Genomic DNA, 144,179 nt, shown 5'->3' with positions numbered 1-144,179 from the left:
TACTAACAACATGTTTCAGTTGACATGTGAATAACAAGACTTAAATTCTTGTAAGTCCTTGATAAATCCGGGACGTTCATTATGTGTGTACTAACATACTAACATACTAACATACTAATGTATTAATCTTAATATCACTTCGGGATAGGTCAGTACAACACAGTACACTGCGACCCTGGGAACTCCCCCCCCCCCCGGAGTTATGTTGGATATTTCCAACATCGAATACAGCATTGTTGTATTCTCATTACTTATTACTTACCATATTAATATTGTAGTAAGTAAAATTAACAACTCGTAGAATTCTCCTGTACTAATAATTCATCTGTGCATTAGGCTAGAATTCTCACGTCATCTGACGCCAGTATTGCGTCAGATTTCTTTACAGTAAAACACATTATATACAATTTGTGTGAGAATTAAATACGATTCTCCATAATTAAAGCATTCTGTATGGCAACTGATTGCAGACGAATGGTTCTCTAACTAAAAGCCGAATAGAGCTTTAGAATCAAAACGTTTACCTCGCGATAGAGGTAGCGTCATCAATGAATGCTATGGGGAGACATTAATTCTTCTCCCTTATATCTTTACTATTCTTAAATAGTTAAATAATAATATTTCGTTCCTCTAAATAATAAACCCGTCCAGTCTTTAGAGTTTCAAGCGCGAATGCGAGAAATATTAATGTTCATGCCAATAATTTGTGTTGTGAACGTCGACTGGGCGTGGGTAGGAGGGACGCCATGCCATCCTCAGTACACGTTGGGAAGCGTACACGTGGGGAACCGAAGAGAGGCAGACCTGCGCTTACCATACTCACAAAAGACGCCATTGTCCAGCAAATAGGACACGTGTGTCTATCCACAGATGAAAGCCGCCACTGTGAGGCGTGAACGACCTTGCAGATAATATCTTCAACTAGTGCTGGTGTTAAATAAGGGCCCCTAGACTTGGTTCCTGACGACACGTGATCAGCCAACTTGAAACGTACAAATCCAGGATAAGCTCACCTGAATTTGGGATACGTAATTACGGCAATCTTAATACTTACACAGTGCCCACAGTTAAGTACTTTTATTTGATGCATCATTTATAAGTGTATTAATGGCAGGGTGATTGCACGTCACGCGGCAAGACAACACCTAATAACAGGTGATTAGAATTCTATCTGTAGATATCAATAATCTTGAATATGTATTGAGTAGTTAAATCAATTGCTACTGGTAGTCATTTATCTTGCAGCTCGAGAGACGAATTCCTCATGCTGTCTTCTCCATGCTAACCGTGTCATTCGTCGGTGTACCAGACTTGGAGATTAAGAGGACTGCCAGGGTTATCTAAAGGAATCTATTACCAGCTAAGGCTTATTTCTTTTATTCATAACTTTGCAATTTGATACATTCAGAATGTACAACATAATGTGTGATTTACTGTAACTCATTATTATGCTCATATTCATGTTCTTCTTTGTATGAATAATATTATATTCAACATTAATTATAGGATTAGATTATTATTAATAGAATTAGTGAACGAACCACACTGATTCCTGGACGTACTGACCTCCAGTAATAACCCCCCCAATGTAGGTGTTTGACGTTTGGTTTTAATAATACAGCCCATTAATTATTCTTATGATCATACCTTCTAGTCATATCCATAGTCACTGGTTTTCTCTAGAATTTTATCTAATGATCTGAAATTCTCAGTTTCCCTCTTTACTTTAAAAGCGGGTGGTCCTTCGTAATTTAATTGACTACTTTAATTATTAATTAATCAGAATCAAACCCAAATATCCCACAGAGAGCACGGTCGACATATGCGTTAACAACACTCCTCTTGTACCTGTCTGGGCAGTCGCTGTTGGCATTTATGCACATTCCTATGTTTGTTTCCTTAGTGTAGGCTGCAGTGTGGAAACCTCCGCCCTTTTCCATGACTGTTACATCTAGAAAGGGCAGCTTCCCATCCTTTTCCATCTCGTAAGTGAAACGCAGCACGGAACTCTGCTCAAATGCCTCCTTCAGCTCCTGCAGATGTCTGACATCAGGTACCTGTGTAAAAATGTCGTCAACATACCTGCAGTATATGGCCGGTTTCAAGTTCATGTCGACTAAGACTTTTTGCTCGATGGTACCCATGTAGAAGTTTGCAAACAGGACACCTAGGGAAGAACCCATGGCGACCCCATCTACTTGCTTATACATGTGCCCATCCGGGCTCAAGAAGGGTGCCTCTTTAGTACAAGCTTGGAGTAGTTTCCTCAGAATATTTTCTGGTATGTCAAGAGGAGTACAGGCTGGATCACGATACACTCTGTCGGCTATCATTCCGATTGTCTCGTCCACAGGTACGTTGGTAAACAGCGATTCTACGTCCAACGAGGCTCTTATCCCTGTGGCCCGTGTGCCCCGCAGTAAGTCAACAAATTCCTTTGGAGATTTCAGGCTGAAGGCGCAAGGAACATAAGGAGTCAGCAGGCCGTTGAGTCGCTTCGCCAGTCTGTACGTGGGTGTGGGTATCTGGCTAATGATTGGCCGAAGTGGGTTTCCAGGCTTGTGTGTCTTGACATTTCCATATGCATATCCAGGTTTATATTCCCCAATGATCTTTGGCAGGTGGAGTCCGGATTTCTTGGCGTTCACAGTTTCGATCAGTTTGTTGACCTTTGCTTTTAATTCGGCTGTAGTGTCCTTCGTTACCCTTGGCTACCCTGAAGGAGGCATTTGAGCAGAGTTCCGTGCTGCGTTTCACTTACGAGATGGAAAAGGATGGGAAGCTGCCCTTTCTAGATGTAACAGTCATGGAAAAGGGCGGAGGTTTCCACACTGCAGTCTACACTAAGGAAACAAACATAGGAATATGCCTAAATGCCAACAGCGACTGCCCAGACAGGTACAAGAGGAGTGTTGTTAACGCATATGTCGACCGTGCTCTCAGCCACAGCTCAGAATGGAAGCAAGTCGACGATGAACTCTGTAGGGTAAGGCAGGTCCTAGTCAATAACGGCTTCTCCAATGGTTTCGTCGAAGACATCATAAGAAGGAAAGTGAAAAGCCATGCAACCTCTGAAGAGACAACTAACACAACACCTATACCCCCTATTAGACTATTTTACAGGAACTTCTTTTCCACAGCTCATAAAACGGAGGAAAGGGTCCTGAAAGATATTGTTAATAGAAACGTTATCCCTACAGACAAAAATCAGAGGATACAACTGACGATTTACTATAAAACCAGAAAAACGGCCAGCCTACTCATGAGAAACTCTCCAGACACAAAACAGAACGCTTTAAAACAGACTAACGTCATCTATGCCTTCAAATGCCCTCTTGGGGACTGTAAGCTCCAAAAAACCCAGTATATAGGCAAGACAACAATATCTCTTTCTAGGCGTTTAACGATGCATAAGCAACAGGGCTCCATTAAGGAACATATAATCTCTTCCCACAACCAAACCATCGCCAGAGAAATCCTAGTAAACAACACAGAAATCATCGATAGATACAGCGATAGCAGGCGGCTTGACATTTGTGAGGCACTACACATCAAGAAGTCAACACCAGCAACCAACAGCCAATTATTGCACAACTATATTCTACCCACCTCAAGACTCCGCTCCAATATAGAAGCATCAAGAAATATGGACCAATAGGCTTTCTACAAACACTTCTATTCAATATCCATTATTTCGTGTTCTGTCTTGTGTTGATGAAATTAATACCCTATTAATACTCTTGTTCTGTCTTGTGTTGATGAAATTAATACCCTATTAATACCACATCTTGTTCTGTCTTGTGTTAATGCCAAATCACCCCTTCCACCTCACTCAAATATAGATATAAAATCGGAGATGCGTAAGTTCTATTCAGTTGTGTATTTGTGAACTAAAGTCTTTGAAAATGTAATAAGTTTTACGAAACGCGCTCGTGTCGCATCAGACTAGAAATAAAAATGAATTTTGGAGAATTGATTTTTGATTTACCTCCAACAGTGAAAAGAAATGTACGAAAGATTGAGAAAATTCGTGTTAGAATTATTAATCTTACTTTTTCGGTCATATTTAATAATATATGTCTACAGGAAAGACTGCTACCAAAATATACTAATATGTATATATATATATATATATATATATATATATATATATATATATATATATATATATATATATATATATATATATATATATATATATATATATATGAGTTTTAAGTAAAAAATATTGTCGGGGTTCACCTCATTAAGAGAGGGGCGAGTAACAGTATACTCAAGGTCACTCACCGTAGCCCTGCGGGTCTTCACTCTATCCTCGCGGCGCCACTGTACGCCAGGAGAGTATCCCAGTCAATCCCAACCGGCCTCTGATCGAGAAAGAGTGGGAACACTACTTGTTCTCTTAACTATTGTGTGCCCGCCCCGGCATGGGCTCTACTACTAACCACATGGTCGCCAACTGGTGTTTCTGGTGTCCAGTAACACGTCAGTGGTTTTGTTGAATTGTGGTAACAGTGGCAAGAGCACCCTCAATATGTCTGATATCAGGCAGGTATTTACTTCTATCACTATTTGCTTTCATTATATAGCCACAAGAAATATGGAGGGGATGATATAAACACCAATGTACTTTTTATTTTACTTAAAACTCATTCAAAGACATCACAAGATTATATCAATAAGCAAACAGCTGTTTCACACGGAAGTCGCTCGTTCCCACATATAATCATGAACTCACCAAGCTGGCAATGCTCCCCCTCACGTCAATGTCAAAATCAGCTGGGCGACTCCCACCGCACGAATGTTCGTGTATTTGTTTGCCAGTGGCGTGATACGCCTGTTTCTTTAAATTCTCAAAGATCACTAGAAGTTCGAACACACAACATTTGCGACAATAGCACATAAATACTTCGCTGCACTGATCTTGAGCTCAATCAAACATTTCTATATTAATGGACACAATAATTCACTATCATGGTATTACACACTGCCCTTCATTTAATGATAATGTATGCAAGAATATATCACTGGAGTTCTCAGTAATTCCTTTCGTGGGCGAATATTCAATTAATCACTGCACACATGAATGATTATTCAATACACAAGCATAGACATACATATATATATATAGATGAATCATAGACATCAATAATATTAGTAATATAGTTACTGGGCACTTAGCCTATCACCAAATACTGGTATTTTATATATATATACTCTCTCAATAACTGATCATATTAAAGTCTCATGAAAGACATTATCAACACAGTAAATTCATCAATTACTCCGGGTGCCTGCACACACCAATAATAGTAATAAAATTTTGTGAGTACTCTATATAGTCCCACTCTGCACACTGGTGCCTTACTGTGACATAGGTGAGCCTTGCTCGCGACATACAAAATACTCATCGGTACATCAAAATACTCATATATATATATATATATATATATATATATATATATATATATATATATATATATATATATATATATATATATATATATATATATATATATATATATATATATATATATATGTCGTACCTAGTAGCCAGAACGCACTTCTCAGCCTACTATGCAAGGCCCAATTTGCCTAATAAGCCAAGTTTTACTGAATTAATGTGTTTTCTCTAATTTTTGTCTTATGAAATGATAAAGCTACCCATTTCATTATGTATGAGGTAAATTTGTTTTTATTGGAGTTAAAATTAACGTAGATATATGACCGAACCTAACCAACCCTACCTAACCTATCTTTATAGGTTAGGTTAGGTTAGGTAGCCGAAAAAGTTAGGTTAGGTTAGGTTAGGCAGGTTAGGTAGTCGAAAAATAAATAATTCATGGAAACTTGGCTTATTAGGCAAATCGGGCCTTGCATAGTAGGCTGAGAATTGCGTTCTGGCTACTAGGTACGACATATATATATATATATATATATATATATATATATATATATATATATATATATATATATATATATATATATATATATATATATATATATGCGGAAAATACACAGAGAAATATGAAATGAGGTGAACGTTTCAGCTTTGTTAAAGCCTTTGTCAAAACCAGACTGACTAAGGAGAAGAGAGAAGGTGGAGGATATATAGGCCGACACCTGACCAACCCATCCCTAGGGTTGGTCAGGTGTAATTAACCAAAAACAGGTATAGCTTAGAATGGTCAAAGAGGATTAAGCGGTCAGAGAATAAGGATGAAAGATTAAAGAAAAGCCTCATGAACACACAATATATGAATATACAATTATAATGAGACATTGTAAGCCTCTCTATCAGAGTTGTTTCTTAAACTGTTGTGCAATATTATAACTTAAGTTATAATATTGTTTAGTTTTAAGTTATAATATTGCACAACAGTTTAAGAAACAACTCTGATAGAGAGGCTTACAATGTCTCATTATAATTGTATATTCATATATTGTGTGTTCATGAGGCTTTTCTTTAATCTTTCATCCTTATTCTCTGACCGCTTAATCCTCTTTGACCATTCTAAGCTAAGCTATACCTGTTTTTGGTTAATTACACCTGACCAACCCTAGGGATGGGTTGGTCAGGTGTCGGCCTATATATCCTCCACCTTCTCCCTTCTCCTTAGTCAGTCTGGTGTTGACAAAGGCTTTAACAAAGCCGAAACGTTCACCTCATTTCATATTTCTCTGTGGATTTTCCGCATAAAATGATCAGTGTTTTGTGATTGTCAATTGCATATATATATATATATATATATATATATATATATATATATATATATATATATATATATATATATATATATATATATATATATATATATATATATATATATGTATATATATATATATATATATATATTTATATATATATTAGTATATTTTGGTAGCAGTCTTTCCTGTAGACATATATTATTAAATATGACCGAAAAAGTAAGATTAATAATTCTAACACGAATTTTCTCTATGTTTCTTATATTCTTTTTCACAGTTGATGGTAACTGAAAAATCAATTCTCCAAAATTCATTTTTATTTCTAGTCTGACACGACACTTGAACGCGTTTTGTAAAACTTATTACATTTTCAAAGTCTTTAGTTTACACACACACAACTATAACTGAACAGATTTTAAAACAGCTTCGATTTTATACCTGCATTTGGGTGAGGTGACCCAAATGTAGGTATAAAACACCACCCAAATGCAGGTATAAAATCGAAGCTGTTTTAAATTCTGTTCAGTTATAGTTGTGTGTGTGTAAACTTAAGTCTTTGAAAATGTAATAAGTTTTACGAAACGAGTTCAAGTGTCGCGTCAGACTAGAAATAAAAACGAATTTTGGAGAATTGATTTTTCAGTTACCATCAACAGTGAAAAAGAATATAAGAAACATTGAGAAAATTCGTGTTAGAATTATTAATCTTACTTTTTCGGTCATATTTAATAATATATGTCTACAGGAAAGACTGCTACCAAAATATACTAATATATATATAAATATATATATATATATATATATATATATATATATATATATATATATATATATATATATATATATATATATATATATATATATATATATATATATATATATATATATATATATATGTCTCATTGAATATGACCGCATATTCTGTATTTACTATCTTCTGATTTAGGGGTTTTATCCCTCTAACTATTTTCTTAGCATTAGGGCTTAGCTGAAAGAGGAGTTCTCCATAACTCATTTTCGTAATTGCAAGGTGAAGAAAAGAAGTGAATTACTATAGAATGTTTAACACTTATTTATACAATTTGCACAACGTTTCGAACCTCCATGGTTCATTGCCAAGTGAAAAGAATTTTCAGTACTGGTTGTTTTTATACCTGCACTGGGTCAGGTGATAATACAATAAAGGTGAAAACATGGGGGGATACATAAGGGATAAATAGGGGGGTGAAACACAAGAACATAAGAATGGAGGTAACTGCGGAAGGCCTATTGGCCCTTACGAGGCAGCTCCTATCTACATACAAAGATTAATCAGGTGTAATTGACCTGTTATGTTGAACAGTGTCTTCTGTGTTGGCATCGTTATGTTCTGGTCTTGTCCTTACTCTCATGGTGGGTAGAGTAAATATTTCCGTGATTTGGGTGTTCATGGTAGGTTGTTCTATTCTTATGTGAATTGCCTCAAGAATTTGTAATCTTCTTGCATCTTGGGTTTTGTCTATTATACAGGTATTTTTGCTCAACATTTCTCTTGTTAGGGTGATGTCATGGGCTTGTCTCATCTGATTCCTGGGGACACCGGATTGAAGATGGCATGTCAAATGCCTCATCAGTTTTGTCGACGTCATACCTATGTACTTAGATTGAAGGTTACATCCTTCGTTGGGGCAAGTTGACATGTATACAACGCTTAACTGCTGTAGAGGGTTCTCCGTCGGCTTCGGGCTGTTTTTGATAAGGAGTTCGGAAGTCTTCTTGGTTTTGTAGAATATTATCAGGTTTATGTTTTGGTTAGGAGTAATGCTTTTTACTCCTTTACGGATTATTTCTTTCATTATCCTTTCCTCTTTTATATGTTCACTGTGCATATATGTACGACATATATGTATTGGATGTATTGTGGTTTCTGTTCTAGGTTCAGGATTATACCAACGGTCCAAGTGTCTTCTTATAGCAGCGTTTATTTATAATGTATTACACTTATTTATACAATTTGCACAACGTTTCGAACCTCCATGGTTCATTCTCAAGTGAAAAGAATTTTCAGGACTGGTTGATTTTATACCCGCACTGGGTCAGGTGATAAGACAAAAAAAACCCAGTGCGGGTATAAAATCAACCAGTCCTGAAAATTCTTTTCACTTGAGAATGAACCATGGAGGTTCGAAACGTTGTGCAAATTGTATAAATAAGTGTATTACATTTTATAGTAATTCACTTCTTTTCTTCACCTTGAAATTACGAAAATGAGTTTTGGAGAACTCCTCTTTCAGCTAAGCCCTGATGCTAAGAAAATAGTTAGAGGGATAGAAGCCCTAATTCAGAAGTAGTAAATACAGAATATGCGGTCATATTCAATGAGACATGTTTAAAAGAAAACTTGCTGCCAGTATACACCAATATAAACCCACATGACCCAGCAGTCTGCAATACAGAGTTTACCTATAGGTATAGGCAAGAGCTCATACGTCATCAACTGAACAAGTAGAAGGAAGCCCTCCAAACCCTTACAGAGCAAGCTGAGCATCTGTTAAACAAATGGACCCAGTACGACATCCCCATCGAACTCAAGCAAACCATCAACAATTAACTATTCAACCTGAAACAACAACATAAAACTCGTGTAGAAACAAAGACACTCCATAAGTTAAGAGCTTTGAACGGTTGACAATTACAATAGGTATTATAAACAATGGGTATAATATTTTTTGTTTCGTGTTCTGTCTTGTGTTGAAGGTTTGTTTTCACCTCATCCAAAACTGTTGTAACATATCACCTCACCCAAATGCAGGTATAAAATCGAAGCTGTTTAAACTCTGTTTAGTTATACTTGTGTGTGTAAACTAAAGTCTTTGACAATGTAATAAGTTATTATGAAACGCGTTCAAGTGTCGCGTCAGACTAGATATAAAAATGAATTTTGAAGAATTGATTTTTCAGTTACCATCAACAGTGAAAAGAAATATAAGAAATATTGAGAAAATTCGTGTTAGAATTATTAATCTTACTTTTTCGGTCATATATAATAACATATGTCTACAGGAGAGACTGCTACCAAAATATACTATTATATATATATATATATATATATATATATATATATATATATATATATATATATATATATATATATATATCATAGGTCATTAGGATGACCTGAGAGTTCATCAGATGACCTCCTGGGGGCCATCAAAGCATCCACCACCAGAACTCTTCCCCACATTCCTAAAGCAGCGCGCCCATTTGCAGCAGGGAAATATACAGACCTTCTAAGGAAAGTAAATGAACGGTCTACAAATCTTAATGCTGCAGCCACCATCAAAGCATGGCATAATTTGCTCCTGTTTGGCAATATTTGCTTAGGCGTACCTGCAAGAGGAGGCAAGTCACTAGCCTCATCAGTCACTAGGGCAATAAATTATTTCCCCAGAGCTGACAACTTGATCCCCATCCCTCCTCAACGCAAAAACAGTCGTGGCAGACCCAAGAGTTCCAATGATAATTTTAAACTTGGAACACAAGTGACCAAAAAAATTGAAGAGGGCAACACAGTAGGGGCAATTAGGTTACTTGCCAGCTAAGACACAATCGCCCCTAGAAATACTGCTACCGCCAACTCGCTGAGAGAGAAGCACCCTCCTAGAGTACCATGGGAACCCACTGCTCAGGACACAAATGTCCCAGACATGGGACCTCTATTCCTCCAAGCGTCAGAGGTATACAAAGCCATCATGTCATTTCCGCCAGGCTCGGCAGGGGGATACACTGGAGTAAGACCTCAGCACCTCAAGGAGATGGTAAACCCAGTTCTCGGAGAAGTTGCCGAGACACTATTGTCAGAGGTCACGAAGTTTGTCAACGACTGCCTCTCTGGGTTGATCCCAGATACAATTAAACCCTTTTTCTTTGGAGCATCCCTTTGTGCCCTCAAGAAGAAAGATGGTGGAGTCAGACCCATTGCCGTGGGTAACACACTTCGGCGCCTTGTTGCTAGGGCAGCTGTCAGAAAAATTAGCATAGACGCTGCGACGATGCTTCGACCCCATCAACTAGCTTTTGGTGTTCCCCATGGCTGTGAAGCAGCAGCTCATGCAGCACGAGCCTATATAAAGCACCTCCCAGAAAATAAGGCATTAATTAAATTAGACTTTAAAAATGCCTTCAACCAGGTAAAAAGGGATGTGGTACTGGAAGGAGTTCGAACAAGCTTTCCTTCTCTACTCCCCTTCGTCTCAGCAGGGTACAGTAGGGAATCGACGCTGCTGTTTGGGGAACATGAAGTTGTTTCTGCAGAAGGTGTCCAGCAGGGAGACCCACTTGCCCCTTTTCTTTTTTGCATAGCTGTTAAAGAGGTCACAAGCAGGTTGACCAGCGAACTCAACATCTGGTTCCTGGACGATGGCACCCTGGCAGGGACACAGGAGTCCCTGCTAGAAGATCTACAGCTGGTGAAATCTAAGGGAGAGGAGTTAGGACTCACCCTAAACCCATTAAAGTGTGAAATCATCTCATCTAGCCAACCAACCATAGATGCAGTGCGAATCATATTGCCAGGAGCCCAAGTGATCGCTCCCACCGACAGTGTGCTGCTAGGGGCACCTCTGGGCTCGAGCGCCATTGAGGTAGTCCTCGAAGAAAAGCTGAACGACCTTAGGAGGATGGAGGGAAGAATAGGGGCTTTGGACGCCCACGATGCTTTGTACCTTCTCACAAGGTGCCTGGCTTTGCCCAGACTGATCTATTTCCTAAGGTGTGCTCCCTCCTTCGACAGCCCAAAATTAACAGAATATGACACACTCCTAAGGTCAATAACCGTGAAAGTATTAAACCTCTCCCTGCAAGATCACCAATGGGACCAAGCAACGCTCCCAGTTAGACTCGGGGGGATAGGTATTCGCAAGGCGATACAGTTAGCATTGCCGGCATTCTTATCCTCGACCAGTGCAACAGGTGAATTAGTTAAGGAAATACTACCAGAACACCTAAGAGACTTCATTGGGATTCATGATCCCAAATTCGCGGAAGGAGCCGGTCAGTGGGACACTCTCGTCAACTCTCATCCTCGACCGACTTTTCCAAATGACTGCAAACAGTCCAAATGGGATAGCATCGCCACATCATTGCTGGAGGCAGCTTCCAGGAAGGACAAAGCGCGTCTTCTAGCTGTGCAAGCTCCCCATGCCGGGGACTTCCTGTTGGCAGTCCCTAATTCTGCCTTGGGCACCCGCCTGGACCATCGGACCCTAAGTATTGGTGTTGCTCTGCGCCTTGCCGCCCCTATCTCCACCGAGCACCGGTGTATATGCGGCCATGCACGGGCAGACCAATACGGCAGCCATGGTCTCATCTGTCGTAAGACACAGGGAAAGATTGCCAGACATGAAGCAGTCAATGACATCATCAAGAGAAGTTTGGCTTCAGCTGGGTGCCCAGCACAAAGGGAACCTCAGTTGTGCAGGCCTGACAACAGCCAAAAACGCCCAGATGGAGTCACCCTGCAGCCGTGGAGGGAAGGTAAACAGGTCGTGTGGGACTACACGTGTGCATCCACATTGGCTGATACCTATCTACCTTACAGCGCAGCTGAGGGAGGCGGGGCGGCCACCTTCAGGGAGACCCAGAAAACTAACAAGTACAAGGACCTAGAACGTTGTTACAGGTTCATGCCAATAGGCTCTGAGACTCTGGGCGCCTGGGGTAAATGTGCACTTAAGTTCCCGAAGGAGCTGGGCGAGGAACTCATTGGGAAGACTAGAGACCAAAGAGCGGCCAGTTTTATGTTCCAGCGCCTCAGTGTCGCTGTTCAGAGGGGAAATGCGTGCTGTATCTTGGGTACGCACCAGACCCCCGAGGAACTGGACGAGATCTTCGAACACTGATTGGTATATTGTTATATTGTTATATAAGTGTGTGTTTTCTGTAAACTGTAGCATTGCAATAAAATCAAATAAAAAAAAAATAATAGGGGTGGTAGGAGAGGAAAAGATTAAAGTATTCAGTGAGAATCCACAAAGTCTTCTCTGAACACTAACACTAGTTATTTTCTTCTTCGAGGATGTGGGTCCCTTTAATTAAACCAGTGGTGGTACCCCTATATATATATATATATATATATATATATATATATATATATATATATATATATATATATATATATATATATATATATATATATATATATATATATATATATATATATATATATATATATATATATATATATATATATATATATATATATATATATATATATATATATCAACTTTAGCCAAAACCTATGTTGACTTCAGTGCTACACAAGCAGGAGGAACTGCCAATCACCGGGAAGGGCCCAAGTCATGTAAATAAAGAGACCTTGAGCACCACTGCAATTTTGTCCCCATATCCTCAGAGACACTTGGTGCCTGGGGTAAAAGTGCCGCTAGATTTTTGAAGAAGTTGGGGGTCTAAGCTAATCGAAACAACTGCTACCTTGATGGCCAGTGTTCGAGTCCCCAGGTGGGTTCAGTGTCTAAAAAGTTATAAACTTCATCTTGTGGTTATGAACAAGTCTGTGCATTAAGAATTTGGCACTGAGTTAACAGTGCCAAATGCAGTGCTGAGTTAACACTTAACAGGGTGTTACGGCCCTCTTGGGTCGCAACTGGGTTCTTTCTCTGATGTTAGTAGAGCTTGGGTATCCGGCCCCAAGCTAGTAGTGGCTTTCAAGGGGTGTGCTCCGTAACGCAAGTAAATTAAAGGGGAAGGGATAAAACTGCTCTCTATTAAGTATATATTAGCACCACCACCATAAATAAATATATAAACAGTCTCACACTTATTATTACTACACTTATTTACAATCGCTGGTCTTCCTCCGAAGACTCAAGACGTTCACAGCGCTCAAGACGAGTGGTCCTGGTTCTATTGTGGCCTCACGATGAATCCTTTGATTCCCTCGGCAAGTCTACCCCGGCCACAGGCCAGCCAAATCACAGTCCCACTGGGTGCGCAGTCGTGGAGGCCGTCAACCACAAATCCAGCCTGTAGCTGGCAGGTTCCAATCAGTTCCGCAGGTTAGGCCACCGTCGTGGAGGCCTTCAACCACAAATCCAGCCTGTAGCTGGCAGGTTCCAATCAGTTCCGCAGGTTAGGCCACTCCACGACCGATACTAGGGTTGTGAGCCCTAGGCAGGAGCCTCGTGTGGTTTCACAGATCACTCTCCTCACCACAACACCCCAGTGGTTAGTCTTCTCCACCAGTCAGTCCCGGGTACGACAAATCCTCAACTGCCACGTCACAGGCAGGCTAACACAACAGTGTTCATCCGGGGGGTGACTCACAACTTCTGCAGCTAACACTTGGAGATTCTACGGCTGCCTTGGGTAGACTGATCCAACGTTCATTACAGCAGTCCCAGGTCGACTCTGTAATCGGACACGTCATCAGTAATAGGGACACTCTAGGGCACCTCACTTACAGGCTTAGACACAAACGCCCACCTATCCACTCCATAGATGGCGTTGCTGTCTAAGCTCCACCTCACCAGAGGTCAGCAGCGGCTGTGTTATGACCTGATCAGGACGGGAAACTAGCCCTTGTGGCCAGTATATCTCGTCCTCACTAGATGGCGTCGTCCATTTGGAGGGGGTTTCGGAAGCTGACCCACATATGGCGTGGTCGTCACTGCTCTGGGCTCGGACGCTAGACTCGGGTCTGTAACACAGGGCTTGATGAAAGAATGCGAGAGGTCCCTCAGTATCTCATTACCTGGAGAGGAATGGAGTTCTGCTTGGTTAAGTACTCCAGAATTCCTACCTCTTTAAGGGCTCTGAAGTAGGGTGTAGAGGATACAGTGAGTAACAGCCACCTTTATGGCCAGTGTTCGAGTCCCTTGGTGGATTGAGTGTCTAAAAAGTAATAGATATCAACTTGTGGTTATAAGCAAGTCTGTGCATTTAGCATTTGTCACTGATTTCTCCCACATAACAGGGCTTGATGAAAGAACGCGAGAGGTCCCTCACTGTCTCATTATCTGGAGAGGAATGGAGTTCTTGTTGGTTAAATACCCCAGAATTTCTACCTCTTCAAAGGCTCTGAAGTATGGTGTCGTGGATACAGTGAGTAACTGCCACCTTGATGCCCAGTGTTCGAGTCCCCTGGTGGATTGAGTGTCTAAAAAGTTATAAATATCAACTTGTGGTTATAAGCAAGTCTGTGGATTTAGCATTTGTCACTGAGTTCTCCCACATAACAGGGCTTGATTAAAGAATGTGAGAGGTCCCTTACTTTCTCATTGCTTGGAGAGAAAAGGAGTTCTGGTTGGTTAAATACCCCAGAATTCCTACCTCATTAAGGGCTCTGAAGTATGGTGTAGTGGATACAGTGCGAAACTGCCACCTTGATGGCCAGTGTTCGAGTCCCCTGGTTGATTGAGTGTCTAAAATGTTATAAACTTCCACTTGTGGTTATAAGGAAGTCTGTGCATTAAGCATTTGGCACTGATTTCTCCTACATAACAGGGCTTGATGAAAGAACGCGAGAGGTCTCTCACTATGATCGAGCAACAGAGATATTACAGGAAAGAGATTGTTGGGTTGACTGCATCTATCTGGACCTTAAAAAGGCTTTCGACAGAGTTCCATATAAGAGCTTGTTCTGGAAACTGGAAAATATTGGAGGGGTTACAGGTAAGCTTCTAACATGGATGAAAAATTTTCTAACTGATAGAAAAATGAGGGCAGTGATCAGAGGCAATGTATCAGACAGGATAAATGTCACAAGTGGAGTACCACAGGGTTCAGTTCTTGCACCAGTGATGTTTATTGTCTACATAAATGATCTACCAGTTGGTATACAGAATTATATGAACATGTTTGCTGATGATGCTAAGATAATAGGAAGGATAAGAAACTTAGATGATTGTCATGCCCTTCAAGATGACCTGGACAAAATAAGTATATGGAGCACACTTGTCAAATGGCATTTAATGTTAATAAATGCCATGTTATGGAAAGTGGAATAGGAGAACATAGACCCCACACAACCTATATATCATGTGAGAAATCTTTAAAGAATTCTGAAAAAAACAGATCTAGGGGTGGGTTCTAGATAGAAAACTATCACCTGAGGACCACATAAAGAATATTGTGCGAGGAGCCTATGCCATGCTTTCTAACTTCAGAATTGCTTTTAAATACATGGATGGCGATATACTAAAGAAATTGTTCACGACTTTTGTAAGGCCAAAGCTAGAATATGCAGCGTTGATGGTTGTGTGGTGCCCATATCTTAAGAAAAACATCAACAAACTGGAAAAAGTGCAAGGACATGCTACTAAGTGGCTCCCAGAACTGAAGGGCAAGAGCTACGAGGAGAGGTTAGAGGCATTAAATATGCCAAAACTAGAAGACAGAAGAAAAAGAGGTGATATAATCACTACATACATAATAGTAACAGGAATTGATAAAATCGAAAGGGAAGATTTCCTGAGACCTGGAGCTTTAAGAACAAGAGGTCATAGATTTAAACTAGCTAAACACAGATGCCGAAGAAATATAAAAGAAATTCACTTTCACAAACAGAGTGGTAGACGGTTGGAAAAGTTAGGTGAGATGGTGGTAGAGGCCAGGACCGTCAGTAGTTTCAAAGCGTTATATGACAGAGAGTGCTGGGAAGACGGAACACCACAAACGTAGCACTCATCCTGTAACTACACTTAGGTAATTATTATCTCATTGCCTGGAGAGGAATGGAGTTCTTTTTGGTTAAATACCCCAGAATTCCTACTTCTTTAAGGGTTCTGAAGTATGGTGTAGTGGATACAGTGCATAACTGCCACCTTGATGGCCAGTGTTCGAATCCCCTGGTGGGTTGAGTGTCTAAAAAGTTATAAACTTTAACATGTGGTTATAAGCAAGTCTGTGCATTAAGAACATGGCACTGAGTTCTCCCACAAAACAGGGCTTGATGAAAAAAATGCGAGAGGTCCCTCACTATCGCATTGCTTGGAGAGGAATGGAGTTCTCTTTGGTTAAATACCCTAGAATTCCTAACTCTTTAAGGGGTCTGTAGTATGGTTTAGTTGATACAGTGCGTAACCGCCACCTTGATGGCCAGTGTTCAAATCCCCTGGTGGGTTGAGTGTCTAAAAAGTTACAAACTTCAACTTGTGGTTATAAGCAAGTCTGTGCATTAAGAATTTGGCACTGAGTTATCTCACATAACAGGGCTTGATGAAAGAATGCAAGAGGTCCTTCAATATCTCATTGCCTGGAAAGGAATGTAGTTCTTGTTGGAATTGAATGGAGTTGGAATTGAATGGAATTGGAATGGAGTTGGAATGTTGGAATACCCCAGAATTCCTTCCTCTTTAAGGGCTCTGAAGTATGGAGGAATGGATACAGTGCGTAACTGCCACCTTGATGGCCAGTGTTCGAGTCCCCTGGTGGATTGAGTGTCTAAAAATTTATAAACTTCATCTTGGAGTTATAAGAAAATCAGTGCATTAAGCATTTGGCACTGAGTTCTCCCACATAACAGGGCTTGATGAAAGAATGCGAGAGGTCCCTTACTATCTCATTGCTTAGAGAGGAATTGAGTTCTGGTTGGTAAAATTCCCACGAATTCCTACCTCTTTAAGGACTCTGAAGTATGGTGTAGTGGATACAGTGCATAACTCCCTCCTTGATGGCCAGTGTTCGAATCCCCTGGTGGGCTGAGTGTCTAAAAAGTTATAAATTTCAACTTGTGGTTATAAGCAAGTCTGTGCATTAAGCATTTGGCGCTGAGTTCTACCACATTACAGGGCTTGATGAAAGAACGCGAGAGGTCCCTCACTATCCCATTGCCTGGAGAGGAATTGAGTTCTGGTTGGTTTAATACCCCAGAATTCCTACCTTTTTAAGGGCTCTGAAGTATGGTGTAGTGGATATGTTGCATACCTGCCACCTTGATGGCCAGTGTTCGAGTCCCCTGGTGGGTTGAGTGTCTAAAATGTTGTAAACATACTCTTGTGGTTATAAGGAAGATTGTGCACTAAGCATTTGGCACCGAGTTCTCCCACATAACAGGGCTTGATGAAAGAATGCGAGTTGTCCCTCTCTATCTCATTGCCAAGAGAGGAATGGAGTTCTGGTTGGTTAAATTGCCCAGAACTCCTACCTCTTCAAAGGCTCTGAAGAATGGTATAGTGGATATAGTGAGTAACTGCCATAATGATGTCAAGTGTTCGAGTCCCCTGGTGGGTTGAGTGTCTAAAAAGTTTATATTTATAAATATATATATATATATATATATATATATATATATATATATATATATATATATATATATATATATATATATATATATATATATATATATATGCAACAATGATCACAAAAACACTGATCCAAGTATGCAGAATAACCACATATGAAAAATAGAAAATGCTTAACGCGTTTTCGGCTAATTCGCCTTCATCAGAGCAAAGTAGAATGAGGATAAGATTGCTGATCAGACCTTTATATCCGCCTGGGCAGATCACCTGACCACCAAAAATAAGTGGAGGAAAGGAATTATAAGAAAGAAGGTAATTGCAGAAGGCCTATTGGCCCATACAAGGCAGCTCCTATTAATATCTCCAAGTGCCATACGTGTTTAAATGCACAATATAGCACGTCAAAACAATATAGCAATCATTTAAACACGTATGGCACTTGGAGATATTAATAGGAGCTGCCTTGTATGGGCCAATAGGCCTTCTGCAATTACCTTCTTTCTTATAATTCCTTTCCTCCACTTATTTTTGGTGGTCAGGTGATCTGCCCAGGCGGATATAAAGGTCTGATCAGCAATCTTATCCTCATTCTACTTTGCTCTGATGAAGGCGAATTAGCCGAAAACGCGTTAAGCATTTTCTATTTTTCATATGTGGTTATTCTGCATATATATATATATATATATATATATATATATATATATATATATATATATATATATATATATATATATATATATATATATATATATATATATATATATATATATATATATATATATATATATATATATATATATATATATATATATATATATATATATATATACATATATGTGTGTGTATATCACGAAAATAAACACGTGATTAAGAATGTGACAATGTCAGACCACGGAGGAAAAATGAAACAGGAAATTTCCTTAAGTACTTTCGTATATTAACTTCTGAAGATGTATTTAATATACGAAAGTACTTAAGGAAATTTCCTGTTTCATTTTTCCTCCGTAGTCTGACATTGTCATATATATATATATATATATATATATATATATATATATATATATATATATATATATATATATATATATATATATATATATATATATATATATATATATATATAAATATATATATATATATATATTTATTATTAAATATGACCGAAAAAGTAAGATTAATAATTCTAACACGAATTTTCTCAATCTTTCGTACATTTCTTTTCACTGTTGGAGGTAAATCAAAAATCAATTCTCCAAAATTCATTTTTATTTCTAGTCTGATGCGACACGAGCGCGTTTCGTAAAACTTATTACATTTTCAAAGACTTTAGTTTACAAATACACAACTGAATAGAACTTACGCATCTCCGATTTTATATCTACATTTTAGTGAGGTGGATGGGGTGAGGTGGCATTAATAGGGTATTAATTTCATCAACACAAGACAGAACAAGAGGTGGCATTAATAGGGTATTAATTTCATCAACACAAGACAGAACACGAAACAATGGGTATTGAATAGAAGTGTTTGTAGAAAGCCTATTGGTCCATATTTCTTGATGCTTCTATATTGGAGCGGAGTCTTGAGGTGGGTAGAATATAGTTGTGCATTAATTGGCTGTTGATTGCTGGTGTTGACTTCTTGATGTGTAGTGCCTCGCAAACGTCAAGCCGCCTGCTATCGCTGTATCTATCGATGATTTCTGTGTTGTTTACTAGGATTTCTCTGGCGATGGTTTGGTTGTGGGAAGAGATTATATGTTCCTTAATGGAGCCCTGTTGCTTATGCATCGTTAAACGCCTAGAAAGAGATGTTGTTGTCTTGCCTATCTACTGGGTTTTTTGGAGCTTACAGTCCCCAAGAGGGCATTTGAAGGCATAGACGACGTTAGTCTCTTTTAAAGCGTTCTGTTTTGTGTCTGGAGAGTTTCTCATGAGTCGGCTGGCCGTTTTTCTGGTTTTATAGTAAATCGTCAGTTGTATCCTCTGATTTTTTTCTGTAGGGATAACGTTTCTATTAACAATATCTTTCAGGACCCTTTCCTCCGTTTTATGAGCTGTGGAAAAGAAGTTCCTGTAAAATAGTCTAATAGGGGGTATAGGTGTTGTGTTAGTTGTCTCTTCAGAGGTTGCATGGCGTTTCACTTTCCTTCTTATGATGTCTTCGACGAAACCATTGGAGAAGCCGTTGTTGACTAGGACCTGCCTTACCCTACAGAGTTCTTCGTCGACTTGCTTCCATTCTGAGGTGTGGCTGAGAGCACGGCCGACATATGCGTTAACAACACTCCTTTTGCACCTGTCTGGGCAGTCGCTGTTGGCATTTAGGCACATTCCTATGTTCGTTTCGTTAGTGTAGACTGCAGTGTGGAAACCTCCGCTCTTTTCCATGACTGTTACATCTAGAAAGGGCAGCTTCCCATCCTTTTCCATCTCGTAAGTGAAATGCAGCACGGAACTCTGCTCAAATGCCTCCTTCAGCTCCTGCAGATGTCTGACATCAGGTACCTGTGTGAAAATGTCGTCAACATACCTGCAGTATATGGCCGGTTTCAAGTCCATGTCGACTAGGACATTTTGCTCGATGGTACCCATGTAGAAGTTTGCAAACAGGACACCTAGGGGAGAACCCATGGCGACCCCATCTACTTGCTTATACATGTGCCCATCGGGGCTCAAGAAGGGTGCCTCTTTAGTGCAAGCTTGGAGTAGTTTCCTCAGAATATTTTCTGGTATGTCAAGAGGAGTACAGGCTGGATCACGATACACTCTGTCGGCTATCATCCCGATTGTCTCGTCCACAGGTACGTTGGTAAACAGCGATTCTATGTCCAACGAGGCTCTTATCCCTGTGGCCCGTGTGCCCCGCAGTAAGTCAACAAATTCCTTTTGAGACTTCAGGCTGAAGGCGCAGGGAAGATAAGGAGTCAGCAGGCCGTTGAGTCGCTTCGCCAGTCTGTACGTGGGTGTGGGTATCTGGCTAATGATTGGCCGAAGTGGGTTTCCAGGCTTGTGTGTCTTGACATTTCCATACGCATATCCAGGTTTATATTCCCCAATGATCTTTGGCAGGTGGAGTCCGGATTTCTTGGCGTTCACAGTTTCGATCAGTTTGTTGACCTTTGCTTTTAATTCGGCTGTAGTGTCCTTCGTTACCCTTTGGAACTTAGTTTGGTCAGAGAGTATGATGTTCATTTTCGCCAGATATTCGTCTTTTTTAAGAATGACATATATTGGCGACTTGTCACCTCTCCTGACAACTATCTCCTTGTTCTCACGAAGGCTTTTAGCTGCCGCTTTGAGCTCGGGGGACAGTATGGTGCTTCTGTAATTGCCTCGATTCTTTCCTCCTTCTGCAATAAGTTCTGCTTGTAAGGTATCTTTGGTAGTGACCTTCTTTTGTGTCTCGAGGTCGAATATGTCGTCCAACAGAATTTCCAACTCTACTTTCCGGGCCATCTCACTCGGTCTGGACATAACATGACAGTTTATGCCCAGATTTAGGAGAGAGACTTGGTCCTCAGTGAGGTTAATTCCTGCAAGGTTCAGGAAGCCATCTCTTGGTCGTGGAATTGCCATAGGTCCTCCATATAATGTTGTTAGTTTCTTGATAATCCTTGTTTCAGTGCTGAGGTGATGTTGGTCTGTGAGGATGTCGAGGTGTTGTTCAATGCGGGTACGGATACTTTCGTCGATGTTGCTATTTCTCCACTCGTTTGTAGCATGAAGTAGTTGCGTTTTGTTGTCTTTGATTTCATTCTCTGCCTTGTATATCTGATCACGAATCAGATCCTGGCGATATTTTATCGTGAAGGCTTGATTCCTTGCTGCTGGGTCGTGTGCTTTAATATTAGTATATTTTGGTAGCAGTCTTTCCTGTAGACATATATTATTAAATATGACCGAAAAAGTAAGATTAATAATTCTAACACGAATTTTCTCAATCTTTCGTACATTTCTTTTCACTGTTAGAGGTAAATCAAAAATCAATTCTCCAAAATTCATTTTTATTTCTAGTCTGACGCGACACGAGCGCGTTTCGTAAAACTTATTACATTTTCAAAGACTTTAGTTTACAAATACACAACTGAATAGAACTTACGCATCTCCGATTTTATATCTACATTTTAGTGAGGTGGATGGGGTGAGGTGGCATTAATATTAACCCTATTAATGCAACCTCACCCCATCCACCTCACTAAAATGTAGATATAAAATCGGAGATGCATAAGTTCTATTCAGTTGTGTATTTGTAAACTAAAGTCTTTGAAAATGTAATAAGTTTTACGAAACGCTCTCTTGTCGCGTCAGACTAGAAATAAAAATGAATTTTGGAGAATTGATTTTTGATTTACCTCCAACAGTGAAAAGAAATGTACGAAAGATTGAGAAAATTCGTGTTAGAATTATTAATCTTACTTTTTCGGTCATATTTAATAATATATGTCTACAGGAAAGACTGCTACCAAAATATACTAATATATATATATATATATATATATATATATATATATATATATATATATATATATATATATATATATATATATATATATATATATATATATATATATATATATATATATATATATATATATATATATATATATATATATATATATATATATATATATATATATATATATATATATATATATATATATATATATATATATATATATATATATATATATATATATATATATATATATTTGCCTCTGCCTTGCCGCGAATACACCTGTATTCGGTGGAGATTGGGGCAGAGAGGTGGAGAGCCATGGCAATTCAGAGGGCCTGCGGTGTGAGACTGGTGCCGGTTGCTGACATTGAGGTTGCTATATATATATATATATATATATATATATATATATATATATATATATATATATATATATATATATATATATATATATATATATATAAATATATATATATATATATATATATATATATGTATATATATATATATATATATATATATATATATATATATATATATATATATATATATATATATATATATATATAGCAACCTCAATGTCAGCAACCGGCACCAGTCTCACACCGCAGGCCCTCTGAATTGCCATGGCTCTCCACCTCTCTGCCCCAATCTCCACCGAATACAGGTGTATTTGCGGCAAGGCAGAGGCCAACAGGTACGGACGGCATGGCCTTCTCTGCCAAAGGGCAGGAGGATGGCATGCAAGACACGGCGAGGTCAATGACATTATTAAGAGAAGCCTTACCACAGCCGGTTGTCCAGCAGAGAGAGAACCCTAATGTCCCACAACTCTGATGAGCCTGTTGGTTGCCCAGACGGAATCACGGTGATCCCCTGGACGAATGGTAGACAGTTGGTGTGGGACTACACTTGCGTTTATACTTTAGCCAATACCTACGTTGACTTCAGTGCTACACAAGCAGGAGGAGCTGCCTATCACCGGGAAGCAGTCAAGTCACGTAAATATAGAGACCTTTAGCACCACTACAACTTTGTCCCCATTGCCTCAGAGACACTTGGTGCATGGGGTAAAAGTGCTGCTAGCTTTTTGAAGGAGTTGGGGTCTAAGCTAATCGAAACAACTAGAGACCGTAGCGCTCTCAGTTTCCTTTTTCAGCGCCTTAGTGTGGCAATCCAGAGAGGAAATGCTCACTGCATCCATGGTTTCTGCCCGCCATCTGAGGAGCTGGAGGAGCTATACAACTTGTGACAAGCAGCCTTGTACCATGCATGTAATCAATATTGTAACTTTTTTGTGTAATGACTTTTTCAAATAAAGTTACATAAATATACACACATACCAAAAGAATAAGGATGGTTATCTTGAGGTTATCTTGAGATGATTTCGGGGCTTTAGTTTCCCCATGGCCCGGTCCTCGATCAGGCCTCCACCCCTAGGAAGCAGCCCCGTGACAGCTGACTTTCACCCAGGTACCTATATTACTGCTAGGTAACAGGGGCATAGGGTGAAAGAAACTCTGCCCACTGTTTCTCGCCGGTGCTCGGGATCGAACCTGGGACCACAGGATCACAAGTCAAGCGTGTTGTTCGCTCGGCCGACCGACTCCCGACTCTTGGTCAGGATCTCTAGTATGCCAGAGAACTGCACAATTGATGGCAACTTTCAGACATTACACACACATTAGAGATGTTAGCTACAGAAAGCCACAAGGGGGCCCCCCCCAGAAATATAGCCACATAATCACAGAAAACATGTAATATTTGATACAAATGCTTCTTATTAACAATCTTCCTAAATTTTTCAGTGTTTGTGACCTGATTTCTTTCACAAGCTGGTAAAATAAACTTGCATCTTATTTGTAAAGACACCTAACCAAAAAATACTAATCCTGTTGTGTTCTAAAATTATTTAAAATAATATGAATGAACGAATGAATACTGACAAATATAATTGGTAAAGTATTGGATGTGAATGAACTTTTTAATTGATGGCCAATGCATCTGACTGAGCCTCCATACTTAACTGGTTCTGCAAATCTGAGAGTTTCTTCTTAAGAGCTGCAATCCCCATCATTGCAATATTCTCTGGCTTAAGAGCTCCTGCACTCTCAATATTGTAATAGTACTTGTTGGGTTTGGCTGTTGGATCAAACTCTGCCTGGGGTGTATTTTCATCGAAGGTTGAGTATTCACTTTTGGGCCATTCTTCTGGCTTTGGGAGAAGCGTATGCCTCTGAGCGTTGTCTGGGTCGTAGTCAAAGGCTACACTGATTGTGGGGTTCTACTTTGCATGCTCCTTGCCAAATCCTTTAACAGCATAAGCTCGGAGTCTTAATGACTGACCTTTGCGAAGCTTAACTATAAGAATATCATCAGGTTCACCATATTCACTAGCTTCATCCTCACGGTGGCGTGAGGTGACTGGTATTACTCTGGCATCTGATGACTTGAGATCTGCCGTGGTGATTTGACGTGTATGGTCATCCTGACACGTGACATCTAAAGTAAACACTACTGAACATTCTGGGCAATAGTCTGTGCATAAGCAGTCCCTTGGGCCTTTCATCTGTTCAACACGCTCATCAGATGTGAAAGGAATGAGACCAATGCGATGTGCAATGAACTCGTCACTCAAGACTGTAGAATTCTCCTCGAGTTGAACCCAATCAATGGGTTCAATTGGGTAAAGGTAGTAGGAGAAGAAAATATCAAAGTGTTCAGTGAGGATCCACAAGGTATTCAATATAATATATATATATATATATATATATATATATATATATATATATATATATATATATATATATATATATATATATATATATATATATATGTATATATATATACATATATATATATATATATATATATATATATATATATATATATATATATATCTATATCTATATCTATATCTATATATATATATATATATATATATATATATATATATATATATATATATATATATATATATATATATATATATTTCATTGAATATGACCGCATATTCTGTATTTATTATTTTCTGGTTTAGGGCTTCTATCCCTCTAACTATTTTCTTAGCATCAGGGCTTAATTGGAATAGGAGTTCTCCAAAACTCATTTTCGTACTTTTAAGGTGAAGAAAAGAAGTGATTTACTATAGAGTGTATTACACTTATTTGTATAATTTGCACGACGTTTCGAACCTCCATGGTTCATTCTCAAGTGAACAATCTTACAATACTAGTTGATTTTATACCCGCATTAGGTCAGGTGATAATACAATGAAGGTGAAAAACATGGGGGGATACATAAGGGATAAACATAGGGGCTGCAGAAGGCTTATTGGCCCATACGAGGCATCTCCTATCTAAACACAAAGATTAATCCAGTGTAATTGGCCTGTTATGTTGGACATTGTCTTCTGTGTTGGCATCGATATGTTCTTGTCTTATATGTTCCAGAAAATATGTTCCAGAAAATAATAAATACAGAATATGCGGTGATATTCAATGAAACATGTTTGAAAGAAAACCTGCTGCCAGTATACACCAATATATATATATATATATATATATATATATATATATATATATATATATATATATATATATATATATATATATATATATATATATATATATATATATATATATATATATATTTTAATATAATGGAAGGGAGTACCACCTCTAGCTGGAAGAAGGGGGACCCATAGCCTCGGAGGAAACCACGCATAACGCATTAGAGGGAATGTTTAGATCCCCTCCAATACAGTTTCTGTGTGCTTTTCTCCTACCACCCCCTTCCTTTTTTATTTTTTGTGCTTTATTATGCATTTGATGGTTACAAGATATACATGGGTTGATACAAAAATAATAATGCAAAAAGGTGCTTAAAGGTTATGGATCTCTTGAAAAACACAACAATGGGAAACATTGATGAATGTCACAGACGGGTTCGATCATTGTTGCAAGTCAAACACTTCTTCGAATTCCTCTGAAGTTGGACTAGTGCCCAAGACGCAACAGGCATTTCCCCTCTGAATCGCAACACTGAGGCGCTGGAACAAGAAACTTTTTGCTCTCTGGTCTTTTGTAGCGGTGATCAATTTGTCCCCCAATTCCTTCAGGAACTTCAATGCACATTTTCCCCACGAACCGAGGGTCTCCGAGCCGATCGGAACAAAGCTGTAGCAGTGTGCTAGACCTCTGTATTTAATAATTTTCTGCGATTCCCTGAAAGAAGCAGCACCACCGCTTTCACGTGTGCTGTAGTGGAGGTATATTTTATATTTTATTAGATATATTTATATATAGATATATTTTATATCTATATATATATCTATATCTATATATATCTATATATATATATATATATATATTTATATATATATATATGACCGAAAAAGTAAGATTAATAATTCTAACACGAATTTTCTCAATCTTTCGTACATTACGCTTCACTGTTGGAGGTAAATCAAAAATCAATTCTCCAAAATTCATTTTTATTTCTAGTCTGACGCGACACGGGCGCGTTTCGTAAAACTTATTACATTTTCAAAGACTTTAGTTCACAAATACACAACTGAATAGAACTTACGTATCTCCGATTTTATATCTACATTTGAGTGAGGTGGATGGGGTGATGTGGCATTAACACAAGACAGAACAAAATGTGGTATTAATAGGGTATTAATTTCATCAACACAAGACAGAACACGAAGCAATTGATATTGAATAGAAGTGTTTGTAGAAAGCCTATTGGTCCATATTTCTTGATGCTTCTATATTGGAGCGGAGTCTTGAGGTGGGTAGAATATAGTTGTGCAATAATTGGCTGTTGATTGCTGGTGTTGACTTCTTGATGTGTAGTGCCTCGCAAACGTCAAGCCGCCTGCTATCGCTGTATCTATCGATGATTTCTGTGTTGTTTACTAGGATTTCTCTGGCGATGGTTTGGTTGTGGGAAGAGATTATATGTTCCTTAATGGAGCCCTGTTGCTTATGCATCGTTAAACGCCTAGAAAGAGATGTTGTTGTCTTGCCTATATACTGGGTTTTTTGGAGCTTACAGTCCCCAAGTGGGCATTTGAAGGCATAGACGACGTTAGTCTCTTTTAAAGCGTTCTGTTTTGTGTCTGGAGAGTTTCTCATGAGTAGGCTGGCCGTTTTTCTGGTTTTATAGTAAATCGACAGTTGTATCCTCTGATTTTTGTCTGTAGGGATAACGTTTCTATTAACAATATCTTTCAGGACCCTTTCCTCCGTTTTATGAGCTGTGGAAAAGAAGTTCCTGTAAAATAGTCTAATAGGGGGTATAGGTGTTGTGTTAGTTGTCTCTTCAGAGGTTGCATGGCTTTTCACTTTCCTTCTTATGAAAAGCCATGCAACCTCTGAAGAGACAACTAACACAACACCTATACCCCCAATTAGACTATTTTACAGGAACTTCATTTCCACAGCTCATAAAACGGAGGAAAGGGTCCTGAAAGATATTGTTAATAGAAACGTTATCCCTACAGACAAAAATCAGAGGATACAACTGTCGATTTACTATAAAACCAGAAAAACGGCCAGCCTACTCATGAGAAACTCTCCAGACACAAAACAGAACGCTTTAAAAGAGACTAACGTCGTCTATGCCTTCAAATGCCCACTTGGGGACTGTAAGCTCCAAAAAACCCTGTATATAGGCAAGACAACAACATCTCTTTCTAGGCGTTTAACGATGCATAAGCAACAGGGCTCCATTAAGGAACATATAATCTCTTCCCACAACCAAACCATCGCCAGAGAAATCCTAGTAAACAACACAGAAATTATCGATAGATACAGCGATAGCAGGCGGCTTGACGTTTGCGAGGCACTACACATCAAGAAGTCAACACCAGCAATCAACAGCCAATTATTGCACAACTATATTCTACCCACCTCAAGACTCCGCTCCAATATAAAAGCATGAAGAAATATGGACCAATAGGCTTTCTACAAACACTTCTATTCAATATCAATTGCTTCGTGTTCTGTCTTGTGTTGATGAAATTAATACCCTATTAATACTCTTGTTCTGTCTTGTGTTGATGAAATTAATACCCTATTAATACCACATTTTGTTCTGTCTTGTGTTAATGCCACATCACCCCATCCACCTCACTCAAATGTAGATATAAAATCAGAGATACGTAAGTTCTATTCAGTTGTGTATTTGTGAACTAAAGTCTTTGAAAATGTAATAAGTTTTACGAAACGCGCCCGTGTCGCGTCAGACTAGAAATAAAAATGAATTTTGGAGAATTGATTTTTGATTTACCTCCAACAGTGAAGCGTAATGTACGAAAGATTGAGAAAATTCGTGTTAGAATTATTAATCTTACTTTTTCGGTCATATTTAATAATATATGTCTACAGGAAAGACTGCTACCAAAATATACTAATATATATATATATATATATGTATATATATATATATATATATATATATATATATATATATATATATATATATATATATATATATATAAATATATAAATATATATATATATATATATATATATATATATATATATATATGTATATCTATATCTATATCTATATCTATATATATATATATATATATATATATATATATATATATATATATATATATATATATATATATATATATATATATATATAAGTAAGGTAAGAAGATCCTTGGTAAGAAGATCACTAACTTGAAGAGGATGAACGAGAGGATTGAAGACATCGATGCTCATGATGCACTTTACCTCATAACCGGATGCTTGTCCCTCCCCAGGCTAACCTACTTTCTAAGATGTTCGCCATCTTTCAACAATATTAAATTAGAAGAGTACGACAGCTTGCTGAAATCAACACTAGATTTCAGCAAGTCACTAGATTCACTAGAAATCAACACTAGATTTCAACACTGTTGGCATTGAGGCATATTCCTATGTTTGTTTCCTTAGTGTAGACTGCAGTGTGGAAACCTCCGCTCCTTTCCATGACTGTTACATCTAGAAAGGGCAGCTTCCCATCCTTCTCCATCTCGTAAGTGAAACGCAACACAGAATTCCGTTCAAATGTCTCTTTCAGCTCCTGCAGATGTCTGACATCAGGTACCTGTTTAAAAATGTCGTCAACATTCCTGCAGTATATGGCCGGTTTCAAGTTCATGTCGACTAAGACCTTCTGTTCGACGGTACCCATGTAGAAGTTCGCAAACAGGACACCTAGGGGAGAACCCATGGCAACCCCACTTACTTGCTTATACATGTGCCCATCCTGGCTCAAGAGGAGTGTCTCATTAGCACAAGCTTGGAGTAGTTTCCTTAGAATGTTTTCTGGTATGTAAAGAGGAGTACAGGCCGGATCATGATACACTCTCTCCGCTATCATCCCGATTGTTTCATCCACAGGTACGTTGGAAAACAGTGATTCTACATCTCACGAGGCTCTTATCCCTGCGGCCCGTGTTCCCTGCAGTAAGTCAACAAATTCCTTTGGAGACTTCAGGCTGAAGGCGCAAGGGACATAAGGGGTTAGCAAGCCGTTGATTCGCTTTGCCAGTCTGTACGTGGGTGTGGGTATCTGGCTGATGATTGGCCGAAGTGGGTTTCCAGGCTTGTGTGTCTTGACATTTCCATACGCATACCCAGGTTTGTATTCCCCAATAATCTTCGGCAGGTGGAGTCCGAATTTCTTGGCGTTCACAGTTTCGATTAATCTGTTAACTTTTGCTTTCAATTCGGCTGTAGTGTCCTTCGTTACCCTTTGGAATTTAGTTTGGTCAGAGAGTATGAGGTTCATTTTCACCAGATATTCGTCTTTTTTAAGAATGACGTATATTGGCTACTTGTCGCCTCTCCTGACAACTATCTCCTTGTTCTCACGAAGGCTCTTAGCTGCCGCTTTGAGCTCGGGGGACAGTATGGTGCTTCTGTAGTTGCCTCGATTCTTTCCTCCTTCTGCAATAAGTTCTGCTTGTAAGGTGTCTTTGGTGGTGACCTTCTTGAAAGAAGGTGGTGAAAGAAGGTCACCACCAAAGACACCCCTTAATCAATCATCAGATCCCTAATCATCCGACGATCAGGACCGTTCAAAAGATCATGGTAGCCGACGCTATTTACCCCATCATCTCGACGGCGCTCTGATGGTAATCTTCGGCTTAGTATTTTATCAAATCACCTCATTCTTTGGGGGAACTTGAGCAACACAAATGCGAACAAGCCTGAATGGTCACCAGGCAGGTTAATTTCTGATCAGGTAAGCAGAATAACTCTCATCAGGTAGACTCGTTTCTCCAGGCTACCTGGGGTCATAACAACGTGTTGTATAATAAAGTATAAATTAAAATGAATTTAAAAAATTAAAGGAGATGGTAGGAGAAGAAAATATGAAAGCTCACGTATAAGGCCCTCACGGATTTTTTGTGCATTGCAGATTGTAAAAACAAGCTCCGGAGTGTCAGTGCATTCGAGAGAGAATAATTAACATTGCAGCATACTATTCAGGAGATGGTCTAGTGAATATGTCTTTGCTATGAGGAGCTTGTTGCTGTGTGCTAAGCAGATGGATGAACATGCGTTTCAAAAGGCTTTCTTAACCTTTTAATATAATTACAAATCCTCAAAGGATTAACCAATATGTCTCCATTCCCTTGGGCTAAATGGTCGAAATCACCATCATCATCATCATCACCTCTATCAGGTACAAGTATGGCTTCGAAAATGTATCAATTGCTGGATTTTACTTTACTCATCGATAGCTAGAAATAGAATAGCTGACAAAATCATTATGGATTATATTATATTTATTTATAGAAAAACTGCAAATCACAAATACACAAGCTAATATTTTCAACTAATGATATTTTTGCATCTATTACTTTTTTAATTATTCAGATATCAAGTCTCATACATCGATTATTTGGTTTCCCATATTGCCAAGGGTATACCCAGGTATACCCAGATATACTGGGTATACCAAGGTATACCCAGTTAAGAATCCCAGCTTTATGCCACTGTTTGTAAAGATTAAAGACACTTAACTGTGCGATCCAAGCTTACTCTGCTTAAATTCTTCGATTCTTTACTTTTTTTTCAAACAGCTTTATCGTGGCTACAAGTCTCCCCTTGTTACCGCCAAATGCCACATGAATCAACATAGGTTTCTTAAGATTGTGTTGAAGAACAAATTTTCTCACATTCTTCAATTCAATTTATCGGGTTTTCTTTTCCCAGAAGGAGACAGGAAACTTCTTTAAGAATTTATTCCTTCCAACTCCTTGTAAGTTGATGATGCTCTTCTAACAGTATGTCAACACCAATGCCTACTGTCTGCTTATCTTTCAGTGATCAGAGTAATGTCGAATTTCACATGGCTTTCGACACTGCTCGTCTCTCCTCTTTTCGTGACTCTTCCACACTACATAACACTGCTCCTGTTGAAAATTTCCAACACTTAATTAAGGGGGGGCATGGGCATGGTTTCATAAAAGTTGTTCAATGTCAACCAATATTTTGTGACTGGTTGTATATGAAAAGGGCTGCAATTGTTCCAAGTTTCAGTACTGCAGCGTAAATAGAAAGGGAGTTTTTTTTAACGAATTTTACACACTTACAAGTGTAAATAAACTAACACACCTTTCAGATATAATCATTCTATAACACTTTTCTGATACATTAGCATATAATAAAGGATCCGGAGGTTGGGAGTTTCCAAAACATCTTTAGTTTTCCTAATACAAATATTCAAAGTTTCCCCAAAAAATTATGCAAATAAGTCATGTTTATTGCTATTATAAAAGCAATAAACAAACTTAGGAAAAAACGCTACCTAGAGATTTTAGAAACATAAACTTTACATATAAGGTATAAGTTTCATGTAAATTGAATAAAAAATGATAGAGTTATTTGAACGTTTATGTTAGTTGAAAATATTGAAAATAAATAAGAAAACAATAAAGTCTAAGGTGCTGCCATCTGTGGCTGAGGTTGACATCAACCAGTTTTCTCCAAAATTGGCACCCTTACAGATAGGCTTATGTGCAGTCAGGTGTAAAAATTTAATGCAAATCGTCCGATAAAAAGAATTTAAAAAAATATATATCAATTTTTTTAACTTAATTATTTTTCAAATAAAACTAATTATAATATTATTTTAATATATGCTATTGTGATAGCCGAAAGTCATAGATATCATTTCAGTTGACACTTGTGTTTGATAATCGTTTTTGGCCATTTTGGAATAATTTTGACGCCTACTTCACTATTTTTTTTCTCCCTTCCTATTTATTCTGCGATGCTGAGACTTGGACCAGATGAAACCCTTTTCATATACAACTAGTCAAAAAAGTTTGATTGAAATCGAACTAGTTTTCATTTAATGTTTTTTTTTTTAAATCTGGAGCCCTTGCCCAAATAATAACACGTAGTACGTTAAGATGAAATTCTGATACCATTCATTATACTTTACTAACTCTACTAACCCAGTAGTGTAGTGAAATTAAATTCATTTAATTAAGGCATAGTACTGCCTTATTTCCCCCTAGAATCATGGCCGTGTTGAGTCAGCCAGCCTACCACAGGGATAATTTCTACATATTAATGGATCGAATTGTATCCAGCCTCATTTACCTTTCTTTATTAAGAATAATTTATTAATAATAGATTTACTTTCTTTTGATAGTATATATGTTCGTTTTCTGGAAATAATTTATACAGTCTCGATCAGCTGTTCCAGTACATGAAACGATAAACTTCATTTCCACTCTTAATATTCTCGTGCGTTTAACATCATCTAAATTAATTGAATTGCACTCCAGAATATCATTTACTATCTTATAAGACCCCATATTATGACGTAAATATGCGTCATCCAAGTCTCCATTCTTTCGGGACTTTGTTTGAAATATTACAAATTTAACCCAGAGTTTCAGCATAAGCGCAAGTGCGCATGCGTCACTGGAAGAAGGAACACACTCGCCACATTAACCAGCTAAGAGAAGGTGTTCCGAACAGGCCCGACAACAATCGATCAATTTTGCAAGCATCCGTACTTCTACGAGCTTCCGATTGAGAGTGCAGTTTTCACAACTTACGAACACCACGTTCGGCAAGGCGTTATACCTCATTTGTATTTAATTGGGTCTGATTTTATACTTTAACGTAGGTACCCTGTCGTAACGACGCAGACGATATAAAACACCCACCAATAGTCTGTGCATAAGCAGTCCCTTGGGCCGAAAGGCCCAAGGGACTGCTTATGCACAGACTATTGCCCATAATGTTCAGTAGTGTTTACTTTAGATGTCAAGTGTCAGGATGACCATACACGTCAAATCACCACGGCAGATCTCAAGTCATCAGATGCCAGAGTAATACCAGTCACCTCACGCCATTATATTCTTATAGTTAAGCTTCGCAAAGGTCAGTCATTAAGACTCCGAGCTTATGCTGTTAAAGGATTTGGCAAGGAGCATGCAAAGTGGAACCCCACAATCAGTGTAGCCTTTGACTACGACCCAGACAACGCTCAGAGGCATACGCTTCTCCCAAAGCCAGAAGAATGGCCCAAGAGTGAATACTCAACAGTTTACTCTAGAATACTCTAGTTTATAACCTCGGAAACTTGAGTGTGGAATTAATTACACGGGAATGATTCGATGTTAGAATCGGCGCCCAATCCAACTCTGCCTCGTGTGGACCACGTGACCAGGACAAGTATACACATAACCAAATGGAAACAATAAAATGCAAATTAATAACAAATTTAATTTATTAAAAGAAAACTAAAACAAAATCTAAATATGTTCACTCCCTATCACTTTAACACTCCCTACTTGACCTGACTGGCAAATGAGACTATTTCTATACATAACCATAGCAACTATACCTCTATATTTTCCAGCTAAGATGTTGGGCTGGTCTCGGGGAGAGGTAAGATGTTTGACCTCTCCCAGCTGCTTCCGTGACCACACTGATTTGTCCTCGTCTGATCTCGCCCAGACTAGAACATTGTATTGTTCCGCATCGCTTACCCAGTTACTTTAGCAAGGTTAAGTTATAACAATTATCCTCTGTTTATACTGAATTGATCCAGACTGGTTGAATTATTTTACTTTAATTAGATTACACAAACATCTAACGGCAAAGCTGTTCCCGATCACAAAAATGGTTATTAAAACTTTGAGAAATATTAGACATGTCAACCCTGCTGACCTATGACCGCCGGTCACTCCGCCTTAAAAGTTAGATCTGATTCGTGACGTCACTGATGGTGACTTAAACTCAATAATTAGAATACTCTTGATATTGTATCCAGTACTATTATACAATACAATTTTAATGCAAAATGAATAAAGGCTAATTTTCTCTAAATTACTGAATACTATAGGATGATTCATTATACGCAGCTATGAACAAAGCGTCGGTTATTTCCACCGCGAATTCCCCTGGGGGTCAGGTCACCATGCGGCTCAGCTTCCCATTCTCTTTTGTCGATAAACCACTCTGGATAATTCTTACAACAGCCTAGTTTGTTACAACCCCCCCGCACAAGCACTTAGTAAACCTTGTTAATTTGTTAAAATTCACGAGGTTTAGTATCCAAACCCACAATTCAACTCATGCCACAAACAAAAGCTAACCTAACTAATAAAATTTGACAAATAATAGTCCATCATAATAAACATGTTCAAATTTTTCTCAGCTGTCAACTGACAGCAATCCTCCAATATCAGGAAACATACATCCTATCCTTACTGACATAGCTAAATAACAAGTCCCTACTCTATCATCAACGACTAGCTATTAAACTCTCTTGGCTCTTCACTAGCCAAGTCCATGTGTCCTCTAGAGCCGGCCACACCGTGCTCAAACAAACATTAAAGTTATATCATCAGACTGAACTTTCAGTCATCCGGGAGCGTACTACGGAACTATCAGGTACCCATCCGTGTACTACCCACTCCCCATCAATGTCAACCTTGACATGTTAAGGAACACACCTAACGTTTATTACATGTATCTAAAAATATAAAAAAAATTCCTATACTATATCACAGGCTTCAGCTGACTGTACAGCCAAGTGTTCTCACTCACTAGAAGTGTCAATGTTTATATTGGTCCGCCTCTCCTGTGTTCAAACATTCTGAAAAAAAATAGCACAACATAATTTTCCATAACCGTTTGTTCTGGGCTGAGACAATTACACAGGGGCTTCGATTTTGATTACTGACCAATTTATAGAGTAAAATTCATATATTACCAATTATTATTTTAAATCTGTTTTTCAACATTTATAAAGTATTGATTCTAAATCTGTTTTTCAACATTTAAACAAAAGTGTCCAGATGTTCTTTACACAGATGTTCAGAGCCAACTTTGTTGTTTGTATCAATTGTTCATATTGAGGAAACGAGAAAAAAAAAATCGATGCTGCTGGATGCTGAATGTAGTCGCTGACGATGACGGTGTCGATCTTGCTTCTCCCCATGTGTAGACATCAATACCTGGTCCTCTTGTACTCCCATCCGGTACTCCTGAATGACGACAGAGTGTAGTAGAGCGGAGTGCCAAGTGACAGCTGTAGAATACTGTTACTTCGGCCATTAATCTTGCTCTCGACAGTCCACACGCCTTCATATCAATCACAGTTTACACGGCAGTCTTGATGTTAAACTTGACGTCGCAGATGACCACAGCAGAGCAGAACTGGATGTACCAACAGTGTCTCTTAGCAGGAGTGGTGTCAGAAGGTCGTAGAGGCGGGTTGCTTGTTTGCAGAACAGGTGAATCTCGTCTTCCATCATTGCTCACGTCATCTCAGGCGTTTCTTGATGTCACCAGGTTACTAGGCCGTAAACACCAACTGTGTATACCCTCGTACCGCCGACTTTAGGCCAAAGGAGACAATTTTGCGACCTTCTATTGGCGAGTCCCGGTACTCTGTAGGGAAACCGTGCCTTCCACCTGTGACCGCCTTACTTCTGCTTTCTTGTTACTTCAGATGACGTAATCATTAATCTTCCGGCGAAATTCTTGAGTACTGCTACGTGCTTACCATTTCTTGACCTCTCCTCCAACACTGCTGGAATGGCTGCAGTCTTGATGACGCAGCAGGTGGGTAGTGGTGATCTCGAGACAGCTACCCCGGCGTTGTATGGCACCTCCGGTGACTGCTATAATGTGGACAGCTCGCTGGCCCTGACAACCTCGTTAGTGACGTGAGGCGTCGGCCGGGTGACTCTTGGACAGTCACTCATCCCCAAAGTAACTGATGTATGGGTTACTGGGTCTGGTGGGGGGAGGGCTTTGTGTAACGTGCCTCCCCCCTCGGTCTTTACAGACAAGGGTTCACGTGTGGCTGGAACAACTGGGTCGGTGTACCAATCAGACCTGGGAACAGACAGACACAACACAGCGGAAGCATAGATATACTCTGGGTTAGGTGGAGGTGGAACCCCAGAGCACGGTAAAAGTTGCTACCTGAGTCAAGTATAGACATAGTACCTCTCATTGCCTTTACAGGAAAATCTAATGAATACTAAATTATACTAACCAAGGAAGTTACTGTACTGTATAGCGCGAGATCTCGTCACCATAGGGTGGCGAGACTGCACCTGACTACTGATGAGCGATGACAGAGGGTCATCCTCATCTTCTGACTCGTCGGTGAAGCCATGAGTCAGCACTGCTGAGTCAGGAACTAGACCCGCTGAAGGCAGTTCTAATTCCTCTCTAGCATGATAATGTTTCAATTTATTCACATAAATTGTCCTTTCCACCTGGTCCTCGAACACTCCTTTTATAACAAGATTAACTGGCCCCGCCCTTTTAATTACTCTATATGGTCCTCGCCACCTCGGAGCTAGTTTCCTGCTCTGATTGGCGGGCGCAGCCTCATTCACTCTCAATACGAGGCTTCCTTCCTTCAACTCAAGAGGGCGCACTTTCTTGTCATAAAAATGAGCATACCGAGTCCGTGCCTTCTTGGACGCTTCAGCTGCAATATTCCATGCATTTCTCATTTTTCCAAGGACCTCTGAAGGATAGTCCTCCCCGTATGCAACATTATGTCTGTTAAGCAGACCTGAGGGGAAATTGCATGAATTACCAGTAAACAAATGAAGTGGTTGGGTGTTAATTGATTGGTGGATGGCAGTATTCAAGGCGAACTGAACATAGGGTAGGTGTTCATCCCAGGTGTTTGCATCATGTTCAGCAAGGATTGCAAGCATATCCTTGACTGAACGATTAGTCCGTTCCATCATTCCGTTTGCTTGTGGGTGGTAGGCTGTTGTAAAAGCCGAAGTTGTCTCTAAAATCTTACAAACTTCTCTAAATATATTCCCATTGAATTCTTGACCCCGGTCAGAGACTAAAACTTTAGGAGGTCCGAATACAGTAACGAACCTACGCAAGAACGCATCTGCAACCGTACGAGAATCCTGAGGTAATGCAACTAGTGTAGTGTATCTAGACAGATGGTCAACTAGTACCAACACATATCTGTTACCTGAATAACTGTGGTGTAAATCAATCAGATCGGCCCCCACACGATCTAACGGTTCACGAATTTCAGGAAATTCCTGAAGTGGGGCTTGTACCTTAAGGGTACCTTTCCTCCTCTGGCAACGAGGGCACGACTTCACGAAATTGATTACCTCAGAAAGTAATCCTGGAAAATAAAATAGAGACTTTGCTTTTAAGTGCGTTTTAAAGATCCCCGGATGCCCTGCAATTTTTGAAGCATGCGCAAGCTTTAACGCTGATGACCGCAACGCGTCCGGAATAACTAGCTGAAATACTGCCCTATCATTCTGGCTATTAACATAATACAGGACGCCCTGTTTCATCTCAAAATCATGTATAGGTAAGTTCTTTTTCTTTTTGGGGTATTTTCCTCCCTCTAAATACTCAATAATCTCTTTCCATCTCGGCTCGTTCATCTGGTATTCTCTCATTTTATCCGATGGAATGGTTTCAATATTTTCATTAATCTGCATTGCCGCTATATTTCTACTTAGCGTGTCTGGCACAACATGTGCTGGACCAGGCTTGTACAAGATCTGGAATGAGTGGGCCGAAAGTTCGTGAGACCAGCGTGACATTCGTGGGCATTTCGTTCGCTTTTTAAATATGTGTGTTAACGCTCGATGGTCTGTGTAGATTACAAAATGCCGCTGAAATAGGTAAGGTTCGAAATACCTAACTGATTCTACTACTGCCAGTGCCTCCCGATCCGTAGCTGAATAGCGAACTTCAGGTCCTTTGACCTTCCTACTGAAATAGGCTACTGGATGGGGTAAATTATCTGCGTCTCGCTGAATTAAGCACCCGCCAATAGCTATACCGCTGGCGTCAGTGTGCACTTCCCACTCTTTATCAAAATCAGGAATAGCCAATACCGGTGTCGTGATTAGTTGGTCTTTCAGTTTGCGATAGGCCTCGTCATGTTCTGATTTCCACACAAACTTCGCATTTTTCTTTGTCAGATCAGTCAGGGGTGCTGAAATGCCAGCGAAACCTTCAATGTGACGACGAAAATATCCGGCCGCCCCCAAAAACCTACGCACGTCCTTTGCTGTCCTTGGAGTAGGCATGTCAGCAATGGCGCGGCAAGAATCTGGGTCAGGTCGGATACCGTCTGGGCACACCTGGAACCCCAGAAATTTGAATTTCTGAGCCGCCAGGGTGCACTTCTGAACATTCAGCCTGAAACCTGCCTGATCTAACAACTTCAAAGTCTCAGTCAAGTCCTGTAGGTGTTCCTCAAACGTCCTGGAATATATCACAACATCATCCAGGTACGCTAAAGAATGCCTACCCAGTACCGGACTAAGGATAAAGTTGATGGCCCTCTGAAACGACGAGGGCGCTGTCTTCAAACCAAACGGCATCCTACGGAATTGATAAGTGTGCCTACCATCCGAGAATGCTGTTTTTTCCCTATCCTGTTCTGCCACCGGAATCGCCCAATACGCCGATTTTGCGTCAAGAGTTGAGAAATACTTAGCAGCACCAAATTGATCTATTATCTCCTGTATTCGGGGCAACGGATACACATCACCCTTAGTTAGTTCGTTCACCTTCCGGTAGTCAACACAGAAACGATAACTACCGTCCGGTTTCCGAACTAGCACAACAGGAGAGAGCCATGGTGACGTACTAGGCTCTATCACGCCCTGTCTCAACATTTTCTGGCACTCCTCCCTGATAATGTTCTTTGCCTGTTCCGGCAACCTCCACTGTCTCGTGTACACAGGCAAATGGTCACCAGTTGGAATGGTGTGCTCGATCTTATCAAGGAGACCAATCTGGTCATCCTCTGTCGCAAACAATTTCGGGAATTTTCGTAAAACTCCTCTCAGTGCCTTCCTATCTGCCTGTGCAACATGTTGCAAATCAAGTGCTGAAATTAATTTTTCCACTTCCTCTACATTCTGTGCAACATTTCTCGTTTCGTATTGTACTTTGGATGGTGTTTTAGTGTTCAACATATTCAGTGCACTACATTGTGCAGTGACGGCTGGCGTCTCAGCTGACTCATGGTGAAAGATTTCTGTGTCCTCCACCATGGTTCCCTGAGATACCCTATCACCTGCCCTGAAGCGAAAAGTCTTATGTGAAAGATTGACAACTGGAATGAGTGCACCTTTATCGAGCACTACAACTAAGTGATGAGGAATTAATAAACTATCACATCTCCCAGCCACCTGAAGGGTGGTACCTGGTTGTATGTGACGTCCCACGGCTACTTTAATAAATTTAACAGAATGTGGTGGGCAACTCTGTTTGGTCAATGCATGCAATGCGCATGATCTCTTAACTGTGTCTGGAAGAGACTTAAAAATCAATTTTGGATAGTGCGCATTATATTTCAGCTTCCTCTTAATTGAAGCTACAACTGGGGGATGGTCGATCATCTCCACTGGGTAGGAAGTCTGTCCCAACTGCAACCTGCAGTTCCTAGCCCCTTTTTGAGCAGACAAGGAATAATTAAATCGCGACAGAAAATCAGTTCCCATTAAGATGTGACCAGGAAAATCAAGGTTCTCTACGATCGTACATGTGTGAGGCTGCAATTCCCCATCAATCTCAAAATTAACTGTACCTTGACCTACGATCTCAATCTTTTCTCCATTGACTGTTGTTAATGTCTTTGCGCAACGTTGAAGACGTGCATTCTTAAAATTGCTGAAGGCTGACTTTTTAATTACCGTTGCCTGGCTTCCTGTATCAACAAAAGCTGTCAATCTCACACCTTCCACTTTCATCTCAAAAGTAGGCCTGCCATCACTAGGAGCCTGCTTTCATGCTTTCGTAGGAGTGACTTCGCAATCCCTCTGTATATGCCCGCGCTTCCAGCAGGAGTAACACCTCCGCGGATCTCTGTTGTTACCCCGCGCAGGGTGGCTCGAACTTGCAGCTGAGGGCTGCTTCCCGCCTGATGAACCCGCGCCACAGTTCCTCGGCTTGGCTCCCTCGCCTTTACTTAACGCCTCTACGTATGGCGACAACTGAGTGCCCGGCGTCTCCGTGCGCATCTGCCTGTCTAAGGCTGTGGCGGCCTGGGGTTGGGGTTGAGGTATGGTGTGGGTGGCCTGGGGTTGGGGTGTGGATGGAGGTTGGGGTTGAGGTATGGTGTGGGTGACCTCAGGCTGGGGTGTGGATTGAGGTTCGGGTGGGTATGGGGTGGCCTGGGGTTGGAATGGGTATGGGTATGGGGTGGCCTGGGGTTGGAATGGGTATGGGTATGGGGTGGCCTGGGGTTGGAATGGGTATGGGTATGGGTATGGGGTGGCCTGGGGTTGGAATGGGTATGGAGTGGCCTTGGGTTGGGGGAAGGGTTGGTATGGGAACTGAGGATAGGGTTGGTATGGGAATTGAGGATGGGGTTGGGGTTGTTGTAGTGACGGATGAGGTGTACCTAGGTGGTCCCCAGTGGTGTCGGAAGAGGTGCTGTCCTCTACACTTCCACTTCCACTCCCACTGGTCCCCACTGACTGGTCATTATCTGGGTTAAACATTTTCTGTGATTCCTGGTGTGCCACGTCTCTTCTAAACTACCCTATAGTACACCCTCGACCCGGACTCACTACAACCGTGATCTTACACAAATAATAAAAAAAAAAAAAATCGCAACTCTTTTTCCAAGAAACAACTACTAAATCCCCAAAATAGGAAATACAACGATTTATCGAGAGAATCGCTGAAGTGAATCCAATGAATGAGTGTCTGCCCCGCACTCGTGTCTGACCGTGAAATATCCCGCAGTTCTATTGCTGAAACCTAAGTCCTTTACGTTAAAAAAATTAAGGAATCTAATTTATATAAAACAATTTAAATGATAACGCAACTAACGCGCAGCACTCGTGATGGATTAATAAAGAATATTTACTGTACTCGAATGCTAAGCGCGCTTGAAGTGAGCAGCGTGGCCACTGATGACTGATGGAGCGGGACCAGCTGCGCTGAAAAACTAAGTCCCGCGCTTTTTCGCTTAAACGCTGAAAAATCAAAATTTTTGTTCTGAAGGAAAATAACTAGTTTTACGTTAATAAACCGCTCTAGCGATTAATATAGACACCCAGGACCTATATATGCTTATCAAAAATTGAATTTTTATCAAAAACTGCGTTTTTACTCCATTGCTGGACTCTGCCAATTTTTCTGACTCCGAGTGAAAAAAAATTTCTATCACCCCAAATATCACAAAACTCCTTTAATTCACAAAAATTTGGGTTTCTCGTTTCCAGATATAAATACGTTATTATTTACTACTGACGTTGTATACAGAACAATACTGACACTTCGGGCGGTTTCGACACTCACTAATTCGAATTTTCGTCAAAATCCGAGATTTTCACCTCAAATGGACTCTGACAAAATTACAACACGATTTTCTCGAAAAATAACTAAATTCGGCAAAAATGTAATTATCACTGTTTAATGCTTTACGAACAGAATTACGTCCCTTGCGCGCACTAGAGAGTAATACTGACCCTAGGATATACACGAAACCTGAAAATTAGAATTTCCGCCAAAAAGTCAGATTCTAGCCCAAGCTGGACTTAGAAAATTTTCCACCTACGTTTCTACTGAAAACAGAATTCTAAGTCTACAAACACAATTTTACCGTCTTACTGGTAAAAACTAGAAAATATCACGCGCATCGACTGGGGAATCCTAATGATACCCAGATCATACACGTGACCCACGAATACAAATTAATTACAGTTAACGACTTTCCGACATTGACTTAGCCGAAAACTTATCCCAAAATACTTAGAAATATTCCACGGATTCTATTAAGCATTTACACGCAACTTACTATCCCTTAAACTCCTTCACTTATCTATCGTGACCCCCATATAGCCCTAAGTCCAGAGGATTAACTACACTCTAGTAACAACACCTCTGACTTAGACTAATACAACAGGGAATTGCAAAACTTAATGTACGCACTTAGCCTAATATGCAAGAAAATGCTAAACACTTTGATAAAAAAAAAAAAAAAATTTTTAACCGGGGATTGAATGTAAGGGAAAAAAAATTAATCTCTAGAACAACGAAAATAAACGGAATTTACTTTATAAATTGAAGTATACTTAATTCAAAAATGCACTCGACTTAATCTTATAATTGCTCCTACCGGCTCGCCGTACCACACCTAGCCTAGGGGCTAGGTGTGGTACGTTAGGTCTGTTGGAACCCTCTAGGTTCCAACAGAGCGACACGCAGCTTTCAGCAACAATTATGACTAGGGACGACTCAACCTCCACTAAGTGTGCGATCACTTAGTTGTTGAATCGCTGCTAGGTAGGTTACTAGTCCGTCCCTCGGAGGCCGCAACGCCCTTCACGGATTTCCGTTTTTCCTAGCGGTTTGGGTCGTCTAATAACGCCCTCGGACTATCTACTGGCGTCCCACAGATATATCCGCCCCCGACAGCCCTCAAGGAACTGCTGTTGAGAGTATGGTGGCTCCCAACACCTCTGAATTAATCGCAATGGGTCGAGTATGGTACCCAGTCCAATCAACTCGGAGCGGTCTCCTTTTCAATAAATCTATTTTAACAGCCTAATCTTACTAACTAAACCTTAATCATATCAGCCCGCATGACCCAAGATTCGCCAATCCCCACTCAAATGCACTTGTGGGGCGCACTGCTAATCCTGGCCCGCGGCTGTCTCCTTAGCATCCGCGCACGTGTTCGAACGGCTAGACGCGTGAGCCTTTCAACAATTTCAAACAAAATTGTTGAAACCACCGCTGTGCACCATTGTAACACGGGTTAAGGTTCCTCTCTCTTTACTTCTCTTCCTTCTACTCCCTCTACCCGTATTCTTACTTTTTATTCTCTACCAAGGGACTCCAAAACTTTTACCAAAGCCAACTCCACGCCACGTGGTCCTAAGACGATTGACCGACTTAGGATTCTACACCCAGTATGACGTGACCTAAGCTCTGAGCAAAACCCTAGAGTCACCTCTGCTGCCACCACCAGACCAGTAACACAGAGCAATGATCGAGGTCTGGATCGATCACGCTAATTAATCAACCTTGGGGCTTGATCCCCACTAGTAGTTTATAACCTCGGAAACTTGAGTGTGGAATTAATTACACGGGAATGATTCGATGTTAGAATCGGCGCCCAATCCAACTCTGCCTCGTGTGGACCACGTGACCAGGACAAGTATACACATAACCAAATGGAAACAATAAAATGCAAATTAATAACAAATTTAATTTATTAAAAGAAAACTAAAACAAAATCTAAATATGTTCACTCCCTATCACTTTAACACTCCCTACTTGACCTGACTGGCAAATGAGACTATTTCTATACATAACCATAGCAACTATACCTCTATATTTTCCAGCTAAGATGTTGGGCTGGTCTCGGGGAGAGGTAAGATGTTTGACCTCTCCCAGCTGCTTCCGTGACCACACTGATTTGTCCTCGTCTGATCTCGCCCAGACTAGAACATTGTATTGTTCCGCATCGCTTACCCAGTTACTTTAGCAAGGTTAAGTTATAACAATTATCCTCTGTTTATACTGAATTGATCCAGACTGGTTGAATTATTTTACTTTAATTAGATTACACAAACATCTAACGGCAAAGCTGTTCCCGATCACAAAAATGGTTATTAAAACTTTGAGAAATATTAGACATGTCAACCCTGCTGACCTATGACCGCCGGTCACTCCGCCTTAAAAGTTAGATCTGATTCGTGACGTCACTGATGGTGACTTAAACTCAATAATTAGAATACTCTTGATATTGTATCCAGTACTATTATACAATACAATTTTAATGCAAAATGAATAAAGGCTAATTTTCTCTAAATTACTGAATACTATAGGATGATTCATTATACGCAGCTATGAACAAAGCGTCGGTTATTTCCACCGCGAATTCCCCTGGGGGTCAGGTCACCATGCGGCTCAGCTTCCCATTCTCTTTTGTCGATAAACCACTCTGGATAATTCTTACAACAGCCTAGTTTGTTACACTTCGATGAAAATACACCCCAGGCAGAGTTTGATCCAACAGCCAAACCCAACAAGTACTATTACAATATTGAGAGTGCAGGAGCTCTTAAGCCAGAGAATATTGCAATGATGGGGATTGCAGCTCTTAAGAAGAAACTCTCAGATTTGCAGAACCAGTTAAGTATGGAGGCTCAGTAAGATGCATTGGCCATCAATTAAAAAGTTCATTCACATCCAATACTTTATCAATTTTATTTGTTAGTATTCATTCATTCATTCATATTATTTTAAGTAATTTTAGAACACAACAGGATTAGTATTTTTTGGTTAGGTGTCTTTACAAATAAGATGCAAGTTTATTTTACCAGCTTGTGAAAGAAACCAGGTCACAAACACTGAAAAATTTAGGAAGATTGTTAATAAGAAGCATTTGTATCAAATATTACATGTTTTCTGTGATTATGTGGCTATATTTCTGGGGGGGGGGGCCCTTGTGGCTTTCTGTAGCTAACATCTCCAATGTGTGTAATGTCTGAAAGTTGCCATCAATTGTGCAGTTCTCTGGCATACTAGAGACCCTGAGCTAGAGTCGGGAGTCGGTCGGCCGAGCGGAAAGCACGCTGGACTTGTGATCCTGTGGTCCCAGGTTCGATCCCGGGCACCGGCGAGAAACAATGGGCAGAGTTTCTTTCACCCTATGCCCCTGTTACCTAGCAGTAATATAGGTACCTGGGTAATAGTCAGCTGTCACGGGCTGCTTCCTAGGGGTGGAGGCCTGGTCGAGGACCGGGCCGTGGGGAAACTAAAGCCCCGAAATCATCTCAAGATAACCTCAAGATAACCACCCCTGTTCTTTTGGTATTTGTGTATATTTATGTAACTTTATTTGAAAATGTCATTACACAAAAAAGTTACAATATTGATTACATGCATGGTACAAGGCTGCTTGTCACAAGTTGTATAGCTCCTCCAGCTCCTCAGATGGCGGGCAGAAACCATGGATGCAGTGAGCATTTCCTCTCTGGATTGCCACACTAAGGCGCTGAAAAAGAAAACTGGCAGCGCTAGGGTCTCTAGTTGTTTCGATTAGCTTAGACCCCAACTCCTTCAAAAAGCTAGCAGCACTTTTACCCCATGCACCAAGTGTCTCTGAGGCAATGGGGACAAAATTGTAGTGGTGCTCAAGGTCTCTGTATTTACGTGACTTGACTGCTTCCCGGTGATTGGCACCAGAAAACATTCTAAGGAAAGTACTCCAAGCTTGTACTAAAGAAGCACCCTTCTTGAGCCCGGATGGGCACATGTATAAGCAAGTAGATGGGGTCGCCATGGGTTCTCCCCTAGGTGTCCTGTTTGCAAACTTTTACATGGGTACCATCGAGCAAAAGGTCTTAGTCGACATGAACTTGAAACCGGCCATATACTGCAAGTATGTTGACGACATTTTTACACAGGTACCTGATGTCAGACATCTGCAGGAACTAAAGGAGGCATTTGAGCAGAATTCTGAGTTGCGTTTCACTTACGAGGTGGAGAAGGATGGGAAGCTGCCCTTTCTAGATGTAACAGTCATGGAAAGGAGCGGTTTCCACACTGCAGTCTACACTAAGGAAACAAACATAGGAATGTGCCTGAATGCCAACAGTGACTGCCTGGACAGGCACAAAAAGAGTGTTGTTAACGCTTATTTCGACCGTGCCCTCAGCCACAGCTCAGGATGTAAGCAACTCGATGAAGAACTCTGTAGGGTAAGGCAGGTCCTAGTCAACATCGGCTTCTCAAATAGTTTCGTTGAAGACATCATAAGAAGGAAAGTGAAACGCCATGCAACCTCTGAAGAGACAACTAACAAAACACCTATACCCCCTATTCTGTTCAATGTGTTAATCAATGCACTTTTAAACTCAGTAACTAAAAGACCCAGCGAACACATCATTAGCTATGCGGATGATATACTGATCCACACCAATGGGTATACCAACACCTAAAATGTTCTGAACTCTGTATTGCACACATGTCAGGAACTAGGCTTGGCAATCTCAGTAGAGAAACAAAGATCCTGAACCGACGCCCACCCAGACGAGATGGGGCCGTTCGCAAAATGCAGTTGCATGATGGCTCTCTGCTCAACTATGTAACCAGATACAAATACCTTGGTCTTGAAGTTCCACTGTACCGCAGTGTTGTAGCCAGACTGGGTCGCTAATGTAGAGAGAGGCTCCGTGCTCTCAAGGCTGTGGCAGGCTACCATCCAAGCTTGGTGCAAATGTGAGAATTGTCAAAATGATGTATCTCTCATATATTAGGTCTCTGATTGATTATGCTGCACCCATGCTTGCTCTAGTGCCTGAGAGAATGCTTGGAGGGCTGGAAAAGATGCAAAACGAAGCCATGAGTATTCAAAATTCTAATATTTTTGGGGGTCACTTTTTTTTCCTTAGCTTAAATTTGTGTCCTCTTGTTCTTGAAATTGCTGGTTTCAGGAATTCCTCTTTGTCAATTTGGTCAATTCCTGTTATTATTTTGTAAGTGGTCATAATGTCACCTCTTTTTCTTCTATTTTTCTAGCTATGGCATATTTAACACCTCTAGCCTAGCCCCATAACTTGTTTTTCAGTTCTAGAAGCCATTTTGTAGTATGCCTTTGCAGCTTTTACAGTTTATTGTTGTGCTTCTTGAGATATTGGCACCATACAACTGCTGCATATTCCAGTTTTGGTTTCACAAAAGTAATGAACAGTTTTTTTAGTATTTCCCCATTCATGTACAGTAGTTAAAAGCAAGTCTGAAGTTGGAAAACCATGCATTCACTCTTTGCACAATGTTCTTTATGTCTTCTTCCTGTGACAGTTTACTATCCAAAACCATCCCTAGATCTTGTTCTTTATTAGAGTTCTTTAATTCCTTCCCACATAATTTATAAGTTGTGTGTGGTCTATTTTCTCTGATTCCACATTCCTTAAAATGACATTGATTCACATTGAATTATTTTTGTCACAAGATGCCTCCAAGCACTTATTTTATCTACATCTATTTGTAGAGGGTGTTTTTACAGTCTTGCAAAGCCACTAACATGCATAGCATTTTGGGCAGGTCCTTAATCTAACAGATTAGTCATTAGTCATAGTCATTAGTCATTAATGTTTTTCCTGCCCGAAACGCTTTGCGTAATAGTGGTTTTAGGCATTGTATGTACTAGCTCCATCTATATATTGATCAAATTATGTAAAATCTCTTGTATGTATGTACCTTACCTGAATAAACATTTTATTTTAGATAAGATAAATTAAGAGGTACATTGTAGAAAATTTGAATTTAACATAATAACTACATGTAAATTGATGAAAATTATTACACTGGTGAAGTTGTATGTATTGAATTAAGACATTATTGCACTGGTGAAGTTGCATGTCTTAAGTACTAATATTGGGGAAGTGAGTGATGAGTTCATTAGATGTTGAGATGCAAGTCTCCTCCTAATCACACACTCAGACCTTGACAAAGCTCTCAAGAGGTTACCTACCTTACCTTGAGGTGCTTCCAGGGCTTAGCATCTCCACGGCCTGGTTGTTGACCAGGCCTCCTTGTTGCTTGACTGATCAACCAGGCTGTTGGATGCAGCTGCTCGCAACCTGATGTATGAGTCACAGCCTGGTTGATCACAGGAGAGTGCAAAAGACTTGATGTAAATTCCTTACATAAATTTCACAAATATACAAGTGTGGATTTTCATCCTACTATTATTGTTATTGTTATTATTATTATTATTATTATTATTATTATTATTATTATTATTATTTTTGTCATTATATTATGATTATTAACATTGAGCATGATGATTAGGTTTGTGTTGGCACAGCAGGCATCACATGGGGCATGGTGGGAGCCCAATGGTGAGGTTGGTGACAGGAAGCTGGTGCCATCACCCTACTCCCTTACTGGGGAAACCACACATGCCCTTAACCTCTCCTCCACTGCCCACACTATGCTCAGTCTTCTAGCGCTGAAAGGCCTGCCCTCGGTAAGTACGGGATCCAGTATGCAAAATTTTATTTATCTGAATTTATCTGAGGGCTAATATCTCTAGTGGTTTTGATGGGGGACAGAAAGCTAGCAGCTTGTCAGAGGTCCCTGCCCCCCCCCCCATTATATACTGGAGTTTATCAAAAGGCCACCTCAGCTTCCACATGAGCCTTCCGAGGGCCACCTTCCACTAGCAGCCTCAATGTGGAAAGGAAACCAGCATCTTGTCAAATGTTATGGTAATGTAGAATGATGATGGACACACAGTATAAGCATAGAAACTGAGAATACACAGTTTTGTGTATGGCAGTACTGTAACGGGTAACCTGGGCCAGTTCTTAGCACTAGCAAGCTGCCAAGGGCCTATGAGAAAAGTATGTTTATAGTTAGCAATTGATTTATTCAGCAAAGCTTCACAGAACAATCACCCTATATTAAAAACATTTTTGCTATAACCCAGCAATACGTTAGTTAGTTTTATTTATTTGTCTTTTCTTAATCCTTAACCTTCTAACCACACACACTCTAAATTATATCAATTTCTTGGTATGCGTTTAAAACTTATTCATTTTCCTTTCTGCATCATAAAACATTTTTTAATGATGGTTTGAGAAAAAATTCTAGTGGCTTGCACCTGTCTGTGTTAAAGGGTCCAAATGTTATTATCGATAATATGGAGGTTAGCAATTTATATGAGTAGGACATGGATCACCTAACACCTACATACCAAAGTAGCTCCTCATAGGAGTGCCTTAAGTTTCAATTGAGCAGCAGATAGGGACCTCTGGAATCCATCCTTTTAAGGAGTGTTGTAAGGGGGCACGAGCTTCTAAGCCATACCCTAGAGTATTAACTATTGAAATCCTTCCTTACTGCATGGAAATATAAAGGTCATTAAAGTCAGCTCTATACTAATTATGAGAGTAATCAAATAATCAAATACACAAATGTTTGAAGAAGGAGAGGAGAATGAATATAAGGATATACCCATAACATGCAAAATAATTAGAAAGAACATTGACAAACTAAAAGACTCAAAAGTATTATGTGTGGATGGAATTCAATCCAAAGTCTTATAGGAACTGGCAGAAGAACTATGCCTACTGCTGAAACTACTCTTCACAGAATCTCTGAACCAAGGGGTAATTTCCCTAGATTGGAAATACTGTGTAGAAATGTCACCCCCTAGATTTAAAAAGGCAGAAAGAGCTCAGCAGAAAACTATAGACCAATTAATAGGACATCACACATCTGCAAGCTCATGGAGAGAATCCTCAGGGAGGGCATCATTCACCATCTTTCAGTGAACAACCTTCTACAATTGACACAACATGGTCTTCTTAAAAACAGATCCTGCCTTACAAACTTGCTCACATTTTTGGAAACAGTAACCAGCTATTCAGACAAAGGCTTCCAGTGGATGGAGTATACATGGATTTTGCTTAAGCTTTTGATAAGGTATCACATGAAAGACTGGCATGGAAATTACAGGCCCATGGAATAAATGGTAAAATATTAGAAGGGATAAAACAATGGTTGAAGGAAAGAAAACAAGGGGTCAAACTAAATGGAAACAAATCTGAATGGAGAAATGTGATAAGTGGGCTGCCACTAGGGTCCATTTTGGGACCAATTGGTCTTGAAGCCCCATGGGTATGAGTCATCACAGTGTACTGTTGTTTGAATATCTGGTCGAAAACAGTTAATGTACTCAAGGAAGGGACCAGAAAGCAAGAGGCCGGCATTCGGGAAGGGAGACTATGAGGATTTGATTGTTGCCACCGGATTCGACTAGTTTATTGTGCACCCCATACTCATCCTGTGAGCAGTAATGCAAAAAGCATTACAGAGGGCACAAAAGGTCTTTATCAGACCTCATCTTAGATTATTACATAAACAATTTCATCTATCATTCACACCATATAGTTACAATGTCAGCTCATTACAGAGAAAGTGGACTATGAGGAGATGAGAAAATTCCTAACTGAAATAGCTTGGGAAACAGAGCTTAGAGGAAAGACGGTTCAAGACATGATGGACTACATCACACGGAAGTGTAAGGAGGCAACAGACAAGTTCGTCCCAGTCCAAAATGAAAAAAATGAAATGCAGATGAGAAACCCATGGTTTAATCAGAGTTGTAAGCTAGCAAAGCAACTAAGTAAAAGGGTGTGGAAAAACTATAGAAACAACAGAACACTAGAGAGCAGAGAAAGATACTAGAGCGCCAGGAATGAATACGTCAGGATGAGAAGAGAGGTAGAGAGGCAATATGAAAATGACAAAGCGAGCAAGGCAAAGACTCAACTCAAACTGCTACATAGCCACATCAGGAGGAAAACAACAGTGATGGAACAGGTAATGAAACTGAGGATAGGGGCAGAAAGATTCACTACAAAAGACAAGGAAGTGTGCAAGGAACTCAATAAGAAATTCCAGGAGGTTTTCACCTCAGAGCAAGAAGTCCCAGAGATAAGAGAGGGAATATCAAACCAGATACCATTAGAGGAGTTTGTGATTATCAGTGGGAAGGTGAGGAAGTATCTGCTAGATTTGGACGTGACAAAGGCTATAGGCCCGGATGGAATCTTACCATGGATTCTAAAGGAAGGAGCAGAAGCTCTGTGCCTCCCACTCTCCATAGTGTACAACAAATCACTAGTAGCAGGTGAACTGCCAAAATTTGGAAGATGGCCAATGTAGTCCCAATATACAAGAAGGGTGATAGGCAGGAGGCCTGAACTACAGGCCAGTGTCCCTAACTTGCATTCCATGCAAGATGATGGAGAAGATTGTGCAAATAAAGCTAGTGGAACATCTGGAGCAGAGGAACTTTGTAGATGATAGATGATTGTCATGCCCTTCAAGATGACCTGGACAAAATAAGTATATGGAGCACCACTTGGCAAATGGAATTTAATGTTAATAAATGCCATGTTATGGAATGTGGAATAGGAGAACATAGACCTCACACAACCTATATATTAAGTGAGAAATCTTTAAAGAATTCTGATAAAGAAAGAGATCTAGGGGTGGTTCTAGATAGAAAACTATCACCTGAGGACCACATAAAGAATATTGTGCGAGGAGCCTATGCCACGCTTTCTAACTTCAGAATTGCTTTTAAATACATGGATGGTGATATACAAAAGAAATTGTTCACGACTTTTGTTAGGCCAAAGCTAGAATATGCAGTGGTTGTGTGGTGCCCATATCTTAAGAAGCACATCAACAAACTGGAAAAGGTGCAAAGACATGCTACTAAGTGGCTCCCAGAACTAAAGGGCAAGAGCTATGAGGAGAGATTAGAGGCATTAAATATGCCAAAACTAGAAGACAGAAGAAAAAGAGGTGATATGATCACTACATACAAAATAGTAACAGGAATTAATAAAATCGATAAGGAAGATTTCCTGAGACCTGGAACTTTAAGAACAAGAGGTCATAGATTTAAACTAGCTAAACACAGATGCCGAAGAAATATAAGAAAATTCACTTTCGCAAACAGAGTGGTAGACGGTTGGAACAAGTTAGGTGAGAAGGTGGTGGAGGCCAAGACCGTCAGTAGTTTCAAAGCGTTATATGACAAAGAGTGCTGGGAAGACGGGACACCACAAGCGTAGCTCTCATCCTGTAACTACACTTAGGTAATTACACTTAGGTAATTACACACACACACACACACACAGCGTTATATGACAAAGAGTGCTGGGAAGACGGGACACCACGAGCGTAGCTCTCATCCTGTAACTACACTTAGGTAATTACACTTAGGTAATTACACACACACACACACTAAATGGGTAGAACACCTGGAGAGAAATGATATAATATCAACATGTTAAACAACCTACGAGGATGAGGGAAGGGGACGTCCCCTCCATGCTAGATTTGATATTTACCAAGGAGGAAGAAATATTTGACATTCAGTACCTTCCTCCCTTGGGTAAAAGTGACCATGTCTTTTTGGGAATAAAGTATGCAATGCGTTATAATCTGGAAGAAAATATGACGGTCGATGCAAATGAAAAACCTGACTTTAGGAGAGGACATTATGGCAACCTTAGAAAATTTTTTAGTGAGTATAATTGGACAGACTTGTTGCTAGGCAAGGAAGTGAATGAGATGTATGTCAGGTTATGTGAAATATATGATAAAGGCACAAAAAAATTTATACCAAAACAGAGAAGCAGAACTAGGAAACAGGATTGGTTCAACAGAAAGTGTGAGAGGGCCAGAGACCAAAAGACACAAAAATGGAATCAATACAGGAAGAGGCCGAACCCCAAACATACCAGCGATACAAAGATGCGAGAAACAACTACACGGCTGTGATGAGAGAGGCAGAAAGAAATTTTGAAAAAGGGATTGCAGACAAATGCAAACAGAACCAGGTCTGTTCTATAAATTCATAAACAACAAATTGCAGGTAAAGGATAATATTCAGAGGTTGAAAATGGGAAATAGATTCACGGAAAATAAAAAGGAAATGTGTGAAACATTAAACGAAAAGTTCCAAAGTGTGTTTGTACAAAATGAAATCTTCAGGGAACCAGATACAATAAGAATTCCAGAGAACAACATAGAGCACATAGAGGTGTCCAGAGATGAAGTGGAAAAAATGCTCAAGGAGCTAAATAAGAACAAAGCAGTTGGTCCAGATGGAGTTTCACCATGGGTTCTGAGAGAATGTGCACCTGAGCTCAGCATTCCTCTTCAACTGATTTTTCAGGCATCCCTATATACAGGAGTTGTAGCTGATGTGTGGAAAAAGGCTAACATAGTTCCAATCTACAAATGTGGAAGCAGGGAAGACCCCTTAATTATAGACCGGTATCATTGACAAGTGTAATAGTCAAAACATTGGAAAAAATAATTAAAACTAAATGGGTAGAACACCTGGAGAGTGTTTTACAGTCTCCATGGTGTAGTGGTAAGACACTCGCCTGGCGTTCCGCGAGCGCTATGTCATGGGTTTGTATCCTGGCCGGGGAGGATTTACTGGGTGCAATTCCTTAACTGGTGCCTCTGTTTAACGCAACAGTAAAATGTGTACTTGGATGAAAAAACGACTCTTCGCGGCAGGGGATCACATTCCATAGACCTGCCCGAAACGCTACGCATACTAGTGGCTGTACAAGAATGTAACAACTCTTGTATATATCTCAAAAAAAAAAAAAAAAAAATATCAGACAGACAGTATGGTTTTCGATCTGGAAGATCCTGTGTATCTAATTTACTCAGTTTCTATGATCGAGCAACAGAGATATTACAGGAAAGAGATGGTTGGGTTGACTGCATCTATCTGGACCGAAAAAAGGCTTTCGACAGAGTTCCACATAAGAGGTTGTTCTGGAAACTGGAAAATATTGAAGGAGTGACAGGTACGCTTCTAACATGGATGAAAAATTTTCTGACTGATAGAAAAATGAGGGCTGTGATCAGAGGCAATGTATCGGACTGGAGAAATGTCACAAGTGGAGTACCACAGGGTTCAGTTCTTGCACCAGTGATGTTTATTGTCTACATAAATGATCTACCAGTTGGTATACAGAATTATATGAACATGTTTGCTGATGATGCTAAGATAATAGGAAGGATAAGAAACTTAGATGATTGTCATGCCCTTCAAGAAGACCTGGACAAAATAAGTACATGGAGCGCCACTTGGCAAATGGAATTTAATGTGAATAAATGCCATGTTATGGAATGTGGAATTGGAGAACATAGACCTCACACAACCTATAAATTATGTGAGAAATCTTTAAAGAATTCTGATAAAGAAAAGGATCTAGGGGTGGTTTTAGATAGAAAAATGTCACCTGAGGACCACATTAAGAACATTGTGCGAGGAGCCTATGCTACACTTTCTAACCTTAGAATTGCTTTTAAATACATGGATGGAGAAATACTAAAGAAATTGTTCACGACTTTTATTAGACCAAAGCTGGAATATGCAGCGGTTGTATGGTGCCCATATCTTAAGAAGCACATCAACAAACTGGAAAAGGTGCAACGACATGCCACTAAGTGGCTCCCAGAACTGAAGGACAAGAGCTACGTGGAGAGATTAGAGGCATTAAATATGCAAAAAACTAGAAGATAGAAGTAAAAGAGGCGATATGATCACTACGTTCAAAATAGTAACAGGAATAGATAATATTGATAGGGAAGAATTCCTGAGACTCGGAACTTCAAGAACAAGAGGTCATAGATTTAAACTAACGAAACAAAGCTGCCGGAGAAATATACGAAAATTCACTTTTGTAAACAGAGTGGTAGACGGTTGGAACAAGTTAAGTGTAAAGGTGGTGGAGGCCAAAACCGTCAGTAATTTCTAAGCATTATATGACAAAGAGTGCTGGGGAGACGGGACACCACGAGCGTAGCTCTCATCCTGTAACTACACTTAGGTAATTACACTTAAGTAATTACAGTGCTGGGAAGACAGGACACCACGAGCGTAGCTCTCATCCTGTAACTACACTTAGGTAATTACAGGGTACTTCTACTTATTCTCCATTCTCAGAGACAGGTCGTAATTCAACAGGTCGTAAAATGTCATAACTCGGAACTAATTTTCCCATAAGAAATAATGTAAATTGAATTAATCTGTTCCACACACCCGAAAAATATTAACTTAAAAATGCATTTTATACCGAATACCACTCTTTTTGTACTAGCTACAATACAGTATGTATATCTTACCTTTATTGAGGACCTTTACTGAGGACTCTTGTTAGCATTTGGAAGACAGTGAAGAGGGGGGAGGAGAAAGAGAAGAAGTGTTACTGTTTTAAAGCGGAGTCCCTTTCCATTATAACATCAAGAAGTGATGATTTCTCTGAGGTACTCTCTCTCCTACGTTTTGCTGGCATACCACTGGGATCTGGTTGTGGCTAATTATAATTTCTGAAGACCATGAGCATCCCACTGAATGTCGGCCATCTTTCCTGGTTACCTGCCACCCACCAAGTGAATCACTGGCAAGCTTCTCTGTCCAACTACTACTTAGCATTCCAATAATGTTTCTTTTCAAATCATATCCTCAATTTATATATTTATTTCTCTCATTGAGGTCCAAACTGGTTTCCTACATTTAACACTGATTTAAACACATATTTTCAATCCCTGAATGTACTTGAGACAATTTATTTCTTATATTGATGTTTATATTCTTTTAGAGGAGAACATCCTCACATTGTGACCATGTATTGCACATGTGCAGGACTAGCCACTGCACTTGTGGAAATTCCAAATATCTTTCCCTTACAAATCTACACAGTTGAGTTTTCAACACTAACACATTCTTCCAAAAATTACCCCTTCCTTACATTACATATTTACAGGTTAATTAGCCAGTACAAAATATAGTAGATTTCAGGCATGTTTCTGTAATGTTTAAGTAAAATTAGAAAAATTGCCTTAAAATTATCTCTTCATTACATGATATTTTATTGATTCAGCTATGCATACTTGCACTGTGTTATATTTTGATACAATTTATTAAATAATCTACATATATTATTTGCGATACTGCATAAGCCTGACTTCTTTGGTGAACCCCCTACAGCCACTTGATGAGCATGTACTGGCGGCCATTGCTCGAGGAGCAAGATGGCTGCAGGAAAATCTCTCTTTGGTAGGACAAGCCTCACGTCCATTGGAGGTGTCCTTGGTAGCACTATCACTCCATCTTTCTGAATCTGCCCAAGCTGACAAGGCCTTTGAGTTTGTCACACGTAATGCTCGCCAGGAAGGTGAGTTATGGGTAGTCTGATGGTTGTGTGAAATGTGTGTATGTGATACTGTACTAGGTGGTGTGTGGAACTTGGTTAATCTCTGCATCTTCAGTACTTAATGCAATGTAGTTTAGACTTCGATCTTTATTTAATCCTTAATTGGCTTGGCTAATTAAAAGTTTTACATCATGGTGTGCATGACAATTTGAGTACAGAAGGTGATCACATATAGCGATTGGAGCCATTTAAGGGCAAGTCAAGTACATGCCTCCCTGCAAAATTGTTATCCCTTTACATTTCATTCTATGCAATAAGTCAGTATTATACTGTAAATTGCATTTGGGTTGTATATAAATTTCCCTAATGTCTTATATGCCATTATCAAGATATTTCTGAACTACTCCTACTCTAGGATTCTCAATTACAATTGCTTATTTAATGGTATTTTTCTCGTGGTAACAGTGAAGTATGTTTACTGGGGCGAAGACCTGGTGCCATTGCCTTCCTACCGCGTTGAGTCTCAGCGTCCACACTTACAGCCACGTCTTGCCCACCGCCACGATTCAGGCAATGTAGCAGCAACTGCTTATGCGCTTAGGCTCTACTCCCTCAGAGGGGAGATCATGGCACCGAGTATTGTTAGGTGGTTACAGTCTCAGCGCTGCCACGATGGTGGCTGGATGTCAACACAGGTAAGGTTTTTATGAATGTACTGTAATAATAATAATAATAATAGGATCAGTAATAACATAACCAGTGTTGAATGTAATTAAACGCCATTTTCTGGGTGAGATCTGGAGGCTCCCCGGAGATATACCTGGCTGATGTGAATATATTAAACCATGGCAACAGTCAAGCGATCGAGTTCTTGGCCTACTGGGGACCATGAGCCAGAACCTGGCCCCCTCAGAGAGGCACAAGGAGCAATGGCCTATAGACACCCCATGTAGTTGGAAGCAGTCAATGTCAGCCATCTACCAGGTCAGGCACCCAGAAAGGTAGGAATCCTAAAACAAACAACAGTAGGTTAAAAATTACAAACCTAAAGCTGAACGACCAGGCACAACTCTCCCATCAGAAAACAAGCAAACAAGCATGACATCACCACAGCCAACATGCCACTGTCTGCGCTGCTCCCCCCTCCCTGGGAGGGGAAAGGGGGAGCCCTAGACCTCCCACGCCGGCTACCCAACCCCAGTTAAGAGGTTGAATATCAAAAACGTGAAAAAACGCCGACTGGAGGGAGGGAAGGGGGGAGGGAGGGAGGGATGCCAGGGAGCCTCTGGGTCTCACTCGCAAAAATGGCATTTCATTACATTCAATGCTGGTTTTCTATGGAGAGCCCCTTCAACTTCCCAGACCTACCTAATATAAAATAAAGGAAAACAGGGAGAAAACATGTCCACTCGCTCCTCAACTCGAAGTCGAGGCAACTGGCTGCAACCTGTGACCTAAGGCTACACAAGCCCGAGAAGTGCCAGGAATATTAGCGAGGTACCGTGCTGCCAGGAACCTGCTCTACCTCCAAAAACCCAGTGCCCGAATGTCAGCCCAGGACATATTACCAAAACACAGCAGCCAAAGCTGCAAACCTGTGAAAGTCTTGGGCACGACGTTCTTTGGTTTTATGACCCATGTTCACTAGGCCGGCCTGGGGCGGTGGGTTCTGTCCTTCCGTTGGGCTTACAGTGCAGTGCGGGAGTTTGCGGTGGTCTGACTTTCGCTGCGGGGGGGTTCAGGTCTCTCGGGACTCTATGATCAGGTTACCTTCAGACTGTGCTCTGGTGGTTCATTGTCTGAACTGCGGGGGCTCCCTTTGGGGCTGGTCTCTTCGAATGACTCGTGGTCTGGTTTCTCTGGGCTTAGCTTTTCGTGCAGTTTCCATCTGAGGTGTGTCCAACGTCCTCCTGGTGGGCGGTCTGTCCCGGTTTCTTCCCATGTCCACAGAATGGATGGTCAATGCTGATGCCTTAAGTTGGTTCTGCCGGTCACACGAACCCCCGAAGGTGGAACTCTTCACGTTGACATGGTTCCGGCATCTCCCGAGATATGCGGTACCCCCATCCCTGACTATAGAGCCATCACATTGGACACTCTTTGGCAGGACTGGTCAAGGTGGGGGTTCCCTGTACTGTACAGGGAACTAAAGTTAAAGTTAAAAATAAAATAAAGTTTATTTCTAATTCCCTGGTCCAGCTGTTGCTTTGGGTTCTGGCTTGGTTGGATTCTTATTGTGGGAGAGTCATCCTTGTAGCCCCGTGGTGGCCAGCCCAACCTTGGTTTCAGGCACTGCTTGCTTGGTGTCCAAACCCAGGGCACTGGCAGAGCCGCTCTAGCTTGCATTCCGTAAGCTTTCTCGTGCTTTGTTTCATCTCTGGCCTGCTCATGCGACCTTAGCTGTCCTGGTCCTTGGACAGAATGTTCTCATTTCTCTCTTCTCAATTTTTGGTCGCCCATTTGGTTTGAGAGTGCTTCCAGAAGCCTCTGTTTCTGTTGGCATTGGCCCTCTGGGGTTGGATCAGTGAGCTTCATGCTCTCCTCTGGTGCAGAGGTTACTACTCTTTTGGTCCAGTGGACATTTTGTTCAGTTGCAGCTGTCTCCTTTTCTGGCAAAGAACGAGATGGCGGGCTTCCGGAGGGGTTCATGGGTTATTGATGCTTGGTTAGTCAGGCTGGGGGTGCATCATGTGTTGTGTCTGGTTGCGACTCTGCACTGTTACCTGCATGCCTCGACCTCTGTAGCTGTGGATGCTCTTTGTGTTGATGTGATTTTCTTTCCCTTTTCTAGGGTTCGGGTCTCTCAGATCATCTGAAGCATTATTAAGTCTAGACAGCCTGCAGTCTTCCCTCGTGCTCATGACGTTCATAGGTATGCTGCTTTGACTATAGTGTTTGGCAACATATCCTGGGCTGACGTTCAGGCACAGGGGTTTTGGAGGTCGTACAGGATCCTGACTGCCCGTTATTTAGTAAATGTTCCTTGTCCCAATCATGCGTGTGTGGCTTTGGGTTGCAGTTTGCAGCCAGTTGTCTTGTCTTTGAATTGATCCATGCGAAGCGGCTGCCTCCCGAGTAAATCCCTCTTTCTACTTATCTCTGGTTATGTAGCTCCAGGGAGCCAAAGGGGCTCCTCACAGAAAACCCAGCTTTGAATGTAATGAAATGCCATTTTCTGGGTGAACCCCCAGAGGCTCCCTAGTACCCTCCCTCCCTCTGGTCGGCGGTTTTATTTTTAATGCTCAGCCTCCGAACTGAGGTGGGAGTAGCATGCACGTAGGTCCAGGGCTCCCCCTCCTGGGAAGGGGAGCGCTGCGCGGACAGGAGGCGTGGCGGCAGTGAATGATGTTTGCTTGTTTGCATGTTTCCTTTGTTTTCCTTTGGGAAGTTTTGTTTCTCTGTTCGGTCTTGGGTTGTTTGCAATTTCCTACCATGTGGGGTTTATTTTGAGATGCCTACCTTTCTGGGTGCCTAACCCCGATCGATGGCAGACAAGGAATTCCCCCAAATACAAGGGGGGGTCTCCTTAGGCCATTGCTCCCTGTGCCTTTCTCGGGGCCAGGTTCCGGCTCTGGTACCCGGTAGGCAGAACTCCATTGACTGAAGCCCCAGACTAATATAGCGCATGTCAGTCTTATAACTCCAGGCAGCCTCCGGGGCTCACCCAGAAAATGGCATTTCATTACATTCAATAATGTTTTTTTTTTCTTTACATGCAACTTCATTTAATTCATGAATTTTATTTCTAATGCCCATACTACTTGTGTAGCACATCTTTTGGGTGTGATGTTTAAGCCTATGCCCCTTTCTCTTATTGCTGACTTCTCATGAATTTTCTTTAAAAGTTCAACAATTTTTTGTATTATACCACCCCCCCCATAACTTTAAATCTTTTTCCAAGCATGACTATCATAAATTAAACGTTGTGCCTTTTAGTTTGTTTTAAGATCGAATTATGCTATGTTTTTCTTGTTCAGGACACACTGGCAGCATGGGAAGCACTATATGAGTTTTCTCAGCGTGAGGGCCGAGCTCGTGACACCCAGCTTACTGTGACAGTGGAGCCTCTTCGTGACCACACACAGGCAAGAACTTTCTATATCACCCCAGACAACTTTCTACACCTCCAGACACATCAGGTGAGAATACACTTTTGAAGTCTGAGGCATTCTCTGTAAGGTTCTCAAAGTGCAATGATATGTTTTATTTCTCAAAATTCTAGCTCTGACCCTGTAAGTGTCTTTCTTATACCTTTCAACAAGACATTCACCTATTCCCCATTGTTGCCACCAATGAGGATCGTTGCCACCATTCTTGTAAAGCCACTAACATGCAGTGTGTGTGACAATAAATGTGATTTGATTATATAGTAGAGTGGTAGGTTCAGCTTTCAAAATACTGTACTGTAATTACTGTGTATCATTTAGGTACTGTATTTGCTGGCATATAAGATGCATGTTTTTTATTTTTAACCCTCAAACTGCTAAGGGCTTTTTAATGTACCGGACTACAAGAGACTCAACTTCAGCACCCACATACAACACATAACCAAGAAAGTCTCAAAAACGGTTGGTATACTCTCTAAAATCAGATATTATGTTCCAAACTCTGCTCTCCTCTCGCTATACTATGCGCTAATCTATCCTTATCTTACATATGATATCTGTGCGTGGGGCTCAACATCTGCAAACTACGTCAAGCCCATCATCACCCAGCAAAAATCTGTTATCAGAATAATAACAAACTCGGGTTTCAGACAACACTCAGCCCCCTGTTTAAATCCCTTCTTAAATACAAACCCTGTTCTGAAACTCTTCTTGGACAGATGTAATAGAACACATAACCACCACACCAAAAATAAATATCTCTTTGATATCCCCAGAGTCAAATTTAATCTGTGTAAACACTCTGCAAATAAAGGGACCTGGTCTATGGAACTCCCTCCTTAACAAATTGAAAAACTGTCAAACTTTTGCCTTATTCAAAAATAAAACCAAAAAATACCTAATTTCATCTTCATAATTCATAATTTTCTACCTAGTGCTTGAAACTCTCACTGTATCTAGTGCTACCCAACTCCCAAAAATATGTACCTATGCCACACAACTTTACCATTGTAATTATTGCTGTTATCTTATATCATTTTATACCCATAGTTTGCTACATTATAGTTCATTTGTAGTTTGTAGCAAATAGTTTGTAGCAAATTTGCTACATTTGCTACATATATCATGTTATACACATAGTTTGCTACATCATACCGTGCAATAATCCTCAAATTATGCTAAAATATACCTGTGGATAACCCTTAAATTTACTTTAATGTACCTTCTGTCAAATTTCTTATACAATGTATTTCCTGTGGGGAGCCCCTATGGTTCCCTGGAGCTTATCGAGCTAATGTATTTTATATTAGACCTGGACATTAGCTATGGAGTTTGGACCTATCAGGGACCACAAGCCAGAACCTGACCCCTTCGTAGAGGTTTCAGGGAGCAATGACCCCTGGAAAACCCCCCCCTGTGGTTGGGGGTTTTCCTTATCTGCCATCGACCAGGGTTAGGCACCCAGAAAAGTAGGCATAGCAAAACAAACCCCACATGGTAAGAAACTAACAACAAAAACTGAACAGAGAGGTAGAACTCCCTTCAATCCCAAGGATACAAGCAAACAAACAACTGTCACACTCTGCTGCCGTGCAGCCCTCCCCTTCCCGAGAAGGGGGGGGCGCCCGGACCTCACCACAGAGGCAATGTATCGGACTGGAGAAATGTCACAAGTGGAGTACCACAGGGTTCAGTTCTTGCACCAGTGATGTTTATTGTCTATATAAATGAGCTACCAGTTGGTATACAGAATTATATGAACATGTTTGCCGATGATGCTAAGATAATAGGAAGGATAAGAAACTTAGATGATTGTCATGCCCTTCAAGATGACCTGTACAAAATAAGTATATGGAGTACCACTTGGCAAATGGAATTTAATGTTAATAAATGCAACGTTATGGAATGTGGAATAGGAGAACATAGACCCCACGCAACCTATATATTATGTGAGAAATCTTTAAAGAATTCTGATAAAGAAAGAGATCTAGGGGTGGTTCTAGATAGAAAACTATCACCTGAGGACCACGCAAAGAACATTGTGCAAGGAGCCTATGCCACGCTTTCTAACTTCAGAATTACTTTTAAATACATGGATGGCGATATACTAAAGAAATTGTTCACAACTTTTGTTAGGCTAAAGCTAGAATATGCAGCGGTTGTGTGGTGCCCATATCTTAAAAAGCACATCAGCAAACTGGAAAAGGTGCAAAGACATGCTACTAAGTGGCTCCCAGAACTAAAGGGCAAGAGCTACGAGGAGAGATTAGAGGCATTAAATATGCCAAAACTACAAGACAGAAGAAAAAGAGGTGATATCATCACTACGTACAAAATAGTAACAGGAATTGATAAAATCGATAGGGAAGATTTCTTGAGACCTGGAACTTCAAGAACAAGAGGTCATAGATTTAAACTAGCTAAGTACAGATGCCGAAGAAATATAAGAAAATTCACTTTCGCAAACAGTGGTAGATGGTTGGAACAAGTTAGGTGAGAAGGTGGTGGAGGCCAAGACCGTCAGTAGTTTCAAAGCGTTATATGACAAAGAGTGTTGGGAAAACGGAACACCACGAGTGTAGCTCTCATCCTGTAACTACACTTAGGTAATTACACTTAGGTAATTACCGGCTGCATAGCATTCCAGTTTGTAAGCTAATGTCAACCGGGACAGATGCTTCTCTGGCCTCGATTTCTTAGGTGGTGTTTGCCTGCGTGTTGCTCACTGCTGTGTTATTGTGTTGTGTGGTGGCCAGGTGTCTTTCTTCAGTACCAGGGCTGCATGCACTTAGGGGCTTCCTTATCTGAGCGCCCTGTGAGTACTGCCCCTGCATGTCAGGGTTATCTTCCCTGGGGCGTTCGGGACCCATTCTCATAGGAGTTCTTGCTGCTCGGCAGTTGCCTTGCCCTTGGAGCTAGCTGGGGCTTAGGGGCCTTGTTTGGCCTTGGGTAGGGACTGGTATCATGCTGGTTGGGGCGTCAAGGTGTTGCGCGGCCTGCCACCTACGCGGCGACCGGTTCCTGTTGCTTCTAGGGACAGTGTGCTTTTGTGGAGTTTTTCTTTTCTTTTTGTTTTCATTTGCCTGGGGGGGGGGGAGGGTGCCTAGTGTTGCTATAGTTCCACTGGTATTGTTTGGTGGCCCTCTGCTAGGCCCCCATGACTGTACACGTCGCAGGGGTTTACAGTGTTAGACTCTACCCCTTGTTAGATTTGGGTGTTAACTGGTTAGCGACACCTTGCCCGAGCTTCCCATAGTCGTCACCCTATGGGCCCCTGGAAAACCCTGTTGGGGCTCGATGGACCAGTGGATGCATCTTCCGGGTTCCAACCCGTCTTGTGCTGGTTCGTTGGTTGCTGTACCCTTGTCTCAGGGTGACAGTTGCCTCTTTTGCCTCTGTCGTGCTGCCTGTTGGGTCACTGACACCTTGACCCTGGAGTCTTGCGAGTTGGGTTCTCTGCTTGTTCTTCTCTTGTTCAGTACTATTCTGATATCATTACTGTTAGAGTACAGGCGGCATCTACGTTGCAAGCATAGTTTAGGCTGCTGCAATGCGCTAGATTGGTTTCCCACCCAGATGCCCCGGGACTGCCCTGTTTGGGTTAGGTGTTGTTCGCCCCTTCCCTCTCCCTGTTCCCGGCTCCGGACTGTCTGCGTGTTTTGAGGTCGAGGCGGGGTTTAGTTGGTGCCGAGACTTGGGCGGCTTCGGGGGCTGCCCCGTTCGGGTTGGGGACGGAGGTTTTCGAGCCTGCTCCTCCTGCCGAGGCTTCTGGGTCTTACCAGCGGCTCTTTCTTTGCTGCCTTTCCCATGGACTCTTTCTTTTCTTTAAGGGCAGAGGGTGTGGAGGACGGCTCTGCCCTGGGGCTTATGTTGCGGGTTCCTGGGACTGTGGGGGGTGCCTGCTAGCAGTTCTGGGGTTGTTTGCCCCCTGCCTGGGGTTTCTGCTTTTTGAGCGGGGTTTTTTGTCCCTCGTTTGCTTATTTCCCACATTTGCTGGCCTGTTTTCTGATCTCTTGCATCGGTCACGTCTCCTTTGTTATGGTGGCCATTTTCTTCTGCGAGTTGATTCCCCGCCTGGCTACCGGGGCGGCGTTGCAGTTTGTTTACCTGTACCTGGGTGTGCCAGCTCGCGTTTTTGGGGATTTTTTTTACCTCCTTTGGGGTTTTATCATCCTGTTGCTATTTCTTTGCTTTTTCTAAGGCGTTCTGCTCTTCTTCCGTTCCTCTAAATATACTTGGGGTGTTGGTTTTTACCCCGGTTTTACGTTTTCTGTCTGTTTGGGTTTGGGCCCAGTGTCTCTGTCAGTTTATGCTTGCTCCCACACCTTGTGTCTCTCGGTTTTTGGTCCTTTTTGGCCATTTCACTGGGGGTTCTGTCTGGGTGCTGTGCTTTGCCCTTTCTGTGGTGCATTTCCGCCGGCAAATGTGGTGATTTGGGCTCCCCCAGGTTCGATTCCGGGTCCTTTTGGGTTCTTTGGTTTCGTTCCGGAGATTTCTTCCTCTTGGGCCCTCTTGAGGCTTCCTCTTGAGGGTTCAGGAGGCCTTTGGTTACCTCGTGTGTGACCCAGTTCTGCCTTCTGGGATTCTGAGGTCTTCCAGGCTTGCAGACTGCTCTTTCTGGGTCTTGGCATGTGTTGTGATCGTGCTGGGGCCTTGGTTTTTGTTGTCGAAGTGGGCCTTTTCATGCGGCTTTTGTGCTCTCTCAGTGCCTTCTTAGTCTGGCCGGCACGGTGCTCTGCCCGCCAGTCAGCTGCTTGTCTTTCTATTTATTTTCATTTTCATTTATATTAAAATTTTTCTTTTGGAAGGGGCTCCGATCCCTTTGCTGTTGATGGGGCGATAGGGAGGTGGGAAGGCGGCTTGCTCTTTTGACTCGCGCTTGGTCTCGCAGTTCGTGGGTGTTTTTGGTTGTCTTCTGACCTCTGGTGGCATCGGGCGGCGCCTCGTTTTGGAGGGTTCGGGGCTGGTGGGGCAGGCTTCTTCCCCTGTGCTTCGTCATATCATCTTGGAGTAGGTGCACTTGGACATGGTCAATCCCATCCCTTCCTCCCGGGATTCCCTCCAGTTCCAATGCCAACACGGGACGTTACGCATCTGTGGTTCTTCTGGACTTGTTCCGTCTGCACCCAGGATTCTTTGCCCCTTTTCAGTTGACTGATGTGTCTCCAGTCCCGCTTCTGTTGGGCCCAGGTGCCTGGATGGTGTCCCTGGACCTCCAGGATGCTTCTTGGCACTTTCCTATCCTCCAGGGTTCAGGGACTGTCACAGTTAATGATAGGGGTTCAGGCTTTCATTGGATAGGGGGGGAAGGCTTTCATTGCCTTCCTTGGTTTGCTTCTGGCACCTCGCATATTTACATGTCTTACCCGTGTCTTGGTGACCTGTCTGTGTCTGCTCGGGATTCGGATTCTGGCCTACTTCGACGGCTGGCTGGTATGGGCTCCCAGTTGGTCCACTTGTCTGCTTGCCAGGGGTGTGGTTCTTCCCAGCTCCCCAGGTTTGGGTTCCTAGTAACCTGGAGGAGGTCCCATCTGGTTACATCTCCCAGAGGTGTTCTTTTTTGTGTCGGTGTGTTCTCGGTGTCTCCATACCTGTGGCGCTCTTCCCCGACTACGAGGCTTTCACAGTGTTCTCCTTTTGGCAGGACTGGTCGAGGTGGGGTTCCCTGTTCCTCTTGCACCTGGTCCCGCCGTTGCTTTGAGTTCTGGCTTGGTTGGAGTCTTTCCCAGGGAGAGTAGTCTTTGTGGCTCATTGGGGACCGGCCCAGCCTTGGTTTTGGGTACTTGCTAGATGTCCGAACCCGGTGCATTTTTTCCTGTGGCTCTGCTTCTTTCCATGGGTCAGATCGGTTCCGGTGCATGACTGGCTTGGTCTTCTCCTCCTCTGCCCTTCAGGTCTAGTTTTTTTTGGCAGATAAGGAAAAACCCCAACCACAGAGGGGTTTTCCAGGGCCATTACTCCCTGAAACCTCTCTGAAGGGGCCAGGTTCTGGCTCGTGGTCCCTGGTAGGTCTAAACTCCATAACTAATGTCCCGGTCTAATATAAAACACATTAGCCCGATAAGCTCCAGGGAGCCTCCGAGGCTCACCCAGATAATGGCATTTCATTACATTCAATGATGTTTTTTTTATACTTTCTTACAATGCATTTTTATACCTTCTTACAATGTATTTTTATAATTTCTTACAATGTATTTTTATGCTTTCTTACAATGTACATGTAAATTTTTTTTTAATTTTGCTTGAAATTACCTTCCTAAAATTATATGTTAGATTAAGGATTTGTCCGAAATGCTATGCGTGCTAGTGGCTTTACAAGAATGTAAAACCTCAAGGCTCTGTACTCTAATAAACCAAATTTACCTTCTTGTATTTAAATAAATAAATAAATAAATAAATAAATAAATAAATAAATAAATAAACAATAAAATAAATAAATGTGTTGTATATGGATGCTGATATTCAATCTCTTGTCTATGTATAGGCCAAGAAACTTTCTATCATTTTTATTGGTAATTAATCATATTTAGTTATAATTACAATCATATTTAGATATTTTGGTTTCCTGCTAAAAGCAACAGTCTATGATATCTTAATTTTTATCCCTACCCTTTATCATGTTTCCCACTCAAATATAATTTTCTGGGGGGAGCCCCGTCAGCTCCCCGGAGCTTTACCAGCTGATATGCTAATGTCATACTTTGGCATCAGTCATGTGTATGGAGTTCTAGGGGCCTACTGGGGACCACGGCCAGAACCTGGCCCTATCAGATAGGCAAGGGGAGCAATGGCCTACAGAAACCCCCATGTGGTTGGAAGCATTCTAGGTCTGCCATCGACCGGGTCAAGCATCCAGAAAGGTAAGCATTCAAAAACAAACCCCTATTCTGGTTAAATTTCCTACCAAAAGCCGAACTAGTGGATAGAACTCCCCAATAGAAAAGAAGCAAACTAAAATGATGTCACATGTCACTGCGGCGGTGTCTGCGCAGCTTCCCCCTTCCCGGGAGGGGGAACGGGGAGCCCAAGACCTCTCACGCCGGCTATCCACCCATCAGTTCTTTGGCTGATGCTATAGGCACCGGTTGTGTGCTCCGGCTCTAATAGTTATTTCAGCACTGTACCAAGAGTGTGGTGTCTGTCTTCTAGGTGGTGCATGAGCCGGGAGTGAGTCTCCAGTACTCGGGCTGCATGCGTCTAGGGTTCCCTTCCCTAGGTACCCTGTAAGTACTGCCCTTGGGGCTTGGGGCCACCTTCCGCAAGTTCCTTGGGTTCTGCCCCTGCTAGGCCGTTTACTGCTTGGTTTTCGGCCGCTCTTTGTGTGCTCGGGAGTTCTGTCTCCCTTCTTAGGGTAAGGGGCAGTTTTGCACTGGTGGGGTGCAGGGTGCTGTGCAGCTTGTTTCCACCAATCATGGCAGCCAGCTCTATTCCGCTTGGGTATGCTGTCCTCTTGCGGGGTTTTCTTTTTATTTTTGTTTATCTACCTGGTGGGGGGTCTGCCTTCGTTCTTGCCCCTTATGTCCCTTGTGTTCTGAGTATTTTTCTGGTGGTTCCGCCTGCTAGGTCCCCATGAGTGTACACATCCCGGGGGTTCAGCTCTTAATAAGTTGTTTGGTAGCTTTGGGCGCCGGTTAGCAGTACCCTGCCTGAGATTACCTGAGCGCGAGTCCTCTTATAGTAAACGCTCAGTACCCTGGGAAACCCCTGGGGGCGCACGGGTCCGATGGATGTGACCCCAGAGTCCCCCCTCGCTTCCTGCGAGTTTGAGGGTTGCTCTCACCCCTTGTCTCAGGGTGACTCTGTTTTGCCTCCGTCTGCTGCCTGTGGGGTCGGTGACTCCTTCGACCCAGAGTCCTGCGAGTTTTGTTTGTTGCTTGTTGTGGCTCGGTTACCCAGTTGTGCTGACTAAGCGGGTGCGGGCAGCAGGGGCGTTGCACTTGAGCCTTGGTGGTGGCAACACTCTCGTTTGTTTGCTCCCTGGGAACCCCGGGGCTGCCCCGTTTTGGTTCGTGTTGGGACTTGGGGGTGTTGGTTGCTTCAGTTCCCTCCACGCCCCCTTGTCTTTTTCCTGGATCCCCCCTTCCTGCCTACATCCGGTTCCTTACCATCTGTGGGTTTGGGGCAGGGTTCGATGGTTTTGAGACTCGGGCAGTCTCGTAGAATTCCCCTTCCAGGGTAGTGACGGGGCCATTTGAGCCTGTTCCTCCAGCCGTGTTGTAAGCGTCTGCCAGTGGGCTCCCTTCCTTAGTATTTTTGCGGCTGCCCTGGTTTTCTGGTACGGCCGGGGCTTTGGGGGGACGGCTCAGCCCCGGGGCCTGTTGTGTGGGTTCCCGGGGCTGGGGAGGGACTGACTTGGGGGGCCTTGGCCCTGTAGGACCCCGCGGTGGGTTTTCTCCCCCTCTAGGGAGGGCTTGTGGTTACGCGGAGTGGGGTTTTTCCTGCCCCCTCGCTGTACGTATTGTTGGGCGTCGGCCCCTCCCCGGACACGGTACCTTGTCCTTTGAGTAGGTTGGTTCCGTCCTGTGGGTGGATGCTCCCCCCTTTTTGGGATGGTGTCTTCGTCATGTTTCCCTGTTCTTGGGGTTCTACGTGACTTTTGGTCTCGAGTACGACTGTGCCTTGTGTGCCTTCGTTTCTGCCCATATTATTGGAACGTCTGTCGGCTCCTAGTCCGGGTCGCCGTGTTGGGCTACTTGTAGCCCAGTTGGGTTCCCTTTGGGCTCCTTGTCTTTGCTTAGTTGACCGGTTTTGTTGTTACTGCTTCCTCTTTTAGCTCCTGCCCCGTGTGATGGGTTGTTCTTTTCTCCTTCGCGATTCCCTAGGGTTGCGTTCTGTTTGGCTACTTTTCTTGTGCAGTAGTCCTGGTTGGCGCCTTCCCGCAGAGCGGGTTGTGCGGTTTGCCAGCATGTCATGCGCATGTGCCGTGGGGTTTGTTTTGGTCTGGGCGGTGTGTTTCAGTGCTGGTGTTTTGCGCCCTTTTTTCTCGGGTGCTTCGCCTCTCGTTTTTCGCCCTTCTCCGGTATGTGCTCCTTCGCTCTGGGGGTGTCCTGGATTCCAGCTGTGGGGAGAACGCCGAGGTTTTCCCTGTGTCATGGGTGTGGGCCTCCTCCTTCGCCTCTAACCTGCTCTCCTGCATGTCCGGCTCTGGCTTCTTTACCTGGCGGTGCTCCCAAGATCTTCTGGGCACTGTTGGGTTGTGTCACATTCGTGCCTCCGTTCGAAGGTGAGTTTCTGCGAGCTGGCGTTTTTTTGGCCGGGCACTGGATGCAAAGATGTTTATATACCTGTCTTTATTTAGGTATATTTATGTACGAATGAGACCATTAGCATACCAGTGACTGTCCCTTTTTAACCCTTCCAGTCCCTCTCATGTGCATGTCCAACCCATGCTAGAGTCATTCAGAGGACCCACCTCTTTCGTGTTATGAGGTGTGTGGGTTGTGGGGATGGTTATGTACTCACCTGGTAGGGCTCTCCTGGTTGTGCTTGCGGGGTTTGAGCTCTGGCTCTTGGGTCCCACCTATATGGAAGAACATGCGGGATAGTACCAGTGGAGTGCAGTGGTGCCATAGGCACAATCAGGGAATACTGTATACACATCAGAGGTCTGTGGTTATTACACGTCCTACCTGCAAGCATCCGCCATATTGCCAGTACATCCGTGGACTTCCAAGGAACACTAGCCTGTTTTCAAATAGAGGTTCCGACCCATCCTGGGTTGTGGTGGGTATTTGGGCCTGCGGGCCGCTCCACACACCAGCCTGGTGGACCAACCTCTCACGTGTCAAGCCTAGCCTCGGGCTGGGCTTGGGGAGTAAATGAACTCCCTGAACCCCATCCAGCAGGTATCGAGCAGGTATCTCCGCCGTCGGTCGCTGGGTGTGCAGGTTCCTGGGCTTGCTGGGTTCTGTCATGTCTCCATTGGCCCTGTCTGGGGTCTGCCTGCACCGTTCTCTGCCTTTGCAGAGGCAAGTTGCTACTTACATGTTGCGTGTTGCAGTGGTGCATGTTGCTGCTGCACGTGTGCATTGGTAATGTGTTTCGCGGTGGCATGTCCTTGTTCCTGTGTCTGGTTGTGGTGTGGCACTTTGCTGCTGTTTTGTGCCTAGGGTTTGCGTCTGGGGGTTTGCTTGTTATTTTTCGCGGTCTTCGGGTCCCTGGATAAGCCCTTCCATGTGCGTGGGGTTCTGTTCCTGCCTGATTGTCCACCCCTGGTTGTTTCCTGGGGTGTGAGGTTTGGCTCTTTCGTCCTGCTTTCCCCAGTCGCTTCCCTGGCATCTCCTTTGGTCGGTTTTGCCTGCACTTGCTACTATAGGGGGGGGGTCAGTTTCTCCCGCTTCCCTTCCTTGTGCGTTCCTTTTGTTTCCTCCTCTGTCGCAGGGATGTTCTTCGTGTGTTCCTTGGCTTCTTGGGCGTTATTTCAGCCCGTGTCCTATGGTGCGCTTATGTGTCTTGGTCTGGTTTCGTTGCTCGTACCCCTTATTTCGGGTATTGTTCTGGTGGCAACCCTTACTCCTTCTTCGGTTATCCTGGCTTGCCCTGCCGATTGGCTTTTCAGGGTCTTGCGATGTCTCACATCGGACCCGTCGTTTCTGATCTCCTGGCAGGCTTGCTTGCATTGGGAGCTTTCTGTTCGGCAGACGATCCATCTCCTTTGTGCTGCCTGGGCTTAGGTGGTTGCGCTCGAGATCTTCCCGCAGCTCTGCCAATTTCCTGGGCTCGGAGGTGCCTTGTTGGGGCTGCTTACGTTCTGCCTCGCATGTTTCCCCTCCGGTTGGTGGTCTGGTGGCTTCGTGGTAGGTGTCCCACCTGTGTACTTCTTCTTGGCGGCAGTATGGAATATTTTGATGGTCCTTCCTTTTCCTCCTGTCCCTTCTTAGGTGGCTGCAGTTGTTAGAGTTGGCTTGGTTTTTCTGGTGGGGGTTGGGGGCCATCGTCTTGCCACGTACTGTCGCCTCATTTCATGCGGCGCTGGCGGAGCCGCTTTGGCTTGCTTTCGGTCTTGGTGTTGCTTCTGCACCGTTAGTAAGCTGTCTCGTGCGTTGTTTCACCTCCAGCCTGTTCGTGCGCCGCTTGCACCATCCTGATCTTTGGTCGGCGTGTTTTGTCTTCTCCTCGGTTGATGGTGCCCCTTCGGTTCTGGTTTGTTTTTTCGTCGGCTCTTTTCCTGTTGGCATTTGCCTCTGGGGGATGGGTTACCTACCTTACCTTGAGGTGCTTCCAGGGCTTAGCGTCCCTGTGGCACGGTCGTCGACCAGGCCTCCTGGTTGCTGGATTGATCAACTAGGCTGTTGGACACGGCTGCTCACAGCCTGACGTATGAGTCACAGGCTGGTTGATCAGGTATCCTTTGGAGGTGCTTATCCAGTTCTCTCTTGAACACTGTGAGGGGATTGCCAGTTATGCCCCTTATGTGTGGCGGAAGCGTGTTGAACAGTTTCGGGCCTCTGATGTTGATCGAGTTCTCTCTATCAACTGGGTCGCTGGGCTTCTTGCTCCTCCGCAGGGGTTTTTCTGCTCCTTCGGTTTTGGCATTTTGGTTGTTCGGTGGCAGCAGTCTCCATCTTTTCTGGCACAGGATGGGGCTGCTGCATTCCGGAGGGGTCCTTTGGTTGTTGGTGCTTGGTTGGTCGGGCCGAGGGTGTGTCATGTTTTGTGTTCAGTGGCGGCCCTCTGCTGTTATTTGCGTGCCACGACCTTTATGTTCAGGGAGCGCTTTGCGTTGATCTGGTTCCGTTCTTCCCTGTTCGCGGGTGACGGTGTCCCAGGTTGTTAGCCGTGTTCTTGCGGCTAGCCTGCCGGTGTTCTTTCCCCATGCCTGTGGCGTTCGTGGCTTCACTGCTCTCACTGCAGTCTGGGCGGCATGTCCCTGCTGTCATTCAGGCATGGATCTTTGGTGTTCGTACAGGGGCCTTGCTGCTCGTTGTCTCGTGTTGTTCCCAGGCCCTTTTCAGGCTGTGTTGCCTTGGGTTGGCGTTGGCTGCCGGTTGTCTCGTTTCTGCCGTTGTCTCCTTCCTCTGTGGGTAGTTAGCTCCGGGGAGCCGACGGGGCTCCCCCCAGAAAACCAGCATTGAATGTAATGAAACGCCATTTTTTGGGTGAGACCCAGAGGCTCCTCAGCAACGCTCCCTCTGGTCGGCATTTTTTTGCGTGTTTTGACATCCAGCCTCAGAACTGTTGGGTGGATAGCCAGCGTGGGAAGTCTGGGGCTCCCCCTTCCCCCTCCCAGGGAGGGGGGAGCAGTGCAGACAGTGGCGCGGTGACATGTGACGTCATTTTAGTTTTCTTGTTTTCTGTTGGGGAGTTCTATCCACTAGTTCGGCTTTTGGTAGCAAATTTAACCAGAATAGGGGGGTTTGTTTTAGAATGCTTACCTTTCTGGATGCTTGACCTGGTCGATGGCAGACATAGAATGCTTCCAACCACACAGGGGTTTCTATAGGCCATTGCTCCCCTTGCCTCTCTGAGGGGGCCAGGTTCTGGCCGTGGTCCCCGGTAGGCCTTAGAACTCCATACACATGACTGATGCCAAAGTCTGACATTAGCATATCAGCTGGTAAAGCTCCGGGGAACCTCTGGGTCTCACCCAGAAAATGGCGTTTCATTACATTCAACACTGGTTTTTTCTCTGGCAGGCTCCATTGCCACTCACTTATCACTTAACTTCTATTACCAGTTTATTGTGTGTAAAAATTATCTGTTATATTTGCATTATTGTCATCATACCATAGCATTTTCATATACATAATTTAAAAAAAAACTTGTTTACTATTTCACTTACTGTACATGTGTTTAAAATCACTAAAATGAGGGTCATTACTTTGTGTCATCAGGTGAATGGAAAGTGGGGGAGTGTGAGGGTACAGGGCAAAGGTCGAGGTTCAGCAGTACTTCAGCTCACCTCCAGGTACCATGTTGCCGAGCCTTCCCATCTAGTATCACCCCCCACGCCAGCCTTCCGACTTCGGACCAGTGCCACCTGGCACGGGCATAATGGTTCAGCATTAACATTTACCACTTGCGTCCGCTGGATGTTCAGGGAGGCAAGCGATGCCTCGGGTATATCTGTGTTGGAGGTGACAGTGCCAACAGGCTATGGAGCCTCGATAACAGTCTTGCAGCAATATGTTAATTCCCGCACTGTGCCAAACCTGAGAAGAGCTGATTTTCAGCAAAGAAAAGTCACCTTCTTTTTTGAAAAGGTGAGTGAAATGACAAGTGTAAAGCACATTATGGATATGGTGCACTGTAGTTTCTCTTATACATTCTTTAAGTCATAAGGGGAGCTAGACTCATTGATGCTTGTTTGAAATCTATAACATATTATTCACACTAAGAAATTTTAACTTTCTTCTGAGATAATTCAGATATGCATTTCAGCAAGAAAGGATGAAAACGAATGTAATTACCAATCGACAATTATGGAAAAGTGAGATCTAGCTCTTTTCGTCCCACCTACTGGCCTTGTTGTACTTGTTGCCTTATAATATAACTATTCTGATGTTCAAAATCTTGATGCAGAATAAATTCTTAATTGACCAAAACACTAGGGACTTTAGATACACTTTGGTACCATACAATACAAACCTAAAGCAAGCTGTAGTACAGTGGGGAAGGTCCAGTCTGCTTATAACAACCTAGTTTCCAGGCAGAATGAGACATTTGGGTGCATTTTCATACTCCTGTCTCATTAGGTTTACCTAGTGTTATATAGGTACCTGACAGTTAGGAAACTGTTGTGGTTTGCATTCTGGGAGAAGTTAGGCATTGCCCTAGTGGGGCCCTTGATAAGCCTGAATGGCTTCTTGTTCCAAACAGTGGGGAATACAATATATGGTATGCTCACTGCAAAGCCACATTTTCACACTACAAGCTTAATTTGACACTTTAAAATCAATATAATAAAAATTAAGTTTAATTATACAGTATATTCAACATGAAATTTAAAATGCAGATCATAAAGTTTAGTATATTTGAACTTTAAATACATCTTAAAGTCTAATATACATACCATAAAGTCTAGTATACCCCACCATTAAGCCTAATATATACACACTATAAAATTTAATGTACCTCCATGAAGTCTAATGTGTACACCATGAATAGTCCATGGTGTAGTGGAACAAACTTGCTGTGCACCTCACAAGTGATTTGGTCTGGTTTTGAGTTTTGGCCAGGGAGAAATGACTGGATGCAATTCATTAAATGTTTACCCCCCTGTTCATACAGCAGTAATTGGGTACCTCGATGTTAATGGATTGTTGGGTCATGTTTGATGGAAAACTACTAGGGTAAGGTGTACAATGTGGTATAGGAAGAGTAAGCTCGCAGCTTTCCAACAGGAATCAGAAGTCATCTGCTCCTGTACCTACATGTGAAAAAAACTAAAATGAAAATAAAACCTAATATATCCAACATAAAATGCAGTAACCAAAGGTGAGCCAAGTTGATAATCCTGACACTGTATAGTACTTAAAATGTTACTGTATATTTGATTTTGATTTCATTAATTTGATGTTCACACATTGTTTTATTTTGGTCTTGTAGCTGGTTGGGACGGATACCTGCGTTGAGTTCTCAGTAGAGCGATGGTTCCCTGTGGCCAACCTTACCAAGGTTTTACCAGTGAGAGTATATGAGTATTATTCTCCAGGTTAGTACCTATAAAGTAATAAAGTAGCCTTTCTGTTCACCAGGTTAGTACAGTACTGTATCTATAATGAGCACTTCAGGACAGTGTCTATGATGAGTACTTTTCCCAGGTTAGTGTCTATACGGATTAATATTTTGTAAGTTAGTATGTACTGTATATAGTAAGTACTGTTCTCCAAGTTAGTACATTAGCTATTAGCATATATGCAGTCCCTGTGGTGTAGTGGTAAGACACTCGCCTGGCGTTTTGTGAGCGTTTTGTCTTGGGTTCGTATCCTGGCCTGGGAGGATTTACTGGGTGTCAATCCTTAACTGTAGCCTCTGTTTATCCAACAGTAAAATGGGTACCTGGACGTAAAACGATTTGGTGGGTCGTATTTTTGGGACCATAAGATTAACCATTGCATTGCTCTGCATTAAAATATGACAAACCCGTGATGCGCCAAAAATAAATTCTTTCCAAAAAATTATTTTATCTTCTTATATTGTTAAAATACAGTCTCTGATCATGGGAAACTAAAAAATTATATTGTATGTGACACACTTTAGCCGCAATGGAACGGGAGTTGAGCACATTATAGGCGCTGAGCAATGGAGCACTCAAGATCACTAGGCCCCGCCACCCCGTGGGGCAGCAGTTGCCGTGAATAGAATATTTCACAATTATTTTGATGTTTCTCATTCGTTTCTTCTGTTTTTTTTTTTTTTTGCTGTAGTATTATTCAAAAGTGATCAGTTTGTGAAATTTATATAGTTCAATGTTTGGAACATCGCCATGTTCAAAATTATGGGGCTCATATATATTAGTTATATTCTACAATCAATCAAACAGTGTTTTTGCTATTATTACACTATATACTCACATTGTAAATCAAATCAAATCAAATGTTTATTTAGGTAAGGTACATACATACAAGAGATTTTGCAAAGAGTGATGGATTTATAGATAGGGCTAGTACATACAATGCCTAAAGCCACTATTACGCAAAGCGTTTCGGGCAGGAAAAACTTAAATGACTAAAGCTTAATATTAATTGAGCATAAAGAATAAAATGAAAACATGGAATGAAAACACAGCTGAGAAAGCAGCACAAATACATTTCTGTCATAAACAGCGCTCTTTAAAAAAAACAGACATTGGTTGACAATAGAGGGGTAAGGTAGGTTACAGGGAATTTATTAGGTAGAGCTTCGTTTTTATCTTAAACTGGTTGAGAGAGATACAGTCTTTAACATGGTTGGGAAGGTCATTCCACAATCTGGGTCCCTTGATTTGTAGAGCATTTCTAGTTTGATTGAGTCGTACTCTAGGAATATCAAAACTGTATTTATTTCTGGTGTGGTGCTCATGGGTTCTGTTACAACCTTCTATGAAGCTTTTGAGGTCAGGATTGGCATTACAGTTTAGCATTTTATATATGTATAATACACATGAGAGAATGTGCAGTGACTTAATGTCTAACATATTCAGAGATTTGAGTAGGGTACCGAGTGATGTCTGGGGCCAGAGTTGGATATTGTCCTAATAGCAGCTTTGTGTTGAGTAATTAGAGGACATAAATGATTTTGGGTAGTAGAACCCCAAGCACAAATACCATAGTTGAGATATGGATAGATGAGGGAGTAATAGAGAGTCACCAGGGCAGGGCAGGGTACATAATATCTGATCTTAGAAAGAATGTCAACAGTTTTTGAAACTTTTTTTGATATATTTAGAATATATTTAATATTTGTATATACATATCTACATATGTGTTCACCATAATGACACACTAAGTTGGTATGGTAAGCCCAAAATAATAAGAGTGGCTGCGACACAGCAGCCAGCAGACTGCTGGCTGACTCCCTCCCTCCTTCAGACTCCTTCCCTCCTTCAACACCCACTCACTAACATTCTGCCTACCCACCATACTGTTATTGTTTTTATTACACTATTTACACACGTTATATATAAATATCTACATGTTTTGTTCACCATAACTCTACAACTAAGCTAGTATATAGAGAGGTCACCCCCACACACAGCTGACAGCTGCCTCCTTCACTGGTTCAAGGCCAGATGCACCAACATTTCTCCTAACCATACTGTTTGTGGTGTTATTACACTATATACTCACATTATATATAAGTATCTAAATGTTTTATTCATCATAACTGTACAACTAAGCTGGTATGGTGTCCAAACAGCATAGTGGCCACTGCATGACAAGTCACACAGCAGCCAGCAGACAACAGGCTCACTCACTCAATGCCATCAAAAACTGGCATTTCTTTCCTATGTGTCTTTACAGTGCCACACACACTCCCGTGTTAAGTTCAAGTAGGAACTTTGTTAGCAAGGGGCTCGTATAATAATTGTCAGTGTCCAGAATGTGCACCTTGTTCAGCAGTGGTTTCATGAGTGTCTTCACCACACTGCCAGAAAACACATGAGGATATTGAGCAGGTATGTGCAAGTCTGTACCTGAATATAATTTCATATCCCTCACCATTCCGGTTTCACAGTCAGACAGTATAAAGAATTTGAGACCAAAATGGTACCGTTTTGATGGGATGTACTGTTTGAAGAGAAGACGTCCCTTTAAAAGAACTTGGGATTCATCAATGACAACATTCTGTCCTGGTACAAAGTAATCACAAAATTTCCTTCTGATATCACTGAACACTTTTTACACTTTCCAAAGTCGATCATTTTGATCAATATTTTCAAGGTGTTCATTTGTTCAAATCAAATCAAATCATTCCCATTTAGTGGCTTTAGGCATTGTATGTACTAGCCCTAACTATTAATCCATCACTCTTTGTAAAATCTCTTTTATGTATGTACCTTACCTAAATAAACATTTTGATTTTGATTTTGATTTGATTTGATTTAGTGTAGGCACCATAATAGTATCAGGAACCTGTCTCATGACATGTACTTGTTGAACACAGGGGTTGGAACAGGGCAGTCTTTGTTCCAATAATCCTGTATAACATGTTTCACGGCATGTTTCATATGCATACACAGAGCTAAAAACACATACAACTCAGCCACAGTGGTGTCCTTCCAACGTATCATACGTGAAGCTGGTAATAATCCACCTGCAATAAGTTGCGCTGCATACCTGTTGGTTTCGTCAACAAGATGTTGCATGAATAGCTCATCAAAATAAGCCACAAAATATTCACTTTCAGTCATGTCATCACCTGTATACGGGAAAGTGGTTACAACCCCAACATCAGTATCATCAAATTGTGGTTTGTATGGTACAAAATTATCATAGTCCTCCCACACAAATTCAACCCATGCTCACTGTACTGGCACCACCACCACTACGGCATCCATACCCATGGGTGCCACCACTACAGGTCTATTTTCTTGCACTATGTCTCTGTTGCCCATGAGATGAAACTCTTCTACCTTTTATACTAGTAGGGCAACCAGGGAAAGTAGATGTTGAGGCAATAACATCTACTACTTTACAATAAATCTTTGGATCATCTTCAAATTTTTATAATATGGTTTGTAATTTTCAAAAAGGGTTGGCCCCAAACTGGACCCCTGTGATATACCCCACTTACCACATTTCTCCAGTCAGCTTCATTCCCATTTACCACGACTCTTTGTTTTAACCATTCTGGTATTCTACCATTTATTCCATGTGCCTGTAATTTCCTTGCCAGTCTTTCATGTGGCATCTTATCAAAGGCTTTAGCAAAATCCATGTACAGAGCGGCCCTCAGTTAACAAATTTAATCTGTTCTGGCACCAAGATCATTGTGTGAAACTCTCGTCTTGCGAAATGAATTTCCCCATTTAACCCCGGGGCTGTTCTTGCAATTGTAGCCTGCAACTCGCCCAGTATCCTTCAAAGGATACCTGATCAACCAGACTGTGACTCATACGTCAGGCTGCGAGCAGCCGCGTCCAACAACCTGGTTGATCAGTCCGGCAACCAGGAGGCCTGGTCGACGACCGGGCCGCGGGGATGCTAAGCCCCGGAAGCACCTCAAGGTAACCAGGTGCAAGACATAAAAAATAAAATATTTTGTCTTATAAAAGTGTTCATTTGTGTTCCCTGATCACGGGAAAATAATAAAAAAATCGTAGGTGGCATATTTTGGCCACAATAGTGTGGGGAAGTCTGGCAAAAATTGAAGCGTAGACAGAGCAAGCGTCGGTGAGAGGTCTGCCCCGCCCGAGCTGTCAGGCGGAGTTGCCACAAAGATATTATTATCTAATTATTTCAATGTCTCTATTTATTTGTCTCTACTTCAATGTCTCTATTATTAAGTCACTGCACATTCTCTCATGTGTATTATACCTATATAAAACGCTAAACTATAATGCCAATCCTGATCTCAAAAGCTTCATAGAAGGTTGTAACAGAACCCATGAGCACCACACCAGAAATAAATACAGTTTTGATATTCCTGGAGTACGACTTAATCAAACCAGAAATGCTCTACAAATCAAGGGGCCCAGAATGTGGAATGACCTTCCCAACCATGTTAAAGACTGTACCTCTCTCAACCAGTTTAAGTTAAAAACGAAGCTATACCTAATAAATTCCCTGTAACCCACCTTACCCCTCTGTTGTCAACCCATGTATGTTTTTTGTTTTTTTTTTGTTTTTCAAATCAACGCTGTTTGAATGTAATTTTCTGTAATAATTTGTAATTGTATTTGTGCTGCTTTTTCAACAATGTTCCCCCCTCTTTTACCTCTATTTTTATTTGTACTCAACACATCTTATTCTTTTTACCCATTAGTTTTAAGCTTTAGTCATTAATGTTTTTCCTGCCCGAAACGCTTTGCGTAATAGTGGCTTTTGGCATTGTATGTACTAGCTCTATCTATAAAGCCAACAAACTTTGTAAAATCTCTTTATGTATGTACCTTACCTAAATAAAAATTATTATTATTATTATTATTATTTGATTTTTTTATATTTTTCTGCTGTAATATTATTCAATAGTGTGTAGTGTTATATATTTACATAATAAAATGTGTGAACCATTGCTATATTCAAAATTATGGTGTACATATTAGTGATTCAATTATTATGTTCATAAAATAATAAACAAACAGTTTTGCTGTTATTACACTATATACATAGGTTATATATAAGTATCTGCATGTTTTGTTCACCATAACATACCATTAAGTTGGTATTATGAGTCAAAAAGCAACGAGGCATTGTCGCCACACCAGCCAGCCACTCACCACCACTCCCTCCCTCAACAATACTTCACTCGCCAACATTCTCCTCCCACCATACTGTTTTTGCTTTTTTTCACTCTATACTGACTTTATATATAAGTATCTACATGTTTTGTTCACCATAACTGTACAACTAAGCTGATATAGTGAGTTCAGGTAATAAGAGACGTCGCTACACACACAGCTGGTGGCTGCCTCCCTCACTGGTTCAAGGCCAGATGCACTAAAGTTTCTCCCCAACAATACTGTTTGTGGTGTTATTACACTATATACACACATTATATATATATATATATATATATATATATATATATATATATATATATATATATATATATATATATATATATATATATATATATATATACATATATACAGTATATATATATATATATATATATATATATATATATATATATATATATATATATATATATATATATATATATATATATATATATATATATATACACGTATCTACATGTTTTATTTACCATAACTGTACAACTAAGCTGGTATGGTGCCCAAAGAGCATAGTGGCCGGGTCCATCTAATTACCCAAAGCTACCCAAACTTACTCAAAGTTACACAATTTTATTTTATTTTATTTTATTTATGCATATACAAGAATGTACATTGGGAATGTGAGGATACATAATATGGTAATTACAGTCTTGTAAAGCCACTAGCACGCGCAGCGTTTCGGGCAATGTTTCCTAGCATTACGTTAGTAATGAAATAAATGATATATTTATTCACTATAATAATAATAATAATAATAATAATTTTTATTTAGGCAAAGGTACATACATAAAGAGATTTTACAAAGTTTGTTGGCTTTATAGATAAGAGCTAGTACATACAATGCCTAAAGCCACTATTACGCAAAGCGTTTCGGGCAGGGTGTTGGTGCTGAATGTAGAACATGAAAAACATATTTTTACTCTGAAAAAGTATCATTTTATAACGAAATTAGACGAAAGTAAGAAGCTGGTGACTCCAAAGTAAGTCGACGGTCCAAGCAACAATATTTGCTGGCATATGAGCCTCCTGTATTTACCTAACCTAACCAACCTACCCAAATATAACCTAACCCAACCTAACGTAACCTCACTAAACCTAATTAAACCTAACCTATCCAAACATAACTTAATATAACCTCTAAGCAAAAATATATCTAGAATAATTTGTTCATCTTAGATAAGTCGCTCCACAACATTGTCGCTTGGATCGTCAACTTCCTATGGCCTCTCATGCCACTTAGTTTCATCTAATTTCATTATAAATTTATATTATTTCAGAGTAAAAATATGTTTTTCATGTTCTACATTCAACACCAACAATATAGTGAATAAATACAGTGGTACCTCGAAATACGAGTGTCCCTGAATACGAGTTTTTCGGAATACGAGCAGGATTTGCTCGGAAAATGTGCCTCGGAAGGCGAAGGTTACCTCGGAACACGAGTTTGTTGATACGAGTACAGGCCAACCTAGCGCGTGGTGGTACGGTGATCGTCGCCCCCTCCGCCCCTCAGTTTACCAGTGCCTCGCGCCCAGTGACTATCCCACGTCAATTTTTCACTCGGATTTTCAGTGTTTTGTTGGATTTTTGGTCATTTGACCATAAAAGTTGTTATTATATATCTTATTATGGGTCCCAAGAAAGCCAGTGGTAAGGATCAAGGCAAGACAGCTCATGTGAGGATGACAATAGAGGAAAAACAAGAGATCATTCAGAAGCATGAAAATGGTACACGTGTTGTTGAACTTTGTAGGCAGTACAACAAAACCACGTCAATGATATGCACTATACTTAGCAAGAAAAAGGACGTTATGAGTGCTAAAGTGGCAAAAGGCGTAAGAACAATGACGAAACAAAAACCACAAATACTTGAAGAAGTGGAAAAGTTATTAATTTGGATACACGACAAGGAGTTAAAGGGTGATAGTGTTTCGGAGGCTGTCATTTGTGAGAAAGCCAGGGTATTGCACGAAGACCTTGTAAAGAAAACCCCTGGAACGAGTGATGCAGATACGAAAGAGTTTAAGGCAAGTAGGGGATGGTTTGAAAAATTTAGAAAAAGAAGTGGTATCCATAGTGTTGCGAGGCATGGGGGAGGCAGCCAGCTCGGACAAATCAGCCGCTGAACAATTTATTGAAGAATTTAAAGAGTTTGCAGAGGCTGAGGGATACCTACTGCAATAAGTGTTTAATTGTGATGAAACAGAACTGTTCTGGAAAAGTTTGCCTAAGAGGACATACATTACCAAGGATGAAAAATCCTTGCCCGGACACAAGCCTATGAAAGATAGGTTTACGCTTGTGCTGTGTTCAAATGCGAGTGGCGATTTGAAAATTAAACCCTTGCTAGTGTATCATTCTGAAAATCCAAGGGTTTTCAAACAGTATAAAGTGCAGAAAACCCAAATGTGTGTGATGTGGAAGGCTAATAAAAGGGCATGGGTGACTAGGCTTTTTTTTTCAGAGTGGGTGAATGAAGTGCTGTGCCCTGCCATAGAAAAATATCTGCAGGAGAAACATTTGCCACTCAAGGCCCTGCTTCTCCTCAACAATGCTCCTGCTCATCCTCCATGATTGGAAGATGAATTGATGCACAGATACAGTAAATTTCTCACAATAAAGTTCCTTCCTCCTAACACCACTCCTCTAATTCAGCCTATGGACCAGAAAATCATAGCGAATTTTAAGAAACTGTATGAATGGGCACTTTTCCGGAAATGTTTTGAAGTGACTGAAACCACAAACCTCACTCTCAAAGAATTCTGGAAAGACCATTTTAACATTTGTAATTCTTTAAAACGCGTTGACAAAGCCTGGCAAGAAGTGACTCAAAGAACCCTGATCTCTGGATGGAGAAAATTGTGGCCTGAATGTGTGACAGAACTAGACTTTGAGGGGTTTGAGCCTGTAAATGATGTGCCTATTGTTGAGGAAATTGTTACTCTGGGCCGGCAAATGGGCTTGGAATTGGATGGTGATGATGTGGAGGAGTTGGTAGAAGAACACAACGAAGAACTGACCACCGAAGAACTCCAAGCCCTTCAATAGGAACAGCAATACGACCCAGCTGATGATGTCTCTCCAGTGGAGGAGGATGAGGCAGTAGCGAATGTCCCTTCTGCAGAAATTAAGGTGTGTCAGATGTGGGAAGAGATGCATACTGTTACTGAAAAGACTCACCCAGAGAAAGCTGTAGTAGGCCGTGGCCTTAATCTTTTCAATGACAATGTGATGCCTTACTACAGAGACAGCTTGCGAAGAAGGGAAAAACAAGCTTCCATGAACAGATTTGTTGTGAGAAAATCGAGCAGTGAGCCACAACCAGGACCTAGTGGTACCCAGGCAAAACGTGCCAGGGAGTGCACACCAGAAAGGTCCTCACTGCCTGATGTTATAATGGAAGGGGACTCCCGTTCCAAACAGTAACACCTTATTTACTTATTTATTTATTTATTTATATACAAGAAGGTACATTGGGTTAGAGAGAATACATAGCACAGTATTTACAATCTTGTAAAGCCACTAGTACGTGCAGCGTTTCGGGCAGGTCCTTAATCTAACAGATAATTTTAAGTAAGTAAATTCTAGCAGAATTAATAAAATGATAACAGATACATTGCAAGAAAAAAAATGAGATGAGAGAGAATAGTAAGTATATTAAAGCACATTGGTATATTACAGCTCTGGTTGATTACACTGACAACTTGATTGGTAATTTAAACAAGATAACAGACACCGTACAGCAGATTGATAGCACATATAAGAAGACAGTAATGATCACATTGGTAAAGATGTTCGGATTGGGTACATAAAGATAGGGAGATTGGGTAACAATAGATACAGTGCAATTTTAAAGCAACACGGTAAAAAACTATGCAGATGAGATTAGGTACTTTTTAGTTTTGTTTTTGAATGACGCAAAAGTTGGACAGCTTTTCAATTCATTAGGGAGTGAGTTCTATAGACTGGGTCCCTTTATTTGCATAGAGTGTTTACACAGATTAAGTTTGACTCTGGGGATATCAAAGAGATATTTATTTCTGGTGTGGTGATAATGGGTCCTATTACATCTGTCCAGGAAGAGTTTCAGAGCAGGAATCCTCTCTCTCCTCTTCCCTCCTCTTCCTCTCCTCTTCCCTCCTCCTCACTATCTTCCATATGCCTACAGCATTCAACAACAAGGGTAAGTAATAACTTGAACATAGTTTTGTAGGTTTATTTAGATGAATTAGGTATAAAATTTAGTTTGAAGTCGGGTTTTTGGGGTAGTCAGGAATGGATTAATTCATTTCCCATTATTTCTTATGGGGAAATTAGCTCCGGAATACGAGCTGTCTCCAGGAACAGATTAAACTCTTAAACCGAGGTACTACTGTATATCATATTTCTTTATTACTTACATAATGCTAGGAAGCTTTGAGTAAATCTGGGTAGCTTTGGGTAATTAGATGGACCGTAGTGACCACCCTCTACACAGCTAGACAAGTTATGTAGACTACTCCACCTCTGTCACCCAAATGTCTGCACCCAACATAATCCTTTTGCTGTTATTTATAACGTGTGTATTAGTGTAATAAGTATCTACATTTGTGTTCACCATAGAGAATCACTGAGCTGGTATGGTGAATACAGACAGTAACAGGTGGCCACACAGTGTCAGCAGACGATGCTATCTCCCTCCCTCAGCATTACTCCTCCCACCATCAAGCACAGTGCCACTTATCACAACAATCCTGCTATTATCTATATCCTGGTCATTTTTATCACAGTCAGGGGTCTGTAATACTATCATCGCTAAATAATACCAGTTTCATAAATATTTGGATATTTGTAGGCAATGCTGTGGTCACAAGCTGAACAGCAATGCTGTTAGCTCATGCTGCATGCACCAGCCTTGGTTGCTCAGTCTGTATTGAGGCTGTCACACCAAGGAATGTTGCCCATGATTTTTTTTTAAGTGGTGTCTGTTAACAAAAGTGCTGAGGAAGCTGATGTGAATCCCGTGTAGCTGCGGGACTTTTTAAATCTTGCACAGTACATCCAGACATTATATGATGTTGTGCGCAATTCCGTGGCAGTTACTCACCACATCATATGATGTGTTGCGCAGTTTAAGGGTTAAAAAAATGGAAATACAATTAATCCGTTCCACACCCAAAAAACATCAATATGCAATTTTATAATGTAATTATAATACAGTACATATAATTATTTTAAATGTTTTGGTTTACTGTTTTCAATTGTATTTTACCTTATGAAGAGTCGTTGCTGGCTTGAGGGAGACGGTGGTGAGGTGGAGAAGAGGAGAGGGGTTACGGTGAGGAAGGAGAATCCACCTCTGAGTCAGGCGGTTTTTCTTCTTCAGATCTACAGTAATTGTGTCTTTCTTCCTCTTGACAAAACTATCTTTAGCAAACAGCTTCTTTGGCAACATTGTGGGTTACAAATTGTAGTTACAAAAACCACAAAAAAAACACAAATAAATGCAGAGGGATGCTTATCCTGCGCAATAAAACAACAACACTGTCGTCGGAGGTGTCCGAGAATTTGCGAGAACCAGCATGAACCCTAGGAAGCACCACATGGTTTTCTCTTTAACCGAGCGGAAGCGTCTCAGTCAAGACAAATTTTCTGCGAGTGGCTCACTCGCTACCTGAAATGCTTGTAGATGGGACTGCTCATTACCTGAGGTTCCTCTGTATACTACATCTACCGGAAGTCCTTTGTATGAGTAGCTGGTTACCATTTCCAAAAATGTAAGCAGGTTTGTAATGCAGGACCTATTTTTAGCAAACTCATGATGTGTCGATTTTACAAGATTGTTCACTAAAAGATGGTGAATGATTTCCTCCCTTAGGATTTTCTCCATGAGCTTGCAGATGTGTAATGTCAAGCTGATTGGACGGTAATTTTCTACTGAGCTGTTCTGGAGAGCTTGCTGAGTTCTTTCTGAGCTCTGAACTTAATTTTAGGCTGAGCTCACCATAATTATTATTATTATAATTATTATTATTATTGTTATTTGAATTTATGATTACAGTAATAAAAATATTCATGCTTGATAAGCATTTTTTTTTTCTTGTTACCACTGAGATGTCCTTGTACATTTTTGTTTTGGTGTGTTTTATATTATGACATATTCTTGATAAGCTGTGTACAAAAGAAGAGTGAGGAAGCGCCATCAGCAAGCAATCACTTTCTGTAGTAATAACTGATTTTCTTTTCTTGGATAAATAAAACTTTTCTCATTATATCAGAAACTTTCTAAAATAAGTTTGTAATGATGTATAAAGTTTAACTTACTTTATTTGATCAGAAACTAAGAATAAGTAATTTTGGGAATTTTGCTGTGATATTCATTCTTTTGTTAAATTAGAAATGCTGTAATTGCATCATCATATATCTTTGCACCTTCATTACTAAAAATTCAGCTGAATTCTAGGTATCCCTTCTGACTACAATGATATTTTGTTCTTCCAACAGAGCTTTATGAGGTGGAACTCCTGGACATGTCATCGGTAACACTTGACATCTGTCAAGTGTGTGGGTCGTACCAGTGTCCCAACTGCCCCATTCTCTCCTATTACAGCAGTCACTCCTACCAGCATGGCTCTCACCTTTATACCTGTGTTCTTGCCTTCCTTTTGCTAATATTTTCATCACTTCAAGCTCCCAGTTGAAGCTCCATAGGTGTCTAGTCATCCAAGGAGCTGTAGTCACTCCTTCCAAGAAGGGAATCGGCTTCCCCCCTCCCCCCCCTCAAAGCAACAGCCACTTGGGAATGTGTGAATGATAGCAATTTAGGTGATTTTTTCCACCGAACTTCAGTGCTGCCAGTGATGGGATATTAGCTTCAGTGGAGGTTTTGCTGATTGCAGTCTTACCACTAATGTGAAATAAGTTTGAAAAGCAATGTTTGCTAATATTTGTGTTACAAATAATCCAAAATCATCTTACAGATGAGCTATGGGGATAATTCTCTGTTAACTAAAGTATTATCAGTGACATGGAAAATTTCATAAACTATATTTGATAGTTTTCGAGTTAGAAGTGGTGTGGAATTAGTTTGAAAGGCAATTTTTGTGAATTATAATGTTGCTAGTCAAGTTTAAAAAATATATATATAAATAAATAAGATAGACACAAAGTACCTAAAAGGTATGCATGAACAGTAATTGAATAGAATTAATTTCCTTATTTTATAATGATTTGAAGTGGATGTCATAACACAGGTCAGTGAACAGAAAATTAGAGCAAGTTTATTAACATGCAGTTTCTGTTCAGTACTAGTGACGAAGTAGGAGCCAGTATGTGAGAGGTAAAGCACTTAAGTCGTACAAAAATTTAGTGCTATACACGTGGAGAAAATATATAGGTGTTAACATTCTCTTATCATTGATAATTTTAATTTGTTGTTGTATAAGTCATCATAAGTAATGATTTGAAAAACTTCATTCTGCATTCATTTTCAGCATTAATGAATGCATTCAAAACTGCATTCATTTTCATTTTTGCATTTGGTATTGCAAATACAGTACTGTATTTTTTACAGTAACTGGGATATGTAGTCAATGAAATTAGTTATATTTAAAGCAGTTATGTGAAATGGCATCCATGGCTTTTAACTTATTTTTACTATTATACTGATATAGTGATTATGTGTTATAGATGAACTTCATAAGGTATATTTTGGTAGTGGAGTTATGAGAGGATTGGCTGCAACTTCCTTCATCATTTCTAAGCCATCATCAACAGGTGGTATTTTATAAGTTTTAAATTCTCATCCTTGTATAGATACCGAAAGCCTCTTCTTAAGAGAATGATTCTTTGTACGAGCCGCAGTCCATTTTCAATGCCTGATTTGTGGTCTCGTTTTCGCTCAAGTCCCCCCTAAAGTGCCTCGATCATTCAAAGGAGGACTATATACTGTATTTTGATCACTACACAAGCCAGACTAGTGCGAGCATGTATTGATAAGTATATTGTATGATTCACTGTATGTATAAGTATGTGTATGTCGTGCATGTGATGTTCAAATGGGGAACACATGGCCATGTAAATAAGTTCTATATTAACTTTAAGGAGGAAAAGTGTGATTGTGTTGAAGTTGTACATAATGGGATATAATTCACAGGAATCTTCTGTGCAGGGGATTCTGGTGTAACATGACATAGATTGAGGCGTTAAGGTAAAGTTTGGCTGCGGTGACATAGAATACATTCTGGTTGGTCAAGAAGCCCTGTTATTATATTTTGTATTACATGCTTCATTAGCATTGAGTACCACCCATGTCAGAGAGAGTATTGGTGTATAATGTTTAATAGCTTAAATTTGCTATAGAGGTCTATATTATAGATATTGTTGTAGTCAAGTTGTCTGAAGGACTCTATGGACAGTCACAGATGCATCCATGTCTCATTGCTCTAGTCAATTATTTCTTTGTACATTGTGATGCTTTTTATAGTTAACATGTACTGACTTTGACAGACTAAACAGCAGAATAGTTTAGTTCAGTGGTACTAGATGATTATCACTTGTCATTCATCAACAACGGGTCATCTTGAATGTGTCTCTCTCAGTCATCTATTGTCTTCTTATTTAAAGTTTAGTGTTATTGAGAACATTAAATTTGATTTTATTGTTGAAAACTTTCAAAAACTTTAATGCTGCATACAAAAGTCTGGTTCTTGTTAAATTTGTAAAAGCGATGAGTTTTAATTTGTATGCCTTAAATATTTTCCCCATTTTTGGCACGAATACAACTTGCGTGGGCGTGACTGGAAGGTGCTTGATGCTTAGTTGGCTTCATAACGATAACACAAAATGGACTGCCACAGTAAATGGTGCATAATTAGGCTAATTTCCATTAACCATAATGCTAACCATACTTAGTTTATTTGGATGAAAGTTCTCAGTAGTTTTTCTAATATTTCTTTACTAAATCTTCAAGTATGTTAACAATTATGCAAGTTAGAGAAACACAAAGCATGAAAATCCCAAAGTTTTGTTTTCATATTATTTAATTTCCAGAATCCTGTACATGTATATGATATAATATGATAATTAGGCTTCAGTCACTTCAGTACTATTAAAGACATTTATTGCACATGCTATTATTTATTTGGTCCTCTTGGCTTATGATTGCAGAGCAGTTTTTATCTCTGCTTCAGTCTTTTTTTATTCCCGTGTTCCAAATATGTCTGATTAACTTCGGTTCTGTATTTACTAGTCAGCCGTGGACAATAAAATGACAATAAAAGAGACAAAAATATAAATAAGGTTTTTATTTGATTATTTAATTCAACCTTTACAAACAAGATTATATGATATTATGTAGATATGATATTAACTGCAAAGTATGGCTTTTGCCCAAGTTACCGTAACACTCTATAAGCGCCTTAAAAAAGTTGCATTATGTGGCTTGCATTCTCCAAATTGTGAACTCCCCCCCACCTGTTCTTTACCTGCTACCTCTTAGACTCAAAAATCACCACCACACTCACAAACATTCCTGTCTCAGTTTTGCTCACTGACAACAATCACTTCACCCATATATAATGATAATGAAACAGGTTAAACAAGTTAGCTGCCCTCTGTCATATTCATAGCAAATGGCACCATCCATTTGTATGCGCTGTGTTTCATATGCTAGCAGTATGTAAACAACAGAGCACATGCAGGATGGACGCCGCGCTTGCACACTGTTAGTCATGTATCATTATCATTATATGTATTAAAATCATTAACCAAGCAATGGCTTTATATCAACCCTACAACCAAGGCCATCCACACCAACACAGAACATCACACCCTCCTCCCTTCTCTTTCCTTTCTTTTCTTTTAACTTTTTTTCAAACTCTCTGGAGAAGATTCTAAAATAAGACAGCAACACTTTCATAAACAAAGCAAAGTATTTTTAGCTCTCAAACAGGTATTGTACATACATTATCAACAAGTTCTATGAAATCCATAAACTAAGAAAATCAGCTTTGTGGGCTTACTCTGTGTTTGGTGGGAAGGTCGGCCATCGTGGCGCACAGATTGAGCACTCCTGGCTGGGCTTTCTTTCCTCGCCTTATCGGGAGCTCATCTTTGGATTCGGTTTGCTTCTTTGGACCACTGTGTGCTCACTGCAGTTACCCATGGGGATCCCAGCACTGGAGGAGGCTGGAGCCTCCCTAATGAATGCCTCACTGAGAAGGCATTGAATGATGGTAACGCCAGGTCCGTCTAATTACCGCAAGCTACCACAAGCTATACAACCTTCACAAAGCTTCTTGGTAATACGTTAGTAATGAATAAATATGATATGTTAGGTTAGGCTGACCTAACCTGACCTAACCTGACCTAACCTAACCTAACCTAACCTAACCTAACCTAACCTAACCTAACCGACGTTTGGATCGTCGACTTGATTTGGCATCACCAGCTCTTTATTTTTGTCTAATTTCTTCATAAAAAGATACTTTTTCAGATTAAAATTATGTTTTTTTGTGTTGTACATTCAGCACCAACATTATAATGAGTAAATATATCATATTTATTCATTACTAACGTATTGCCAGGAAGCTTTGTGAAGCTTGTGTAGCTTGTGGTAGCTTACGGTAATTAGACGGACTGCCCTACCTCACTGCAGCGGCAGACCTTCCACAGGGCGGACGCCAAGTGTAGGCGGGCAGTCCTCCTTGCCAAACGCAAGGCCTGGACTGATTATTGTGCCTCTCTCCAATTATTGATTCCTCCTCTGCTGGAGCCTGGGCCTTTGTTCACAAAACAACAGGGAGGTACTCCCAGCCTTCCATCCTCTCACAGATTCCAATGGTAATGGAAGCCTTGGGGAAGTACAAATAGCCGAGCTTTTCAAATGGTACAAGCTTTTCAAGAAGTACAAACAGCCGTCCCTGTCAGTTTGGCTTCTGCTCCCAAAAAGAGTACCAATGACGCAATTGTGCATCATTCGGGCAACGCTATGTGTATTAGTGGCTTTAGGTACTGTATGTACTAGCTCTATCTATAAATCCAACATTATGTTTGGAAACCAACTATGTATGTACTTTTCCTGAAAAAAAAAATTAATTTAATTAAAAAAAAATTGTTAGTCTGCATGACTTAATCTACTCAGCCCTTCACAAAAGTGAGTTTCCGATTGGACTCTTCATTGACCTGAGAAAGGCTTTCAATGCTGTTAACCATAATTACCTCTTACTTAAACATTATGGAATCCATTATGGAATCTGTGGCATTATGGAGTCCATTATGGAATCTGTGGCCTTGCCCTGAACTATATCCGATCCTATCTTAGTGACAGACACCAATATGTAACCATCAATGGTGTAAACTCTCCAACTCTACCACTAACTGTAGGGGTGCCACAGGGCAGCATCCTAGGACCCCTCCTGTTTCTTATATACAGCAATGATCTGCCTAATGTCTCTAACATGCTTAAACTTATATTGTTTGCGGATGATACTATTCTCATCTACTCTGACCCCAACACTCTGGTATTAAATAATGTTGTAAACAATGAATTAAAAAAAGTCCACTTGTGGATGTCAACCAACAAACTCACACTAAACATAGAAAATACCTACTATATCTTATTTGGAAGCAAATCAATAAATGCAATTTAGCTTCAGATAGACATTGTAAACATTAGCAATAAAAATGATGGAAAATTCCTTAGCCTATACTTAGACAAGAGACTCAACTTCACCCACATACAACACATAACTAAAAAGGTTTCTAAAACAGTTGGTATATTCTCTAAGATCAGATATTATGTATCCTACCCTGCTCTCCTCTCACTCTATTATGCACTTATCTATCCCTATCCTACTTATGGTATCTGTGCTTGGGGCTCAACCTCTGCAAACTACCTCCAGCCCATCATCACCCAGCAAAAATCTGCTATCAGGACAATGACAAACTCTGCTTTCAGACAACACACAGCTTCCCTGTTTAAATCCCTAAACATGCTAAACATAAATTCACTCCATACATTCTCTTGAGTCAATTACATTTATAAAACCCTTTTCTTAAGTGCAAACCCTGTTCTGAAACTCTTCCTGGACAGATGTAATAGAACACATGCCCACGACACCAGACATAAATATCTCTTAATTATCCCCAGAGTCAAACAAAATCTGTGTAAACACTCTATTCAAATAAAGAGACCTAGTCTATGGAACTCACTCCCTAATGAATTGAAAAGCTGTCCAACTTTTGCCTTATTCAAAAATTAAAACCAAAAAGTACCTAATTTCATCTTCATAGTTTTCTACCTAATGCTTTATCTCGCACTGTACCTAGTGCTACCCAATCCTCCAATATTTGTACCTAAGCCATTGTAATACTTAGGTAATACTCCATGTCCCCCCTCCCCCCTTACCCCATATCCTCCCTGTCCCTCCTTCCCTTCACCCCCCACCCCTCACCCCAGTATTCTCCGAGACCCTGTTATTGAGATTACATACTTTGTAATACTTACTACTTTGTAGTAATACTTTGCCATTGTAATACAAATACAAATGCAAATACAAATATTTATTCAGGTAAAGTACATACATATAAGGTGAGATACAAAAAGTTGATGGATTTATAGATGGAGCTAGTACATACAATGTCTAAAGCCACTATTACGCAAAGCATTTCGAGCAGGAAAAACACTAAGACTAAAACTTAATACTAATTGAGATTAAAGTATAAATTGTGTTGAGAAAATAAAATAAAAAAAAAAAATGAAAAAAAAGGGAGGAACATGGCAGAAAAAATACAATTTGATCAACAAACAGCATTGTTTAAAATAGACATGGGTTGACATTTTGGGGGTGAGGTAGGTTACATGGAGTTAATTAGGTAGTACTTAGTTTTTATCTTAAACTGGTTGGGAGAGGTACAGTCTTTAACATAATTGGGAAGGTCATTCCACATTCTGGGTCCCTTCATTTGTAAACCATTTCTAGTTTGATTAAGTCGTACTCTTGGAATATTAAATAAGTATTTGTTTCTGGTGTGGTGCTCATGGGATCTGTCACAACCTTTTAGGAAGCTTTTAAGGTCAGGATTGACATTACAGTTCAGCATTTTATATATATAAAATACACATGAGAGGATGTGCAGTGACGTAATATCTAACATATTCAGAGATTTGAGTAAGAGTACCGAGTGATGTCTGGGGCCAGAGTTAGATATTGTCCTAATAGCAGCTTTGTATTGAATAATTAGAGGACGTAAATGATTTTGGGTAGTAGAACCCCAAGCACAAATACCATAGTTGAGATAAGGATAGATGAGAGAGTAATAGAGTGTCATCAGGGCTGGGCGAGGTACATAATATCTGATCTTAGAAAGAATGCCAACAGTTTTCGAAACTTTTTTTGATATATTTAGAATGTGTCCCTGGAAATTCAGCTTTGGATCAATGAGAACGCTAAGGAATTTGCCATCTACTTTGTTACAAATTTGGGTATTAGTAATGCTGAATGGTCCTGGAGACCATTCAGGCTTGTTCGCATTTGGGTATTGTTTATCCTGAGATTTATTTGATTTGAGGATTTACTGCCAAACATAATATAGAAAGTTTTGTCAATATTGATTGTGAGTTTGTTGGCAATTAGCCAGTGATGGATTTTATTTAGCTCAGTATTCACTGTGACATTTAGAGCAAGGGGGTCAGGACTGGAGTAAATAATAATAATAATAATAATAATCTTTATTTAGGTAAGGTACATACATAAAGAGATTTACAAAGTTTGTTGGCTTTATAGATAGAGCTAGTACATACAATGCCTAAAGCCACTATTACGCAAAGCGTTTCGGGCAGGAAAAACATTAATGACTACAGCTTAAAACTAATGGGTAAAAAGAAAAGATGTGATGAGTACATATAAAAAATAGAGGTAAAAGAGGGGGGAACATTGTTGAAAAAGCAGCACAAATACAATTACAAATTATTACAGAAAATTACATTCAAACAGCGTTGATTTGAAAAACAAAAAAACAAAAAATATACATGGGTTGACAACAGGGGGGTAAAGTGGGTTACATGGAATTTATTATGTATAGCTTCGTTTTTAACTTAAACTGGTTGAGAGAGGTACAGTCTTTAACATGGTTGGGAAGGTCATTCCACATTCTGGGCCCCTTGATTTGTAGAGCATTTCTGGTTTGATTTAGTCGTACTCTAGGAATATCAAAACTGTATTTATTTCTGGTATGGTGCTCATGGGTTCTGTTACAACCTTCTATGAAGCTTTTGAGATCAGGATTGGCATTATAGTTTAGCGTTTTATATATGTATAATACACATGAGAGAATGTGCAGTGACTTAATGTCTAACATATTCAGAGATTTGAGTAGGGGTACCGAGTGATGTCTGGGGCCAGAATTGGATATTGTCCTAATAGCAGCTTTGTGTTGAGTAATTAGAGGACGTAAGTGATTTTGGGTAGTAGAGCCCCAAGCACAAATACCATAGTTGAGATATGGATAGATAAGGGAGTAATAGAGAGTCACCAGGGCAGGGCGTGGTACATAATATCTGATCTTAGAAAGAATGCCCACAGTTTTTGAAACTTTTTTTGATATGTTTAGAATGTGTCCCTGGAAATTCAGCTTGTGGTCAATGAGAATGCCAAGGAATTTGCCATCTAATTTGTTACAAATTTAATTGGGTATTGTTTATTTTGAGATTTATTTGAATAGAGGATTTATTGCCAAACAGAATATAGAACGTTTTGTCAATGTTAAGGGTGAGTTTGTTGGCAGTTAGCCAAAGATGGACTTTCTTTAGCTCGGTATTTACTGTGGCATTTAGAGCAAGGGGGTCAGGACTGGAGTAAATGAAGGTTGTGTCGTCAGCAAATAGAATTGGTTTGAGGAGTTGGGAGGCATTTGGAAGGTCATTAATGTAGATGAGAAAGAGGAGAGGGCCAAGTATGCTGCCCTGAGGAACACCAATGTTGATGGGTAGGGTGGGAGAAATTGTATTATTCACAGAAACATACTGGCGCCTGTCAGTAAGGTTACTATTAAGTTTTAGTCTAAGTGTTTCTTCCCCACCTCACCTTGCACGAAACGCTATGCGTACTAGTGCTTTAGGTATTGCAAGTACTAGCTCTATCTATAAATCCAACATTATGTTTGTAAAACAACTATGCATGTACTTTCCTGAACAAAATTTACTTTACTAATTAGGTGTGAGTAGGTGTACTGCCAAGCAAGGCGAGATATACAGGAGGGTACGCTACAGAATGGGATATATGCGAGAGAACCTTGCCGGCTGGGATATGAGGGAGTGTACCTTGCAGGCTGGGATATGTGGCAATGTACCTTGCAGGCTGGGATATGAGGGAGTGTACCTTGCAGGCTGGGATATCTGGGAGTGTACCTTGCAGGCTGGGATATGAGGGATGGTATCTTGCAGGCTGGGATGTGAGGGAGGGTACCTTGCAGGCTGGGATATAAGGGAGTGTACCTTGCAGGCTGGGATATGAGGGAGGGTACCTTGCAGGCTGGGATATGAGGGACAGTACCTTGCAGGCTGGGATATGCAGGAGGGTACCTTGCAGGCTGGGAAATGAGAGACGGTACCTTGCAGGCTGGGAAATGAGAGACGGTACCTTGCAGGCTGGGAAATGAGAGATGGTACCTTGCAGGCTGGGAAATGTGGCAGTGTACCTTGCAGGCTGGGATATGAGGGATGGTACCTTGCAGGCTGGGATATGAGGGACAGTACTTTGCAGGCTGGGATATGCAGGAGGGTACCTTGCAGGCTGGGATATGATGGATGGTACCTTGCAGGCTGGGATATGTGGCAATATACCTTGCAGGCTGGGATATGAGGGAGTGTACCTTGCAGGCTGGGATATCTGGGAGTGTACCTTGCAGGCTGGGATATGAGGGATGGTACCTTGCAGGCTGGGATGTGAGGGAGGGTACCTTGCAGGCTGGGATATAAGGGAGTGTACCTTGCAGGCTGGGATATGAGGGAGGGTACCTTGAAGGCTGGGATATGAGGGACAGTACCTTGCAGGCTGGGATATGCGGGAGGGTACCTTGCAGGCTGGGAAATGAGAGACGGTACCTTGCAGGCTGGGAAATGAGAGACGGTTCCTTGCAGGCTGGGAAATGAGAGATGGTACCTTGCAGGCTGGGAAATGTGGCAGTGTACCTTGCAGGCTGGGATATGAGGGATGGTACCTTGCAGGCTGGGATATGAGGGACAGTACTTTGCAGGCTGGGATATGCAGGAGGGTACCTTGCAGGCTGGGATATGAGGGATGGTACCTTGCAGGCTGGGATATGAGGGATGGTACCTTGCAGGCTGGGATATGAGGGACAGTACTTTGCAGGCTGGGATATGCAGGAGGGTACCTTGCAGGCTGGGATATGAGAGATGGTACCTTGCAGGCTGGGATATGAGGGAGGGTACCTTGCAGGCTGGGAAATGTGGCAGTGTACCTTGCAGGCTGGGATATGAGGGATAGTACCTTGCAGGCTGGGATATGAGGGAGGGTACCCCTGCAGGCTTGGATATTAAGGACGGTACCTTGCAGGCTGGAATATGTGGGAGAGTACCTTGCAGGCTGGGATATGAGTGATGGTACCTTGCAGGCTGGGATATGTGGCAGTGTACCTTGCAGGCTGGGATATGAGAGATGGTTCCTTGCAGGCTGGGATATGAAGGAGGGTACCTTGCAGGCTGGGATATGAGGGATGGTACCTTGCAGGCTGGGATATGAGGGCTGGTACCATGCAGGCTGGGATATGAAGAGTGTACCCAGCAGGCTGGGATATGTGGGAGGGTACCCTACAGCCTGGGATATGTAGAAGGGTACCCTGCAGACTGGGATATGAGGGACAGTACCATGCAGGCTGGGATATCTGGGAGTGTACCTTGCAGGCTGGGATAAGAGGGAGGGTACCCTGCAGGTTTGAATATGAGGAGTGTACCCTGCAGGCTGGGATATGTGAAAGGGTACCCTGCAAGCTGGGATATGTGGGAAGGTACCCTGAAGGCTGGGATATGTGGGAGGGTATGCTGCAGGCTGGGATATGTAGGAGGGTACCCTGCAGGCTGGGATATGTGGGAAGGTACCCTGCAGGCTGGGATATATGGGAAGGTATCATGCAGGTTGGGATATGTGGAAGGCACCCTGCAGGCTGGGATATGTGGGAAGGTACCCTGCAGGCTGGGATATGTGGAAGGGTACCCTATGGGCTAGGATATGAAGGAGGGAACCATGCAGGCTGGGATATGAAGAAGGGTTCCCTGCAGGCTGGGATATTTGGGAAGGTACCATGCAGGCTGGGATATGAGGGAGGGTACCCTGCAGGCTGGGATATGTGAGAGTGTACCCTGCAGGGTGAGATATGTGGGAGAGCACCCTGCAGACTGGGATATGTGGGAGGGTTAGGATATGAGGGGAGGGTACCCGGCAGGCTGGGATATATGGAAGAGTACCCTGCAGGCTGAGGTATGTGGGAGGGTACCATGAAGGCTGGGATATGTGGGAGGATATCCTGCAGATTGGGATATGAGAGAGGGCACCTTGCAGGCTGGGATATGTGGGAGGGTACCCTGCAGGGTGGGATATGTGGGATACCCTGCAGGCTGGGATATGAGGGAGGGTATCGTGCAGGCTGGGATATGTGGGAGGGTACCCTGCAGGGGGGATATGTGGGAGGGTAAGCTGCAGGGTGTGATATGCGGGAGGGTAACCTGCAGGCTGGGATATATTTGGGGAGTACCCCGCAGGCTGGGATTTGTGGGAGAGTACCCTGCAGGCTGGGATATGTGGGAGAGTACCCTGCAGGCTGGGATATGTGGGAGGGTATCCTGCAGGCTGGGATATGTGGGAGAGTACCCTGCAGGCTGGGGTATATGGGAGGGTACCCTGCAGGCTGGGATATGTGGGAGAGTATCCTGCAGGCTGGGATATGTGAGAGGGTACCCTACAGGCTGGGATATGTGGGAGAGAGTCTTGCAGGCTGGGATATAAGGGAGGGTGCCCTGCAGGCTGGGATATGAGGGAGGGTACCCTGCAGGCTGGGATATGTGGGAGAGAGTCTTGCAGGCTGGGATATAAGGGAGGGTGCCCTTCAGGCTGGGATATGAGGGAGGGTACCCTGCAGGGTGGGATATGTGGGAGGGTACCCTGCAGCCTGGGATATATGGGAGAGTACCCCGCAGGCTGGGATTTGTGGGAGAGTACCCTGCAGGCTGGGATATGTGGGAGAGTACCCTGCAGGCTGGGATATGTGGGAGAGTACCCTGCAGGCTGGGATATGTGGGAGAGTACCCTGCAGGCTGGGATATGTGGGAGAGTACCCTGCAGGCTGGGATATGTGGGAGGGTATCCTGCAGGCTGGGATATGTGGGAGAGTACCCTGCAGACTGGGGTATATGCGAGGGTACCCTGCAGGCTGGGATATGTGGGAGAGTATCCTTCAGGCTGGGATATGTGGGAGAGTACCCTGCAGGCTGGGATATGTGGGAGGGTACTCTGCAGGGTGGGATATGTGGGAGGATATCCTGCAGACTGGGATATGTGGGAGGGTACCCTGCAGGCTGGGATATGTGGGAGGGTATCCTGCAGTTTCTGATATCCAGGAGAGTTTCTTGCAGGCTGGGATATCTGGGAGTGTACCTTTCAGGCTGTGATATCTTTGATGATACTCTGCAGGCTGGAATATTTGAGAGAATGCCATGTAGGCTGGAATAGCTGGGAGGGTTACAGGCTGGGATAATTGAGAGATCTACCCTGCAGGCATGGATATGCCTGTAGGTTTTTTTTATGCTTTGTTTTAAATATTTAGGGGGGGATGGTTACCCTACAAGCTGGGATATATGGGATATTATCCTATAGGCTCGTATACCTCAGAGGGTACTCAGCTGGGGACATTAGGGAGGGCACCACACCTCCTGGGATATCTGAGGACATATCCTGCTGGCATCCCAGCCTGCAGCATACCCTTCTGGCTGGGATGCCTGTAAGTGTACACTGTAGGCTTGGAACTCGGGGAGGGTACCTTGCAGGCTGGGATATCGGAGAGGACATTCTGCAGGCTGGGATATCGGAGAGGACACTGCAGGCTGGGATATCCGAGAGGACACTCTGCAGGCTGGGATATCGGAGAGGACACTGCAGGCTTGGATATCGGAGAGGACATTCTGCAGGCTGGGATATCTTTGAGCGTCCCCTACAGACTGGGATATCCGAGATGGTGCTCTGCAGGCTCGAAGTCGTGTGAGGGCATCCTACCAGCAGGGACATGCGGGAGGGTAATATAATTGCTGGGACATCTGGGAAGGCAGCTTGCAGGCTGGGATATCTGGGAGGGTACCGTGCCCGCTGAAGGCGTCTGAAGGGTATGTAGATGGGTATTAGATGACACCAAAATCAGCACGAAAATTATTGAGAAAATCCGTAGGAGCTGCAATGATTGTTCGAATCAATGCAGTGAGTGTTCCCAGGCACACGTCCCCAAACAACCAAGCCACGACATGGTAAAGGGATTGTAACCTGGAGTTCTGCTGTATAAATGCGGTGGGTCTGCTGCACCCATCGCATTTATACAGTCACGTTAGTGTGACTCTGCGTATTGACATTTATTTTTTTCTAGACATTGAAAAACTTCAAGCAAATATTAATAAATTATAATAAGTATGTTACGGCCTGCTTGAGCCAGTAGTCGGGTTCTTTCTGTGTAATGTGCCTTAGAGCCTCTTCTATGATCCGACCCTAAGTTAATGGTAAGTTCTCAAGAGCTGGCGGTAGCAAGTAATTGTGCAAGGAATAAAGGAGGAGGGGGGAGGGGGTAAACAAGACGCAATAACACCTTCAATATATTCTCTATCGAAGTGTAATTACACATATGTACACAGTGTCGCTTTCACCCACGACACTCAGTATATCTGCAGTGTTCTTCAAATCCTGATGAGTCCACTATCTTCAAGTACACTTCGTCCACCTCAATGGTCATCACCGGGGAGTTCACCCTCCTCAACATGGGCCAGTCCGCACACCGTATCGTCACAATGTGCCAACACCCCCACATCTGCTCTCCAGACACACACTGGCGGAGGGCTTCAGCAACACGCTGACAAGGGGCCACAAATAATCACTTCCAGGGGTTTCTAACACTGGCAGAAGTCTCCAGCAACACACTAGCAGCACTTCTCAGCATGGATGGCGTTGATATCGCCTCTCCTCACTCCAGCAACGGTGTTGATATCGTAACTAAAGTATAACAACAGTTATACTTTACTATAAGACGAGCGAAACAGTACTATAAGACGAGCGAAACTTTCCTATTATGAGAGTAGATTCAAAGAAGCAAAAGGAAACATGAAAGGGACATGGAAAGTCATCTCTAACATCCTAGACTCTAAACAACAATCACATAACAAGCAGACAAAACTCTCAAAGGATGGCCATTCATCTGCAACAGATTTAGAAAGGGCAACTGAATTTAATAGCTTCTTTCCATCAGTTGGTGCTAACCTTGACAGGAAAATTCCACAGACCCCAGACACAAGTTCCAACATATCTTGCAGGCAGCTATCCGAACTCTCTTCTCCTTCTGCCGGTCAGCCCAACAGATGTTTATTTTTATTTGAGTTCTTTTATTGTGCATCCCATACCCATCTTGTGGGCGGTAGTGGAAAGGGTTACAGAGGCACATAATGGGCTCAGGGACTGAACCCCACAATTCATTTAGCTAAGCAAGTTACAATCTTGATGAGTTAGTTACAAAATTCAATGCACATCTTCACATCAACAATGGATTTGAGAAAGTACAATTTCTAAATTAAGCAATAAGTGGAGAGCTAGTGTCACAATTGATATATTTGTCCTGCACACCGCCCCCCATCCAGTGGGCAGCGGTGGATAGGTTACAATCCCTTAATTACTACCTACAGTTAGCAAACTGGGAATATTTGGCTAAAATTTCTGGTAGATCATTTTGAATGAAATATTTACACATCGTGGGAACATTGGTTATAGAATTGTCTCTGAAGTCACGTATCTTTTCGCACTCCATCACATAGTGACGGAGGGTGTGCGAATAATTTTGTTGACACAGTTTATACTTGGTCAGGTCTACATCAGCAGATAATGAGAATTCCCAGAGATACTTGCAACCGAGTCTAAGCCGAGCAGTAGTAATATATAGAAGTCTGATTTTATTGGATGATCAATAGATGTGTGGCTCCTCTTGCATGATAGTATGATGATAGATGAAATGATATTATGTCCATCTGTTTGATACCTGCTTGATGGGGTTTTGGGAGTTCTTCTACTCCCCAGCCCGGCCCGAGGCCAGGCTTGACTTGTAAGAGCTTGGTCCAACAGGCTGTTGCTATCCACCACAGCCCGGTTGGTCCAGCACTTCTTGTAGAAAATTATCTAGTTTTCTCTTGAAGATGTTCACGGTTGTTCAGCAATATTTCTTATATTCGCAGGTAGGACGTTGAACAACCGCGGACCTCTGATGTTTATACAGTGTTCTCTGATTGTGCCTATGGCACCTCTGCTCTTCACTGGTTCTATTCGGCATTTTCTTTCACATCGTTCACTCCAGTATGTTGTTATTTTACTGTGTAGATTTGGGACCTATCCCTCTAGTATTTTCCGCGTGCATATAATTGGATATCTCTCTCGTTTTCCTTCTAGTGAATACATTTGGAGAGCTTTGAGACGATCCCAATAATATAGGTGCTTTATCGCGTCTATGCGTGCCGTATATGTTCTCTGTACTCCCTCTATTTCAGCACTCTCTCCCGCTCTGAAGGGGGAAGTGAGTACTGAACAGTAATCAAGACGGGACAACACAAGTGATTTGAAGAGTACAACCATTGTGATGGGATCCCTGGATTTGAAAGTTCTCGTAATACATCTTATCATTTTTCTGGCTGCCGCAATATTTGCTTGGTTGTGCTACCTAAACGTTAGGTCGTCAGACATCATTATTCCCAAATCCTTTACATGCTGTTTTCTTAATATGGGCACATTTGATTCTATTTTGCACCATGTATTATGTTTAAGGTTCTCATTTTTACCGTACCCGAGTACCTGGAATTTATCACTGTTAAACATTATGTTATTTTATGCTGCCCAGTCCAAAACTTTACAAATCATTCATTCACTAAAAAACATTTTTTAACAACCTTAGGTATACACAGCAATGTCCTGCTACCCTATTCTCTATGAAAGATTACACAGAGTAGATAAAAAACTAGCTATAAGTTCAGCTAATATTCCCATCTCACAGGATGGTTAGTTATACATGGAATTAAGGGGAGAAAACACCAAAAGCTGGGGACATTAGTGAAATACCATCTATGGTATACAAGAGTGCCTCCCATACCCTTGCACCACCCATAGCTCTGCTATTCAACAAATCTCTATAGTGTCATACATTCCCTGATATCTTAAAAAAAAGCACGAGTAACGCCAGTTCATAAAGGAAACAATCCGTCAGACATAAACAATTACAGGCCAATATCAAACCTACCCATATTATCAAAAATATTTGAAAAAAATATTTACAAACAGCTCTACTCCTACCTCGTAAAATACTAATTCCCTGTCAATTTGGCTTCCGGTCCCAAAAAGAGTACCAATGATGCAATTATTAGTCTCCTTGATATAATGTACTCAGCCCTTAACAAAAATGAGTTCCCAAATGGACTCTTCATTGACCTGAGAAAGGCCTTTGATACTGTTAACCATAACTACCTCTTATTTAAACTTCACCATTATGGAATCCGAGGCCTTGTCCTGAACTATATCCGATCCTATCTTAATGACAGACACCAATATGTGGCCATCAATGATATAACCTCGCCCACTCCACCATTAACCGTTGGAGTGCCGCAGGGCAGCATCTTAGGACCTCTCCTATTTGTTATATATATCAATGATCTGCCTAACGTCTCTAACATTCTTAAACCTATACTATTTGCTGACGATACTACCCTCATCTACTTAGACCCCAATCAAGTAATATTGTAAATAACGAATTACAAAAAATCCACTTATGGATGTCAACCAACAAACTCACACTAAACACCTACTACATTTTGTTTGGAAGCAAATCGACAAATGCAATTTAGCTTCAGATAGACAATGTTAACATCAGCAATAAAAATGACGGAAAGTTCCTTGGCCTATACACAGACAAGAGACTCAACTTCAGCACCTACATGCAACACATAACCAAAAAAGTCTCAAAAACGGTCGGTATACTCTCTAATGTCAGATATTATGTTCCAAACTCTGCTCTCATCTCACTATACTACGCTCTAATCTATCCCTACCTTACATATGGTATATGTGCATGGGAGTTCAACCACTGCAAACTACCTCAAGCCCATCATCACCCAGCATAAATTTGTCATCAGAACAATAACAAACTTTTCAGGCAACACACAGCTCCTCTGTTTAAACCCATAAACATGCTAAACATAAACTCACACCACACATTCTCTTGTGCCATTTTCATATACAAAACCGTGTTCCTAGATCCAAATCCTGATCTGAAACAACTTCCTTGACAGATATAATAGAACCCATAATCATCACACCAGAAATAAATAAATTTTCGTATATCCCTAGAGTCACATTAAATCTGTGTAAACATCATGCAAATAAAGAGCAAATAAAGGGCAAATAAAGATAACAATATACATGTTAACATTTTCCAATTTTGCTACAAATTACTACTTAAATTTATCGGTTAGTTTACAGACCTGCCCGAAACGCTGTGCGAGCTAATGGCTTAACAAGAATGTTAAAACATCAATGATATGTACTCTCATAAACCCAATGTACCGTCTTGTAAATATATATAAATAAATCAAATTTTCGACTGGGCAGCAGAAAATAACATGATGCTTAACAGTTATAAATTCCAGGGGGTACTTAACTATGGTAAAAATGAGGATATTACCGACATAATATACCTGCTACAGTTTCAAGCACAATAAGCCACAATGTAGGACTGAGAACAAGAGGTGTTTTTTCACCTACTGGGTTATAAACAGCCTACTGCCTATGGAACCGCCTACCCGTCGAAGCCGTATATGCCAGGTAAATAAAGTCACTTGGGCTGTCCCATCTTAGCGTACTGCTTGATGCCCACTTCCCCCTTCAGGGCGGGAGAGAATGCTGAAATGGAGTACAGAGAACATTCACGGCATACATCTGAGAGGGACCCTTGCACTCTTGGATAACCGGGATGGCATTGACGTTCGCGGCTTGGTCGGGTAGGCGGTTCCATGGGTTTATAACCTTGTGGGTGATAAAGCCTCTCCTGTTCTCAGTCCTACATTGTGGCTTGTTGAGCTTGAAACCGTTGCTCCTTGTTTGTGTTACATCTGACCTTTTGCAGAAATTGCCAGGATCAACAGCAGGATGCCAGCAGTCTCCGTGGTGTAGTGGTAAGACACTCGCCTGGCGTTCCGCGAGCGCTATGTCATGGGTTCGTATCCTGGCCGGGGAGGATTTACTGGGCGCAATTTCTTAACTGTAGCCTCTGTTTAACGCAACAGTAAAATGTGTACTTGGATGAAAAAACGATTCTTCGCGGCGGGGATCGTATTCCAGGGACCTGCCCGAAACGCTACGCGTACTAGTGGCTGTACAAGAATGTAACAACTCTTGTATATATCTCAAAAAAAAAAAAAAAAAAAAAAAAAACATCCTGGCAATTTCAGTATTGCCAGGATGTTGATCCTGGTTGTTGATCCTGCAACGTTTTCAGTATTTTAAAAGTTACAATGGGATCTGCCATGTCATGCATGGTTTGCAGTGTTGCTAGCCCTGTGGCCCTCAACCGTTCCTGATACGAGAGATGATTTAGCTCTGGAATGACTTTTGTTGCCCGGAGTTGCACTTTCAGAAGTACATAGCTGCTCTGGAGAAAGTGAGGTCTCCATGTTTGGATGCAGTAATCCAAATGGGGGAGCACCACAGATTTATACAGCTGAATCACTATTTGAATATTTAATGGGATACTCTAAATGCTGGATTATCCGGTGTGTATTCTGTAGGCTGGGATATCTGCGGGGGTATCCTGCAGGCTATGATATCTGTGAGGGTACCTTGCAGGTCGGGATACCTAGGGAATATCCTTAAGGCTGGGATATCTGGTAGGACACCCTGCTCGCCGGAATATCTGGAAGGGTACCATGTAGGTTGGTATTTCTGGGAAGATATCATGCACGCTGGGATAGTACTAAGGTACCTGGCAGGCAGGTATATATGGGAGAGGTAGCCTGCAAGTTGGAATATCTGGGAAGAGTACTCTGCAGGCTGGGATATCTTGAAGGCTACCGTGCAGCCTAGGATATCTGGGAGAGAGCTTGTGGGCTGGGATATATTAGAGAGAGTACACTGCAGGTTGAGATATCTGAAATGGTCCCCTAAAGGCTGGGATACCTAGGAAGGTGCTTATAGGCTAAGATATCAGTGAGGGGACGGTGCATGGCTGGGATATCTGGGAGGGTACGGTGCATGGCTGGGATATCTAGGAGATCTGGTAGGGTACCCTGTAGGTTGGAATTTCTTGGAAAGTACCATGCAGGCAGGAATATATGGGAGGGTACTCTGCTGACTGGGATATCAGGAGGAGTACCCAACAGTCTGGGATATCTAGAAGTATACCCTGCAGTCTGGAATACCTGAGAAGTAAACACTTCCCAGTTGCTGTGCCAACATCCTGAGCAGTACATCAGCCTCTACAGCATCCCCAACAACACCATCAGCCTCTACAGCATCACCAACAACACCACGAGCCTCTACAGCATCCCCAACAACACCATCAGCCTCTACAGCATCACTAACAGCCTCCACAGCATCCCCAACAACACCATCAGCCTCTACAGCATCACCAACAGCCTCTACAGCATCACCACCAACACCATCAGCCTCTACAGCATCACCAACAGCCTCTACAGCATCACCACCAACACCACGAGCCTCTACAGCATCACCAACAACACCATGAGCCTCTACAGCATCACCACCAACACCATCAGCCTCTACAGCATCACCAACAGCCTCTACAGCATCACCACCAACACCACGAGCCTCTACAGCATCACCAACAACACCACGAGCCTCTACAGCATCACCAACAGCCTCTACAGCATCCCCAACAACACCATCAGCCTCTACAGCATAACCAACAGCCTCTACAGCATCACCAACAACACCATCAGCCTCTACAGCATCACCAACAGCCTCTACAGCATCACCAACAACACCATCAGCCTCTACAGCATCACCAACAACACCATGAGCCTCTACAGCATCACCACCAACACCATCAGGCTCTACAGCATCACCAACAACACCACGAGCCTCTACAGCATCACCAACAGCCTCTACAGCATCCCCAACAACACCATCAGCCTCTACAGCATAACCAACAGCCTCTACAGCATCACCAACAACACCATCAGCCTCTACAGCATCACCAACAGCCTCTACAGCATCACCAACAGCCTCTACAGCATCATCAACAACACCATCAGCCTCTACAGCATCACCAACAACACCATTAGCCTCTACAGCATCACCAACAACACCATGAGCCTCTACAGCATCACCACCAACACCATCAGCCTCTACAGCATCACCAACAACACCATGAGCCTCTACAGCATCACCAACAACACCATGAGCCTCTACAGCATCACCACCAACACCATCAGCCTCTACAGCATCACCAACAACACCATCAGCCTCTACAGCATCACCAACAACACCATGAGCCTCTACAGCAACACAAACAGCACTTCGAGCCTCTACAGCATCACCAACAACACCATCAGCCTCTACAGCATCACCAACAACACCATCAGCCTCTACAGCATCACCAATAACACCATCAGCCTCTACAGCATCACCAACAACACCATGAGCCTCTACAGCATCACCAACAACACCATCAGCCTCTACAGCATCACCAACAACACCATCAGCCTCTACAGCATCACCAACAACACCATGAGCCTCTACAGCATCACCAACAACACCACGAGCCTCTACAGCATCACCAACAACACCATCAGCCTCTACAGCGTCACCAACAACCATCAGCCTCTACAGCATCACCAACAACACCATCAGCCTCTACAGCATCACCAACAGCCTCTACAGCATCACCAACAACACCATGAGCCTCTACAGCATCACCACCAACACCATCAGCCTCTACAGCATCACCAACAACACCATCAGCCTCTACAGCATCACCAACAACACCACGAGCCTCTACAGCATAACCAACAACACCATCAGCCTCTACAGCATCACCAACAACACCATCAGCCTCTACAGCATCACCAACAACACCATCAGCCTCTACAGCATCACCAACAACACCATCAGCCTCTACAGCAACACAAACAACACTTCGAGCCTCTACAGCATCACCAACAACACCATCAGCCTCTACAGCATCACCAACAACACCATCAGCCTCTACAGCATCACCAACAACACCATCAGCCTCTACAGCATCTCCACCAACACCATCAGCCTCTACAGCATCACCAACAACACCACGAACCTCTACAGCATCACCAACAACACCATGAGCCTCTACAGCATCACCAACAACACCATGAGCCTCTACAGCATCACCAACAACACCATGAGCCTCTACAGCATCACCAACAACACCATGAGCCTCTACAGCATCACCAACAACACCACGAGCCTCTACAGCATCACCAACAACACCACGAGCCTCTACAGTATCACCACCAACACCACGAGCCTCTACAGCATCACCAACATCACCATGAACCTCTACAGCATCACCATCAGCCTCTACAGCATCACCAACAACACCATGAGCCTCTACAGCATCACCATCAGCCTCTACAGCATCACCAACAACACCACGAACCTCTACAGCATCACCAACAACACCACGAACCTCTACAGCATCACCAACAACACCATGAACCTCTACAGCATCACCATCAGCCTCTACAGCATCACCAACAACACCATGAGCCTCTACAGCATCACCAACAACACCATGAGCCTCTACAGCATCACCATCAGCCTCTACAGCATCACCAACAACACCATGAACCTCTACAGCATCACCATCAGCCTCTACAGCATCACCAACAACAGCAGCAGCTTCTGGGACAACACCTCTTGTCAACAGAAGGTAGAGCTGCGGACTTAGACAGGAATAACATGAAGCTGAGGTGAGGAATGCGTAGTGTCCTCTGGCTAGTATTGATTTGCGGCCCTGGACAGGTGGCCTTGGTAAGGTGGCCCTCGAAAAGTGGTTACTGGAATGGCACTTGAAAAGTGGCCCTCGAAACGTGGTCCTCGATAAAGGGATTATGGGCAGGTATTGGAGAGGGACTCAGATACATAGGCAGTGGATCCATCCTAAGAGGCTCTGACAGACAGGTGTATACAGTGGAGCAAGGCCATGTGGATCCGGGAAGACCCCCTTTCACTGTATACATGAATGCAGTCCTTCATTAAAATGCAGATAGACTGACTTTAGTGTTTATACATGTCGGATACAGTATACACGACGAATACATTCTTGCTATAAGGATTTCCTCTCGTTAGTGAACTTGATGGGGACGTGAGGAGACAGAGTGAGTCCGAGTGAGTCAGCAGGAGTAGGGAGAGGGGCCAGAGTGAGAGGCAGGTGTAGTCAGCAGAGGCAGGGAGAGGGGCCAGAGTGAGAGGCAGCTGTAGTCAGCAGAGGCAGGGAGAGGGGCCAGAGTGAGAGGCAGGTGTAGTCAGCAGGGAGAGGGGCCAGAGTGAGAGGCAGGTGTAGTCAGCAGAGGCAGGGAGAGGGGCCAGAGTGAGAGGCAGCTGTAGTCAGCAGAGGCAGGGAGAGGGGCCAGAGTGAGAGGCAGCTGTAGTCAGCAGAGGCAGAGAGAGGGGCCAGAGTGAGAGGCAGCTGTAGTCAGCAGGGAGAGGGGCCAGAGTGAGAGGCAGCTGTAGTCAGCAGGAGTAGGCAGAGTGACCAGAGTGAGAGGCAGCTGTAGTCAGCAGGGACATATATTATGTTAATGCTAAATCCCTCTTGCCTGAGCGTCTTGAGCGACTCAAGCCGCTCACCAAGCTTTACCCGAAGGTCTCTGACGAGATCTGTATCACTGGCCTCGATTCCAAGATATTTATAAGACTCCCACGTCTCCACCGGCCCGCCATTAACAGTATAGTTATCACGTGGAACAAGCACCTTTGTGTATCAACAGAGATTAACAGTATAGTTATCACGTGGAACAAGCACCTTTGTGTATCAACAGAGATTAAAAGTATAGTTATCACGTAGAACAAGCACCTTTGTGTATCAACAGAGATTAACAGTATAGTTATCATGGTGGAACAAGCACCTTTGTGTATCAACAGAGATTAACAGTATAGTTATCACGTAGAACAAGCACCTTTGTGTATCAACAGAGATTAACAGTATAGTTATCATGGTGGAACAAGCACCTTTGTGTATCAACAGAGATTAACAGTATAGTTATCATGGTGGAACAAGCACCTTTGTGTATCAACAGAGATTAACAGTATAGTTATCACGTAGAACAAGCACCTTTGTGTATCAACAGAGATTAACAGTATAGTTATCATGGTGGAACAAGCACCTTTGTGTATCAACAGAGATTAACAGTATAGTTATCATGGTGGAACAAGCACCTTTGTGTATCAACAGTGATTAAAAGTATAGTTATCACGTAGAACAAGCACCTTTGTGTATCAACAGAGATTAACAGTATAGTTATCATGGTGGAACAAGCACCTTTGTGTATCAACAGAGATTAAAAGTATAGTTATCACGTAGAACAAGCACCTTTGTGTATCAACAGAGATTAACAGTATAGTTATCACGTAGAACAAGCACCTTTGTGTATCAACAGAGATTAACAGTATAGTTATCACGTAGAACAAGCACCTTTGTGTATCAACAGAGATTAACAGTATAGTTATCACGTAGAACAAGCACCTTTGTGTATCAACAGAGATTAACAGTATAGTTATCACGTAGAACAAGCACCCTGGTTTATTAACACGACGAGACCACATTCTTCTATTTTCTTCGAAAATTCATCAAGTAATGCTTGTAGTTACTGTGTTATAAAGAGTTACTATATAATAGTTCCCGTAGGTTATATAGCCATGTATGTCATGAACAAGGTTATAGAGGCACTAACTCACTAGGTTATAGAGGCACTAGCTCACTAGGTTATAGAGGACACTAGACAACTAGGGTGAATGTTGGAGAGAAAGTTCTTTACCCAACTCAGAAGATTACCTTTGATTCCGAAATTTAACAAGTTACCCCTGATATCGTGTCTCCGTTGGTCACACCGAAAGCTGACTTCGAGTCAACAAAGACAACTTGCGTTCTCTCCTGGACGCCGACACAATATTCTACGACGAAACTCTTGCGTACTACACTTGGGTGTAAACCCAATGTGTCCCTCATCACGACACATAGGGTAGGAGCCAATGTGTCCCTCATCACGACACATAGGGTAGGAGCCAATGTGTCCCTCATCACGACTCGATTGAGACCAATTCTTTTCCAAGACTTTATACATGTTGGGTGTGAGAGAAATTTGGTCTGAATTTCTAAAAATTAGGTTAAGAAATTGGCACTGCGAGACTTCGTGTCCATTTCTTTGGGAAGATACGATGTGTAGGGCTCGTTTGATAGAGGTGAAGCCAGGAGTGGCCAGGGGTGGCCAGCAGTGGCCAGGGGTGGTCAGGGGTGTACAGAGGTGGCCCAGGGGTGGCCAGGGGTGTCCAGGGGACATCACCCAGTAAGCCTATAGAGTTATAACTTACATCGTCCTCACAGGGGCAGTTTGGTCATGTTCCCCCTAATGCTGCTTCCACCTTAAACAGGTATTATTCTGCTATTTTTGGTATTATTTAAATGCTGTTCTGTGTCTGGGGGTACGGCAGAAATTTGTGAGACACTAGACCATTGAGCTAAGAGCATAGCAGCATATTCTGATATGCGGGAATATGATGCAGCTGAACAACTACTTGAAGACTTCGTAATGATTTGAATTTTGTTCCACATATCTGATTAAACCTTTAGTTCCAATCCTACCATAAAGGAATTGTTCCAAAAATGTGTTCTAAATTTGATTCTGAAGTTCGCGAGACACTCAATTGATCTTGCGGATTGTTAGTAAACTGACAGCCCTTTCTCTAGTCCTTTGTATATAAACTACCGGCAAGCCGAAGCACTTAGACTCGTTCTGTAATAACAATAATACGATCATTTGTCCCATTTGTCCACCAAGAAGAACTATTTTCTTTTTCTTGAATTTAACCCAAGAACTATTATGCCCAGTGCTGACACTGACAACTTAATTGTTCAAATGGTCCCTAAGGCGGAGGACTATCCACGTGCATGGTCCTAAAGTAGGGAGCATGGTCCTAAAGTAGGGTGCATGATCCTAAAGTAGGGAGCATGGTTCTAAAGTTGGGAGCATGGTCCTAAAGTTGGGAGCATGGTCCTAAAGTAGGGAGCATGGTCCTAAAGTAGGGAGCATGGTCCTAAAGTAGGGAGCATGGTCCTAAAGTAGGGAGCATGGTCCTAAAGTAGGGAGCATGGTCCTAAAGTAGGGAGCATGGTCCTAAAGTTGGGAGCATGGTCCTAAAGTTGGGAGCATATGGTCCTAAAGTAGGGAGCATGGTCCTAAAGTAGGGTGCATGGTCCTAAAGTAGGGAGCATGGTCCTAAAGTAGGGAGCATGGTCCTAAAGTAGGGAGCATGGTCCTAAAGTAGGGAGCATGGTCCTAAAGTAGGGAGCATGGTCCTAAAGTAGGGAGCATGGTCCTAAAGTAGGGTGCATGGTCCTAAAGTAGGGAGCATGGTCCTAAAGTAGGGAGCATGGTCCTAAAGTAGGGAGCATGGTCCTAAAGTAGGGAGCATGGTCCTAAAGTAGGGAGCATGGTCCTAAAGTAGGGAGCATGGTCCTAAAGTAGGGAGCATGGTCCTAAAGTAGGGAGCATGGTCCTAAAGTAGGGAGCATGGTCCTAAAGTAGGGAGCATGGTCCTAAAGTAGGGAGCATGGTCCTAAAGTAGGGAGCATGGTCCTAAAGTAAGGAGCATGGTCCTAAAGTAGGGAGCATGGTCCTAAAGTAGGGTGCATGGTCCTAAAGTAGGGAGCATGGTCCTAAAGTAGGGAACATGGTCCTAAAGTAGGGAGCATGGTCCTAAAGTAGGGAGCATGGTCCTAAAGTAGGGAACATGGTCCTAAAGTAGGGAACATGGTCGTAAAGTAGGGAACATGGTCCTAAAGTAGGGAACATGGTCCTAAAGTAGGGAACATGGTCCTAAATGGTTAGCATGGTAACAGATGACACTGTACCTGTAACACTAGTTCCAGGGAGCTACTGTAGTCAGGATAGTTCCAGGGAGCTACTGTAGTCAGGATAGTTCCAGGGAGCTACTGTAGTCAGGATAGTTCCAGTGAGCTACTGTTGTCAGGATAGTTCCAGGGAGGTACTGTAGTCAAGATAGTTCCAGTGAGCTACTGTAGTCAGGATAGTTCCAGCGAGCTACTGTAGTCAGGATAGTTCCAGCGAGCTATTGTAGTCAGGATAGTTCCAGGGAGCTACTGTAGTCAGGATAGTTCCAGTGAGCTATTGTAGTCAGGATAGTTCCAGTGAGCTACTGTAGTCAGGATAGTTCCAGTGAGCTATTGTAGTCAGGATAGTTCCAGTGAGCTACTGTAGTCAGGATAGTTCCACAGAGGTATTGTAGTCAGGGTGTGGGACAATCTTTGCCAGCTGCCAGAAATCACACACACACACACACACACACACACACACACACACACACACACACACACACACACACACACACACACACACACACACACACACGCAATGTCTCTTGGCTTTGCCTCGTCGTTTATTTGTTTTGTTACTCCCTGTAGTTTCTCCAGCGTCTCTGTACTCCCTGTCCTCTCATTCCCACAATTATTCTTGCCCAATCGCTACTGGCAACCTACTTAAGCTAGTTTAGCGTTGCAGACCCTTTAGTTTAACTAACCGAAAAGGCGTCATGGTAAGGAGTAGTAATGTCTTAATCCAGTGTTATAATCTATATAAATAACAATGTAAATGTTCGTTTGTTCAAAATCGCTAATCTCTGAAAGTTCTTCACCGATTGCTTTGAAATTTTGACACAATGTTCCATTCGAAAACGCACGTGTTTTTATATACCTACTATATAGATGCCACACCTGTGACAGGTAAAAACATGTTTTTTTTTTAAACAGCGCCATCTGTTGCACATAATAGCAACACACGTTATACTAAATATGTTACGATTCCATTTCAATGTTTCCGATTGTATTGATAAATTGAATTTTCATAGATTTAAATTTATTTTCATTTTGATTTAATTATTTTGTGTGACATAGCATTGGAATTGAGCTGTGTTGTTTACCATACCGTTCATTTCGTAAGTACATGTATACATGCCACACCTGTGACAAGTAAAAACATGTTTTTTTTTAAGAAACATCGCCATCTGTTGCACGTATGAGCAACACACGCTATACTAAATATGTTACGATTCTATTTCAATGTTTCTGATTGCATTGACAAATTGAATTTTCATAGATTTCGATTTATTTTCATTTTGATTTAATTATTCTTTGTGACATTGTGTTGGAATTGAGCTGTGTTGTTTACCCTACCATTCATTTCGTGAGTATAGTTTATTTTTCATTGTTTTTCATTTCGTTTTTTTAACTTTTTTTCTTATATTTCAGTCATGGGAACATCAGATCATTTGACGTTCCCAATTTTCTGATGGGAACATATCATTTGAGAATGCATTGGACGAGGGAGTAGGGAATGGTGGGGAGGACGAGGGGACGGTGGAATGGGGAATGGCTAGAAGAACGAGGGGACGCTGGAAATTGTCAATTGTATTTTCTGATTTTTGTCTGTAGGGATAACGTTCCTATTACAGACAAATCCCTACTATCCTTGTTATCCCTACATAATATTATCACCTCACCCAAAACGTATATAAGCATGATATATGTTATGTGTAAACCAGTCTTTGAGAATGTAAGAAGCCCTTACTAAACGCTTTTAGGCGTCAGACCAAAAAAAATAAAAAAAATGAATTTTGGAGAGTTAATTTTTCAATTACCCTCGACAGTGAAGAAAAACGTAAGAAATATTGAGAAGATTCGTGTTAGAATTATTAATCTCACCCTTTCGGTCATATTCAACAACTTATGTTTACAAGAAAGACTGCTACCAATATATATATATATATATATATATATATATATATATATATATATATATATATATATATATATATATATATATATATATATATTATTCAAAGCTTTTTCGTGTTACAAGACATTATGAAGGAAATACACAGATGACTGAAGAGTTTGGGAGTATATCCCCAGCAGCTCCAGACTGGACAAAGATCCATGAACAAGAATATCGATTAATGGAAGTAACACGAATACAGTAACTGGATGATGCAGTGGATATTAACTGGGAAATCCGTCAGTCTTGGAGTGTACTACACTTACTGTTTACATAATTTTATATAATGTAAACAAATTTAACAAATTATAAAGTTATCATATTTATATTATCCTGGACTTGTATTAATATTATCTAATTCACTACATTTAATAAATGATAACTCAATAATATTTCTTTCAGGAACTGATTTACACTCGACAGTTTTGCATAAATTAGTCCAGTCAATTGAACAGTTACAATCTTCTCCTCAGGGAACAAACAATGTATTGAACTCTTGACCTGTTTGTGTTCTTTGACTATGTTTGTTTTGTTTTATTCTGTGGTAAAGATGTTTACCTGTTTGGCCAACACAGAAGTTATTACAATCTTTACATGGAATTTTGTCCACACATCCACGTGGAATTTTGTCCACACATCCACGTGGAATTTTATCCACACATCCACGTGGAATTTTATCCACACATCCACGTGGAATTTTATCCACACATCCACGTGGAATTTTATCCACACATCCACGTGGAATTTTATCCACACATCCACGTGGAATTTTGTCCACACATCCACGTGGAATTTTATCCACACATCCACGTGGAATTTAATCCACACATTCATTGTAACTACCTGAGGGGAAATTTTTAATGAGAGTGTTTTTTATGATATCATGATACCTAAATGTTACAATGATATTAAATTGTTTTAGTAATATAAGAATTTCATTGAAATTATCATGAAAATGACAGAATTAATATATTGTTAATATAGAATTCTTATTTCTTTTTCAAACTAAAGAAAATATTATGAATAATTTGAATGACTTTATCAATAAATAACTTAGGGTATTTTTAAATTGAAACCTAGACCTTATATGCAATAATTTCATAATGTATAAACTCAGGACCACATATCCTTAGAGCCCACAGAAACATAGAAGGAAATAGAGCTTATTTTAATCTTTGATGATGAGATAAGTACAAGTGAACACAAAACTCAACTAGATGAGTACAAGTGAACACAAAACTCAATTAGATGAGTACAAGTGAACACAAAACTCTACGAGATGAGTACAAGTGAACACAAAACCCAACATTTGATAAATTTCTACATTCTGAAAACTTGAAATTATTTTCACATTTATAAATTAGCACACCATAAGAATGGTTAAAAGTTGTCTCGTTCCATTTCCATTGTAAACCTAATGGATTGAGCTAGATTATTTAATTATAATAAAAATATGACCAGATTTCTGTTCTTAGAAACCTGGTGGAAATTAGTCCAGCCCCCAGTCATTAAGGCGGGGGCCTATTGTATAAGAGCTCACTCCCACCGTGGTCACTGATAGGTAAGCACTACCACTACCACCACTACCACTACTACCACCCCCACCACCACCACCACCAACAACAACAACAGACTGCTCTGGTATCAGGACAAAGAGATCTCCCGCCCCTCCCCTTTCTCTCTCTCTCTCTCTCTCTCTCTCTCTCTCTCTCTCTCTCTCTCTCTCTCTCTCTCTCTCTCTCTCTCTCTCTCTCTCTCTCTCTCTCTCTCACATCTACTACCCTCCCTGAAGCAGAAGGGAGGGAGGGAGGGAGGGAGGGAGGGGAGAGATGATGACTCACCATGGCTTCCCTTACTACCCCTCCCCTACCCCCTCTTCACTATTTTTCTGGATGTGCTTCTCTCCCCCCTTCTCTTCCCCTCATTTCATCCCTCCCTCTCTGTCTCTCTCTCACCATTTTTACACAAAGACTAAAGGGGCCATTAAAAACGGCAGGGATATTCCTAAACTAGACTTCACAAGAAGAGCTGTTAGCCCAATCATCTCCTCTCTGCGGCTTTGTCATAGAAACTTCTCTATTTCATTAAATTATTAGTAGGTTTATATTAGGAGCAAACATTATTTGTTTCGGTCTGCCCGAAACGCTTTGCGTAATAGTGGCTTTAGGCATTGTATGTACTAGCTCTATCTATAAGTCAACCAATCTTTGTAAAATCTCTTATATGTATGTACCTTACCTAAATAAACATTTATGTATTTATTTATTATTTAATGTAAGGTTATAATATTGTTAGGAAGAGGCTGACTTTATTTCCTGTGTTACAACGTGTTGAACAGACATATGTCCTCTATGGGAGTCATTCTAGGCATACATGATCGCAGAGGGAGTGTTGTTCATGATCGCTGAGCGCCTTGTGTTATAGCTACCACCTGCTGGCTGTCCACGACGTTGTGCCAGGTGGAGAGTCTGGAGAACATTGCCTCTATACGTAAGAGAAAGGTTGCCGACGCCTCTCTCTGATCTACTGGCCAGTCCGACCAAAATGGATCGAGACTCGAATATAAATTGTCATCCACACTTTCGTGGAAACGAACATTCCATTCACCTGGGGTCGAGGAGACTCGAACCGTGCACCCCACGCGTGTGAGGTCGAAGCTCTATCGACCGAGCTATGGAGTAGTGTTAATAAGGAAAGCTCTGGGATGCTCCCGGACGCAGGTTCGAATCCTCGTCACGGCCCCTTGTGGATTTGTTCATTTAATAAGGAAAGTTTCCAGAAGCAGCATCGTGCTGCCAAACTGGAAACATATGCTTCATATAAGATTTAGATCCAACTATGCTGAAAAAGGTGGGATTTGAGCCTTAGTGCTGCAAGTTTTCAGGCGACACAGCTTGCAAGGTTTACTTATTTATTTATATACAAGAAGGTACATTGGGTTTGAGAGAATACATAGCATAGTATTTACAATGTTGTTAAGCCACTAGTACTCGCAGCGTTTCGGGCAGAAACTGTTAAACAAACCGCTGAACATTCAACCTTCATTCCCAGGATTTCAACTTCATCATTGAAGTGACCGACCCTACTACAATATCCTACAATGCTAGTGATCATAATCGCCTGTTATTCTCGGTAGCAATAATGTTACCTACCATTGCCAGCCATAGGATGACATAGCTGCAAGTTAGTGATAAATGAGCATCGCAGGAGTGGAGATTCTCGTGTACCTGAATGTTAGAATATAGTTGTCTTCGCAGGCTTGAGCTTCGGGGAGGAAGAGTAGTAATAGATTGCTGAAACAGACGTTCCACAACGTAGGGGCAAACCACACTTCCCTGTGCTACACTGCCACCATTTTAGAATCTTTTTAGTTTCTGCTCCATTAAGACGCTGATGCTCCGTTTTCTGCTTTAAAAAAAACGGACGCGCCCTGAGCGCCCGATTTTTTAAGGTAGACTTTTATTAGGTGTAAAAGGGCGCCTGATACATCAAGTGCCTGAAGCTTCAGCAGTAACACGAAGGTTCAAGGCTCCTGCAGTATCCTGTGCAACAATACACTGCTAATCTTGCAGACACCCAGTGTTACAACTTAATGAAGAGGTTCAGTAAGTAATTAGCAGCAGAACGATTTTGCCTGAAGCAGTATTGTCGACTTCACAGTAATTAATGATGCTATCATTAGTTCTGAGGTTACTGTCTTAAGAATATTGGGAGTAATTGACAACACAGACACTGGCCTGCAGTTGACGGCCAATTCTGCAACAGGTCAGGCCAAATTTCCTGAGCTAGGCTGAGTGAGTAGAGTCATGGGGCAGACGAAGCCACCATCTGCACAACAGCCTCGGGCTGAACACAACAGCCTCGGGCTGAACACCACAGCCTCGGGCTGAACACAACAGTCTCGGGCTGAACACAACAGTCTCGGGCTGAACACAACAGCCTCGGGCTGAACACAACAGTCTCGGGCTGAACACAACAGTCTCGGGCTGAACACAACAGCCTCGGGCTGAACACAACAGCCTCGGGCTGAACACAACAGTCTCGGGCTGAACACAACAGCCTCGGACTGAACACAACAGTCTCGGGCTGAACACAACAGCCTCGGGCTGAACACAACAGTCTCGGGCTGAACACAACAGTCTCGGGCTGAACACAACAGTCTCGGGCTGAACACAACAGCCTCGGGCTGAACACAACAGTCTCGGGCTGAACACAACAGTCTCGGGCTGAACACAACAGACTCGGGCTGAACACAACAGTCTCGGGCTGAACACAACAGCCTCGGGCTGAACACAACAGCCTCGAGCTGAACACAACAGCCTCGGGCTGAACACAACAGCCTCGGGCTGAACACAACAGCCTCGGGCTGAACACAACAGCCTCGGGCTGAACACAACAGCCTCGGGCTGAACACAACAGCCTCGGGCTGAACACAACAGCCTCGGGCTGAACACAACAGCCTCGGGCTGAACACAACAGCCTCGGGCTGAACACAACAGCCTCGGGCTGAACACAACAGCCTCGGGCTGAACACAACAGCCTCGGGCTGAACACAACAGCCTCGGGCTGAACACAACAGCCTCGGGCTGAACACAACAGTCTCGGGCTGAACACAACAGTCTCGGGCTGAACACAACAGTCTCGGGCTGAACACAACAGACTCGGGCTGAACACAACAGTCTCGGGCTGAACACAACAGTCTCGGACTGAACACAACAGTCTCGGGCTGAACACAACAGTCTCGGGCTGAACACAACAGCCTCGGGCTGAACACAACAGTCTCGGGTTGAACACAACAGCCTCGGACTGAACACAACAGCCTCGGGTTGAACACAACAGCCTCGGACTGAACACAGCCTCGGACTGAACACAACAGCCTCGGGTTGAATACAACAGCCTCGGACTGAACACAACAGCCTCGGGTTGAACACAACAGTCTCGGGTTGAACACAACAGCCTCGGACTGAACACAACAGCCTCGGACTGAACACAACAGCCTCGGACTGAACACAACAGCCTCGGACTGAACACAACAGCCTCGGACTGAACACAACAGCCTCGGACTGAACACAACAGCCACGGACTGAACACAATAGCCTCGGACTGAACACAACAGCCTCGGACTGAACACAACAGCCACGGACTGAACACAATAGCCTCGGACTGAACACAACAGCCTCGGACTGAACACAACAGCCACGGACTGAACACAATAGCCTCGGGCTGAACACAACAGCTGAATACACACACATAAAAAATTAATAGGTGCGGTAGGAGAATAAAATATCAAAGTGTTCAGTGAGGATCCACAAGGTCTTCTCTGGATACTCTTTATTTTCTTCACCGAGGCTATGGGTCCCTTACAATTGCACCTATGGCCAAAATATGAATAGCAGAAAATTTATATTAATTTTCCTGAGATCTGTAAATAATGGCGTATAATACAATAAGAACCATCATAGGACTCTGAACGTATCCCTAGCATGCTGTTCCCCTCTCGAATTCTGGCGACTATGAGCAGCCTATGCCCATCCCGTACCGCAGGCCATTCCCCCTGCAAAGTTGGGCGAGGCCAGCCCCCCGCCACCATGTGTGTGACTTCCAGCTTTGGACACGGAGAGTCTCTCTCTCTTATTGATACATATGGCATGAATTCCCACGAAGAGAGACGAATGTGACTGATTACCTCTCACAGAGGCGCCTGAGACATGATCAATGGATCGCTCGCCATCGCTGGGATAAAAGTGTGTAGCTCTCGTGGTGTATATATCCCTATATCCCCCCGTCCCAAATCCTTATCCTCATCCCTTAATTCCAAGTGCTATATAGTCGTAATGGCTTGGCGCTTAATAGTTCTCCCCCTCTTCCCTTTGATGTAAATCCTGGGGCCAGGATAGTGAAGTATCCAAAAAAAAAAAAAGATAAACTATCTAGGATAATAAATGCTACAAGTTCCCTCCCCCATCCCACCCCCCCACTGGCTACAAAAAGGGGAAGGAGGGGGTACTTGAATCAGTATTGAAAACCAATAAAACAATCATTTCAGTGTATAGCCTATTGTTGACGAGAACGGTTGGGGAACAATGGCTTTTAGGAAGACTTACTACTGAAGGCATAGCTGATATCTCTCGTGATATCTTTATTTCAGGAACAGGTCTTTGAAGGAGACGGGAGCTACAGGCACACGTCAGATCACCAGGATGATCTAAGAACATGTGAAACTGTTCAGTGGTGGTTAGTCGACAGGGAATGTCGACTAACTACGAGGTGGAATGGTTGGTGGACAGGGTTGGGTGGACGGGGTTGAATGGTTGGGTGGACAGGGTTGAATGGTTGGGTGGACGGGGTTGAATGGTTGGGTGGACGGGGTTGAATGGTTGGGTGGACGGGGTTGAATGGTTGGGTGGACGGGGTTGAATGGTTGGGTAGACGGGGTTGAATGGTTGGGTGGACGTCGTTGAATGGTTGGGTGGACGAGGTTGAATGGTTGGGTGAACGGGGTTGAATGGTTGGGTAGACGGTGTTGAATGGTTGGGTGGACGAGGTTGAATGGTTGGGGGACGGGGGTTGAATGGTTGGGTGGACGGGGTTGAATGGTTGGGTGGACGGGGTTGAATGGTTGGGTAGACGGTGTTGAATGGTTGGGTGGACGAGGTTGAATGGTTGGGTGGACGGGGTTGAATGGTTGGGTGGACGGGGTTGAATGGTTGGGTGGACGAGATTGAATGGTTGGGTGGACGGGGTTGAATGGTTGGTAGACGAGGTTGAATGGTTGGGTGGACGAGATTGAATGGTTGGGTGGACGAGATTGAATGGTTGGGTGGACGGGGTTGAATGGTTGCTAGACGAGGTTGAATGGTTGGGTGGACGAGATTGAATGGCTGGGTGGACGGGGTTGAATGGTTGGGTGGACGGGGTTGAATGGTTGGGTGGACGGGGTTGAATGGTTGGGTGGACGGGGTTGAATGGTTGGGTGGACGGGGTTGAATGGTTGGGTGGACGGGGTTGAATGGTTGGGTGGACGGGGTTGAATGGTTGGGTGGACAGGGTTGAATGGTTGGGTGGACGAGATTGAATGGTTGGGTGGACGGGGTTGAATGGTTGGGTGGACGGGGTTGAATGGTTGGGTGGACGGGGTTGAATGGTTGGGTGGACGGGGTTGAATGGTTGGGTGGACGGGGTTGAATGGTTGGGTGGACGGGGTTGAATGGTTGGTAGACGAGGTTGAACAGTTGGGTGGACGGGGTTGAATGGTTGGTAGACGAGGTTGAACAGTTGGGTGGACGGGGTTGAACAGTTGGGTAGACGAGGTTGAACAGTTGGGTGGACGGGGTTGAATGGTTGGTAGACGAGGTTGAACAGTTGGGTGGACGGGGTTGAATGGTTGGTAGACGAGGTTGAACAGTTGGGTGGACGGGGTTGAACAGTTGGGTAGACGCAGCCAACGGCCGAAAATAGCAGTTAAAAAGCCTAGCAAACTGGCTCCTGTACATTTCCTCTCATACATACGGACAGACAGCCTAACAAGGACATAAATTACACTCGCCGTTCACAAGGGGAAGAACAAGTCCCACACTGTTATTTCCACACCGGTTGGGCAAGTTTCCTTTCACCTGATGCCTCTTGTTCACCCCCAGTAGTAAAGCAGGTAACCCCGGGGAGACAGTCGACTGTTGTGGTATGCAACCTGGAGAAAGTCAACGGTTGACACGGTACCGTGTACTGAGACAACAGGTGTCTCACAGTGAGACAACAGGTGTCCTGGGTACACCTGGACACCACTGGGAGTTAGACAGTTTCTTTCACCCTGATGCATCTGTTCACCTAACAGTAAATAGGTACCTGGGAGTTAGACAGCTGCTACGGGCTGCTTCCTGGGGGGGGGGGTAACAAAAAAAAGGAGGCCTGGTCGAGGACCGGGCCGCGGGGACGCTAAGCCCCGAAATTATCTCAAGATAACTTCAGGATATAACCTAGTTGTGCTTGTGGAGGTTGAGCTCTGGCTCTTTGGTCCCGCCTCTCAACTAGAGGCGTGATCTCTAAGGACTAATGTGTGTAGGCGGGACTAGTGTGTGTGTGTGTGTGTGTGTGTGTGTGTGTGTGTGTGTGTGTGTGTGTGTGTGTGTGTGTGTGTGTGAGTGCCACTGTACCGCAGTGACCTAGCTGGCTGTGGTTGTCGCTCTAAGATCATGCCTAATTACTGACACACCATGTGTGTTCTCAGTGTGCTTCCATGTACTAATCAGCGTTCAATCCCCCGTCCCATCCCAAATCCTTGTCCTGATCCCTTCCAAGTTCTCTATGGACGTAACGGCTTAGCGCTTTCTCTTGATAGGTCCCTCCCCTCCCATGTCCTCATCAACTCCCCCCATGTACTTGTCAACTACACATGTTCCCATCAACTATCGTGTAGTAGGAGAATTGATGCTGTACTTCAATGGACAAGTTACAAATTTCAGCAAGTTGTGCTGGATTCAGCGGTGGCTTGGAACACGCGATTGATTAGAGTTGGAGAGGGTGAGGGTGAGGGAGAGGGTGAGGGAGAGGATGAGGGTGAGGGAGGGTGAGGGTGGAGTGAGGGGTAGAGACGGAGGGAAGGTGAGTGGGAGTCAGGAAAGGATATTAGATGGGGGCGGGTGAGAGAGAAAGAGAGAGAGAGAGAGAGAGAGAGAGAGAGAGAGAGAGAGAGAGAGAGAGAGAGAGAGAGAGAGAGAGAGAGAGAGAGAGAGAGAGAGAGAGAGAGAGAGAGAGCGTCTCAGAGGAGTTGAGGGGGTAGAGGAAGAGAACCGATGTTTAGCTCCTGGGCTCGGCCTTTCTAACAGTTCCCAGACAGCCAGCCGGGTACATGAATAATTAACGGACTTAGAGAAATAACACTAACATGATATACCGATAAGAAAATCCAGAGGAGCTAAATCGTGTGTCTGGGAACACCCAGCGCATTGGTTCGAATCCTCATCACGGCTCCCATGGCCTTACAGTGTTGTAATGGTTTCACTGCTATAATGCGCATGACACACTGAGACCAGGATCAGAGTGGTCCCAGTGGACCTCACCTTGTGAGTCCCCATGGACCTCACCTTGTGAGTCCCCCATGGACCACACCTTGTGAGTCCCCATGGACCACACCTTGTGAGTCCCCCATGGATCTCACCTTGTGAGTCCCCATGGACCTCACCTTGTGAGTCCCCCATGGATCTCACCTTGTGAGTCCCCCATGGACCACATTTTGTGAGTCCCCCATGGACCACACTTTGTGAGTCCCCCATGGACCACACTTTGTGAGTCCCCCATGGACCACACTTTGTGAGTCCCCCATGGACCACACTTTGTGAGTCCCCCATGGACCACACTTTGTGAGTCCCCCATGGACCACACTTTGTGAGATCCCCATGGACCACACCTTGTGAGTCCTCGTGAACCACACCGTGTATCTTGGTGCTCAAACCACACGGCAAGGTAAGCTGTGCACTGATTACCACAAGGTAAACTCTGTCACAGTTAAGGAATCTTACTCCTCGCCTCCCACCGACGACATCGTAGATACCATCGGTAAATTCTTGTCTCAAATAGACCTCTTAAAGGGCTATTACCAGATCAGTGTTACAGAGCGTGCTAAGGACGTCTCTGCTTTCACCACTCCTTTTGGCCTCTTTAGATATGAGCGACTGCTTTTCGGACTCTGCAATGCCCCGCTACCTTCCAGCGAGCTGTCACCATCGTCATCCAAGACCATGACGATACCCATGCCTAATTGGATGACATCGTTGTAGAGACCAACTCGTGGGAGGATCGTCTACAGCAGTTACAACGTCTGTTCTACAAACTTCTCCAGGCTGGTTTCATCATTAATTAGGGCAAGTCCATGTTTGCCAAAGATAAAGTGCGCTATCTTGGTCATATCATAGGCAGTGGAAGTATAGCACGTCTTGACGTTCACCTGCAAGCTATCCAACACTATCCACAGCCTACTTCACGTAAACAATTCATGCGTATCTTAGGCCAAGCTTCATACTATCGTCGATTCTGATGAAACTTTAGTACCGTTGCCAGACCTCTAATCAACCTTACCAGCTCTAAAAGGAAGTACATTTGGACCATCTCCTTATCCATTGGTTTTGAACAACTGAAAATGTTTCTTTGTACTAATCCCATTCTCGCCTTGCCAGATGTGAAGCGACCCTTCATCCTTACTGTTGATGCCAGCAGCACCGGCATTGTGAGTGCCTTGAAGCAACAGCGAGAGGGAGAAGTCTTGCCAGTCAGCTACTACAGCTACAAGCTGAAACCTCACCACCGTAATCATAGCACTATCGAGGAGCTACTCACCGTCGTACTGTGCTTGCAACATTATGAAACCTATTTTCAGGAACACCAACCCAACACCATCTACTGTGATCATAATCCTCTTCGGTTCCTGCGACAAACCCAGTTCTCCAACCAACGCTTACATCGCTGATCCTTGTACCCGCAGATCTACCCTCTCAACATCTTTTACATCAAAGGCTCGGACAATATAGTCGCAGATGCTCTCGTGTCCAGGAAATGGAACCTCTCACATCCAACCTGCTACCAGCATCAGCGTCTCAGGAGGAGGTTTTGGGGAGGAGCTGTCACATAATCCCCCTACACATCCATGAAAAGCTGCCTTTTTCTACCACCCTCAACACCTTCATGCCACAGTACACCCCTACGACAGCCGCCCCAGACAGACATCTGGATACCCTCCACCCGGCTCACCTTACCGAGCCCCGGGAGCCCAGGCCAGGTGTGTCCGCCGATGACCTGTTCACCACCCAGTAACTGCTCGTCATCTTGCCGGCTTCTCGTTAACTCTGCACCTTGCCACCAGACGTGACGCTCCCGCAGGTGTATATAAACACCTTGATTGAAATTCTTGAGGACCTTGAAATTCAGTCACTATGACGCTCCTGGGAATACCTCAAGACTCCTCTTCCCTCGCCACTTGCTTCCTGCTTCGTCCTGTGACGAGGGTCGAGGCGGATTAATGTAAATATAGTATAGTCACCATTATTGTTTTTTCGAGTAATGTATTCCTTTGATTGTTCTTATAGTGTATGTGCCAAGTAATATTTCAACAATTATTTTGTTATGTTTAAATTTACAGTAAAGTGTTTAATTGTTTAATCCTATGTTTTTCACATTGCAATGGCAAACGCAGCATTTTTTTTGTTTACGTTTTTATGTGAATGAGAGCAATTATACGTCTGCCCGGTATAATCTGTACTACTGAAACACGTCACAATACACACACACACAATTATATATCAATTATATAAGCTTAAATGATCCCCAACATATATGTGAATGAAAATTCCACACCCCAGAAGTGACTCGAACTCGGACCACCAGGAGTTTAGCAACTGGTATACACGGTGCCTTAAACCACTCGACCATCAGTGACTACAAAAAAGTGGTGATAGCCGAGGCTGTGGAGTTTTCATTCGCATATATGCTTGAGGACCATTCAAGCTTGTTCGCATTTGTGTTGCTCACGTGGCCCCCATAAAAATGAGGTGATTTGATGAAAAGCTATGTCCAAGATTATCACCACTTTTTGTACGGTCACTGATAGACGAGTAGGCACCGTGTACATCAGTTGCAATGTGCTCCTGGCTATCTTGAGGTTATCTTGAGTTGATCTCGGAGTTTTAGTGTCCCCGCGGCCCGGTCCTTGACCAGGCCTCCACCCCCAGGAAGCAGCCCGTGACAGCTGACTAACACCCAGGTACCTATTTACTGCTAGGTAACAGGGGCATTCAGGGTGAAAGAAACTTTGCCCATTTGTTTCTGCCTCGTGCGGGAATCGAACCCGCGACACAGAATTACGAGTCCTGCGCGCTATCCACCAGGCTACGAGGCCCCTCTTACAAGAGGCGGTCTTACAAGAGTTCTTACATTCTTGTAAAGCCACTAGCATGCATAACATTTTGGGCATTTCCTTATTCTTATTTTCCCTGGACTACAAACCACCAAATCGTTTAACAACCAGGTACCCATTCACTGCCGGGTGAACTGAGGCGTCTAGTTAACAACTGGCGCCCAGTCAATCCTCCCCGACCAGGATACGAACCCAGGCCAAATCGCTGGCGGAGCGAGTGTCTTACCATTGCTGTCAGTTATTATTAGTCTTCACAACACACTACTTGCTTCTTAAAATGAGAGAGAAAGTAGGAGATGATATTAATGGAGCCAGGAAGCGCAAATGAGTAAGATATGCAGAGAAAAGAAACTTGAGGAGAGAGAGAGAGAGTAAATGGGAGCGAGGGAGAGGCTACGGAACAGGGGAGAGGAGAGGGAAGGTAAAGAGGGAAGGAGAGACGGCGGATGCGGGCTGAAGTGTAACAGGAGAACGAGTGGAAGAGAGAGCGAGTAGAGATAAACCTGGGATGAACAGGGAGAGTGAACTGTGTCTACCAGTACACCTCTCTTTCACACCCAGTAGTATCCCTGGGATATGAGGACAAGGAGCTGGGATATGAGGACAAGGAGCTGAGATATGAGGACAAGGAGCTGGGTATGAGGACAAGGAGCTGGGATATGAGGACAAGGAGCTGGGATATGAGGACAAGGAGCTGGGATATGAGGACAAGGAGCTGGGTATGAGGACAAGGAGCTGGGATATGAGGACAAGGAGCTGTGATATGAGGACAAGGAGCTGGGATATGAGGACATGGAGCTGGGATATGAGGACAAGGAGCTGTGATATGAGGACAAGGAGCTGGGATATGAGGACAAGGAGCTGGGATATGAGGACAAGGAGCTGGGATATGAAGACAAGGAGCTGGGATATGAGGACAAGGAGCTGGGATATGAGGACAAGGAGCTGGGATATGAGGACAAGGAACTGGGATATGAGGACAAGAAGCGGGGATATGAGGACAAGAAGCGGGGATATGATGGAAGGAATGAAGGAACAGATAAGAATAAACAAGAATAAACAGAAAAAGAATTCATTCTTTTAACTAAACGCTCAAGAAGGCAGCATTAAGAAAGCACAATACAAAGCGTAGACTTAGATCAACCAGAGACCAGAAAAAAGTTCCGCTTATCAAGTCAAAGTTTGTTAACTTGAATACAAAAACTCTGAAGCAACTTTGTCAACTTAATTTCAGTGACTTCACGACCAGCTTGACTCTCAGACAAGCTGTCCACCAGTACAAGTCCCGATAACAATAGATAAAGACTTGAACGGTGTTAAAATAAGTTTTTCGCTCTGTTTCTCTCTCTCTCTCTCTCTCTCTCTCTCTCTCTCTCTCTCTCTCTCTCTCTCTCTCTCTTCATAAACACACACATTTGGAGTTCCACAATTGCCTTGCTTCCAGGGATCAGCTTCCTGTTTACTTCAGTCAACAGTAACGGTAGAGAGTACTCCATTTCAGGGAGTAGCCTCCTGTTACTCCAGTCAACAGTAACGGTAGAGAGTACCACCTTCCAGGGAGTAGCCTCCTGTTACTCCAGTCAACAGTAACGTTCTAAGTACCACCTTCCAGGGAGTAGCCTCCTGTTACTTTAGTCAACAGTAACGTTCTAAGTACCACCTTCCAGGGAGTAGCCTCCTGTTACTTTAGTCAACAGTAACGGTAGAGAGTACCACCTTCCAGGGAGTAGCCTCCTGTTACTCCAGTCAACAGTAACGTTCTAAGTACCACCTTCCAGGGAGTAGCCTCCTGTTACTTTAGTCAACAGTAACGGTAGAGAGTACCACCGTCCAGGGAGTTACCTCCTGTCAACCCATAAGGTTGTGAGGCATCATGATAACATGAACCACAAGTGACACATGTTTCACCTCCATGGAGAATTATTCTTACCATAGAGGAATTATGAATTCCAGTTCTTAAAGAAGGCGAGAGAGCTGAGATAAACAATGACAGACCAATATCAAATCTTACCAGTATTGTCAAAGATATATTTTGGTTATTATTTACAAACATCTCTACTTGTACGATTTATTATAAAGTTATTCAATGAGGCTATTAGTGAACTAAAGGGCCAAGATATATATATATATATTAAATTAATTTACCTTGTCTTAACTGTTATTTTTGTATAGTTAATTGTTTTATCATGATGATTGTTTCGTTATGTTCTCATAGTGATTAGTTGACCAGTGATTCATTGTGTGGGCTTGACCCCCATTGTTTCTGTATATTGGAATTGAGATCTTGCTGGAAATGGTTAAAGTAAGAGAAATGACCCTTGAATGGTATTTATTAATTCTCAATTAATGAAATCTGTTAATTGTTGCTGGTGGTATTATTCTTTCTCCCTTCTATGATCAAGTTGAAATATATATTCTGCAATAGGCTGGGTTGAAGTGCTGAGCTTTAGAAAGTATGTTTACGGCTGTTTTGTAACCTTTCCCCTTCACGTCCGACTAGACCTTGCCTAAACTCACCTAGATAACCGCAAACGATAACATTGTTTACTCAGGTGAGGGAGGTGATGTACCAGTAAACAAACCCACCCACACACACACACACACACACAGGGGGCCTGGTAGCTTGGTGGATAGCGCGCAGGACTCGTAATTCTGTGGCGCGGGTTCGATTCCCGCACCAGGTAGAAATAAATAGGTAAAGTTTCTTTCACCCTGAATGCCCCTGTTTCCTAGCAGTAAATAGATACCTGGGAGTTAGTCAGCTGTCACGGGCTGCTTCCTGGGGGGTGTATGTGTGTGCGGTGTGGAAAAAAATAGTAGTTAGTAAACAGTTGATTGACAGTTGAGAGGCGGGCCGAAAGAGCAAAGCTCAACCCACGCAAAAACAACTAGGTGAATACACACACACACACACACACACACACACACACACACACACACACACACACACACACACACACACACACACACACACACACGTGCCCCCAGGTAAAAGGGCCAAGCTCTAGGCACCACTGCTGCCCCAAGATAGCAGTAGTTAATTATCGTTACGTTATCCAGCAGCATCGTTATCCATGTTCTCTATTACTATTACTTTTATTCATATCATTATTGACATTACTGTTAATTTTATTATTAAAAAAATATACATTATCACTTTTATTAATAATTGTTTGTAACACTTAAACTTCTTAAGGTGAAACAAAGCTAAACAAAAAAAATCGGTTACTTAAATACAAAACAAACACACTTTTTTAATTATTGTCTTCTCTCCTGTGTGATTTTTTTGTATCCATGCTATTCACCCTTCTGAGGCTCCTTTGTTTGTCTTTTTCTACTTTACATTTTTTTTGTTTTGTTTTTGTTATCTGAAGTGGACAAGAAAGATTCCTAGACCCGCGCCATCTTTGCTCACTCACCTTATTCAAAAGAGCTTTTCATGGAGTCTGTGAAAGACCTGTGCTGTACCTCCCCCACCTGTAGAGGCTGGGAGCCAGGTAAGACAAAGAGAGAGAGAGAGAGAGAGAGAGAGAGAGAGAGAGAGAGAGAGAGAGAGAGAGAGAGAGAGAGAGAGAGAGAGAGAGAGAGAGAGAGAGAGAAAGAGAGAGAGAGAGAGAGAAAGAGAGAGAGAGAGAGAGAGAGAGAGAGAGAGAGAGAGAGAGAGAGGAACACTTAGGAACACATGTTCCAATCTAGAACAAAATGAACGGTTACAATAATACCAAACCCAGGAGCTGAGACACAACACTGGAGCCAAGACCCAGATGCCCACGAGCTGAGACACAACACCGGACCCAAGAACCAGCTGGCCCAGGAGCTGAGACTCAACACTGGAGCCAAGACCCAGCTGGCCCAGGAGCTGAGACTCAACCCTCTAGCCAAGAACCAGCTAACCCAGGAGCTGAGACACAACACCGGACCCAAGAACCAGCTGACCCAGGAGCTGAGACACAACACCGGACCCAAGAACCAGCTGACCCAGGAGCTGAGACACAACACCGGACCCAAGACCCATCTGGCCCGGGAGCTGAGACACAACACTGGAGCCAAGACCCATCTGACCCAGGAGCTGAGACACAACACCGGACCCAAGACCCAGCTGGCCCGGGAGCTGAGACACTACACCGGACCCAAGACCCATCTGGCCCAGGAGCTGAGACACAACACTGGAGCCAAGACCCAGCTGGCCCAGGAGCTGAGACCCAACACTCCCACCCAGGGTCTGGCCAGGCCAGTCCCCGCCAACTAAGGTGTCTGGAGGTCACCGTCTCTGTCTCTCACCACTACACACCTCTCTGAAGAAAATGTATATATGCTGGTTAGCATTGTAAATGTGTGGCCACGTCTGTGGTAGAAAATAATAATAATAATACAAAATTTCTGAGGATCTGCCGCTGGTGGTGTATCTGTAGGTCCTGTACCGTGTAGCCTCACGGTACTGTAGTTACGGTGCTACTGATGGTGTGTGTGTGTGTGTGTGTGTGTGTGTGTGTGTGTGTGTGTGTGTGTGTGTGTGTGTGTGTGTGTGTGTGTGTGTGTGTGATCGTCTGAGAATGGGATCGATCAGTGGAGAGGGTGTGAAGTGGGTGGTTGGTGGCGCAGGATGTGTGTGTGTGTGTGTGTGTGTGTGTGTGTGTGTGTGTGTGTGTGTGTGTGTGTGTGTGTGTGTGTGTGTGTGTGTGTACTCGCCTAATTGTAGTTGCGTCGGTTGAGCTCTGGCTCTTTGGTCCCGCCTCTCAACCGTCAATCAACAGGTGTACAGGTTCCTGAGCCTACTGGGCTCTATCATATTTACATTTAAAACTGTGTATGGAGTCAGCCTCCACCACATCACTGCCTAATGCATTCCATCTGTTAACTACTCTGACACTGAAAAAGTCCTTTCTAACGTCCCTGTGGCTCATGTGGGTACTCAGTTTCCACCTTTGTCCCCTTGTTTGCGTTCCACCCATGTTAAACAGTTTCTCTTTATCTACCCTGTCAATTCATGAGAATTTTGTAGGTGGTGATCATATTTCCCCTTACTCCTCTGTCTTCCAGTGTCGTGAGGTGCATTTCCCTTAGCCTTTCCTCGTAACTCACGCCTCTGAATTCTGGGACTAGCCTAGTGGCATATCTCTGAACTTTTTCAAGCTTCGCCTTGTGCTTGACAAGGTACGGGCTCCATGCTGGGGCCGCATACTCCAGGATTGGTCTTATATATGTGGTATACAAGGTTCTGAATGATTCCTTGCACAGGTTCCTGAAGGCAGTTCTGATGTTAGCCAGCCTCGCATACGCCGCAGATGTTATTCCTTTTATGTGGGCTTCAGGAGACAGGGTTGGTGTGATATAAACTCCCAGATCCTTCTCTCTGTCCGTTTCATGAAGGACTTCATCTCCCATTCTGTATCCTTTGTCTGGCCTCCTGTTTCCACTGCCTAGTTTCATTACCTTACATTTACTCGGGTTGAACTTTAGTAGCCATTTGTTGGACCATTCATGCAGTCTGTCTAGGTCATCTTGTAGTCTCATACTGTCTTCCTCTGTCTTAATCCTCCTCATAATTTTTGCATCATCAGCAAACAATGAAAGGAATGATTCTATACCATTTGGAAGATCATTTACATATATAAGAAACAGTATGGGTCCTAGGACTGAACCCTGTGGGACCCCACTGGTGACGTCTCGCCAATCTGAGACCTCACCCTGCATAGTGACTCGCTGTTTTCTGTTTCTTAGGAATTTAGTTTCCCTTATCCAATGGAGTACCTTCCCTTTCACTCCTGCCTGCATCTCCAGCTTTCGCACTAGTCTCTGGTGTGGCACTGTGTCAAAGGTTTTCTGGCAATTCAAAAATATGCAGTCTGCCCACCCCTCTCTTTCTTCTCTGATTGTTGTTGCCTGATCGTAGAATTCAATTAATCCTGTGAGACATGACTTGCCATCCCTCAAACCATGTAGGTGTTGTGACACAAAGTTCCTTTGCTCCATATGTTTGACTAGTTTTTTTTTTTTGCACAATTTTCTCCATTAGCTTGCATACGAGGGGGCCTCGTAGCCTGGTGGATAGCGCGCAGGACTCGTAATTCTGTGGCGCGGGTTCGATTCCCGCACGAGGCAGAAACAAATGGGCAAAGTTTCTTTCACCCTAAATGCCCCTGTTACCTAGCAGTAAATAGGCACCTGGGAGTTAGTCAGCTGTCACGGGCTGCTTCCTGGGGGTGGAGGCCTGGTCGAGGACCGGGCCGCGGGGACACTAGAAAAAGCCCCGAAATCATCTCAAGATAACCTCAAGATAGATGGTATGCAACGTAGGGACACTGACCTGTAGTTCAGTGCCTCGTGTCTATCCTTCTTCTTCTATATCGGGACTACATTTGCTGCCTTCCAAATTTCTGACAGTTCACCTGTTACCAGTGATTTGTTATACACCATGGAGAGTAGCAGGCACAGTGCTTCTGCTCCTTCCTTTAGTATCCATGGTGATATGCAATCCGGGCCTATAGCCTTTGTCACATCCAACTCTAGCAAAGGCTTCCTTACATCTCCACTGGTAATCTCAAATTCCTCTAGTGGTGCCTGGTTAATTATTCCTTCTCTTATCTCTGGAACTTTTCCTTGCTCTAATGTAAAGACTTCCTGGAATTTCATATTGAATTCCTCGCACACTTCTTTATCGTTTGTAGTGAATCTGTATGCCCCTATCCTCAGTTTCATTACCTGTTCCTTCACTGTTATCTTTCTCCTGATGTGGACGTGCAGCAATTTGGGTTGGGTCTTAGTCTTGCTTGCTATGTCGTTTTCATATTGCCCTTCTGCCTCTCTTCTTACCCTGACGTAATCATTCCTGGCTCTCTGGTAACCTTCTCTGCTCTCATGTGTCCTGTTATCTCTATAGTTTCTCCATGCTCTTTTACTTTGTTGCTTAGCTAGCTTAGATCTCTGATTAAACCATGGGTTTCTCATCTGCATTTCATTTTTTACCTTTTGGGCCAGGATAAACTTTTCTGCTGCCTCCTTGCACTTCTGTGTGATGTAGTCCATCATGTCTTGGGCCGTCTTTCCTCTGAGCTCTGATTCCCATGTTATATCCGTTAGGAATTTTCTTATCTCCTCGTAATTTCCCTTACGGAATGCTAGTCTTTTGCGTTCAGTTCCCTTTCTCAAGTACTTTAGCCCTTCTTTGACCAGATACTCAAATGTCAGTACACTGTGATCACTAATTCCTACTGGGGCCACGAAGTCAATTTCCCTTATGTCGGAGTCATTCAGAGTGAAGACTAGGTCGAGTCTCGCTGGTTCATCGTTTTCCCTCATCCTAGTGGGTTCCCTGACATGTTGGCATAGAAAGTTTCTTGTCGCCAACTCCACTAGTTTGGCTCTCCATGTATCCTCTCCTCCATGCGGTTCCTTGTTCTTCCAGTCTATCCTAGCCATGATTGAAGTCCCCCATGAAGAGCATGTGGGATCTACTTCTATTGGCAGCAGAGGCTGCTCTCTCAATTATGTTATTAACTGCCATGTTGTTTCTGTCATACTCTTGCCTGGGTCTTCAGTCATTTGGTGGAGGGTTATATATCACTGCTACTACTACTCTAGGTCCTCCCATCGTCATGGTGCCTGTTATGTAGTCTCTAAAGCCTTCACAGCCCGGGATAACCATCTCCTTGAAACTCCATTCCTTTCTCATGAGTAGGGCCACTCCGTCTCCTCCCCTACCCTCCCTCTCTTTCCTTATTACAGTGTAATCCTGGGGAAACACCGCATTTGTTATGATATCCTGAGCGTTTTGTTTCCGTGATTCCAATTACATCTGGGTTTACTTCTTGTGCTCTTTCCCTAAATTCACTCGCCTTGCTTGTAATCCCATGTATGTTCGTGTACATCACCTTGAAGCTGACTCTTTTCTGTCCACGGCTTCACATTCAACAATATAGTGTTCTAGTGAATGCATTAAAGGTTTATCACAGAGTTTACAATCTGAGTATTCTGGTAGTGGCTCAACCTCACTAACCTGCCAGATGTGTCTATAGCCAAGGCCTCGGGGCCTCGTAGCCTGGTGGATAGCGCACAGGACTCGTAATTCTGTGGCGCGGGTTCGATTCCCGAACGAGGCAGAAATAAATGGGCAAAGTTTCTTTCACCCTGAATGCCCCTGTTACCTAGCAGTAAATAGGTACCTGGGAGTTAGTCAGCTGTCACGGGCTGCTTCCTGGGGGTGGAGGCCTGGTCGAGGACCGGGCCGCGGGGACACTAAAGCCCCGAAATCATCTCAAGATAACCTCTCAAGATAAGGCGAATTCGCGCAATGACTACATCACATTGCCTGGTCCGGTTACTGTGCTGACCATACATATACCTATTATTACAAAACTTGTCATAACTTTTAATACTGCAGCTTTCAGGTCTCTGGGCATTTCTTAGTTCTTCTTAATCTGAATTAATTTCTTTAATTTGTATGTTTCTAGTAATTGCATTAGATAGTCATAATCAATGTACTGGAATAGGTAATCATGGAGGGTCTGGGATGGGGAGGGGGAAGGAGGGGGGGGCGCCTTGGTTGTGAGGGGAGCTGAGAGTGAGGGGGGCCTGGGTTGTGGGGGGGGGGGGTGCTGGCAAGCTCCCCCAAAGATACAAACTGTGTATGTGTGTGTGTGTATACTCACCTATTTGTGCCTGCAGGATCGAGCATTGACTCTTGGATCCCGCCTTTTTGAGCCATCAGTTGTTTACAGCAATGACTCCGGTCCTATTTCCAAATCCTTAATTAAGTGCACTCCATTTCCCAATTACTCTCACGCTAAAAGAATACATCCTAACATCTCTGTGACTCATCTGAGTTTCCAGCTTCCAACCATGTCCCCCTCGTTCTGTTGGTATTCAGTGTAAACATTTCGTCTATTTCCACTCTGTCAATTCCCCTGAGTATTTTATTTGTTCCCATCACCTCCCCCCTCTCCCTTCTTTTTTCTAGTGTCGTCAGTCTCAGTTCCTTCAGGCGCTCTTCATATCCCATCCATCGTAACGCTGGGACGAGTCTTGTTGCAAACTTGTGTGTGTGTGTGTGTATATTCACCTAGTTGTACTTGCTGGGGTTGAGTTCTGTTCTTTCGGTCCGCCTCTCAACCGTCAATCAACTGGTGTACAGGTTCCTGAGCCTACTGGGCTCTATCATATCTACACTTGAAACTGTGTATGGAGTCAGCCTCCACCACATCACTGCCTAATGCATTCCATTTGTCTACTACTCTAATGTGTGTGTGGGTGAGAGAGAGAGAGAGAAAGAGAGAGAGAGAGAGAGAGAGAGAGAGAGAGAGAGAGAGAGAGAGAGAGAGAGAGAGAGAGAGAGAGAGAGAGAGAGAGAGAGAGAGAGAGACAGAGAGACAGAGAGACAGAGAGAGAGAGAGAGAGAGAGAGAGAGAGAGAGAGAGAGAGAGAGAGAGAGAGACAGAGAGACAGAGAGACAGAGAGACAGAGAGAGAGAGAGAGAGAGAGAGAGAGAGAGAGAGAGAGACAGAGAGACAGAGAGAGAGAGAGAGAGAGAGAGAGAGAGAGAGAGAGAGAGAGAGAGAGAGAGAGAGAGAGAGACAGAGAGACAGAGAGACAGAGAGACAGAGAGAGAGAGAGAGAGAGAGAGAGAGAGAGAGAGAGAGAGAGAGAGAGAGAGAGAGAGAGAGAGAGAGAGAGAGAGAGAGAGACAGACAGACACAGGACGGGAGACTCCAGTAAACACCAACCATGACAACAATCAATACTTCATCATGACTTCTCCCTATAATCTACCTCTCCATAAGCTTCTACCCCTCCTCCCTTCACCTCTCCCCCCCTACCCTCCCTCACTCTCCACCACCCCCTTCCCTCTCTCCCCTCATACCCCCCCCCCTCCCTGAACCTCCCACACAGCTCATTCCATAAACAGACGCCCACACGACCTGACCTTCCGAGTTTCAACTTGATACACACACGATCCAGGACGAACCAATTCAACGTATCTCGCCATATCTTTAATGACTGGTGTTCGAAGGCTCCACCCACGCTGCTAAGACCAAGTCACGTGTGAACATTAAAGTCGTCAGTTCACTCCATTACCTAAACTTAAGGCACCGAATCGTTCCACGTTCACTGGTGACTGTTTATAAACTCGTATCGTCACGGGATGGGTCAAACAGCTTTGGCTTCAGCTAGTGGTTTCTGCTTCTTCTTTTCTTTTTGCTAGACCAGCTTTAAAGCGACTCCCTTTTGGCATACACACACAAACACACAGGTAACACACAGGTAAGGTGCTCCAGTGGATATAAGGGAGTACCTAAACAGCAGGATGCGGAGAGTTACTGTGTGGGATAAGACCTTAGATTGGTGGGATGACACCAGTGGAGCCCCACAGGGCTCTGTACTCGGCCCTATCTTGTTTCTGATGTACGTTAATGATCTGCCAGAGAGTATAGACTCATTCCTCTCAGTGTTTGCTAACGATAGCAAAATTATGAGAAGGATTATGACAGAGGATTTACAATTTCCTGACTGACAGAACCCAATGTGTAATAGTCAACAAAATAAAATCCAGCCCATCAACCGTGAAGAGCTCAGTCCCCCAGGGTACTGTGCTTGCTCCAGTACTTTTTCTCATCCTCATATCGGACATAGACAAGAACACAACCTATAGCACTGTATCATCCTTTGCAGATGACACTAGGATCTTCATGAGAGTAGGCAACATAGAGGACACGGCGAACCTCCAGTCAGATGTAGATCAGGTCTTTCTATGGGCTACAGAAAATAATATGGTGTTTAACGAAGATAAGTTCCAGCTCATGCGCTACGGAAAAAATGAAAATATATAAACGGAAACCACGTACAAAACGCAGTCAAATCATAACATAGAACGAAAAGGCAATGTAAAGGACCTGGGTGTACTCATGTCGGAAGACCTTACCTTTAAAGAACACAATAAAGTAGCCGTCACAACTGCAAGAAAAATGACAGGTTGGATAACAAGAACCTTTCACACTAGAGATGCTATACCGATGAGGATACTTTTCAAAACGCTAGTGCTCTCTAGAGTGGAGTACTGCTGCACAATGACAGCCCCTTTCAAAGCTGGAGAAATTGCTGACCTGGAGAGCGTGCAGAGATCCTTTACTGCTAGAATCCACTCAGTAAAACATCTAAACTATTGAGACCGACTAAAGAGCCTAAACCTGTATTCTCTTGAGCGCAGGCGGGAGAGATACATAATAATTTATACGAGGAAAATATTAGAGGGGCTGGTCCCAAACCTGCACACAGAAATAGCATCACATGAGACCAGGAGGCATGGCAGGATGTGCAGAATACCCCCGTTGAAGAGCAGAGGTGCAACAGGTACTCTGAGAGAGAACTCTATCAACACCAGAGGCCCGAGACTGTTCAACACGCTTCCACTACACATAAGGGACATAACTGGCCGACCCCTCACAGTGTTCAAGAGAGAACTATCAACATCAGAGGCCCGAGACTGTTCAACACGCTTCCACTACACATAAGGGACATAACTGGCAAACCCCTCACAGTGTTCAAGAGAGAACTCGATAACCACCTCCAAAGGATACCTGATCAACTAGGCTGTGATTCATACGTCAGGCTGCGAGCAGCCGCGTCCAACAGCCTGGTTGACCAGTCCAGCAACCAGGAAGCCTGGTCGACGACCGGGCCGCGGGGACGCTAAAGCCCGGAAACACTTCAAGGTAACTTCAAGGAAGAGGAAAGCAAGAGGCTTCAAGATGACATGGAAAGACTGAAGGAATGATCCAATAAATGGCTATTAAAGTTTAACTCAATGAAGTGTAAAGTAATGAAGATAGGCGTAGGGAGCAGACACAAACACAAGGAACAGCTGGTAGATGAAATCCTTCAGAAGTCAGGAGGAAAGAAAGAAAGATATGAGGATTGATATAACACCAGACCTGTCCCCTGAAGCCCACACCAAAAGGATAACATCAGCGGCGTACACAAGGCTGGCGAACATAGGAACTGCCTTCAGAAACTTGTGTAAGGAATCATTCAGAACCTTGTATACCACATATGTCAGACCAACAATGGAGTATGCGGCTCCAGCGTGGAGTCCACATCTAGTCAAACACCAAACGAAACTAGAAAAAGGTCAAAGGTATGCCATCACGGTAGTTCCCGAGCTGAGGAGTTTGAGATACGAGGAAAGATTACTGAAACTAAACCTCACGACACTAGAAGACAAAAGAGTTAGGGGAGACATCATCACTACCTATAAAATTCTCGGAGGATTTGACAGGGTAGATAACGACGAACTGTTTAGCACGGGTGGGACGCGAACAAGGGGACACAGGTGGAAACTTAGTACCCAAATGAGCCATAGGGACGTTAGAAAGAATGTTTTCAGTGTTAGAGTGGTTAACAGATAGAATGCATTAAGCTGTGATTAGACAAGTCCATATGCAGTTTCAAATGTAAATATGATAGAGCCCTGTAGGTCTGTACACCACTTGATTGACAGGTGAGAGGCGGATTCAAAGAGCCGAAGCTCAACACCTGCAAGCACAACCAGGTGAGTACAACTAGGTTAGCACACAAACACACAACACAGTTCCAATCTATAAACGTGGTGGTCGAGAGGGACCTCTATACTATAGACCCGTGTCATTAACAAACGTGGTAGTGAAAACACTAGAAACAATAGTTATAACCAAATTGGTTGTCATGACATAATTACGAACAGGCAGTATAATTTTCGAACAGGAAGATCCTATATTACAAATCATCTTAGTTTTTATGATAGAGCCACAGAGATACTACAGGAAAGAGGTGGTTGGGTTGACTGTGTCTATCTGGACCTAAAAAAAGGCTTTTGATAGAGTACCACACAAGAAGCTGATCTGGAAACTGGAACATGCTGGAGGGGTGACAGGGAGACTGCTGACATGGATGACAAATTTTATCTAACTGACAGACAGATGAGGTCAGAGATAATGTAACTGACTGGAGGAACGTTACTACTAGATATGGTATGGTACTCCATGGTAACAAGTATGGTATGGTATGGTAGTTGGCATGGTAGCAGGTGTGGTATCAGATAAGGTATGGAAGCAGGTATATAGTACGGTATGGTTATAAGTTCGTAAGTATAGTATGATAGCAGGTATGGTATGGTACTGTAGCAAGTATGGTACTGTAGCAGGTATGGTATGGTACTGTAGCAGGTATGGTATGGTACTGTAGCAGGTATGGTATGAGTGCAGGTAACGTATATCATACCATAGTCAGTAAGAAGCAGGAGAGGACCATTGGAACATCGCAGACATGAACACGACAAACCTGGTACTTTAAGAGCCTTGGGCCAAGAGCTACAGCACCACCACGCTACAGGGCACAGCACGCAACTCACAAGATGGCACAGCAGTGAGTCATACATTAATCCCCCCTCCCTACCCCTTCCCCCCTCCCCACTACCCCCCCTACGCCCTCACTCCTGACCCTCACCAACCAGCCCCCCTCATCCCTCACCCCATCAAAATCCTTCCCCCTCCCCTCCCCTCTACCTCCCCCCAAAGTGTAGTAACTGCTTTGTTAGGGGTCCCAGCGCCCACGCTCTCTCTCTCTCTCTCTCTCTCTGTCTGTATGTATATATGTATGTCTGCCTGTCTCTGTCTCGTTCGTTTATATCTATGTACTTACCTAGTTCTACTCACCTAGTTGTGCTGGCGGGGGTTGAGCTCTGGCTCTTTGGACCCGCCTCTCAACTGTCAATTAACTGTTTTTATTCCACACACATTCGCGCGCGCACACACACACACACACACACACACACACACACACACACACACACACACACACACACACACACACACACACACACACACACAGGAAGCAGGAGGCCAGATACAAGGTATCATCTGGGAGATGAAATTCTTCATGAGTCAGAGAGAGAAAGAGACTTGGGGGTTGATATCACGCCAGACCTGTCTCCTGCAGCACATATCAAGCGGATAACATCAGCGGCATATGCCAGGCTGGCCAACATACGAACGGCATTCAGAAACTTGTGTAAAGAATCATTCAGAACAATATATATCACATATGTCAGGCCAATCCTGGAGTATGCAGCCCCAGCATGGAGTCCATATCTAGTCAAGCATAAGACTAAACTGGAAAAGGTTCAAAGGTTTGCCACCAGACTAGTACTCGAGCTGAGAGGTATGAGCTACGAGGAGAGACTACGGGAATTAAACCTCACTTTGCTGGAAGACAGAAGAGTTAGGGGGGACATGATCACCACATTCAAGATTCTGAAGGGAATTGATAGGGTAGATAAAGACAGGCCATTTAACACAAGGGGCACACGCACTAGGGGACACAGGTGGAAACTGAGTGCCCAAATGAGCCACAGAGATATTAGAAAGAACTTTTTTTAGTGTCAGAGTGGTTGACAAATGGAATGCATTAGGAAGTGATGTGGTGGAGGCTGACTCCATACACAGTTTCAAGTGTAGATATGATAGAGCCCAGTAGGCTCAGAAATCTGTACACCAGTTGATTGACAGTTGAGAGGCGGGACCAAAGTAGCAGACATAGCCCCTCTACACAAGGGAGGGAGCAAAGCATTGACAAAGAATTATAGACCAGTTGCACTAACAACGCACATCATAAAAGTATTTGAGAGAGTGATTAGGAGTCAGGTCACCAATTTCATGGAGACCAATGACCTCCACAACCCAGGCCAACATGGATTTCGAGCGGGAAGATCGTGCCTCTCACAGCTACTTGAGCACTACGACAAAGTCACTGAGGCATTAGAAGAGAAACAGAATGCTGATGTGATATACACGGACTTCGCAAAGGCTTTCGATAAATGTGACCATGGCGTGATAGCACACAAAATGAAGTCAATGGGAATAACCGGTAAAGTAGGACGCTGGATACTCAGTTTTCTGTCAAACAGGACTCAGCGAGTAACGGTCAACCATATAAAATCTAGTCCAAGTGCAGTTAAAAGCTCTGTACCTCAGGGTACAGTCCTTGCACCGCTGCTTTTCCTTATCCTCATATCAGATATAGACAAAAATACAAGTCACAGCTTCGTATCATCCTTTGCAGATGACACAAAAATCAGTATGAAAATTATCTCGGCTGAAGACACTGAAAAACTTCAAGCTGATATTAATAAAGTTTTCGACTGGGCATCAGAAAATAACATGATGTTTAACAGTGATAAATTCCAGGTACTCAGGTACGGTAAAAATGAGGACCTTAAACATAATACAGAATACAAAACACAATCAAATGTACCCATAGTAGGAAAACAGCATGTAAAGGATTTGGGAATAATAATGTCTGACGGCCTAACGTTTAAGGAGCATAACCAAGCAAATATTGCGACAGCCAGAAAAATGATAGGATGGATTACGAGAACTTTCAAATCCAGGGATCCCATCACAATGGCTGTACTCTTCAAGTCACTTGTGTTGTCCCGTCTTGAGTCAATGCTCGATCCTGCAAGCACAAACAGGCAAGTACAAATAGGTGAGTACACACACACACACACACACACACACACACACAGACACAGACACACACACACAGACACACACACACACACACACACACACACACACACACACACACACACACACACACACTGAGAATAGGAGAACATAGACCCCTACACAACCTATATATTATGTGAGAAATCTTTAAAGAATTCTGATAAAGAAAGAGATCTAGGGGTGGTTCTAGATAGAAAACTATCACCTGAGGACCACATTAAGAATATTGTGCGAGGAGCCTATGCCACGCTTTCTAACTTCAGAATTGCTTTTAAATACATGGATGGCGATATACTAAAGAAATTGTTCACGACTTTTGTTAGGCCAAAGCTAGAATATGCAGCGGTTGTGTGGTGCCCATATCTTAAGAAGCACATCAACAAACTGGAAAAGGTGCAAAGACATGCTACTAAGTGGCTCCCAGAACTGAAGGGCAAGAGCTATGAGGAGAGGCTAGAGGCATTAAATATACCAAAACTAGAAGACAGAAGAAAAAGAGGTGATATGATCACTACATACAAAATAGTAACAGGAATTGATAAAATCGATAGGGAAGATTTCCTGAGACCTGGAACTTTAAGAACAAGTGGTCATAGATTTAAACTAGCTAAACACAGATGCCGAAGAAATATAAGAAAATTCACTTTCGCAAGCAGAGTGGTAGACGGTTGGAACAAGTTAGGTGAGAAGGTGGTGGAGGCCAAGACCGTCAGTAGTTTCAAAGCGTTATATGACAAAGAGTGCTGGGAAGACGGGACACCACGAGCGTAGCTCTCATCCTGTAACTACACTTAGGTAATTACACTTAGGTAATTACACACACACACACGCACGCGCAGAAAGCAGCCCGTAGCAGCTTACTCCTAGGTACTTATTTACTGCTAGGTGAACAGGTACATCAAGGTGAAAGAAACTCTGCCCATTTCTTTCCGCCGCCGCCGAGGATCGAACCCGGACCCTTAGGACTACGAATCCCGAGCGTTGTCCATTGAGCCATCAGGCCCCCCACTTGAATGTATGTATGTCTCGTTCTTTCTTTATCTCTCATTATCTTTCGTGTTCTTTTGCATTCGTTTTGTCTTTCTACTCTCTCTCTCTCTCTTTTAAACAAAGAGTTGGGTTCATAAGGGTAGCCATTGAGGTACCTAGTGAAACTGTAAGCAAGAGCTGTTATCCTACCTCAGTTCATCTACTGTCTGCACCAGAGAGACTTATTCCTTTCACGAGATCATTATTTGAGAATTTGGAATAAACTTGGTTTAAAACTAAGTAACAATCATATATGGAAGATGACGAGCCAATAGCTAGAACCTTCATGTGATCAGGTGACTTGATATCCCAGGATATCAACCTGATGCATGAACAACTTCCAAATGTGAGTCAGCATAGGAATGAATGATCTCTAGGAATGAATCATTCATTCCATGAATGATTTAGTCATCATTCTTGTGTAACACGCCGGAAAATCTAGCCCGGTCTTCTGGGAGAGGCCCGGTCTCCTGGGAGAGGCCCGGTCTCCTGGGAGAGGTCAGGTCCCATGCGACATTAGCTTGCATTAGCCGGGGCAGCTTCGGGTATATAAGCCCCGGGGGACGATGACTGCTCCTGTGGCAGGTAAGTCCACTACGGGCTCACCATAGCCCGTGCTACATGCCCCGCTCCTGTGGCAGGTAAGTCCACTACGGGCTCACCATAGCCCGTGCTACATGCCCCGCTCCTGTGGCAGGTAAGTCCACTACGGGCTCACCAT

The 144,179-nt window shown here is 42.7% G+C and overlaps 2 protein-coding genes and 2 pseudogenes across 2 annotated transcripts; 2 read left to right on the top strand and 2 right to left on the bottom strand.

The window, feature by feature from the left end:
- Positions 1 to 24,153: 24,153 nt before the first annotated feature.
- On the bottom strand, positions 24,154 to 25,122 carry LOC123756952 (DNA-directed RNA polymerase II subunit RPB3-like; annotated as a pseudogene).
- An 8,231-nt stretch (positions 25,123 to 33,353) lies between these two features.
- On the top strand, positions 33,354 to 45,317 carry LOC123756951 (DNA-directed RNA polymerase II subunit RPB3 pseudogene; annotated as a pseudogene).
- Positions 45,318 to 48,737: 3,420 nt separating this feature from the next.
- Positions 48,738 to 89,930, top strand: LOC138349862 (C3 and PZP-like alpha-2-macroglobulin domain-containing protein 8). The gene is made up of 7 exons (XM_069331638.1): positions 48,738 to 48,923; positions 56,499 to 56,685; positions 57,130 to 57,359; positions 60,642 to 60,803; positions 73,604 to 73,972; positions 75,318 to 75,423; positions 87,136 to 89,930. The coding sequence occupies exons 1-7, from the start codon at positions 48,738 to 48,740 to the stop codon at positions 87,330 to 87,332; spliced, it is 1,437 nt and encodes a 478-aa protein (XP_069187739.1). The 3' UTR covers positions 87,333 to 89,930.
- A 31,321-nt stretch (positions 89,931 to 121,251) lies between these two features.
- LOC138368917 (DNA-directed RNA polymerase II subunit RPB1-like) lies at positions 121,252 to 122,484 on the bottom strand. Its single transcript, XM_069331637.1, has one exon. The coding sequence runs from the start codon at positions 122,482 to 122,484 to the stop codon at positions 121,252 to 121,254; it is 1,233 nt and encodes a 410-aa protein (XP_069187738.1).
- Between the last annotated feature and the right edge of the window lie 21,695 nt (positions 122,485 to 144,179).

This window comes from Procambarus clarkii, chromosome 26 (assembly GCF_040958095.1).
Source record: "Procambarus clarkii isolate CNS0578487 chromosome 26, FALCON_Pclarkii_2.0, whole genome shotgun sequence".
Taxonomy (NCBI): domain Eukaryota; kingdom Metazoa; phylum Arthropoda; class Malacostraca; order Decapoda; family Cambaridae; genus Procambarus; species Procambarus clarkii.
This window is presented reverse-complemented; position numbering and strand designations above follow the sequence as displayed.

What these genes read in the sequence shown, in the direction of transcription:
- LOC138349862 (XM_069331638.1), top strand. Translation starts at nt 48,738, where the DNA reads ATGATTAGGTTTGTGTTGGCACAGCAGGCATCACATGGGGCATGGTGG. An exon ending in TCACCTTCTTTTTTGAAAAG is followed by an intron (nt 73,973 to 75,317) that starts GTGAGTGAAATG and finishes TTGGTCTTGTAG; the next exon opens with CTGGTTGGGACGGATACCTG. An exon ending in ATATGAGTATTATTCTCCAG is followed by an intron (nt 75,424 to 87,135) that starts GTTAGTACCTAT and finishes TTCTTCCAACAG; the next exon opens with AGCTTTATGAGGTGGAACTC.
- LOC138368917 (XM_069331637.1), bottom strand. Translation starts at nt 122,484, where the DNA reads ATGTACAGGAGCCAGTTTGCTAGGCTTTTTAACTGCTATTTTCGGCCG.